This window comes from Lygodium microphyllum, chromosome 7 (genome assembly GCF_053477565.2).
Source record: "Lygodium microphyllum isolate KBCC chromosome 7, Lygodium_microphyllum_v1.1.10, whole genome shotgun sequence".
NCBI lineage: Eukaryota > Viridiplantae > Streptophyta > Polypodiopsida > Schizaeales > Lygodiaceae > Lygodium > Lygodium microphyllum.
The window spans coordinates 149,003,482-149,147,660 of NC_141141.1; the positions used below are offsets into that span (position 1 = coordinate 149,003,482).

Here is a 144,179-nt window from a genome sequence, read left to right on the forward strand (position 1 = left end):
TTAGCAGCCAAATTGCCGTCCAATTTATCGGTCAAATACTCTACGATTTCTTGAAGCTCTAATTTGTTGTTGGGGATGCGGGACGAGGCCGGTTTGTCTGGGTTGAGTGAGCTTCCTGCCATCATGCAAAGCGGCACAACTGGCTCCTCAGTTGGCATGGTTGCGGCTTTAGCAGCCTGCTGATGTGGTCCTTCCTCATCCGAGAATGGTAGGTCAATGGTTGCCAAAATGTGCATCCAATCCCTCTCATCCTCAGGGCAAGTAATATATCTAGCGAGCGATCCATAGGGCTTGGTCGTTTGAGTATCGCCTTTTAGCATAGCCGAGATGGCAGCATGGTCAACAGGTGTCGTCGTCCAAGTGTCCATCTCTACCCTCACTGCACTAGTTCTGCTCCCTAGGAAAATCGATCCGTTGCCCCAGTCCTCTATGACTCGTGCATTCCTCATCCAAGGTTGGCCTAATAGTATGTCGTAATCCACTCCCTTCATGACAATGAAGTTCATCGAAAATTGCACACCGGCAATCTTTACCGGTCAATTCTTTAAGACCCCAAATGGTCTTACCCTCATTCCATTTGCTAGCCTGACATTGAATCTAGCAGTCTCTACAGGAGGGTTTTCCCATGCCTCTAGGACCGCATGGTTTAGCACACTAACACCGGCGCCTGTGTCTACAATTCCTTTTCGAGTCATGTCTCATAAGGCTAGGACGGGCAAAACTGCATGCATTTCAGTGCCTTCCCAAAAAGCATTGATGTGCAAAGACTTAGGATCTGAGTGTAGAGTTAGACTTGGGATCCATGTAATTGCATCATGATCTTGCGGATTAGCACCTGCAAGTCCTGTGTGTCCCTCGATCGAGTCTTTTAACTCCTGCCACAAGGAATGATTTTGCCTAAGTAGATCCTCCAAGCTTAGAGTTACTGGAGTAGACAGCAAGGTTGTGAGGAGGCTACTGGATCCTTGTCTTCCTCTGAGGCTAGCAGTTCTAGGCCATGCATTCTGTCTGCCTTGGTAAGCTTCCCCCCGGCCTTGCTGTTGAGTCGCTCCTAGTGGTGTAGGTATGCTCCCAGCCTGTGGTTTTGAGGGTGAGACTGGTGTGCTAACACTAGAGAAGTCGTCCATAGGGTCTTCCAATATGGGTTCAGCATCCTCGAGGTGCTTTTGGGCGTCCTTGACCCACTCCTTGACCTTGGCTATAGCCTCGAGTTGCCGTTTGGGGTGGGGATATTCCCCCACCTTGGCACTCCCTAGCTCTGCTGTCTTAGGAGCCGAGGTCTCTGCCTCTGCGTCTGTGACCTTCTTTCCCGTTACCAGCGTAGTCATTTCCTCGGTTTTAAGGGTTATCTTCGCATCGGTTTTCTTCTTCCGTCTCCTCCGGCTTTTCTTCCCTATTGAGGTTGCATCAAGGTTACTTGGCCCTGGCAAGGAGATGCCTGCTTGTTTCATTTAAGCTCGCGTCATAGCATGTAGTGGGATGGGCGTATCCTCACTACCAAAAGTTTCAACTCCAAAGAGCCCCAAAGGCACCGATGGCATGTTGGCAGTGCTCGTTGATGGCTTCCGCCTAGGACAGTCAGGAAACAGATGTGTGATTCCACACTGTGCATCGGAGATCCGCTTTGTCTTTGTTAGCTTGTTCTCGCTCTGGGCAGCGTGATGAAATGTGGCTTGGGTGGCCGCAAGTCCAGCATGTGACTGGATCCTGGCTAGTAGGCCCTCCAAAGCCTCTGCCTCGTCCTCTTCCTAAAGCCATCACTGGCACTGGCTGATAGTCCATCAGGACTGGGTTGCCCTCCTCGTCGTAGGATATGTATGGATTGACATATGTCTTTTCCTCATTAGGCTCCTTCACAAAGTGAACAGAAGCATCGCTAGGTGGGTTAGTCACAAAAGGCCCTGGTGGCCTGGGTATACCAGTTGGGTTCATCTCCAGTCTAGGCACGACAGGTCTTGAGTCAGTTGGTGCTGGAAAAGCTAACTGGGTTCCCCTGCCAAAGAAATTAGGTGGCCTATTACCTTAGTATGGAGGGTTGTACTGCTACGTATATGGGAATCTCCTCGGCATTCTGCAATGAGATGCATCATGCTCGAATCTACCGCAATTTGAGCACGGCCGAGATCTAGGATCCTGGCACTCAACTAGGAGGTGATTGCCGCTGCAGTACACACATTATACATGCGATCTCACATGCTTTCTAATGAGCTCTTGCAACCGTGCAATCTCCATTCTCATCTCTGCCATCCCTTGGTCGTGGTCTATATACTCTTTCCCTTGTCCTGCGCGCTAGCTGTTGCTTTTTCCCCCAAGGTGGTTGATCTCTCAGGGTCCCTCTAGCGTCTGCACTATCTCGGTTGGTAGTCCTCATGCTACGTTCCCTGAGTTGATCATCTACGCGTATTGCCTCCTCGAAGACTCGAGCTAGCACGTCTCGTTGTAAGGTGGAGTTACTAGCCAAAGCCTTGTAGAGCTCCTCACTCCTAATCCTGTTCATGAACATTGTAGACACTGCCCTCTCTGTAGGTCACTAATTGGCAGGGATTCTCTTGTAGAGGCTACGCACCTGAGTAACGTAATCCCTAACGTCCTCCTTCTCCCTTTGACTGATATTCATCAACCTAACAATGAGGTTATCCGAATACCCTGCCTCCGAAAACCTCTTGATGAAGAGGCCCTTAAGGCGAGCGAAGTTTATACGTTCTGCGTCATCCAAACTAGAGTACCAGGTCCTCCCCTTGTTGCCTAAGCACAGGCCGAAGGCTTGTGCTCACTGCACAGGGTCAGTAAGACCGTTCGCCTCACATACTTGCTCGAATTGCTCCATAAAGCTGTACGGGTCACTGCTAGGTTCGTATCGAGCTAGTTGTTTTGCTACTACGGGGATTCTAGCCTGCCCTTTAGCCCCTTGGGTGACTCCCAATCCTGACAATAGCGTGGTGGCTAGGACAGTAGCACTCTGTTCCACGGATGTATTGTCCATGAGTCACTTTGCCACTAGTTCACTCAACGTCATGCCAGCCTTTGCTGCCCGTTCCCTCTCTACGTTCGGTCCGGACTTGGCTGCCCCAGCTAGGTCTAGTACTCGTCTAGCCTCGCACATGTCCACATCTTGCTGCAGCCTTCTAGCCCTTTGCTCATGGTTGTAGGCAATTATGCCTTCCAGCGCTCTCTTGATAGCTCTTCTCTCTTCCTCCAGGTTAGCCACCACTTCCTCTACAGATCTACCTTGGATCACGGTCCTAGTGAGTAGATCGTAGTCGTGGACCAGTTCCTGCACCGAGGTTGAAAATTCTCCTAAGTCTAATTGGTCTTCCCCTTGTTCACCTCCTGATCCTGACATTGTTTCTGCTTCCAACTCCACGAGGTTGTCAATGAATCCAATCAGCTCTGGCAGCTTCCACTCCCCTATCTTGTTGCTTCCCTTGTCTTCGTGTTCTCTCCAGGTACTACTAGTAGGGCGCTCAGGCACCTGTCTAAGTCTTGGGGTCTTCTCCTACTAGTGGGTTCCTTAATGTTATTAGATATTCAAATGTGTTTCTTGTTATTCGAAAGCAACGGCGATCCTTACCCACACGTTGTGCTTAGTGCTTTCGTGGTGCTTGGTGCGAAAACAAGCTTTTCTCTTTTCTTGCTGTGCAGGTTTAGTGGAGCACAAGCGTGAAGTGCCGATGCAGAAAGCGTTTAATGCAAACTCCACCCTGTTTCTACCCACGTTCCTAGCCTAATTTGAGTTCCCAACTCGGTTCCCGGCTATCCTACGGTCTTTCCGCACCCTAAGTTCGATTAGTCTCTGTGGTTCTAATGGTCAAATTGGGTCTTAGGGATGTTCAGGGTTGCGTCCTAGGGTCAGGTCTGTGGCAAGGCCAGCAAAAGATCCTTATCTTTTTCTTCTGGCAAGATGGTCCAATTCTGGGAATCGGACAGGGTTGGTCCGACTCTGGAAGTCGAACGGTCCGATTCTGGCAATCGGACAAGTCTGGTCTGACTCGAACAGTCGGAGGGGGTTGGTCCAATTTTGGAACTCGTCCGACCCTGGTGGTCCAATTTTGGGAATCGGACCAAGAGGGTGGTCCTACTTTCGAAGTGGTTCGACTGTGGACTGGTCCGAGTTCGGCTCCAATGGTCCGACTACAATGGTCCAATTCTAATGGGCAGTCCGAGTGCCACATGGCACATCAGATCGGGTTGGTCCGATTCTTGCAATCGGACCGGTCTGGTCCGACTCTCTCAGTTAGACAGTCCGATTCTGGGAATCGGACAGTCCGACCCCAGGACTCGGGTGGTCCGATTTTGGGGATCGGACCACTGCGAGTTGGTCTGACTGCGTCGGCGGCGGGCGCGATTCCGGCACGTTTGAATCCTTCCTAATGCCTGCTGAACTCAATCACCACAAACTTCCCATATCTGATTAGAGCATTATTGGAACACACCAGACTCACCTGAAGCAGCACGAATCGAATGCGCCTAGAATCGGGGTCGTGTTTCCTCGTCCTGTGAACCAGAAGCTCTCTCTCTCTCTCTCTCTCTCTCACACACACACACACAAGGCCAACTAAAGAAATGAGGTCTGTCCTGGCCTCCCAAGCCTCTTAAGGTCCTTTCCCAGCACTGCAAAACCTCACAGCCAGTTCCCTGACCCTGTTTCACCCAGAAACTTGAATCTGGTCCCCTATTTTCCTGTTTCCAGCAGTAGCCAAAACCGCTGTTCTCTCTTTTCTTACCCTAATCCAACCTTAATCTAGTGTGGCCAATATGAAAAAGAGAAATGCAGAATAGTAGTCCTAATCTAATGCTTTCAACAAACCCAAATACTTACTTGTTCCACGGGTTAAACCCTCCTAAATCTCCTAGTTATCTCGAGCATTGGTTCAGGCTGCAAACCCTACTTCCATGCTCGATCTGATGCGCGGGGCACTCAAGGCTCGATTCTGTCTGTCCCAGCAACGGAACTAAGATGGAGGGGAGCTTCAAGCTCTACCCCGAGACCTACAGACCACTTATTGCTCAAGTGTTTCGAACCGAGCGGCCATGGCTACCTCTCACATAGCCGATGCACAATGCCTACCTTACGGGTGTAGTGAGCTTACCTTGATGCTCGATCGAGTGCCCTCCTCTTTCTTGCACACCGGTAGCTCCACGATCCTTGAGGCAAGCTCAAGCAAGCTCAATCCCTCTCCCATGAGCTTCATCCTCCATAGCCACGTGCGAGACAAGAGAAGAGAAGAGAGGAGGAGAAGATGAAGAGAGAAGATGGAGAGCTTCTTCTTCAAGATCCCTCACTCTCACACAATCACTCCCTCACTCCCTCACACTCTCTCAATCCCTCTCTCAAGCACAAGCAAGAAGGCAAGAAACAAGAGAAGAAGAAGAAGAAGCTTTGGCCACACACAAGAATGAGCTTCCCATTCACTTTTTAACTTTATATACATGCCCTATTTTCCATGGGCGGTCATCCCCCTTTTTTACATGGCCGGCCATTAGCCTAGGCCCATTTCCTCATTTCCCACCATTCTAGTCTATCCTATCCCCAACTAATGCATACAATTTGCCCAGGAGTGAGCCTGGAGCTCTTTTACAAGGCTTTGGAAGTGTTTTCGCACTTAATGGTGCACTTTTTATTCTTTTACTCTCCTTGGGTGACTCCAAGACTTCTTGAGGATCGTGCCCGTGCATTTAATTTTTTCCCGGATCTAGTTGCCATTTAAGGCGCCTTTTCTTTTTCTCTTTTTCAATTTCCCGCTCATCTGTGCTGCGGTAAACACAGGTTGAGTCCGTAGGATGGAACAGGACGGGGGAGCTCCCCCACCTTGTGGAACGCAGAAAGGGGGCGGGGGGAGCATTGAAGACTCCCTTTCGGGGGAGATGCCGGGCGCCCCCAGTGTGTAAGAGGGGGGCGCCCACTTTTGAAGATCCGGCCTTCTTATTGGCCGGATCTTGTATGCTTGGGCGGCCGCACTTAGGTGTGTAACCACCTCGAGTCTACGTGCGAGGGTGTTAGCGAAAAGTTTGTATGTTGTATTCAGGCATGTAATAGGTCTCCAGTTGTGGAGGGATGAGAACGATACAACCTCGGGCCTCCTCCTGCATGTTAGCATCCTCAGAGAATTGCGTGCCCCACATACACAATCCCTCATCCTCTTCCTCGCCTTCAGTCTCACTGATAGATTATTTAACGGCTAGTTAGTATTTACCATTGTCTTGGTTTCGAGCTGCTCCCTCTTCTGGGTTGATCAGAAGTGCAACAAATCGGTTATGGATTTTTTTGGCCTTAGCATTTGGGGTTTTCTTTTGTTTATTTCCTTTCTCCTTATTATTAATACCTTTTGTTTCCTAGATTTGACGTCGTCTTCTGTTGCCCACTTCTCCTCTAAAGCTATGATTTTCTTCTCAAAATTGCCCCGTTCAAGGCCATCTCGAGAGTCGAAGAAAGCGTCCTGAGTCCTCCTGTTAGGCACTTGGAAGTTGGAGGAAGGCATTCGGAAGAATTTCTTGTACTATTGGAATTTGGGGCTGGCCGCTATCCTCAAACATTCTCTAACGGGCCAATCATGCCATGCTCTTGAGTCTTTAGCTTCTTGCTTTTCTTGGAGCTCCTCAATGCTTTCCGAGACAGAGTCTGCATTTATTGAGGCATGACTCAATTGTGTAGATTTATTTATTTTTTCGGTAGATGCAGCAATTTCTATTGAAGGAGAAGGAGAATGCACTGCAGAGCAGTAGAGACGCACAACCCTCGTCAAAATATTATTTTTACACTAGTTCCAAAGCTAGATTCCCATCTCAAGAGTTTCTTTATATTCCTGCACTAGATCCGGAACCCTGGGCGCCGCTCATACTGATTTAGCAGCCAAGAAATTCTGCTGTTGTCTGCTCATGGATCCAATCCCGGGTGGTAGAGGGCCTGCTCTTTAGCTACTCCCGAATGATGTCGCGCATGGAGCTCAAGATCTCCACCACCTCACCCTCCTTTTGATTCATCAGCATCTCCCATTCTTTTTTGCTGAGGTACACTTTAAGTGGTTGTAGTGCTTGACGAGCATCCGCTCGGGCAATCTTCTCTCCATCCTTCAGCGCTTGCATCTCTAGAGATATCCAAAATGAGACTCCTAATGCTTGAAAATATTTTAGCATTCCTATCCAACCATATGTTCCATAAGAACCTGCACCCCCTCCCCTTAAAGAGGTCGAAAGGGTCGGGGGTAGATTATTAGCTTCTGCTAGCAACAGTTCTTTCCACGAGAGTCTGTAGGGGTGAAAGGGTTCCCCCTCCTCTGCTTGAGAACTTTCCAACAAATCTCCTTGTTTGTCTGATTCCTCCAGCGGGCGGTTCAGGTCATAATCATTCATTTCGTTTTCGAAACCTGCCTCCTGAAAGAATTTGTCCCATTAACAAACTCTTTTTCTTCAAATGAATTAGATTCATTAATATCCGTTATATTATCCCCTTTAACATGAGTTTCACTCCATGTTGCAGGTGTCCCCTTTTTTTTTGGCGAAGCCCCAATTTGGGTAGTCTCTTATGAAGTGACCGCATTTGGCAAATTCTTGTATGTCACTGCCTGGGTATGAAGTACATTACCATTAGTGCTTCGAATTACTACTACTTCTTTTAATTTCTTGTTATTAATGTCTACCTCAATGAGAATTTGGGGGTGTCATCTTGGGTTGATATTTTGATTGGGGTTGTTGCCCTGAGAAACTTCCCCAATGGTGAAGCAATTAAGCCAAGAGAGCCATAATACAAGTCCGGGAGATTTGGAAACTCCACCCATAGGGGGGAAAGTCCTCCCTCCATTTGAACAAGGTACGGGGAGAATTGCAGAACATCCATTGCCCATAGGCAAGGGTGTTGACTACCATATCCTTATTTTTTAACAAGAAGATGAAATAATTATTGGGGAGATAAGGCGTGCTAACTACTCTAATTCCTAATGGATTCCAATGGTCACAGGTCCATGCACACAAGATGTCCGCAGGCGGTCTTGCTCCATGGCAAAGCCATATAAGTGGTCTAGCCTGGTAGTCAACAAATACCTTGTTGATATGGTCATCAGGAATAAAGACAAAGCACTCACCTTCGGTGTTAAGATTGTGCAAAAAAATTTGTTTACCTGACTGTCAAGATGCTGAATCTTATCGGTGTGGTTCTTACTTGATGGCGAGAGACTAGTTTGTAGGTTGCAGCTATACGAATCTCATCCATATGGCCAATGCTGTTTAGGCCTGTTACAAACCTATCTAGACAAAGATGGTGTGGAAGTATATGGAGCATATGCGACAAAAGATAATTGGATGAGATCTTGCCTATTCAAGTTGGATTTTGTCTACCAAGATCGGCCTACGAACGGGAAAGATCATATAGCTTATGGTACCATACATAGCCAATCGTCCAAATGTATCTACAATGTACAAGCAATCAAAGGTAGGGTAAACTCATGTCCATCCAAATGTCGATGCTTGTGATCTTAGAAAATACACCCACCACAACATGGTGTAGCTAAACTAGACTAGCTACTAGTGTCACCTCCTTAGGGAGGATTCAGACGAAGTGGACAGCCATCCTTAAAGAAAATTGGTATAGGAATATGCCATTGACATTGAACGGCACATGCATATAGGCTATGCCATGTGATATGTACGTTTGGTACCATGGGGGCAAACAAGAGGCACCATTACTAAAATTCAAAGTTGCATTGGTGGGAATTGAACATAGGCTCCTTTGTGTCCAATCTGTTTTATCCATGAAGATCAAATAGCTATAAAAAACCACACATTTATAGGCCTCATCCTTTTCTATATTTAAACTTAACTGGATTCACATATCAATCACTTATATATCCGCTTGGTTGGTCTAAATTGACCCTTAGTTTGATCCACCACCCTACTTCCACTCAAACGACCACTCTTCCCTCCCATAGCCCTACAATCGACTCACTGGCCATCTCTAGTTCCACCAAGCACTATCTTACATAGCACTTTTTAGACTTGCTCCTCTCATATCTCCTTGATCAAGAAAATTTTAAGTCAACAATACACGCCACCTAGCCCTTTCCCTATAGCTAGGTCACCCTCTCCACCAAGTCCTCCCACTAATCACATTGCTCTGCCAACATTACTACTTATTCCTCCTTGCTTGATGTAAAAGAGTCATACTCTGACTAGTTAATCTAATTGGTCTACTCCTGAAATAACCGAAAAATACAAAAGAAGGGCAGAATCATGGCCATGCCATGGATCAATCTTCCATAAATTCCATGAAATTAAGGTAGCCATGGCTATGATAAGAAGATACAAGTAAAGGGTCCTTGGTTCACACTTCAATCCGGTACTAAATCTAAAAGATCTGTATTTGTCAAATGAGCAAAAGGTTGTTACATTGGCACCTTGTTCTTTTTTACATGAAATCCTATAAGTTTGAGTACTAATAGTTTTTCAAGATTGTTACCAAGGCTCTTCGGGTAAAATTTCCTTCATTATAGACTATCCTTGCCTCAACAAGCTTTGTCCTCAAAGCTTGAGAATGACAAGAATATAAAAAAGTCGATCACATAAAAGAGCTTAATTATGAAGGTTGGCTACTGCTGAATATTCTCAATAATGCCTTGAAGTATCCTCCATGAGAAGAAATTGCCATTATTTTGGCAAAACTGTGAGAATCCTAAGTGCTACCCAGAAAAGAATTGCTGATAATGAAAGGCCATTACTTTGTGTAGGAACCTTCAAATGGGACAAATGATGTATTAAAATCTAGAAGACATCCCAAAGTATTGTAGAAATTTAATGTAAATTATTGTTGCATGTTTTGGGAATCATAAATCCTCTTAAAGAAGCCGTGGAAATTGTCCAAATAAGTAGCTGGCTACCAAGTAGACTCCTCCAAGAGTGAACCTCGACATTTGATGAGGTACTCCATGATAGTATAGTTCCTTAGAACTTTTCGATGTTGTCCAATGATCTTTTCAGGCTCACAAATGGTCAACCTAGCCTGATCAATGGGTGGTAATTCTTGAAGCACTTGAATATCAAGCCCCCACTTGAAGATCTCTTATTCTTTGGATCATCTGATATGGTCCATAGAAACTATGTGCCAATTTGTTATATGACCTTCTTCAAGAGATACATAACGAGATTTTGGTACCTTTAAAATTATCCAATAAGAAATCTTAAAGTCATAACTTTGTTCTATCGCTAACCAATTCTATTTTGTCTTCAATGAAAGGTTATTTCAAGACTCAATTGTCACTCTTAACTTTAAAGTGGATGCCATAAAGGTAATGATGAAATTTCTTAATGGCATGGAGCATTGTAAGCATTTCTTTCTCTCATACACATGAAGTGTCCCTTCTTTCTCATCAATTTTCCTACTTTCATATGCAATCACCCCATCACCTTGTAAGAAAACAACCCCTATTTCACAACCACTTGCATTCATACAAATTGTGAACTTGTTGGAAGATTTCGAGAAAACCAATATGGTGCTAAAATAATAAGTGTTTTTAGCTCATTAAAGCTCTTCTCCACAACTACATCTTAAAAGAATACCTCTTTCTTCAACCGGTCGGTGAGAGGTGCCACAACATGCACATAATTCTTGATAAACTGCTTATAGAATGATGAAAGACCAAGGAATCACCTCCAAGAATTTGTATTTGTTGGAGTAGGCCAATCCTTAATATGTTGGGCCTTTTTAGGATCCACCATGATTCCCTTCTCACTTACTATATAGCCTAAATACTCCACTTCATTTGCCATGAAAGTACACTTCAATTCCTTTGCAAACAACTTATGCTCCCTCAAGAATTCAAAAATTTCCCTTACATGCTGCAAATGGTCTTCTTTGCTCTTGCTACTATAGATCAAAATATCATTGAAGAGCACAATGATTGCTCTATAGATAGAAATGACGATAATATTTTTTTCATTAAAGCTTGAAAAGTGGTGGGTGCATTGGAAAGCCCGAACAACATTACTAAAAAGTGATAGAGACCTCTTTTCGTTCTAGAGGCTATTTTGTACTCATCCCCTTCCTTCATCCTAATTTGATGACGACAATATTGATAAACACCTTGGCATCTTTGAGATTATCTAAAAGATTGTCTATATGAGGAATGGGGTACCGATTCTTGATTATACTCTTGGTGAAATCTCTATAGTCAATACCCATGAGAAAGGGTCTATCCTTATTCTTGACAAGAAGCACCAAGAAGGCAAAAGGAGATTGACCTGGCTCAATAAAACCCATTTCCACACCACCAACTCCTTTACTTTTTTCTCCATCTCTTTCATTCACACTTTGACAATATAGTGTGTTCTGTTGATAGCTTTAGGGTGGTCAGGGGTGCCAACTCTATTAGGTCCACTTTTCTCTTTGGTAGTAAAGAAGAAGGAGGCTCAATATATCCTTATATTCTTCTAATAATTTGCATAAGCAAGAATCCATCTCCTTGGAATAAGTAGAGGGATAGTTCTATCCACTTTTGACAAGAGGAGGGTGCAAGTACATGACATATCAATCTCCTTTCTAAGCTTCTTTGAGATTATCAATTTCAATTTTTTTCTCTTTATCCCATGTAGAAGTACTTTTTCTCCTTCCCACTGAAATCCTATTTGCATCTTTTCTAAATCCATGGAAAACTTTCCAAGGCATTTAAGCCAATTGCAACCAAGTATAATGTCAATAGTTCCCATCTCCAAAGCAATACGATTGACTAGAGCGGTATATGACAATGATACAGTAATAGGAGTTCGTGGACACATTTGTTTACTAATTTCATGGGCCCCATTATCCACTTGTAGATGCGAAGACTTCATTTCTTGTGGAAATAATCTTGGCCCATAAAGAGACTTAGAATTTACAAAGCTATGAGTGCTCCCCTCACGTCAAAGTGTATTATCCCCCTTGCATCACATCCAAGCATTATGTGAAATGCAGCACAACTTTGGAGAATAAGTGTCATCCCAAAAGTCATCCATATAGAATCCAATGGGATCAAAAGGAAACCAATCCATGGGATCATAAAACTCTTCATTGTTGTCCACCTTAAATTCATTTGATTCTTCACAAATAGATAAGGCCTCTACTTGGAATATATGTCCATGTTATGTTCCCTTGTTCGAATCATCCTCAATTATCATGCTCACATTAGCATTTTTTTTCCTTCCATTTTTTTAAATGGTTGAGAGTCCACTTCTCTCCACGCTTGAAGCATAAACCCTTTACATACATCTCCTTCATGTTGTTATTAGGAACATACTTGCTCTATTAGATTATTTGTTGAAGGTTTGCCACCAAAAATTGTCCTCTTACAGCCCATTTTTACTTTAGCATTGGACCTAAAGTTTATGCCCTATTTTGATCCATAAGTTAGAGGAAATGATGGTATCTTGTTGTAGCCATTTTGAGGTCTTCCATGTTGCTTAAATCCTTCCCTTGGCTAGCTGAAAGATGGTACTCCCTCATGGATTGATTAGGCTGAAACAAACCCCTTATTTTGGACCAAAAACTCTTATATTTTGACTATATCTCTCTACATATTGAATGAAAACATGGATTGAAGTGGGGTTAATTGCACCAATGTTCAAAAGAGAGAGCAAAATGAAGACCAAATTTGTACTTATTGAGATTTATCCCATTGTAGATACTATCCATATACATGGAAAGGTTAAGAAATTGACTTGTGAGTAGTCTCTAACCAATTGACCTCGTTGTTGGAGTGAATACCAACATCTTTTGAATTTCTCATTCTCCAAAGGTGAGACAAAAACTTCAATCATCGCTCTCTTCAAAGTTTCCCAAGTCAAGAACACTTGCCCAATTTTTCCCGTATACAACACCACCAAATATGGATATATCCCTCTATGTGAAGAGCCACATAGCAAATCTTGGCTTCCTTTGTGTGCAGATACAATGTAAAGAACATTTCCCAACTTATCAAACCACTCCTCTAACTACTCAGGGGGGGATGGACAATCACCCTTAAAATTAGGAATGATTATCTTATCCTTGTACTCTTTGTCATAATGTGGTTGCTACCCACTCATGCTTGGATGCTCATTTCCATGCATCCCAAAAGATGGTGGCCTATGTACATCATGAGTAAAAGACCCTTGACCACCATTAGGATGCTACCCAAAGGAATTATTCCCATTACCATGTAGTTGAGATTGCTCAAAATGATTGGGTTACGTTGGTGGCCATCCAAAATGATTATAAAGACTTCCTTAAAATTGGGGCCAACCAAAAGAAGGATTATTCATTCTAAAGAATGATGATGTCTGAAAGGTGGAGCAAGAGTGGAAGTAAGAGCCAAAGAAAAAGAGAAGCAGGAGCTATTGAGGTTCAGGCAAGAGAAAGTAAGATAGTATATGGAAACTCCAACAATCACAATGTGTGACCTACCTTCACTTATTTGCCATGTAAAGAATAATGAATAAAATGAGATTGAGGATGGAACTGCAATAAATATGTGTGCAAGCAATAAGTACAAGTAAATGTAGAAGGCAAGGCACAAGCAACCTTTAACCCCCACAGCCTCCTACTTAAAATGAAAATGTACCTAAGGATGGAGAAAACGAGAAAAAAAAAGCGCAAAGTGTACATAGAAGTATAATAGGATGAGGAATAGACGCCATCTCATCCTATACTGATTGTCTTCCTAAGGAAAGCATAACATTCCATTAGGAGACTTTTAGTGAGAAAATCCACAGGATTCTTGTTACTTGAAATCTTGATGATTTCTACATGCTTTTCCTTGATCACCTCTCTAATGAAGTAATTACAGTCTTCAATGTACTTAGTCTTTGCATAAAAGATCAGATTACGTGCCACTAAATGGCACTCATAAAGTCTAAATGCAATACAGGAGTCGTAGTCATACCAAGGTTTGCCACCAAACACATTGGGATTATTGGAGTTCCCACATATGGTCTTGCTCTTTCTTCTGACTCCAACCTCCATAGCTCTTGCTTGCTTTTTCCCCTGGTGTTCTCATTCTTTCTTATCCCTTCCACCATTCAACTAGTATTTGAGTGGCCATTTAAGGAGCTTCATCTACCTTTAATTTAGCCTTGGAAGAGAGATTCTCGTCTTTCATGGTAGCCACTCATTGAGGTATGCATCAATCCCATTACTTCTTGGATTAGTCACACATCTTCTAGCCTTGATTTGGACCTTTCCCTAGATGGTTTGAGCTTTAAGTGTTCACTGAGAATCAAGGTAGCCTACAACACCTCTTAGACAACTCATGCCGATTGTACCTACTGTCCAAGCTAATCCCCTTCGCTCATTTCGGGCTATTTTTCAAGCGTAGACCTTGGAACTTTCTTTCGAGTACTTTTGGCTGCACCATTTGGAGTGATTGAAGTCAGCCATTACTTCATAGTTCAAGCTAGATTGTTGTTCATTGTTTAGGGTAGCACCATTTGGAGTGATTGAAGCTAGCCATTGCTTCATAGTTTAAGCTAGACTATTGTTCATTGTTTAGGGTAGCACGTATTTGATTGCTTCATGCTCTATTGATGCTTAGGATGCTGGGATGATGTGTTGATGCTCGAGAAAGCTTCTTACATCAATCAGAACTTGTCTAGCTCACCATTTGGAAGGTTTATTAATGTGATACCCTATGGCCAACAAGCATACACAATGAATGCTTATGTTTTGATGTGTTTGATGCCTACATGCTACATGGGAATGCTGTGTGGACTTATGGATGCTTGCCTCTGATGTACATGCTTGGACATGCTCTTATTGAGCTTTGAGCTTTCATCTTTAGCTCAGATATTTACAAACTTGTAGTGGCTACTTATTTTTTAGCTTCATTAGTTATAGGCTTGGTCATTTATGTTATGCTTATACCTCCAAATGTAGATTTGATGCTTCTTAGGCTCTTGGATGTTATGACACGTATGTCTTGAGTTTGCATTGCTCTTTGCCATTCTGGATTTTGTTCTAGTGGTAGTACCTTGACATTTATCATTGTAGAGCTTGATTTATTATAGATAATAAGACATCTCTTGCTTATGTATGTATACTTAGTTGATTTTGGCATGTACTATTCTTGCAAAAATTGATGATTGTGGACTGATTTACCTTTTTGTTGTACACTCGGTACTTCCTTCTATTAGAAGGGTTTGTGAGCTTTAAATGAACACTTTGTTGTGTACTTGAGTTTCACTATTCATATACAATGAGTTAGTTGTAGTTTAGTGGACCTTTGTTGCTTTTGGAGATCTCTTATGCACAATTGGCTTATGTACATGCTACTCTTTTGCTTGGGATTGCATCTATGTATCTAACATCTTTGGGCCTTTGACAATATTTGGTACCTTGGTGGTTTATGCTCTTTCTTGACACTATTAGTTGCATTGTATATCCCAATTGCTACTCGGATTTCCCTGGCAGTGGGAGCTTTGTATCTTGGCCTTCTACCTACAATTACATACTCTTTTACTATAGTTTTATGGATAGCGATGTTAAAATTCAAAGTTATCTCGGTTTATTGAGAAGAAACGCTTGGTTTGCGCATTCTAGTGCATCCATTTTGTGGATAGCTATACATTTTATTGTATGTTGCCTCTTGCATTCTTTTTTGGGCTGATTTTGGGGCAATTTTACTATTATTATAGTATTGCATTCTTGGGATAGTGCCATTTTCAATATAGACAAGTTGAATGCCAACAATTTGAATTATTGGAAGACCAATATATTGCAAGTTTTGGTTCAAAAGAAGCAAATTAGAGCATTGAAATACAAAGGCATAAAACCTAAAGAGCTTGATGTAGAGGCTTGGGTTGATCTTGATGAGTTATGCAATTCCACCATTATCTTGTCTTTGTCAAATCGGGTTTACTTTAATATCATTGGGATAGAGGGTGGGCCTTGGGAGCCATGGGAGAAAAGATATGGTCTCTATGATAAGCAAAGCCATCCTTTGCAATTGTATTGACTCAATACACTCATGGACCTTCGTATGAAGGAAGGCACTGATATGTCTACTCACTCGAATGAGTTTCATTCCATTTCTAGCCAGCTTACTTTGCAGGGGATTACCTTTGAGAAAATGTTAGGGCTATGTTCTTGCTTGTTTCTCTTCCTAAGCCTTGGGATACTTTTTGCATTACTATAAGTAATAATGCTCCTGCAAATGGTTTTATGCTCAAAGATATAGAGGGTGCCTTTCTTACAAAGAAAGTCAATAGAAAGAATTTTGTTGCAACTAGTGCCTCACATGCACTCAATGTTAAAGGCCATAATGATGGAAAATATGGTAAGCAAAGATACACAATGAGGTAGGTCAAAGTCTACATCTACTAGGCAGGGGTATTGTAAATCCCATGGTCCCAAATCATCTCTTATATATCATTATTATGAGTAGCAAGGTCATATTAGACTGCAGTGCTATAAAATGAGCCAAGTTAGGTGAAATAAAGGCAAGGGAAAAGCACAAGATAATGCTAAGACTTTGCACGATTATAGCATCACAAAGTATACTACCAAGATTATGGAGATAAATGCATTGGATTACAATTTTGATGATCACATTTTGGCTGCTTCTTCTCCTCGGGTTCAGTTGACTGATATTTAGCTAACATTTTATCAATGTTGGTTGCTTGATTTTTGAGAGCTTCCTTTCATGTGACCCTACATCATGCTTGGCTCTATATTATGATAGGTTCTATGAGATTGGGAGATGATCATGTTTGTGATATTTTTGGCATTGGGGATGTTTTTTTGTAGTTTACCATTGGTACTTTATTTGTTTTGTATGATACATACCATGTATTGATTGGACTAAAAGTCTTATCTCTGCAAGACAACTGGATGATGTTGGGTATCATGGTTCTTTTTTAATTTTGTATGGAAAATCACTCATGGCAACCACATTTTGGCTAGAGGTGCCAACACTTGGGAGTCTTTATCTCTTACTCATATCTGGCACTACTCACCATGTTTTGGTTGTGACTTATCTTCCACATGTATCTCTTTAGCATCATTGCCTTGGGCATATGTCCCTAAAAGGAATAAAAGTCTTGACTCATTTTTTGTATCACATGTCCCTTGACTTTTCATGTTTTGTTTCATGTGATCATTGTTTAAGCAGACTCACAATACACATAAAAAGGCTAGCACTATGTGCATGGGTGAGCCTTTGGCTCTAGTTTATTTGAATGTTTGTGGTTCCATGCCCTATCAATCTTTGCGTGATGGAAAGTACTTTGCTACATTTATTGATGATTATTCGCATAAGGTCTGGTCCTATCCCATAGATCAGAAGTCAAAAGTTTTACCTATGTTTGATTGCTTTCTTGTTACGATAGAGAACCAGTCTAGGTATCAATTGAAATGCCGATGATTTGAAAGTACTTTGTTTGATTTATCGATGATTATTCACATAAGGTCTGGTCCTATCCCATACATCAGAAGTAAAAAATTTTGCCTATGTTTTAGTGCTTTCTTGTTATAATAGAGAACCAGTCTAGGTATCAATTGAAATGCCTATGATTTGATAATTGGGGTGAATATATATCTAAGTAGTTTGAGAAAATTTGTGATGAGAGAGGGTATTAAGTTTCAATTGACTATCCCTTACATGCCACCCCAAAATGCTATTATAGAGCACATAAATATGACTATTCAAGAAATAGCCTATAATATGCTTAGTCAGGTAGGCTTACCACATACATTTTGGGCTAAGGTTATTACTAATGTCATTCACTTGATTGATAGATCCCCAAGCATTGCTATTGGTAGTAGAGTTGTAGAGGGGGTATGGTCTGGAAAACCTCCCTCATATGCCTATTTTGAGTCTTTGGATAGGAGGCATTATGTCATATTCCTAAAGAGAACACAACAAGCTAGATTCAAAGTCTTTCAAATGCATATTTCTTAGTTATGGTGATCCAGGGGTGAGATGGGCTATCGATTTTAGAATCCAAAGGCTGAAAGGTTATCCATAGCCATTATGTTTTTTTTTTCATGAAGGCAAGATGTATAAGGAACAAGAGCCAATAGAATGCAAGGTGATGTTTCAAGAGAATCCTCTTGTTACTATACAAACAACCCCAGTTAGATACCCCATAGCTATATTGATGATGATGTAGTGGCCCAAGATCCACCTATTATGTAGGATCATGATGTTGGACATAGAAGACATGATCTACCACCCCCTTAAACTAGTTGTGAGACACTTTAATAGAGCCTCATCTCCTCCTTATCGTTTTAAGCTCTCTATGCATTATGTCAAGGTGATCAATTTTGGCGAGCCCCTTACTTATTAGGAGACTATGCATAGAGGTGATAGTCACAATTAGAAGAGGGCCATGCGGTGTGAGTTTGATTCACTACATAAGAATTATATGTGGGATTTGGTTCTATTTACTAGTAAAAAACATGCATTGCCATGCAAGTAGGTGTATGAGTTAAAGAGCATCTTCAGTCAACCTAGGCCAGCATACAAGGTATGTTTGGTTGCTAAGGGTTTTAAACAAGAAAACATAGTTGACTTTAATGAGATATTCTCTCCTATAGTTAAGATGGCAACGCTTTGTTTGGTTTTGGCCTTGGTTGCATAGTTAAATTTTGACTTGTACTAGATGGATGTTAAGATGGCTTTTTACACCTACATTTATATTGTACTTTTTGATCACATACTTGTATACTACAGATGGCTACTGCCCATCACTATCACATTATTCTTTATTTTTTGTATGATAATAGAATAAGGAAAGGCATGTCATACATTATGACTATTGGAGTTCCCACATATAGTCTTGCTCCAACCTCCATAGTTTTTGTTTACTTCTTCTTGTGCTCTCATTCTTGCTTAGCCTTCCACCTTTCAATATCGCCATTCTAGCTCAAGCTTCCAAACTTCTTACAGCTGTGTAGAGGCAAGCTCAAGCTCAACTGCCAAGACCCACAGACCACTATTCTTTCAAGTGTTTCAAGCTTAGCACTAATGGCTACCTCTCATATAGCTGATGTGTTATCCCTCTCTATGAGTGTAATGGGTTACCTCGATGCTCGATTGAGTATCCTCCTCCCTCATGCACACTAGTAGCTCCACAATCCTTGATGCAAGCTCATGCAACCTCAAACCTCCACCTTCAAGCTCCATCCTCCGTAGCCACACACGAGACAAGATTAGAGAAGAGAAGAGAAAAAGAGAGGATGATACAGAGCTTCTTCTCCTTGATCCCTCACCCTCACACACTCACTCACTTCCTCACACTCTCTCAAGCACACACAAGCAATCAAGAAAGAGAGAAGAAGAGAAAGAGACGAGTCTACTTTGCCACATACCAACACTACAAGATATAGGCCTTATACCGACGTTAAAAGCGACGAAAATGTAAATAACAAAATTTGTCCTCGTCATCGCAAAAAGCATCGTTATTGGCGACGCCATGGAACAGTCGATATTAGCATCGTTATTAGCGCCGCTATCGACGCAAATAGCGACATTGATAATGATGCTCTCCGATGCTAATAACGACGCTCTGCGACGCTAATAACGACGCGTGCAGGTAAATTTGCGACGCTAATAGTGACGGTAATAGGGATTTTTTTTTTAATGGCAGGGCAGTATATAGCAATGTGTGCTTTATTTCGGCCATACAAAATAGTTTCTGCACTGTGTATAATGCTTGTGTAAACAAAAACAAAGTGTACTGAAATCATAACACTGATACATGAAATAAATACATGATCGCATAATGAAAGGGACTGGTACAATCATGACGAGATATCACTACTACATAGAAAATGTCTACATAGATCAGGCGACCAAAAAAGAAGGGTGTGTGAGCTCCGGGGATCCAAGGGCGAGCTACTATCCTCACGATCCGAAAGCTCATCCCGCTCACAAAGGAGCATCGAACAGACTGTGCAAAAAAAAAAACAACAACACATCAATCCACCATACAATAATGCATTCTAATTAAACATGGTAACTACGAACAAGAAAGATGAGTGACTTACAGGGCCGCCGCATCTATACAATCGGTCGATCAATGCAGTGAGATCGTGCATCTCTGCATATTGAGTCTCAAGGCCGGTCGGATCGCGATTTGTAATGGAGTGCTGCAAAGAAAACAAAATACTAACTGTTAGAAACATGATTGTCAGTACAAAGGATATTGCAAAAAAATAAGCAAGCAAAACAAAAGAAAAACTTACAAAGTCCTCCAGATATGTCATGTGGCCACCACTCCCAAGATGATGGACCACTCCGGCCTCTAGTTGTGCCCTCGCCACCTCGCGCTGCTGACTCCAATATCCTGGAGAATCTGTAGCCTCCTCCCTCAGTTGGCACAAGTTGTCCGTGTCTAGCCACTCGGGCTTTGCAACCCCACTCTTGAGTGCCTTGCGTGCGTCCAATCGTCTGTGTGACATATATGCATGCATGCAGTCCATCATCTAGCCCGTAGAAAATCTATCTGCTGTTGCTGGAACTGAAAACTCCTCATGCAAGGATGCTACTATGTAGTCGTTGCTCCCCTCCGGTATATTTTTCCAATGATCTAAGACGTTATGCCAAAAAACTTGTTGGCACAACTCTCTCATGTGCGAGTCATCACCCTCCTCCCCTCATCATTCATGATGATGGCTCATGACCTATCATCGACAAGACAGTCATATCCCCCTTGGGTATGCCTAAGATAGGTCCTCTTCCACCTGTGTCCACGCTCCTGGGCATATCCAGGAGACCCCTGTACATCCGGTGTACCGACCGGGGTAGTATCTATCGGAGTAGCATCCATAGGGATGCCACCTGTAGATAGCTGAGCAAAAGCTGGAGTAACTGGAGTAGACGTCCCCACAAGTGTGACAAATCCTGGAGGTGATGTAACTCCTGCAGAACGACGAGACAGAGACACTGCGTTTGTGCCTCCACAGCATCCACTTAAGCCATGCTCCCTGGGACCACCACGAGAGCAAGGAGGCGCACTTGTATCCCGTGCCGACCGCGGGCTCACTGTCTCTGTATCTCTACAACATCCCCCTGACCCTGAAGCATTCCCTCCCTCTGGCCCAAGTCTGGAGCGTCGACCTCGTCTGCTCAAAGCTGAAGCATCTGATCACGCCGAAGTAGATCTAGTAGAGTGGCCTGACGATGTCCGAGACAAATCTTGGTCTGCCATGTCTCTGAATCTCGCGATCTGATCTGGAGACATGCGCGTGAATATATCCTGCAACTCCTCATCGCTCATCTCTCGAATCATCTTGAAAATGTCACCTGTGCAGATAAAAAATGATGTTAGCATAATCAATTTAAATTATACAAAGCACGGTAATATAAATCCTAAAAAAATGATATCACTTAAAATGCATATCTTATGTACCCTTATAAGCGATTAGTCAACGAATTGAGTAAGTGGATGGTCCAAGTATGAAGTATTCTATGGTCCCATGTCAATTTCTTGACACAACTCCGCATACACTGGAAGGTTGATAGACATGTCACCACAAAAGGATGAGTCCACCTCGTTCTCAAAGAATTCTTGGACTCTTGTATTTTCATCATTGTTAGCCGATGCTGGCTCCTCTACATGCTCCAAGCTTTCAGTGGCCTCCACCCCTTACAATATCGACCCCTCTATTTGCATATTGTCCTCATCCCTCTATTTGCATATTGTCCTCATCTATGCTCAGAACATCACTTTGATCATATACTCTCGCACTTCGGGGAGCTGAAGGTATAACATACCACCATCGAGGTTGTTGGGGGTTTGGATAAAAGATTACATGTTCACAAACACGTACAACAGATATTAAACTATTGTGACATGTACCATGTCGTAATACAATTAACAAACAAATGAGTCCATGCACCTGTTCACAATGGGTTGGTAACACAAAGGTGTCGCGCAAATCTGTCCATTTTTTTTTAGAATCTATTTCGAGAAATCCAGATGGACCTCGTCGAACTGTTGCTCCAGCTCCTTCAAGTACCACTTTGAACCACTACACATCGAATAATATCATAGAGAAGCTACAGTAATCTACCGTAACAATACTTTGCAAGTTTTCAAAATACTCCATCTCATCTATAACCGTGTTTGGATCCATTGCTCGTCGTCGGCTCTCCTTCTCGAACATTGCCATGATACCACAGTCCATTGTGGAGCGCATTTTGTCAATACACTTCATGCGAAAATACCATCCGCGTGACTACGCTTCACTATATATTTTGTATTGTACATTGAAACACTCAAATTAGTTGTCACATATAAAATATGTATACGACAAATCCTAAACATGTCATCACCTTTGGACTACATCTCCTCGAGAATTCCCACTCCTCCATTGAGACCTCCGCCCCTTTGCGAGACGCTGCGGTCAAAGCTCCATGCAACCATCGTGTTGAGATAAACTGCTGCATCTCCTCCATGCCCTTGGGATATCGAATCGGTCAATGGCGCGTACTACATTGAAATTTAGATCGCGCTTCCTCTCGATCTTGCCTAGCGATCTGGTACTTGGCGAGCCACGTCTCCATAGAGGCATGGCGCAACATATAAAAGAGATTCACCTTCTCCTCCATTGCAGCATCCATTCTTTTTTCTACCCCATTTCCAACTACCACATCTCCGATCAGTCTTTCATCGTCCTTCAGCGACCATAGCATTTTGTTGTCTGGATCCACCGTTGGTAGCCATGTGAAATATGCACTAGTGCCTCAGACACCAACCAACCTTCAACCATGCTACCTTCTGGCCGAGCTCATTGTCGCACAAAGCCTTTCAGGGTTTTCATGAAGCGCTCCAAGAAGAGCATCCATCACGTATGGACAGGTCTAGCAATCTCCACTTCATCTACAAGATGCACAAGAAGGTGGATTTATATCGTGAGCATGCTGGTAGGCAAGTATTTCTCAAAGAGACAGACCGTCTCCACTGCTCCCCGCCTCGCGGATTCAATAGAGGACATGTTAATCTTCTTCTGTGAGATCCATTGCACCAAAGTCGACAACCTGTAAATGGCCCTACGTATTTCTAGAGCAAGGCATCCTGCTATCACGATTGGTAGTACAAACTGCCACAAATGAGAAAGCATTATGAACAATGGCTACACTCCAAATAGCAAAATGCGCACGCCAATTACAATCCATTCGTAGTACAAACCTGACATATCTTATGCCAATCATGGGATTTTAGCCTTGATAATTGGTCGTCTTTAGAAAATGCAGACCTAAGAGAATGGATCATACCCATCGGAGTGCGGATAGACTTGAATACTTGCTTCACAATACACTCTTCTTTAGTAGACAAAACCCAAGGAGTGCGAGGTAGCTACACGCGACTATCAACACTCGACTGCTGCCAAAGCACCTCCATCTTGTCTACCTCCTTCAAATCCATTCGTGCCCCTATTTTCAAGATTGTGGGAGAGAAGGAAGGAGTCTTTCTTGCTTGCACAATGGGGGAATACACACAAAGGTGGAGGCTGAAAACAGTTTTCCTCTTCTTAGTTGTGTAAGCCAAAAAGAACTCTCATACAAAGAAATAGAAGAACCCTATATATGGGTCTCAAACCAAACTCAAATAACTAAGGTGGCATACTAACAGAGCCACGAACTAGAGTAGATAAGGATAGCTGTCATCTAGCTATTATTCATGGGCAGTGTACCAACCGCATCTGCAACTGACACGTCGGTGACATGAATGCACAACGCTTACCCTGGCATATCACGAGTGGAGCTCGATATCTCAACACTCCCCCTCGAGCTCAATCCCAATTCCTGCACACCAAGCAGGTCTCTGAACTTGCGCAGCTTCTCTGCGCCCAATGCCTTCGTGAATATGTCAGCTACCTGATCGTTTGTGCTAACATAAACTAGATCAATAAGACCTAGTAAAACCCTCTCTCGCACATAGTGATAATGCACCTCAATGTGCTTTGTTCTAGCATGATAGACTGGGTTATTTGCCAAGTGTATACTACTCATGTTGTCACAATAAATGACAACTGGCCCATCTGTAGGCTGATGCATATCATAAAGTAGCTTATGCAACCAAGCTACCTCACATGCAGCCATTGCTGCACCCCTATACTCAGCCTCTGTGCTAGACAAGGCAACTGTAGGCTGTTTTTTGCTGCTCCAAGTGACTGCAGCACTCCCAAAAGAGAACACATATCCACTGGTAGATCGTCTATCAGAAATGCTACCAGCCCAATCAGCATCAGTGTATCCATGCAACTGTATCTGAACCCCAGTCTCATAAAGTAGTCCATACTGCAATGTGGACTTGACATACCTGAGTATGCGTCTAGCCGCATCCAAATGCGGTTTCCTTGGAGCCTGCATAAATTGACTTACCAATCCAACAGCATAGCTCAAATCTGGCCTGGTAATAGTCATATAAATCAAGCTTCCTACTATACGTCTGTACATAGTAGAGTCTTCTAGAAGCTAACCTACATCTGCGCTCAGCTTCACATTCTGCTCCAAAGGAACTGAAATAGGCTTACAGCCTGTCATCCCATATTTGGACAGCATGTCCAATCCATACTGCCTCTGCAAGAGCCGTATCCCACTTGGTGATCTAATCATCTCAATGCCCAAGAAATAATGTAGCTCTCCCAAATCTTTCATCTCAAACTTCTGCTTCAATAGCATTTTCACATGAAGGATATCTTCATCACTATCACCTGTCATAATCAAATCATCAACATAAATGACAAGTAGCATAATACCTTTCTCTATTTTTCTCACATAAAGTGAGAAATCTGCCTTGGAAATCTGAAAGCCAATAGTAACAAGATACTATCCTATCTTGTCAGACCATGCTCTAGATGCTTGCTTCAAGCCATACAATGCTTTCTTCAACCTGCAAACAAACTCAGGATGAACAGTATGCACATAACCTGGTGGCTGCTCTATATATACCTCTTCTTGCAAATCACCATGCAAGAAGGCATTCTTTACATCCATCTGATGTAAAGACCATTCCTTTGATGCAGCCATAGCAATGACTGCTCTTACGGTTGCCATCCTTGCAACCGGATTGAATGTTTCTTCATAGTCAATGCCATATGTTTGTGCATACCCCTTGACTACTAATCTTGCCTTGTATCTGTTCACAGAACCATCTGCATTGTGCTTCACCTTATAAACCCACTTACAGCCAATTGCATTCTTACCTTTAGGCAAAGGTACCAATTCCCATGTAGCATTTGCTTCCAAGGCATCCATTTCTTCATCCATGGCTTTCTCCCATTTTTCTTTTTCGATGGCTTGCTCAAAAGAAGTGGGTTCTGGTTCCTGTATCACTTTGACCATATATGCATAGTGAATGGCTATAAATCCATCATATTTCAGCCTATCCACAGGATACCTAACTCTGGTAGACCTACGCAAAGTAGGTTCACTCCCAGGTGCTCTCAAAACATCCCTGGTCTTCCTTACTCCATGTGTAACAATAGAAGGAATACCCAACTCATCATCAATGCTCTGTTCTGAGCCACTAGATTCACCATCCACATAAGAGTGACCTGCATTCACATCAAACATGGGCTGATCTACCTTCTCTTTTCCTTTTCGTGATACCTGAATACCGCTATCTGCATTGCTTTGAGAAGATTCTCCTGATCTCAATCTACCTGTCCATGGCAAAGAATGTGAACCACTGCTAGAGGACGCTCCAGGTCCACTAATATTTTGTGACTGCTGCTGTGAATTCTGTGCAGCATTACCATTTTGTGCATCTACATCATCAATCACATTTACTGGTTTATACCAGCTACTCATCTCATCAAAAACAACATCTCTGCTCACTGTAAACTTACGAGTAGAAGGGTTATAGCATCTATACCCTTTTTTACTGCAGAGAGTAACCAATAAAGATGCACTTCTCAGCTTTTGGATCCAACTTGGATCTCAACTCATCTGGCACATGTACATAGGCAATGCAACCAAAAATTTTCAAATGAGAAATATCTAGTTTCCTACCAGTATACCTCTCCTCTGGAGTCATCCCATGTATTGCTGCAGTGGGAGTCCTGTTCATTATGTAGACTGCTGTAGCAACTGCTTCAGCCCAATAAAAATCTGGCAAGTCTTTTTCGTTGAGCATGGCACGAGATACCTCTCCAATATGCATGTTTTTCCTTTCTGCAATTCCATTTTGTTGTGGGGTATGACTGCATGAATATTGTTGCTTTATGCCATGGTCCTGCAGGAACCTTGCAAACTCATTTGAGAGGTACTCTCCCCCTCCATCTGACCTTAGGCATTTTATTTGCAGGCTTGTTTCTTTTTCAACCATAGCTTTAAGAGTTTTAAAATGCCCAAACACTTCACTTTTCTTTTTCATAAAATACACCCAAAGTTTTCTGCTATAGTCATCAATAAAAGTGACAAAATAATGACAGCCTCCAAGAGATGCAGCTTTAGTAGTCCACACATCAGAGTGGATTAATTCCAATGGCTTCTTACTCTCTTGAACATGTCTAGGAAATGGTTTCCTTGCCTGTTTTCCAAACTGATAGGCTTCACATACCTTATGCATTTCTGCAACCTTGAATTTAGGCAATCCTGCAACAATATTTTGGGCCTGCATTGATTTAAGTCATTGTACATTAGCATGACCAATGCGTTTATGCCAGATATCAATATCTGCAACTACACCGGTCCCATGTGCAAACATTGCTGCACTCAATTCAGGCATGTCTGCATCCAATGTAAACATTCTGCCCTTCTTCTTTCCTTTTGCTATCAAGCGACCTTTATTTTTCATATCCTCAACAAAGCATCCATGAGGATTAAATCTGACCTGCAAGCCCTACTCAACCATTTGACCAACAGATGCCAGATTCTTGGTGATATTCGGGACATAAAATACATCTGACAGGTATTTCTTTTTCCCATCCTGCATAGACAAAGGAATTTTTCCAATCTGCACAATAGGATGTGCAGTATCATCACCAGTCTCCACAAATCCTAGTTTTTCCATTTTCCTTGCATCCTCCATCCATTCTGCATGACCTGTCATGTGGTTTGATGCACCTGAGTCAATATACCATATATCGTTGCTTTCTTCTACACTTGTCACAGAATTGTTCATGTGCTGCACCATAAACAAATGCTCATTTCTGTCATCACCCTGTCTACTAGAAGATGCATGATTCCCTTGTTGTAGTTTTCCATTCATGATGTCATTCTGCTTTTTATAGCAGTCTTTAGCCATATGACCCATTTTACCACAGTAGTAGCATTCAACATTACTGTTTGCATTTTGGCCTCTTTGCCATCCACCACGACCTCTTTGGCTCCCCCTGCCTCTAGAGTTACCACATCCTCCTCCATAGGACTGGTTTTCTTGAGTTTGCTGCATATTTTGATTTCTACCACGACCTCCAAATCGGCCTCCTCTACCTCTGCCTCTACCTCTTCTAGCATTTGAGTAGAAGACAGCTTCTTTTGAAGTTCCTCCTGAAGAAGATGCACCACCATTTCTCTGCTCCTTAGAAATTAGAAGAGCAATCAACTCCTCAAAATCAGGAAATCTTTCACGAACTGAAATGGATGTCCGAAACTGTGCATAATCCTTTCCTAGACCATTCAAGGTCACAGAAACTAAATCATCATCTTCCACTGGCGACCCAATGGAAGCAAGTGCATCTGCAATCTTCTTCACCTTCATGTGGTAGTCATTGATGCTCATATTTTCTCTTTGCACATTATGCAACTCTTGCTTGAGCTGCATTTTCCTGGCTTGCGTATTTGTGCTATACATTTTTGACAAAGTATCCCATGCCTCCTTTGGCGTACTTGCATCCTGAATATGCACAATCATAGAGTCTGAAATACTGATAGACAGCCAGTACATAACTTTCCTGGCTCTCTCATGCCATGCTTTGAATGCCTGCATTTGCTGTTGATTGGGAACATCAGGAAGAACTGGTTCTTCTTCATTTCCTGCAACAAATTCCCAATATCCTTTTCCCATAAGGAAATTCGTCATTCTAAACTTCCATGCTTGGAAGTTGTTCTTGTCAAGCTTTTCAGTTACAATCTGTGAAAGAGAATCAGACCCCATTACAGAATACTGCAAAAAATTATGTCACTGCAGAGAACACAGCTTCAGCCTCACAAGGGCAAATCTGCAAAACTGACGAAAGTGGTATTTAACCACACAGTCACTTCCTAGTGACGATTTTGCATCAACAGGCAACAAGGATGATTCTGTAACTCCCAATGTCTTTGCGCACAGGCATACGATGCAATTTCTACAGTAACTTTTTACCGACCTGTAGAACAGTGGCTGCACAGCATAAAACTGGGCCTTTTCCTGAGTGCGTGCAGAAAACTTCCGCCTCCAAAACAGGCTCCGAAATGGCCTCAAATCAAAAAAACTGGGTCGCCTAGGGCTAAAGCCCTATCCCGCAGCATATACTACCCTCTTGCTTCACCGCGAAAGGCGTCTCAACCTGAGACAATGCACTCTTGCAATTTCCGGCTATGCTACCTGCAGAGATCTGCTCCCAAAACAGAAAATGAAAGCAACACTGCTCCTCTTACCAGAACACCATGAGCTTGGCTTGCTTTCTTGAGCTCCTTACCACGAACAAGGCTCTGATACCATGTCAAGATTGTGGGAGAGAAGGAAGCAAGGAGCCAACCAAAGAAGGGAAGTGAAAACTCTACAAGACCAGCTGGAAGCAAAGACCAAGGAAGCCCAAGACAATGAGAGCCGCCTAAGACAAAGGCTGGAAGATGAAGAGAAAAACCTGGTGGCAAAATAGCAAAGCCTGAAGTTACTAGTGCAGCAATATGCTGACTTGCAACAGAGAACTACCAAACTGGAAAGGTACAGACAGATAGAAGCTCAGGAGCGCGAGCTAAGTGAGCAACAAGAAGATGCCATAGCTTTCCGGCTATGGTATGAACTTGAAGAACAAGAGAGATTGGAGAGGGAAATAGAGTTCCTAGAACAGGAAAGGCCGGGAGTTCCCGCAGCAGAAGCACAAAGGCTGCAGAATGAGGCACAACGACTGCAAGATGCATTGGAGATTACCAAGGGATATATAGGGGCCCTCATGGCCATGGCCTTCACCCAAAGAAGATTGCACTTCACAGAAATCCAAAGTTATGAGCAACTTGTGCAAGAAAAGTCAGAGCTATTTGTTGAGGCAGAAAAAAGATTCAGCATTGCAAATCAGGCAAAAGAAACTGCTGAAGAACATCTAGCTTGAAAATCTAGGGAAAGGAACCAACTCTGGTTCTTAACGAATGAGCAACAACAGGTTGTGACAACCTTGGCAAGTGAGCTGGAGGAGGGAAGAAAGAAGATGGACGAGAGAGCCAGTGAGTGGGAAAGAAACAATTTTGAAAGAGTTAGGGATTTAACAGAACGCTTGGTGGTGGTGGCTGAGTGCGAGAGAGTGCTTGTGGAGTCCAGGGTAGAAGCTGCTGATGTATGTGCCAACACACAAAGGCAAGCCTTCCTCAGCACAATACTACACATCACCCAGGCGGAGGGCAATGACTCAGTGGAGAAGGTAAGAAGGAAGCTAGAACTGACCACCCGAGCACTAAAGTATGGCCTTCAAGAACGGAAGCTTCCAACAGGCACAGGAATCACAAAAGAGCAGCAATTTCACTACCTACGTCGTGCCGACCTCTCCACTATTGAGCTTAAGGAACTTGGATTTAAAGAGCATGAGCAGCCACCAGAACCACCACAAGCGGTTCCATCAGATGTCGAGCAGAATGTCGAAGAGGGTTCGGACTTTGAGCAGGATGCTGAAGAAGAGCAACAAAGAATGCCCAGTCTGCCTCTACCAGACCTTCCACCTAAAGAGCCTGAAGATGCCCATATGCCCAAGTGCATTGTGGCAACTAGAAGAAGAAGACAAGAACTAGCAGAGGAAGCCCAACGCAAAGCACGATCACTGCCAAGACAATTTCTTGAAGAGCCTGTGCCACTATGGGGGGATCCCCATCCTATCGATTGGCCTCAGGAATTGGTCATATGGCATCAACGAGAGCTCCAGACGAGGCCGTTTGAACTTTCATTTGCTTATTCATGCTCTCTGGACCGTGCCTTGCCTCTAGGTATTCTAGCCAAGATCAAGGATCTAGCTAATGATCTTGCAAACAGGTGGATAGAGGAAAGAAGCCTCATAATAACTAGATGGAGGCAAGAGCCTGAAGACTACTAACAAGACAAGGTAAACAGGGTTCCCAAAACCATCCAAGGCTACAAGGCACAGCCGAAGTGGTGGAGGAGGATTTGGAAGACCAATTTTGACGCTTGGACCACCTTCTGCAGCTCGCTCCCTAAAGAACGCAATGACCCCATCTACATGCCCTACCGCTATAGGCATGGAGTTGACTATGATCGAAATATTCATGGGGATTTTGACTTTCCTAAGATATATAATTTTAATGCCCGGAGCCCCGAGGAATGCCTAGTCTTTAGGTTAGAGGAACTCCTCCCATCTATCAACCGCTTCCTCGCAAATTTTTCTTCTTGCCCAGATCCAACCTTCTTAACTACCTGTAATTATCTTAGGCTTATCAAGTTCCTACTAATTCAGAGACCCACAGCCCAAGAAGCCCACCTCCCTCCACTCTTTTTTTACATCAACCTAGGGATAGATAGTAGAGCCATGACTAGACTAATGATGAGGGCAACCCTGCTTCCCTCCTTTTGCTTAGAAATCTTAGAGGATATGAGTGATACCCGCTTCACGAGGTGCAATCATCCTTTCTTGTCATCCACACCTGTGAAGGCCCAGGCCGGTATTAAAGAATATCTACAAAGTAGCGCATTCCTATCACAATGCTTGCAACTGCCTCATAATCCAGCTGAAGGTGATAGGCATGAGATAGGACATCTTCCTTGTATGCAATTCTTCAAAAAAAAAAAAAGAGGAAAGAAAAAAAGCATGAGGGCTCACTTCACTCACTACACCTAGGGTTTATACCTAGCCCTTCCCCCACTTCACGCTTAGGGTACATTAAGGGCAGGACTTCCAGACCTGTCACCCAAAGTTTTACACTGCACCTCCAACAACACATGAACTGGGTCCTCAAGTGTGGGACATTACCAAGGGCTTACCCAAGGTTAGACCCATCTCCCAGTTCCACTACACATGCCCTTACACCACACCGTGAGACAGACATACCCCTTAGGGAGAGCACAACTTTCTCTTGCAAGCTATGATCGTGACTCAATGAATGGCTACCCAGCTAAAGAAGATCATCCATGACATTCGCTAATGACCAAGAATTTTTCCCTGAGTCGGACAGGACACCACTACAGCACCTTCAAGAGCTTTTACATACTTTGATGGTTGGATGGACCAACATGCTTGATGTAGCCAACCATCTGCATGTTTATGGCTACCATGACTGAACCAAATCAAGAAGAAGGAAAACTCAGTGATGGACCCACCATTGGCATAGATTTTGGAATCTCATATTCTCCAAATGTATGTTCAAACCCCTAGACCTGTGGATTCCTTATTGATTAAGTGCTTTCGGATCAGCACGGGATGCATGACTACATGGTTCTCAACAGCCGGCTAGCAAAGAACAGGATTAGAGATGCCTATGCAAAACCTTTATCAACCGTCGCAAAATGGGAGCTACAACTATGTGAGAAATGCCGATCATCTTCATGAAGTCTAAAGCACGCCGGAATCTCTCCCGATCATCGTTAATCAAACTCCATCACCTCTCATTCACAACAGCACCTTTTGATTGTGGTCATCTACCCACCAATTCCACTTAGCAACAACCCCAACTACTCCACTACTCCCCACCACAGCGCCATGGGACTAGCACTCGTCTAGGAGGGGGTAATGTTAATTGTCAGACGAACGAGGTGGAAAATCTGGAAAAGCTAAAGCAAAAGACAAAGGCCAAGGCAAAGTGAAACGGAAGATGAAGGCACGCCAAGAAAAATCTAGAAATACAAGAAAGGCATAAAAGTCCTAAATAAGGGAAAAGGCGCACAAGGAAAAGTGTAAGTCAATATTTTTGTAAAAGAGCGCAAGCGCATCGTGATTTAATTTCAGGAGCACCGGGCTCTCACCTGTACAATTTGTAAATGTAGACTCATGATGGAAAGGAAGCTAAGAAGATAGGAGGACAATGGGAAAAGGGCCTAGGGCATGGTCGGCCATGTAAAAAAGGGGATAAGGGGATGACCGCCCAAAAGGGATTTAGGATTTTGTATATAAAGTTGAAAAGTGAATGAGAAGCTCATTTTTATATGTGGCCAAAGCTTTTTCTTCTTCTTCTCTTGTTTCTTGCCTTCTTGCTTGTGCTTGAGTGAGGGATTGGTGAGGGAGTGAGGGAGTGAGTGTGTGAGAGTGAGGAATCATGGAGAAAAAGCTCCCCATCTTCTCTCTTCATCTTTTCTTCTTCTCAACTCTTCTCTCTTCTTGCGCGGCTATGGAGGATGGAGCTTAACGAAGGGGGCTTGAGCTTTCTTGAGCTTGCCACAAGGATCATGGAGCTACGAGGGTGCAAGAGAGAGGAGGGAACTCGATGGAGCATCAAGGTAAGCTCACTACACCCGTAAGGTAGGCATTGCGCATCGGCTATGTGAGAGGTAGCCATGGTCACTGGGCTTGAAACCCTTGATCAATAAGCGGTCCATAGGTCTCGGGGTAGAGCTCCGCGCTCCCCTTCATCCCCTCTCACAATCATCCTCTCTCTCTCTCTCTCTCTCTCTCTCTCTCTCTCTCTCTCTCTCTCTCTCTCTCTCTCTCTCTCTCTCTCTCCTTGTGTCACTCACAATGACATACATGCACACACACACACTCTCTCTCTCTCTCTAATAGTAACTTCTCTCTTTCTTCCCCTCTTATACACACACACACACTCTCTCTCTCTCTCTCTCTCTCTCTCTCTCTCAATTTTGCAAGAGTCACCCATCTGTTTTTCACAACCCTCTTAATTTTGCAAGGGTTAAGAGTTTGTATGAGGTCCATTTTCTAATATAATTTTAGTTATTAATATCTAGACAAAAAGAATAGCACATGATTACTCCCACATGCATATATACCTTCACATATCTCTCACTTTTATGTGCATGATTTACTATTATATCCTCATATATCACTTGCATTGTGTACACATAAGTGAAACTACATCACACATGTTTTCACTACTTTCAATTGAGCATTATTGTGTGGACTTACTACAAGAGGATATGATATCAAACAGTTTGTTACACTTATTGCAATAACATGTGATATCTATTATTTTTCACATTATTCAAATAGTTAATATCATGACAACAATATTACCTCATTGTTACTCAATCCACTATGCACATATACATTCACATGTATGTATCTACACTCTGCCCTTCTCTAGATATTTTGCATGTGCTTTATATACACATTTTGTAGTACTATAAAAATAAGTGAATGTATACACACAATCTCCTTCACTTGCACATTTCTCTCTCTTTCTCCTCTTCCCTCTCATCCTCATTTCATTGCACTTGTAAATAAACACAATTAAATAATTCTGAACGCACTTATTCATCATGCATATCAAATATCAATCTAGTCCCATTGCTAAAGGATGGAATTGGTGATCCCTAACAATGTCTAGGACACAGAACCATGGAAGCATACTAGCTCAGTCAAGTAGGGAAGCATGTGCTCCAAGAGGACTCTGTCCATGGGGTTTCCATCAAATGGGGGTGGGCATATAAAGGTATCGGTTGGATTCCTTTGCATCTTCTCCATCCTATCATCCACAAACAGTGGCATTGTTGGGCTGAAGTGCAGCCAATCAATGTCATCAAAACATTTCAGAAAAAAGGGGCTTTGTATAACTCCTTCGGGACTCACTTAAGTTGTCTTCCTTCATAGAGCTTCAGATGGAAATGTCAAACAATGTAGATACTTCCTTCAAAAACCTTGTGAACCCTGGCCACAAAATTACCCAATACTTGCCCACTTCCAAGGGCTTCACTGGTAATGATCCCTTTTGCTTTGGCCACCTATGTAGAAGCATCCTATTCATATCGAACACAATTAATTTTTGGGTTGTAGGAGGTAGCTATGCATGTGCACATGGAAGGGTGAGCACCCATGTATTGGTATGATGAAAAAGAGCACCACATTACAATCAAATATTGTACAAGTTTATGTAAACATGTTACCTTTGCTTTTAGATATCTTCCATCTTCAACAAAGCGATACAAACATGCAATTTGTCTATTGGAATTTAGTGCTACTAATGCAAGGTCACCACATCCCACATTGCAATCTAAAACAGTGTCCCTTCTTTTTTGTATGTTTGCAAGAACGAGCTCCAAAAAGCCCAGCCATGTTGCATGTCACCTACACTATGTGGTATTCATATAAGGGATTAGGAATCTACTAAATGTCTACAAAACATCTCTCAAGTAGTTTAACAACATTGGATCTCATAATAATGACCTCTCAATGGGGATCCTGATGTATCTCACACCCACTCATGCATAGTATTGTCGTGTTTTGTGAACTCTAGAGGATGATTCCATTGTAAGCGATATCTGAACGCATGTATGCTAGAATATATATTGCATGTACCTACATTTAAAGCATGAAATACTAATATTAGCAACTGCACTCATCACTAAACAGAGCCAGCAAGTGTGATACGTAAACAGTATCCAATATGACCATATCATGACTTTAAAACTCTCATCTCTCCACCTCCAATGACACAGACAAGCATCTCGCAATAAACAACATGTGCCATGCAAAAGGCCCAACACTTTTGCTCTGACTCCATCCGTCGATGTCCATCCTCCAAACCTGCTCGACAAGCTCTACCATGGATTTTGTTATAGCAAGGAAAAGAAACATCCTTGTGTTCTTGAGCACATGATTAGCTAGATGCATGGCATCAACTAACTCTACCTCAATATGGGAATTCCATGATAGAATTCCATCCCCCAATCCATGCATGGCACTATCTTCAAGGAGACTATCTTGTGTTGGTTGACCTCCTCTAATGCCACTACCAGTCGAGAGAATGCCTCCTTGGTTGATCATTTCATAATGCATTTCTCGTTTCAAATGGGTGTCACATAGAATAGTATGCCACTCCACCTTTGCCATCATAGCGGCATGGGACTCAGCAACTTGCAAAGGTCTTCCACGCAGCTTTTAGGCTGAACCTTTGCACATTGTCTCCTTGATTAGTAACATATTCTTTATCTGAATGTTACTATAGATAATATGCTTGATACACGTTTGTTTACTTATATATGTGGTTAGCACATCTTGCACCATTGTAGCTTCGTGGGGGACAATGTCTAACAAGGGGACTTCCACATGCCTTTCAGTATACGACCCTCTGTATGATGACCTCACAATTAGCAGCATATTCTTCCTTCAAAATGTTACTATAGATAGTATTCTTGAGGTAGGTTAGTTCACTAGTGTCTATGACTAGCGCATCCTCCACCATTATAGGCTCATAATCAAAAATTGTATCCCCCTCTATAAAAAGACAAACCATTCTTATTGACATTGTATTGTGGGAGGGTGGGGGGGAAACAATGAGTCACATTTGTTTACCGATAGCTGCCACATCATGTTTTAAAGCTGTGACATTATCTAATCATGGCATGTGTGAAATTCATGAGCATTGTTTATTTACCTCTGCACATAAGCCACGTTTGATGTCACCTCAAATCAAAGACCTTCAATTCTTCCACTCTCTGTATAGTAAAAAATATTCTTGTTGTTACTTTGGTGTGATGAACAAGATTTATGTGCCTTCACATCATGAGTTTTGTGCATAAGCAAGATTACCATCTCATTGCTCTATAATACATGTGTTAATTCGAGTTGATGTCGTATCCTCGGTTATTGCCTCACCGCTTCTTGTCGTTGTCATGCATCTCTCTATAGTGGTGTGTAAGGTAAGACTCTCTACCACAAGATTTGGAAAAACTTGCTCTATCCTTCTATCCATGCCAATGACATGAACCTCCTCGGTGGTGCCTTCCACTACTACAAATCAAGTCCATTGGAAATATGTCAAGGGGTGGAACAATATGGATGAATATGTTATACATGGTAAACTTGCAACTTTCAATTGTCTTATATCCATTGCTTGAGTGCATTTTTTGTTGCATCGTTGGGATTGTGATATACTCTTCAATGGTATCAATCAAGGGGCCTACATGGTTTGGTGGTTACGATTCATATTTAGTGAAATATTTTCACTTTAGGGATATAAGAGATGTCGTAGCTATAGTACTTCAAAACATCAACCCTTTTGGGTATGGAGAAACCAAATTAATTGGTGATGAAGGGTTGGCCTTGCTTTGACATTATTAGGTGTACACTTATTCTTCTATTTTCTTTTTTCGACAACCGCACTACTAGTATCAATTTTCTATAAGCCCATTATAGTCTCTTTATTAGGAGACAACAAAGTGCAATATACTCCAAAGAATGTAACTCATTTTACTTACCATGCCTTTGGAACCTTGTGCCTCATATGTTTGTTTTCTCCTTGAGTATTTTTTGTACAAACCTTTCTCATTGAAGGGGTATTCACCTTCTAGGTAGATGAGAAAAATAGGGCATCTTCTATATACCTCCTCGTCCCACTCTTGCTCTATCTGGTAATCCTCATACATGCACTAATCATTCTTCTCTGCAGATCTGCCTAGTCCTCGCATTCTCCCGATGGAGTTTGTATAGTCCCCCCTCTCCATCTACCCATACATGAACTTGAGAGGCAAAGTCATCATTACATTTTTGGAATGAATTAGCAAGATAGCACCGCAAACATGCTTCAAAAGAATGATATTGTGCACTACCTGTAACAAAAGCCTCCATGTTGCCAGCTTTGATGAATTTTGTGACTCTATATCTTCATTTGGCGGCTTGAAATCATAGAAGACAATGCAAAACATTTGCTCTCTGTGTTTTCTCTTTATCTCCTATGTGTATTGGAAGAACAAATAGTAATCCACTCAAATGTTATAATAGTCCTCCCAACTCAAGAGCAATATCCTTTCGCCATCTTGCAACATGGCCCAGAAGGTCTCTTGTCTTACCCAACCTCGAAAGGGTGCATTTCTATATGCTCAAATCAAAGTTATGTCATTTAATACCAATTCATCAACTTACGATGCACATAATATAGACAAATAAGAATAACATGTGTTCAAGCATGCTTATCAACATTTGAATTTTTCTGTCATAACTCCCTATGGCCTTTAATATCCTTACGTGATCTGCCTCATTTAGCTTTGAGGATGCCAATGTGTATACTCTCTCCTCATTCAATGCACCCCCATCTCTTGGAGCCCCACTCCAAGCATGAGACAGTTCTGCCTTGACAAAAACATTATTACTTATCATTAGAAACCAGTAATTATTTAAGTAAATTATTTAATTGGTTACTAATTATTAGTCAACTAGTTAATTATCAAAAAATATATATTACTAATTAAATGATTAGTTAATTAATATAGCTAATTTTTTAATTTTACGTATTACTAATTAACTAATAATTAGTTAATAATTTTAATTAATTAATTAATTAATTAATTAATCAATACATAAAAATTAAAATATATATATGTTAAAATTTAGTTAATGTTAATTATAAATATTTAGTTAATATATTAAATATTAATATAATTATCTACTTAATTATTTTAATTAGTTAATCACATATTAAATAGTTTATTATTAAATAATTATTTAGTAATGAGTATTATTAATTACTCAATTTATTAATAGTAATATATTAATTAAATTATTAATAAAATATTTTATTAATAGAAACATTAATAAACAAATGTATAAATCAATTAATATTTAATTAGATTGTATTAGTTAGTTTATTAATTAGTTAATTAGTGTATCAATCAAATTATATCAATAAGATTATTAATTAATTTGTTAATTGATGTTAGTTAGCTTGTTCATTAGTTAATGCATATCAACTAGTTTATTAATTAATTAGTTAATATAGTAATCAATTAGTATGAAGTGATCCCTTGATATATTAATATTAATTAACTTGTATATTAATTTATGTATTAGTATTAATCATTTTATATATATCAATTTGTTAATATAATAATATTAATTAATCAGTTAATATGATAGTACACTAATATATTAGTTGCATGGGATTTTTCTTGGAGAGGATGAAGAGAGAGTGCAAGTGCATGTGGATTAGGATCGTTTTTCCACCAATAAGGGGTCATTGATGCCCACATCTATGTTAGTTATTTGGGCTTAGAGTCTAGGATATGCGAGAGAGAGTGTGTGTATGCATTGTCAAGATAAATTGGGTCTATGCCAAAAAGACATCACATCTTTGGCTATGGAAGTGAATAAAAGTAGTAATGGATGGATAGATGTATATAATGTTAGAGACATTCTTAAGCGAGGACTAATAATAGTAAAAGATTAGGTAGATTCATGTATGAGAGCAGAGATAATTACAAAGATTACATAGAGTAGAGACCAACGAGAGATGAAACAACACACATACAAGATATGAGAGGCTCAAAGTATATACCAAAACCAATCCTTGATTAAGAAAACTTATTTACAATGAGTCTCCCCTTCACCGTATTCTATTTCAACCTATTATACCTAAAAACTCACACCAAATACTAGCTTCTACTCTACTACTCAGATGACAAATCTAATGGTTATATTGGCTTCGAAAAGGGAAGTAAAACCCCATGACGTCTGGTTAGAATTTTCTCGAATGGCTCCTTCTCCTTCTTCATAGTCTAGAGTGCTATTTGCTACCTGAAAATTGTGATCACACAGTGCAAATTCGAGAGCCCTTCTTTTTGCATGAGATCTCCAAAACTGACTGAAAAGCAACTTGCTTTTTTGCATGAAATCCTATTCTAGAAGTTTTCTATATCTTTTGAGGATACTTATAAAAAATAATGTCCAAAATATCAAAAATAGGTTAAAATTGTCCAAGAATCCTGTTCTTGAGGGATTTTAGTCGAAAGGTCGTATCCACTGAGGATCAGAGAGAGAAAGAAGTAGAGAATAGGAGATAGAAGAGAAGAAAAGGAATAGGCATGAGATACATAAGATAAAGACAAAGTTCAATGATTCAAAGCATTATGTATTGATAGAACATGAGAAGATGAACAAAATCCTTGTATGGGACTACTCGAAAGTAATCTCCAAGCATTAGATCTCCTGTAGCTCCCCGATAGATCAAAAATATGTACCAAACACTAGCTTCTTCTTTGTTGCTGAGACAGAAAATCTGATGGTTCTGTTGGGTCCAAAAGGGGGGTTAAACCCTAGGATGCTTGATTAGAATTATCCCATATTGCTTTTTCTTTTTCTTCCTGTCTAGAGTGTTTGCTACCTAAAAACTGTCCTGCACGAATTCAAAAGCCCCTCTTTTTGCATGAGATCTCCTAAAACTGGCTAAAAAGCAACTTGCTTTTTGCATGTCACCCTATTTTAGAGGTTTTCTACATCTTTTTAGGATATTTACAAGAAATAATATCCAAAATATCAAAAATAGGCTAAATTTGTCCAAATATCTTGTATGTTGGAACTATCTATACTATGAGCACTAACACTAATGAGTAATATGGCATTGGCTCTCTAGATTAATAAGAAAGTTGAATGATGATTCACTTGAGGGTTTTTCACACTATGTCCACATAGTGGCATGGCATCCACCCCCTCTGAATATGCACATCCTCCAGTATGTGCCACCAATGCACCACCTAGGTTGAACACCCATAGTGTCAACTTGTCACTCATTATGCACATAAGAAGGCATCCCCCTGGATCATAAATCAAAGTGATTAGCATTTGTACAGCTCTAATACCATACCAAGCATCTACTCTAGGGTCATCAAGCCTTGGGTGTGCATTATATACTAGAGGCCATTGAATCTCCATATATAGGCTATCAATATATCCATCAATAAATACATAGCAACATGCTTGCTCTTTCAGAGTCCAGCACATGGAAAACTTCTTATACACTGACAATTATGTACCACATCAAACATAAACTGAGCCTCACTTGCATCCAACACATGTTGACTATCACCGAAAATAGTAAAGTAGTTTATATCTTGAAGTATCTTTGAATTGCCTATCAAGGCCTCTAACAATCATCCAAAATATTTTCTAGCTGTGAAGCACCATACACAAGATCCTCTATTTACATAGCCTCTAGCTCATGAAATATCTCAAAAGACAACATCTATGTCTTATAACTCATGTATATCCAACAAGTCACCAATCTCCCTCTGAGTCTGTGCATCAAGTAAAACATGAGCTTCATAAACCTCTTCAAATGCATTAAGAAAATCTACACATGCAATGGCTGACTCTTCCATTCAGGATCTTCCAAGGCATCCCTAGCTGACTCAATATCAAACTATAGCTTATATCCCAGTTGTTTGCTCTCTTGCTTGCTATCTTGTTTCTGCTCCTACTCAACCTCTTCCATAACATGCTTGGAAGGTGGCTAATTTGCAGCTTTAGGCTAGTCTACACTTCTTCTTCTTGTCACTCTCTTAGATTTCATCGCATTATCTTCATCTCTCTTCCATTTCTCTTCCACAAGTACATTCGTATTTTTTCCATTTGCTAAATATGCATACCATGAATATGCATCTAAGGATGATTCCTAGCCAGTCGTGTCATGAATGTCTTGCCTTGCATGAGACAATTCACTATCAATAACTGTCATGTTTTCAATTGCATGCAAAGCATGTGTCCATATTACATCCTTCGGACCATTACTTGGCTAGGCATTCTATCCAACTGTAGACCAAAAGTAGTAGCATGTATAACCACATAAGCATTTCAGACAACCAAGTCTTCCAACAACTTTTACATATCTCTCTTTTCAAAATTCAATGCAAGAGTCAATCCCATTTCTTGTGCATGGATCTTGCCATCTTTCTAAAAAATGAGTTGTCATGCCAAGGCCTCCTGATAAGCAACACAATCCTTTCTTTCATGCTACGATATGAAAATATGCATATATATATTTGTGTCCATTAAATAACTTCATCTCACACTCTCCTGCCTGTAAAGCATTCGCATCATAATAGTTTCTGTTTGAGCAAAAGCCTACATCACTTGGTATTGCTATTGTACCTGCATAAGCATATTCATATATTTTGTACTAACTTCTGTAAAACCTGACTAGAAATTGTGCTTGAAGGTTCTCCCATCTTGTCTTTCCTTACGACGACCTTTCATGTCGGGCTCACCAATGTCGGAGGGGTTTTAGTCGAAAGGTTGTATTCATCAGGGATCAAAGAGAGAAGGAAATAGAGAATAGGAGATAGAAGAGAAAAAAAAGAATAGGCTGGAGGTATACAAGATAAATACAAAGTTCAATGATTCAAAGTACTTTGTATTGATAGAACCTAAGAAGGTGAACAAATTCCTTGTATGGGACTACTCGAAAGCAATCTCCCAACATTACATCTCCTGGAGCTCCCTATTAGACCAAAAAGGCGCACCAAATACTAGCTTCTTCTTTGCTACTCAAGTGGCAAATCTAATGGTTACATTGGCTCCAAAAGGGGGGTAAAATCCCAAGATAATTGGTCATAATTCTCCCAAATCACTCTTTCTTCTTCTTCCCTTCACCAGAGTGCACTGCGTGAATTTGGAAGCCCCTCTTTTTGTATGAGATCTCCCAAAACTAGCTAAAAAGTAACTTCAATGGATTTTATCACTTTGGATATGGGGCCAATTGATGTTATTATTGGTTATACTTGATTGAAAACTCTTGGTAGATTTACTTTGGATTTGGAACAAAAGAAAATGAAATTAAATTGGCAAGGGCAGTACATGGAATTGAAGAGCATTGACCACAAACATATAGAGCTCATCTCCATGAAGAAATTATGGAAGAAAATCAATATCAAGTGATGTATTTTCACTCTTTTGCTTGCAAAAGTAGATGAAGATCAACCACCAAATCATCCATCTTCTTCTCCAAAGAAAAGTGACTCTAGATTAGAAGAGCTATAATTGGAGGAATATAAGGATTTGTTTTAGCCACCGTCATCTTTGTGCTAGCTGGTTGATTTCTGGCTCCCCAAACCAGGTGGCATGGGCAGGTACAAGATTTTTCATTCGCTCCACTATCATTAAAATGATTGCAGAGTCGCATGACATGGTTCTGGTATCCTATTACAAGTAAATCATACTAATCAAGTCCCAATAAATGCCATGCAGGTAACATATTATTCCATTCACAACACATCCTAAAATATCATTAAAAAGCCATGCATATGAATATCAATATTTCGTGCATGCAGGTTCAAACACATGGTCTGTGCAGCATGTAGAACTGAGAGTGATCAAGGAATGGAATCTTGTCTTCTAAAGTTAAAGCATAATAGTAGGTGCTTTATATTCTAAATGTCAACAACTGGGCCAGCCTCAAGGGTTGACTTAGTGAATCATATGCGAAGGAATAGCATTCGATACCTACACAATAGCTAGATATGCTTCGACCACATGCAGTGCATTAATGATTAGACCACCATGGTAGCACATGTGTTTGACCCAAGGTAGTTTCTCTTAGATGATTCTACCATCACAACATGAACTTAACAAACATAGTTCCTCTTATCTTCCATTCATGTCTTGTGTCTCTGTAGTGTACAAGAGTTGATGACTCTAGTAATATGTGAGATGAAGGAAGAGGATTGTTGGGGGTAAAGGCGCCTCCGCCGTGCCGCCCCGTGTATTACTACACTGACAGTACCCGCCACTGCACACTGCAGGTGGCGGGCGGCCGTCACGTCACTTTATTTTTTATTCTTTTAGTGACAGTTTGAATAAAGGAAGGCCCCGGTCACACATTGTGACTGTTGGAGTTCCCATTTCTTGTCTCTCTCTTTCTTGCTCTTGCTCTCCCGCCATAGCTCGCGTGCAAACTTCGATCCTTCTCACCTTTCAACTCGTATCAGAGCTTGGCATTCTCTTGCTCGAGCTCGACTCGGTGCTTCTCTACCTTCGCATCGACTCGCTTCACGCATTGGATCTCCATCCCGGCAGCCATATCTGATCTCCCTGAGCTCCCGTCACTCCCCGGCTTCCCGAGCACCTTCCCAGCCTATTGAGGCACCTTCAAGGCATTGATACTGAGGTATTTGATCATTCTTTCAGGGTTTTATTTCAGTCTATAGGTTGCAAACAGCAAGGGCAACCATGGCTTCAAACCCTTGAAGCTTATTCCCCTCATATTGTGCCTTACACCTATCAAGGCTCAAAGAGGCTTGTCATAGGCCTTTGATAGGCCCTTCTTGAGCCCCCCATTACCCCCTTTTTAGCCCATGTGGAGCAGCAGCAAGTTCAGCACCAACACGGCAGATTGCATCATTTTTTTCCAGGCTGTGAGCACTCATCTACTTCAGCTCCACACTTGGCCATTGCTTCTTGCTCTCTACCTTGATCAAGAGGGCTATAGACTTCATGTTTGATGTCATTCAAGCTTTGGGCATTGGTCTTGATCATTCGGGGCTGATTTCTTCAGATTTGGGACTGTCATAAACTGTCATAACAGACTGAAAACAGGGCAGCACCATTGGCATTAGCATTTGTTGCTTATACTCCATTCCGGTTGTGCTATTTGATGCCCGTATGCGGTCTACATGATGCCTAGTGCCTTGGGAATGTATGCACATGATTATGCCATGATTTTGGCTTGAAATATTGGCTGATTTGGGACTGTTATTTACTGTTATACAGTGCTGGAAACAGGGCAGCCACACTTGGCATTGGCATTTGATGCTTATACTCTACTCCGGTTACCTTATTTGATGCCCGTATGCGGTCTACTTCTTACCCGGATGTATTGGGGATGTATGCATTTGGTTTGACCATGATTTTGGCTTGAATTCGGGGCTGAAATCTACTGTTTAGAATAGTAAATACATGCTGGAATAACAGTGGGCTGAAGGTACTTTACATGCTTTGGCACTTACCTACCAATACCGGATGTATGCTTTGAGCTTTGGCATGATGTCTCTAACATTTGGGGACGGCTTGGAGCATATGTATGAGATTATGGGATGCTTTTGAGCTTCGCATTAGCTCCGTCTTCACTGGCATTTGGACCGACTTGGCATGCTCGTGGACCGCCTATGCCTCATGTCTCTGCTTGACAGTTAGGCTTTTGCATTACATGCTTTGGTTCGTGACATATGCTATTTGGTTCGTGTATGCCATACCGACATTTGGAGCTTGGATTTGGATGTATTTGAGCATTCCCGGCTTACTTGATCACTGATCTTGGTTGCTATTTAGATGTCACTGAGTTGACCGAGAGCTTATTTGGGCTTATGTATTGCTTCATGGTTAATACGACCAGTGCTTCATGTATGTCATACTCTCTTGGATGCGCTTGATGCATTGGCAGGGTCACTTATCACTGGTGCTTTCTCTTGGTTTGTTTGAGCTTCTGAGCTCGCTTTGTACGCCTTTTGTGCCAATGGGAGCATTTTACATGCTTGCTTGACCTTTGACAGTTGCATGCTATTGGAGCACTTACATGTATTTGGAGCAGTTTATGTCTTGAGCAGCTACATACGCATTGAGACTTTGGGATCATACTCCGATCTTTATGGATATGCATTGATGTACTCTTGGTTCAGAGGATGCTTATGAGCTTAGTCTCATATTTGGATCTTTCTCTTTGAGCAGACACCTATTTGTGTCAGGTTTTGGCAGTTACAAGAACACTTTGCCTAGAGTGTCTGGGGGTGTGCCTTTCACTGGCAGATGTTATTTTGATATGCTTCGGTGTTGAGCTCATGTTCTTTTCACTGTCATTGGCCTTGCTTATGTCCGTTTCATGCCGGCTTTGGACCTAGCATTGTTTGCTTAACATTGGATCCTATTTTGGGACAGTTTGCTCTCTAGACTGCATACCTGCAATTTATTACAGCAAGCAGTTATTGGTGGACTGAGGTGTACTTTTCATGCTGAAATATCCTGATTTGGTGTACCGCACCTAGTACTAAGTGGGCAGCAACTTTTGGCACACTTTGCTCGCCCTTTGGACCCCGTTTTGGTCATTTTTGGGCAGTTTCTGCAGTAAAAAAGCAAGCAGTTTTGGACTGTTTGGGCATTTCCAACCTGCATAATGGCGTCATCTTCGCATGATAGTGCCATCTTTAACATTACAAAGTTGGATGGTACCAACTACTCTTACTGGAAGAGTCAAATTTGGCAGGTCTTGGTGCAGAAATCTCATATTAAGCCACTTCGGTTGAGTGGGGAGCAGCCTAAAACTATGGACAATGACGACTGGCTTGAACTTGATGAGCTATGCAAGTCCACGATTGTATTGTCTCTCACTGAACAGGTACATTATAATGTATTTGAGGAAGCACAGAGTGCATGGGATCTATGGAATAAGATCAAGAATCTTTATGATAAGAAAAGTCCGGCGAGTCAAATGTACTGGTTAAAGCAGCTTATGGATCTGCGCATGAAGGATAATGCGACTATGTCTACTCACTTGAGCCAGTTCCATGCTGTACTGAAGAACCTGACTTTGCAGGATATCACCTTTGGAGAAGAAGTAACTCCTCTTTTCTTGCTTGGGACTCTGAATGAGTCATGGGATGTATTCCACACTGCCCTATGTGCCTCTAGTGCTACTCTAAAATTGGCAGATGTTGAGAGTGCTCTTCTTCAGAAAGAGGTGAATCGCAAAAACTTGGATGCCTCTCGTGGTAGTCATGCTTTGACAGTTAGAGGCAGGAATGACAGGTGTGACCGTGGTAATGGCCGAGGTCGTGACTCGCAGAAGGGTCGGTCTAAATCTCATGGAAAGTCGCGTAGTAAGTCGCGTGGGCGCAACGCTAATGTCACTTGTCATCATTGTGGGAAAAAGGGCCATATCAAACCACAGTGTCATGAGTTGCGCAATGAGAAGCGCAAGGATAAGGGCAAAGAGAAAGTGCAGGAGAAGTCCTCTGATCGCAGCATAGTACCTGCGAAGTCCAGCGTCAAGATTGAAGAAATTAATGTCATGCAGACCAAGGATTCCGATGGTAGTGATGAGTTCATACTTGCAGCTAGTTCTTCTGATGCTTCACACTTGACTGAGACACCTAGTATGTATGCACAGTGCTGGTTATTGGATTCAGGTGCGTTCTTCCATGCGACGCCTTACCGTGAGTGGTTTCACTCTTACCGTACTGTATCTGGATCAGTCAGACTTGGAGATGACAGGTCTCTTGATATTGTGGGTTGTGGAGATATTCAGTTACAGTTTTCCACTGGCAGTTCCTTTTTGCTTAGGGATGTACGTCATGTACCTGCGCTTACGCGCAGTCTTATGTCTGCAGGACAGTTGGATGATATAGGGTTTCATGTCTGTTTTGGGGATTCTGCCTGGAAGATTACCAAAGGCAGACTTGTACTTGCTAGAGGTGCCAAGGCTGGCAGTCTCTATCCTCTTGTTGTATCTGGGTCTTCTGTAGACCATGTTTTGGTAGTGGGCTCTATCCCACATGTATCACTTTGGCATGCCCGTTTGGGACATATGTCTTTGAAGGGAATGAAAATGTTATCTAGTTTGCAGTATCTTCCGCCTTTGGACTATGCACGTTTTGACTCGTGTGATCATTGTCTTTATGGTAAGCAGAATAGGTCTACGCATAAGAAATCGGGTAGGCCATGCATGAGTGAGCCCTTGGCTTTGGTGCATTCAGATGTTTGTGGGCCCATGCCATGTATGTCTATGGGTGGTGCGAAGTACTTTGTTACCTTCATTGATTATTTTTCTAGGAAAGTGTGGGCTTATCCCATAAAGCAAAAGTCCGATGTCTTGGCAGTCTTTCAGCGTTGGCTTGCTCTTGTTGAGAACCAGACTGGGTATAGGCTGAAATGCCTTAGGACTGACAATGGCGGAGAATATGTCTCACGTGCTTTTGAGCAGTTTTGTGATGACAGGGGTATTAAGCGTCAGTTGACCGCCCCTTACACCCCCGCCCAGAATGGTTTGGCTGAGCGCATGAACAGGACTATTCAGGAGCGTGTCTGCTCTATGCTTAGCCATGCAGGCCTACCACAGAGCTTTTGGGTTGAGGCAGTTAGTATGGCAGTGCATGTCATAAACCGATCGCCTTCCAATGGATTGGATTTCCAGGTTGCAGAGGAAGTTTGGGCTGGTAAGCCACCCTCTTATGCGCATCTCCGTGTCTTTGGATGTGAGGCATTCTGCCATGTGCCCAAGGACAAGAGGAGTAAATTGGATCCAAAGAGCATTAAATGCATATTCCTTGGCTATGGTGAGTCAGGAGAGATGGGCTATCGCCTATGGGATCCGCAGGCGCGAAAAATAGTACGCAGCCATGATGTCATCTTCCATGAAAACAAGATGCACAGGCAGCCTGAGAAGGTGGTTGAGATCCGCAGAGTGATCTTTCAGGAGGAGCCTAGAGCTCCAGCACAGCCAGTAGTACAACCTGCAGCAGTTCCTCCACAGGGCCAGGGTGTTGGACAGGCAGTTAGACAGGCAGCAGAGCCTGCGGTGAGACGGTCTGCTAGAGACAAACGTCCACCTGACAAATTTCAGCCCTCTATGCATTATGTTTTGGTTACAGATGCAGGAGAGCCTTTCACTTATGATGAGGCTATGCGCAGGGGTGACAGTCACTCCTGGGAGAGGACTATGCATTCTGAGATAGACTCCCTGCATAAGAATGAGACTTGGGATTTGGTTGCCTTGCCTAAGGGCAAGAAGGCTTTGCCATGCAAGTGGGTGTACAAGCTGAAAAGTACCCCTGGACACCCCAAGCCGGTATACAAGGCCAGATTGGTAGAAAAGGGTTTTAAGCAGGAACATGGTGTGGACTTTGATGAGGTCTTCTCTCCTGTGGTTAAGATGACCACCCTGCGCTTAGTCTTGGCTTTGGTTGCACAGCTTGACTTAGATCTATATCAGATGGATGTCAAGACGGCTTTTCTACATGGGGACTTGCATGACGAGATCTATATGGATCAGCCTAAGGGCTTTGCAGAACCTGGCAGGGAGCACCTAGTGTGCAAGTTGAAGAAGAGCTTGTATGGCTTGAAGCAGGCACCTTTCAAGGATACATATGCACATGCTCTTTTCTAGACAAGGATGAATGAAGTGATGGAGAAGTGTGGCTACCCAAGCACTAATTTTTGAGGATTTGTGGTAGATGAGGCAGCTGCCAATTGGAGGGCCATCCTCATAGTATTCAATGGTGGTCCAAACAATGTAATGCAAGAAAGGAAGAGATCTTGATTATTTCATTGGGAACAAAGTTTCCAAATACACATATCACAGTATGTGCACAAGAGTTTTTAAGATGATCATAAGCACGTGGTATCACATGTGAAGGTGTGCAAACGGAAGATCATAAGCACCTCGATGATACCTCGAGTAACAGGAAGGATGGTTGAGGAGGTGGCAGAAGGAATCGAATTGCATCAATGTCCTAATTTTTGAGGGGACAATGTGACTATAGCGAGAAAATGTAAGGTTAATGGAAAGTGGGGTTAAAGGATGCCAACACCTCTCACGAGCCAAAGTATGTAACTGAAAACATACCTACAAGAAAGGGCATAAGAAAACTAAACATTGAGGACCCTTTGCCTTCCGACCAATCAAGGGTAGTATCACCAAAATCTTTGGAGGAAATGGTAGTGGAGATAGTCCTTCATGACACTGTTTGGGCTATAAGAAGGATTCCAACTCTAGTAGTCGTGTGCAAAGTCAAGGATTGTTGAGAGCCAGAGAGCGAAAATGCAAAAAACCAATCAAAAACACGATGCATGGAATGTCTTCACCTTTGTTTTTTGGGGCATCATGGAGTGGTCTAGCTCAAGAGGGGAAGCTAGTAATCAACATGGAATGTGGCACCAGTTCATGTGGTTCTATAATGGTAGTGTAAACCATACATGGAACATTTGTTCTTCCATTCATCACGCGCCACCCAAGGTTCAACAAGCATAGCCATTGGCATAAGGCACAAATTTGATAGTAGAAAAAATCCACATATTGGAGAGTGCTGGGTTTGTTTTACAGAAAAAGGTGGCAAAAGATGTGGATGCATTGTAGTTGTGATAGCTTTCTTAGTGCTAGTTATCCTTGGTCTCTCTTTCTTAGTTGCTCACAATTGGTTGTTGGCATACTGTTGCAGGTTATTACAGTAGCTTATCATTTCAATTTTATGCATTATATATGAGGGCAATCACTTGGATTTGACACTTACTTTATTACAGTTTGTGGATAACTTAGTCTTTTGTAGTTTCTCTTGCTTAGCCCCTCATTTGGCTATGATTTTGGGATTGTCTTGCTATCATTTATGGTAGCATTTTTATCTTGAATCGTACTTTCATCTCTTACATTATGGCTAGTGGGTCAAATGATAGTGCTATCTTTAACATTAAGAAATTGGACGACACAAATTTGGTAGGTTCTAATATACAAATTTTCCATATTAAGCCATCAAGACACGAGGGTGTAGAGCCTAAACGCTTTGATGCAGAGGATTGGATTGAACTAGATGAATTATGTGAATTTAGAATCATTTTATCACTCTCTAAGTAGGTCTACTATAATGTTGTCTCTAACGAGCAAACCATCTAAAAATTATGGAATAAGATTCGCAATGCCTATAATAAGCAGAGCCTTGCCTCTCAAATGTATTGACTAAAGCAACTCATGGATCTTTCTACGGAGGGAACTTTCATGTTTGCCCAATTAAGCGAGTTTCATTTTATTTTCAACCATTTGTCTTCGGAGGGGATTGAATTTAAGGATAATCTTCCTCCCTTGTTCTTGTTGGTTACATTGTCTAAGTCATGGGACACATTCCGTATTGTTATGTACGCAAATATACCTATTGATGGGCTGAAATTGCAAAATGTAGAGGATGCACTCTTGAATAAAGAGATTAATAGAAATAAAGTAGATTCTTCCCATACCTCTCATACTTTGATAGTCAGAGGCAATAATGATAGGAGCGATAATGACCACCATAAAAAAGATTCTCAAAAGTCTCATTCTCAATCACATGGACAGTCTTAAAGTAAGTCGCATGGCTATAAGTCTGCATTGACTTGTCACTATTATGGGAAGCAGGGTCATATTCAACCACCACAATGCCATAAAATACGTGATGGTAAGTGCAAGGAAAAGGAAAAGCATAAACTATAGGAAATGAATGATGATCGTAGCATTGTTTCTAGCAATTCTAGTGTTAAGATTAAAGATATTAATGTCATTTAGGCTAATTTTCTGATGATGACTACATACTTGCAGCTTCTTCTCTTAATGTTTCATAGTTGACCGATGCCTCGTTTACCTATGCTTAGTATGGGTTGCTTGATTTAGGGCTTGATTTCATATAACTTCTCTCATCGAGAGTGGTTTCACTCCTATCACAATATAACATGACTTGTCAAATTGGATAACAACTTGGCATTGGATATTGTTAGTATATTGGAGATGTCTAGCTATAGTTTTCTTGAAACAATATGTTTATTTTGCATGATGTACACCATGTTTTGGTTTAACTAAAAGCCTAGTTTCAATTGGAAAGTTAAATGATGTAGGTTATATTGTCTCTTCTGGTGATTCCTCATGGAAGCTTACCCATGGAAATCTTGTCATAGAACGAGGTGCCACATCTAGCACACTCTTTATCCCTTATATCTAGGTCTATCAACTATGTTTGGCAATGGTTGCAATACTACATGTATTGTTATGGCATCGTCACCTTGGATACATGTCCTTAAAGGGAATGAAAATGCTTATCCGATTGCAGTATCTTCCGCCCCTTTGCTATAAGTGTTTCGATTCTTCTGATCATTGTCTTTATGGCAAACAGACCCATAGTTTGCATAAGAAGTCTAGCATTACATGCATGGGTAAGCTTATGCCTTTTGTTCATTCCGATGTTTGTGGATCTATGCCATATAAGTCTTTAGGTGGTACGAGTTATTTCGTTACTTTCATTGATGATTACTCAAATAAAGTTTAGACATACCCCATAAAGTAAAAAAACGGAAGCCTTGGCTAGATTTCAGCATCAGATCGCTTTTGTTGAGAACCAGTCTAGGTATAGCCTAAAATGCCTACAATCTGATAATGGTGGAGACTATGTATCAAAAGCCTTTGAGCAAATTTGAGACCAGAGGGGTATTAACTATCAGTTAACCACCCCATACACCCCACCCCAGAATAGTATGGTTGAGCACATGAATAGGACAATTCAGGATTGATCCCCATGCACCACTCTTGACTATCAAGTCGTAGAAAAGGTTTGATCTTAAAAACCTCCATCATATACTCATTTTCGTGTCTTTGGTTGTGAGGCTTTTTTGTCATGTTCCCAAGGACAAGCACAATAAGTTGGATCCTGAGTCTATAAAAAGCATATTTCTTGGTTATGGGGATGCAAGTGGGCTATCACTTATGGGATACACATGCTTAGAATGTCATATTCATTGTATTGTTTTCCATGAAGAGAAAATGCATAAGTAACTTGAGCAGGATCGTTGAGGTACACAGGGTGATATTTCAAGAGGAGCCTCCTATTACTATACAGCCCACTAGACACCCTACAGTAGTAGTTAATGCTCCAATGGCCTAGGACCATGATGTTAGACAATAGGTATAGGCTCCACTACCTATTTTGCAATGGTCTACTAGAAATACACATCATCCTAATCAGTCTACACCCTCTATGGATTATGTTATGGTGACAGATGCCAGTAAGTCTCGTACCTATGATGAGGCCATACAACGTAGAGAAAATAGTCACTCTTGGAAAAGGGCCGCGCAGTCAGAGTATACCTCACTCCAACAAAAAATCATACATGGGATTTGGTTTGTTTACCTAGTAAAAAACGTGATTTGCCATGCTAGTAGGTGTACAAGTTGAAGTGTACCCCTAGATGCCCCAAGCCGGCATAAAATGCCAAATTAGTTGCTAAGGGTTTTAAGCAAGAGCATGGTGTTGACTTCAATGAAGTCTTCTCTTCTATCATCAATATGACTGCTCTACACTTGGTTGTAGCTTTGAGATGAGGAACATGGGAGAGACCTCACATATTCTTGGAATATGCATCATGGACAATCGCTCTAAGAGACTCCTTTACTTATCGTAGAAGGAGTATGTCTACAAGGTCCTTGAGCAATTTCATATGTAGGATGTTAAGCCTAGTGACTGTCCTTTACCTTCTCATATGAAGGTTAGTCAAGTCGATTGTCCGCAATCTAATGAGTAGAAGGCCAAGATGGCCAAAATACTTTATGCATCTAGAGTGAAAAGTTTGATGTATACCATGATAGACACTCATCTCGACATCACATTTGCAATGGAAGTTGTGACATGCTCTATGGCTACACCTAGCAGGCAACATTGGGATGCTGTGAGAAGAAGGGTATCATGAGATACCTTAATGGCACTACAAATATGCGCTATTTAGCTGGCCACGAATCTAGTCTTCCATGTAAAGACAAAGCACATTGAGGTGCACTATCACTTCATCATGAGATAGGAAGGTGGTAGAGGACAAGTCTGTTAACCTTGTCAAAATCTCAATTGATGAGAATCTTGCACATATCCTCACTTAAATTCTCTCAATGAAACATTTTACATTCTACTAAGATTATGCCTATTCCTCATCATGTTGTACTTTATTTGATGGGCATAGGATGAGATGACATCTATTCCTCATTGTATTGTACTTAATGTGCATTTGTACTTTGTCACTTTTTTCTTATTCTCTCCTCACTAGGGGTACGTTCGCCTTTACGTAGGAAGTTGTTGGGGATAAAGATACATGTGCCTAACTACCCATGTATTTATTACATTGATAGTACCCGTATACATGTACACTGCAAGTGGCGGGCACCCATTACTATCACTTAATTTATTCTTTGAGTAACATTTGAATAAGGGAATGTTGGTCACACATTGTGACTGTTGGAGTTCCCACATACAGTGTCTCTCTCTCTTGCCCTCTTGCTCTCTTGCTCTATCCGCCATAGCTCTTGCTTCCACTCAAGCTCTACCTTCCATCTTCCTTTACCACTGTTGGATTCCCCTTCATGAAAGCATGTGTGAAGAATATAGGAAGATGAGTACCAATAAGGCAATCCCTCCAACCTTAAACCTATATGAAATCTTATGAGTAGCATAAGAGTAATTTGAAGCACTTGCTAGAACATCTTGGTCAAGAAAAGGTAAGAGGTTAATTTAGGATAATTTGTTGTATAGTACAACTTATCTCATAATGCAATGCAACTACCATATAAGCATGAGCTTAATAGGCATCATGCCAAATAGCGCATATTATTTGGTATGTTATCACATAGTAGGTGTTCTCTATTCTTGGAGTAGATGGTGGAAAAAGTATATTCTAGTTGCTCACACTATGAAAATCCACGTTTTTTACGTTAAGAGAGATGAAGAGGGGTGATGGCATATCGTGTTCTGTTATTAAGGAAAGGTTTTGCAGGGGGGTGCAAGCAACTGAAGACTGGCAGAGAAGAGGAGCAAGAAAAGTGGATTTCCTAGCCGTTCGACGTCAAGACAGGCCGTGGCAGAGGGTGTCGAGGGAGGAGAGGCGATCGAGCTGTGGCAGGATGGGACCCGAGCGGTTGGTGTAGCCCAAGCAAGATACTACCCTGGTATTGGCAGTGAGGTTGGCGATTTCAGGCAGGATGGCGCCCATCCGGGCATCACTTGGGACACGCAGGTAGAGCAGCGAGCAGAACCAGCCGAGATCCAGATGCGCCAGTAGTGTCAGATTCTCTAGCTTTGCTGGTAGCGCCCCCGTGAAATTATTGGTGTAGGACAACAGAAAGGCCAGCACCATCCTCCACCTCGGCGCCCTGGAACCCCTCTGCAAAGGCGTTCCTACTCAGGTCCAGGGCCGTCAGCCCCGTCAAGTTGGCGACACTGCACAGGACGTGGAGGCTCACCACGCCAGATGGCAACTGCGTGCCCGCCGCCAACCTGCGTGTGAAAAAAAGGTCGTGCACGTCATGCCCATCCATGTGCACGTCACTTGGACTGATGTGTTGCACGTTATGCCCATCCATGTGTACGGGATGTCGTACACTTCCGACCAGTCGTTGAGCAGGCCGTAGCGCGGCGCCGTCTGGTGGGAGGCCTGGCATGTGGGCGCTGGAAAGCTGTAGCTCCGCCTCTAGGATAGATTTTTGATCGCTCCACAAGAAAACTGAAAAACAAGAACAAGAGTCTTCCATGCCCGAGAGCTTCGAGAAGTCCATGCAGATTCACGAATGTATTTGTATAATGTCTGTTTAGATTTAGATAAGATAGTTACATTATACACGTTAATACGTGTGTGTATCTATAAAATGTATAGATACGGATATTATTGCATTGTTGTATTATATACATCAATACGTGTATATTATATATTAATTGTGTAAATTAGTTAATGTTTAATTATATCTATAGTTTATATTTGTGTAAGCATATTTATAATATAATTACATACACATATCATTGATAGTTGTATTTGTAATACGAGTGTGAAGTACCCAGAGAACATCGGCACAAAGCGTCGGGAGAGTTTTAGTGCAAAGTGCCTAGTTTCTACCAACAGAAAGTGTATAGTAAAAAATTTGTGAGTCTTGTTAGTAACTGTTGGAGATTAGTTTTTATGACCATATTCTCTTTTTTAAGTCAAGGTGACATCTTCCCGGAGAATTAATTTGCAAATTACCATAAGGTTAATGTCTCGAAACTTTTATGGATCAAAATCAAGATCGAGAATCATTTCGTCTTATCGTTCCATATATTTGCCAACCGATGGCTCACAAAAGTTCATGTTCCAATCAAACAACAAGAACAAAGAAGCGGACAATGAAGTGATCTGATCGAAGGTAAAATGAAATATAACTCATATTAACATTGGCAAGAACCTAAGGAGGTAAAGATGTTTTAAGGGGGATGGATTATTGAACGAGTTCCACAAAAAGAGAAGTGTATTAGTGGAATTGATTAGATCATTAAAAGGAAGTATTTAAAATCCTAGGTATTTTGCTATCATGTTTAATCATATTGAGAGGCGTTAGACCTCTAACCAGACTTTGCAGGTTTTGCAGCCGGCATGGCTCGCTCTCGCTCTCTCTCTCTCTCCCCTACCTGATGACAATCCCGGAGTCCGTAAGGGGAAAGTAGTTTTAGCAAATTACTGAAGTACATACGAACCCAAGTTGGAAATATTTTGAATTAGCATCTTGATGTGCCTTGAAGCATGTACACTTCCACATGGAAAGAAGTCGATGTTTATAGGTGGTACACAACCTGCAGCTTTCTTAAAGAATATTTGAACAGTTCACAGTTGCTTTGACTTCAAATCCTGGGCAGCACTTCTCCAACAGCACAAATATCTATTCGCATCTAAAACATTCTAGATCTTTCAGTGCTTGTAGATAAAATATTTGAACTAGCCATGTAGAACAGTTATAACAATCTCGTTTAGTCATCAAACAAATAGTATGATTGTCAAACAAATTGGTTGCATCAAGTTTCAACTTTGATCGATTTGGCAAAATAAGTACTTTAATCATGATTCACTATAGAAAAGTAAGATTGACCCCACAAAACTTATTTTACATCACCAAATGCTGCAACAACTAAATCTGCAGTTGAACCATAGTCAGAATTTATTTACAATGTGAAGAGGGGTTATTGGAACTATGATGTACAAGTTACAATAAACAGAGCAGCTGTTACCAAGGCCTTCATTCTTGGTAGCTCTTAATTAAAATCATTAAAAAACATGGTCCAGTGTCTTATCACTCTCAGACCAGAGTTACAACAAAACTCTGTGCAAGAATGTCCAGATCTCTCCATGTGAAAGATTATTTTTGCTATTAACCACTGCAGTGTTTGAGTGGTCCTCACATGTCATCTCAAAGGCTTCTTTTCCTCTATGAAGCCAGGACTTAATAACAGCATGTTCTTGAGTCAGCTCACAATGTTGGTCAAGAATCATCCACCTGATCTCAAAGCACCTGAAGCCATGGCTTACTAATACCATTTTCTCAATCAGGTCACTGTGTTGGTCAAGGGTCGTGCATTTAACGATTTCTTTGCATACCCTGCCTTTCGAGTTGTTTCAAGAGTTCTCTTGCCTCTGCATACCTGGCACAACCTTCGTATGCATCTACAGCAAGCCTCATAAAAACAGTATCATCAGTCATGCTTCCACCAGTCTCCTCAAAGAACCTGATACCTTCATCAAAGCATCTGTTGTTCAAAAAAATTTGCAGCATAGTTCTGTGGCAAACGTTATCTGTCAAGAGTTGAGCCTTTCTAATATCTTTGTATACCCTGTAAGCTTCTGTAGCCATTTTTGCTTTTCCATATGCAATCATTAACTCCTGATAATGCTTAATCTCTGGCATCAATCCCTTTGACAACATCTCCTGAAACAGGCTTTCCACTTTATTGTACATACCCTTTCTTCCATAGACCAAAAATAGAGGAAGATAACTGCCTGATCTTGAAACAATGCCCTTGCTCTGCATCTCCTTGAAAAGCTCTTCTACCTTTTCTTCTTCTCGTCTTTTTGCATACAGGTTCATCATTATAATGAATGAGACCTGCAAGGGGTGAAATCCAGACAGGAAAAAGTCATTAGTTTCATCAAATTCGGTCCGGGTTCGTGTTGGCAGGGCATGGAGCATGATTGAGAGCATGGAGTGTCATTAAGAGACATAAGACAGAAACAAGCAGAAACCATAAACCACAACATTTATCAATTTCAATCTGGACACATCAAGTGCTAGACAGTTTTGTTCATTTACGCTCTTTTATCATGCATTTTGATTTGCAATGACCCAGATTTGAGTCTCAATTTCACTAGCTCCAAATGAGGGACCACAAAGAATTACAGAACAGTGATTGCCTTGGGAGTTTGTCTTAGTACTGAAGTATTCCTTAATGTAGGATCAATTTTGCAAATTTCCAGTCAATTTGATCATTAGAAAGCTCATTGTTCTGTTTCCCAAACACTAATTTTCCTCTCCGGATCATCTCAGCAGCTATTACCCCAGTTGAATGTGCTTACAGTTGGTTTTTCAGGTTTTCTGGTCAACCTTTGGCACTCAAAAGTACCATACCGTGTCACACAGAAAAGACTGATGAATCCCACTAGTTATCAAGAGTATGAAGCACATAACATTGACAAAAGGTCATACAATACATTCCTACAAGGAATGAGAGGTTTTGTCCGAAAGGACACCCACCACTGTCTGGGTGGTTCTCTATCAGCTACGCACTGAAAAACTCTTACAGATCCTTGTATTGGGCCTCAAAATATCAAAGAGAAGTAACATTACCGAATTTTAAGTGGTGTTTTGCAAAAATAATGCACTAACACATTTAGAACTAGGCCACTGCAAAACTTTGGAGAGGATACTTAGAGTCCTTGACAAAGGGAGGAAGCTCCATAGTATCCTGTTATCATAATGACTTCTCTTCAGTGAGCCTTTAAGGTTTAAAAAATGATCTATGAGCATAAGACTGGACCTGAAGGGCACCTGTGAATAAGTTTTGGCAAGCATTGATAAGTCATGTGAAATGACATTGAGCTTAAATGTCATACAGGACAAGTCTTCTAGCATATGAACTTAAGTTAAATAACCATTACTTTAGTACACACTACACAGCCCATTGACGTTTCAAGGAGGTTGGTTCACAAATAGAATGCATATGAATGGAGACCCATCCCATTTGCTACATCGGATCCTACTCAAGAAATATCAAATCTTGGGAGAGAAATGCTGGAATCCTATTAAAGGACACTCCTGATTGATTACCTTGTAAATATATAATTTTCTACAGTAACCCCAAAGAATGCCCACCCTGTTTGAAGATATCACTCCTTTTACCAAGCAATCAGTACAGATTTAGGATCCTCCACAAAAACTAAATGAAATCGAGCCTCTTATGGTATGCCTCTCCCTCACTACCTTGAATCACTAATTTGTGGAATCTTGGTGGGACTGTCATGACCACTTTCAATATCTCTTGGCTTATTTTACATGGAATCCTCATTGATAAAACCCTTCTCTACACACTTAAAATGTCCCACTCTTGAACTCTTCTAAGCAAAGCTAGTACATCTATACTTTATTTCTCCATAGCTAAGTGACAGGAGGCCTTTACTTAAATGATACTTCAAAATATGTGGAGATGGTACAGCAGCCACAAAGCCACCAAATGAGTTAGTAGTTGGCATTGAGAGACAACCGCACAGGATGGAAGATGCAAAGCCAAAAATGAGAGAGAAGGGCTGAGGACTGAAGGAATAGAGAAGAAGAGTAAGGAGAATGCGGCCACTTGAAGGCAACCACACCCAATAAGCTCTATGTAATCAACCATGGATAAGAGGGCGGTCCAACAAAACTAGAGAGGTAAAGACCTCACATTGCAAAACAAAGTTGGAATGGTTTCACTAGATGAGAACAATGACGAGCAGCCTCATCTGCCAAAAATAATAAAATCCAGTGGCCTCAGACCAATCCTCTTCAACTACCACTCTCCTATTAGCAAGAGTGATCATCTTGGACATCACAATTTTTTTTTGGCATACCTCACATAAGCCATAACATTTGGTTCTTTTCTCCTGTATTTGAAATGCTTTTTCTATTTTCCTATCAATGTCTTAACCACCGTCAGGAAGCTTGTTTTGACAGCAAATACAGGTTATGTTCATTATATGCATTCTAACGCTTAGTTTCAGACATGTTTGTGGGATTCTGTATCAGCCTCAAGAAGGCAGCCATCAATCTAGCATTGTCTCAGCCCAAGCCTCTTCAACTGCCACTCTCTTAGTTAGCAAGGGTGATCATCTTCAACATCACAAATCGTATGCCTATCTTCAACATTGTGGGTAGTGAAGAATCATCCAATTTGAAACTTATCACGAAGATCATTACAAGAGCTGCCACACTGGTGTGCCTCTTTCTAGAGTGTACGAACAACTTGTTTTGGTTAGATGGAACGTTCTTTTTGGCACGCCTCAGGTAAGCCATAGCATTTGGTTTTTCACCATTGTTGGGAAGTGTGTCTTGACATCAAATACAGGTGTGCTCATTATATGCATTCTAAAGCTTAGTTTCAGACATGTTCGTGGGATTCCGCATCTGCCTCAAGAAGACAGCCATCAATCTAATATTGCTTGGCGTCACCTTAAGGATTGCACCCATATCTCAGAATAAGCTCTAGCTGGTCCCAAACAACAAGCTCATGTGGAGTTTGGAATGAAGTCTTGAAAACTTACATTCAAGTAATACAAAAACCTATCACACTGCTACATCTACAAAGTAAACTTGCAATCCTTGCTCTTGAAAAGGAAAGTGGTAAAAGGCACACACCATTGTCTCTTCTGTGAGCCCACTATTCATGAGCTCATTGATGTATAACGACAATAGACTTCATGACAATATCTATTCAAAAACAAAGGCAGTTGTAAAACAAATCCATACAAGAAGTGTCCATAACAGCAAATAGCAGCTATGAACTATCGTGCAAAGATTGCTGCAGTCAGCATCTGAAGAGCCTGAAAACTAACCCAATTGCAAAACTTGGAGTATTCTGATAGTTGGGACAGAAATATGCCAAATAACCAGAACCTCGATACATCAAATGCTAAATTGTGGCAAATTGCAAGCTTTGATGGGCTCTTGAATTGCTAAGTGTACTTTAAAAATTGCACTCCAATGTATACTTATCCTTTGTATGGAATTATCTTGTGATGATGGTCTTTCAGACCATTGAATGTGGTATAAGCTGTGCCTTCCCTTTCAAGAATGCCCAAAAGCCACTTCCCAGCAATTCATAATCCTATCCCCATATGCCTTTGTAGTCATCTCGACACACATAGCAACCAACAAGATTGTCCAATGCTGTTTTGCGGAAGAAAACTGACACTAATGCGGTCTTGCTCGCTAGCACATGGTAATGGATATTCAGCATATTGACATCATGTATACCTTGGCAACCTTAAAGCTTTCTGATTTGTATGTGGCATCGCATAGAAGTTTCATTGCATCAAAATTTTGGTCCACCGTTCCACATCAAAAGAGGCAAGTAAATTCACACATCAGTCATAATTGATTGCACAATCTGGAGCCTAAAAATATAAGGGCCAAGTTGGTAATTTCCAATATTCTTATTATTTCTCTTAATTTTTCTACACCCACTCCATATATTACTTGATCTTGACTTTCCAATATTCTATTATTTGTCTTAATTTTTGTCACACCCACCCATCGAAAACGGCACACACATGACACATCTAGTGAATATAAAATGTCATTATTGAGGATTTTGGCAAATAGATTCCCTGCGTCATATTGAGAGTCCTGATGAGGACGTATTTCTCTTGCCAATGAGCCTTGCCCAATTTCACCAAGCGTGTTGAAATCAGCCTTCCTTTCAAGGCAAATCTTGGATAATAAACAGCTTGTTGGCCCCAAAAGTGGTGACCCTTGTGAATCCCCTTCACTCTCCAAATGCCTCTTGTTGTCACAAATAACTAGCAAGCCTTCAAACCAATTTTCCCAACTGTAAACCCTTCTAATGAAGCACCAAAATACTCTCCCTTGCAAGTCAAGTGCTTCATTGTTGTGGTGCTTGCTTCAGCACATACAAGTTGCATTTTAGTTTACACACCAACTACTCTTTTCCAAGAACTACAAAGCCCTCGGGCTATTTCATGTAGATTTACTCATCAATGTCACCATGCAGAAAAGTTGTTTTCACATCCATTTGGTACAACTTTAAGTTCAATACAGTAGTGAGAGCAAAAAGCACACGTAGAGTGGTCATCTTCACAACAGGTGAGAAGACCTCTTGGAAGTCAATCACTTCCTTCTGTGCATACCCTTTGGCAACCAGTCTTGCCTTGTACTTAGGTTTCCCATCAACTATCTTTACTTTCTTCCTTTGGGCAACAACACAAGATCCAAGTATCATTAGCATAGAAAGATTTAATCTCTTCCTGCATAGCTAGCTCCCACTTACTGCTGAATTTGCATGACTTGGCCTCTTTATATGTAAGAGGCTCACCCTCATCTGTAAGCATCACATAGTACAAAGAGGGTCATACCTATGTGGCTGCCTTCTTAAACGTGTAAACCTGCATACCCAATGATCTACGTTTTCAGGTATTGGGTCTACATTTGGAGGTATGTTATTTTCAGCATTTATTGGATACCGTAAGTCATTTTCAGCATGACGTTCATGCTGTACAGCACCTTCATTTTCATTACCAACACCTGCATTTTCATAATCAACAAGTCTATCTTGTTTTCCATGACCTCCTTGTACTTCTATTTGCTGTCCATCATCATCTGGCTCAAAAATAACCGGCTGATCATCAGTTTTAGCCTGTGGTACAACACCATGAGGATCATCATCTGAAGTAATAGGTGGCTGCAAATTCTGAAATTTGACATTTTTCATGTCTTCATCAGAGGCTAAAGTACTTTTCAGTAACTTTGCCTCATTAAACACAACATTACGGCTGCAAATAATTTTCTTGGACTGAGGTAACCACACTCTATAGCCAAACTCGCCCTCATCACCATAGCCCATAAAAACACCTTTGGTGGATTTTGGATCAAGTTTACTCCTGAGCTCATTTCTAATATGCACAAAAGCATCACAACTGAATATCCGTAAATGGTCATATGAGGCCGATTTGCCAGACCAAACCTCCTCAAGGATGCCATTATTTAAGGATCTATTTGGAGAGCGGTTGCAAATGTGAACCACGGTTTTAAGTGCCTCTCCCCAAAATTCATGTGGGAGATTGGCAATGGATAGCATGCACCGCACTCTTTCACATAAAGTCCTATTATATCTTTCAGCCACCCCATTTAAAGAAGGGTTGTCAAGAGCTGTAAGCTCCCTCTTAATTCCATGCAAGTCACAAAAAGACTTGAACTTAGTAGATGTGAACTCACCCCCATTTTCAGTTCTCAAGCATTTCAGCTTTCTACCTGTTTGAGTGGTCACAAATGCATGAAATGTTTTAAAAACAGCAAACACTTCACTTTTCTTTTTTAATAGATAAACCCAAATCTTCTTGGAACAATCATCAATAAAAGAGACAAAATATGCAGCACCACCCAATGGTTTCACGGGCATACTGCATGCATCAGAATGCACTAAGTCCAAGACATTGGACTTATGAGAGACACAAGAGTAAAAGGAATTTTTCATTTGCTTTCCAAACTGACAGTCATTATAAAAGTCAAGTTTAGAGCCTTTTCCATCAACCCTCTTCAAAGAGGTAAGGACATCAAGTCCTTTCTAGCTGATATCACCTAATCTCTTATGCCACGACTCCAAATGACAACCAATTTCAGCAATTACAAGAAACCTACCATTCAAAGCTTTATAGTGCAAACAATACAAAGTTCCCTTCTTGGTTCCTTTTACAATCAGCATAGAACCCTTTTTTAATTTCCACAAACCACCACCAAACAATATAGTGTAACCATGCAAGTCAAGTTGACCAACAAATAGTAAACTCTTCTTGATGCCATGCACATATCTGACATCTTTCAACACAAGCTCTTGCCCATTATCTAAAGACAAGTGTACACTGCCAATCCCATCAATGCTACAAGCATGGTTATTTCCAAGGTATACTTTTCCATAACTACCTGCATTGAACATAGCGAAACACTCCAAGCAAGGAGTTACATGGAAAGAGGCACCAAAGTCTACAATCCAAGTCTGAGTGACACCATCATCAATTGACAAAAGTGCATCAATCACATCAACCTTGGTAATCTGCATTTCTTGCATGTGACATACAAGGGCGTCATAATCAACTGCACATAATACATCAGCCTGTGTATTCGAGAGCTCCTCTATGACTACATTGGAGACCACATTGGCCTTTTCCTTGCCTTTGGTTGCCTCAGATACATCTATCTTATCCTCTTTCTTCTTTTTGTCTCCTGCATTCTTTTTGCCCTTCCGACCACACTGATAGCAAGTAATATCACTCTTTTCCTTTCCTTTGCTCTTGCTTATGCTTCTCTGTCCAGCATTTGAATTTTTCTTTTCGGCCCTGCCTCTAACATTATAAGCTGAGTTGTTGCTTTCTCCACTACACTTACGTCTAATTTCTTCATTCAAGATTGAACCCCTCACACCATCATATGAGAGATTGGGGTTATTACTAAGAGAACCCATCAAGGTGTCCCAAGAATCAGGCAGTGTCATGATCAAAAAAATTGCCCTCAACTTATCATCCTTATATAAGCCACAGCCTTTTTGTTAACTCTCGCCCATTCTACATCAGACATTTGTGCAAGTTTATCTTCCTGCAAAGCATCCTCACAATCCTTTAAGAACAATATGCCCTGCATACGGTCTTTCCAAAGGTCAAAACCTTGACCATCAAACTGTTTGATTTCCATCAAACTCTTAATGTTAGAACTGGAGGAAGTTGCAGCCATTTTTATTATGAACACAAGTAAATGCACTGAACTACAGGAGCACAAGCTGAAACAGCAAAATACACTGTTGTTCTTGCCCAAACACTAATAAATCTCTATTGTTTTTACATAAACCAGTCACCACACGCGCAAATACTGCAGAAATTTACCAAATTCTGCACAAAATGCCAAAATTCCAGGTCCAACAGTGCATAAATGTCAGCCAATCTGACCCAGCTGAGCAAAACTTCAGCAAAACATGAAAAGCCCCAATTTTTCCAAGTCCAATGTCAAAAAATTTTACTCGAATGAGCGAAATTCCAACAAATTTGGCAAAATTCCCAATTTAATTTAGGTCAACATGCACAATGTCACTACCAAGCATAAACGGGGTCTAATCTGGGAAAAGCCCCAAATTTCCAAGCCAGATTTGCACAAATCTGGAACCTGTGCTTCCACGCGTGAACCCCTATCAAAGAAAACAAGTTTAAATGTGATTAAAAGAGTGGGGTTGAGGGGGTCCGTTGACCTTGCTTGTCGCGTTGTCCACTTGCTGGCATCGCCTGCCCATGACCTCCCGCCGCACCACTGGTCGTCGTCGCTTGCACAGCACTTGGTGCCCATCGCCTGACTTACGCCCACCCACTGGTCACTTATTCCGTTGCAGCCGTTGCCTGCACGCTGGTGACTGGTCAGCTGTTAGTGGCGCCCACTCCCCGCTGGTCACGGCGCCCGTCGCCAAGTCCATCACGCCTATGTGATTAAAAGAGTGGGGTTGAGGGGGTCCGTTGACCTTGCTTGTCACGTTGCCCGCTTGCTGGTGTCGCCTGCCCATGACCCCCCACCGCCATGCTGATCATCCTCGCATGCGCAGCACCTGGTCCCCGTCGCCTGACTTACGCCCACTGGTCGCCCTTTCTGTTGCACCCGTTGCCTACACGCTGATGCTGGTCAGCTGTTTGTGGCACCCACTCCCCGCTGGTCACGAAGCCCATCGCCATACCATCATGCCTACACCGACAGCCCTGGTTCCCTCGACTCCCTTGCATCCGCTGGTCGCCCTGACTATGCACATGCACCACGCATGCTATTTCGTTTTCAGCAGCACCTGTCCTGCACAAGCCTTTTGCCTGACGACCTATTCGCGAACTGTCTACATTGTAGCTAACCTCGAACCTTGAGCTCTGATACCAGTTGCTGTTGCAAATAAGCAACAGCTGGAGCAATGAGCAGGTGAGTGAGAGTGACAGAGAGAGAGAAAGAGAGAGAGAGAGAGAGAGAGAGAGAGAGAGAGAGAGTACGGTACGATTTTGGGTGTACCAACAATGTGTTGGTACACAAATAATAAAATGTATTTATATTTAGGGCACATAAGAGTGCATTCACATGTACAACTAAATAATACATGACAGAGGTGAATAAAAGGGCCTTTACACCCCAACACATCTTGCAAGGCCATCGAGACCTCCATCAAGGATCTGCCCCCCTTGCTAGGAAAAGAGATCCAGAGTAATTCTCTTTCTTTCAGACTCTTTCTATTACTCCATAGCTACACAAGTTCCTACTTGTATCCCTTCTTCCTCTTTTACTTCTACTCCTTTGCAGCATTTTAGTAAACATTATGATGAAGATAGAGTTCCATATGTTGATCATGGAAAATGCCCTCTTGAACATCAATTCTTGTATATAAACGTGCGTAGAAGGGATTCTAAGAAAAAGTCTAGTAACTTCCTCTACTTTACTTCGTTGAATTACGTTTTTCAAAGTCGGAATGAGTTTGATGTTTCCTCTTCAATGCATTTTGTATCTACATCTTCACTTCAATTTCCATCATTAAATCAACAAAATTAATGTAATGCATCTACATCCACATCGTTAATACCTCAATTTCAAAACCCACCCACTTCTTTAGCTGCATCACTATTATTCTTCACACTATTTACATTCTCGTTTTTGATACCACACAACACACCGAGGATTCTTTAAATATAGGCACAACCTATAGGACCTCTACACCTTCACTTCCGAATGGTGCTTATGCACCTATGGGGGAGATTCATCCTCTACCTTAGATACCTTTCGAATATTCACGTCATGGAATACCTATCCAAGCTTACCTAGGTGTGGACCAATTGATACCAAGTTTGCAACCATAGCAATTCCTAGTGGACCATCTAGTTATTCTACTTTGCCTCGCCTGATAGTTGCGCAAGGTTTGCCAGTCCCCGTGCCTTCTCCACACGCACTTGTGGCTCCCCCTCAGCCTATTCCTATTATCCCCCTTATCCTCCTTTTCAGACACCTCACAGTTAGCAAACTTTTACTTATAAGACTTGTTCTAATGGATCTAACTACACCACTTGATCAAATCTAATGAGAAACAATCTAGATTCTTAGAAATTTATCTAGGATATTTTTGTTTTATGAACCCTTGCAGTCGGAATGCGCGCTATGCAAACAACTTCTCAATGAAGATCCATGGTCTAGGTCACGTCAAGTTCAACACTAATGAGGACTAGGATCTTGCTTCCCTGGACCATGTCCATTGCATTTCCCAACTTGGGATGAACCTTTTATCCATTCATCTTAAGTCCGTTTAGCAGCTTTGCCATTAGAGTGAGCAATTTATTGGGATCTTGTGCATCGGTCCATTCATCAGAAGGTGATTGGGGTCAAGTGGGTCTTTAAGACTAAGTTCTAACTACCATAGTGATGGCACTCTAGATAAGCACAAGGTGTGGCTTGTTGCAAAAGGATTTGCGCAGCAACCAAGAGTGGTTTTGCATTATACCTTTGCACTTACAGCTCAAATGGCTATCATTAGGGCCGTTCTTGCCTTAGTCAACCATAGGAGATGGCCGGTTTGTCAACTTCATGTGAAGTTTGCATTTGTTAATAGAGATTTGAAAAAGGAGATGTATGTTGAGCAACCTTTTGGCTTTTTCTCATCAAATGGCAAAGTCTTTAAGTTAAAGAAGGCCCTTTACGACCTCAAACAATCTCTATGAGCTTAAAACAAGAAGATCGACTCCTTCCTCCAAGGGAACTTAGGTTATCAGCATTCCTCTATAAATCCCCAAGTGTATATCTGCACCTCAACATAAAGGCATGCATTGTTTGTGCTTATGTAGATGATCTCATTTTCACAAGTGACCATGCCCACAAGGCCCAACAAACAAAGAAGACACTACACGAGATGCTCGAGATGACGAATATGAACCTTCTCCACATTTTTCTAGGTCATGAGATTTAGCAGACTTCTAAGGGGATTTTCACCTCCCAACAACAATATATGTGGGAGCTTTTGACTACATTTGAGATGGAGGGATATAAGGCTCTTTCTACTCCCATGGATCCAAATTGGAAGGCTACAGCCCATACAGATTCACCCATGGAGGATGCTACCTGCTACAGGCAGTTGATTGGGTTGTTGATATCACTCCTTAATACTCAAATTGATTTGTAGATTTTCTTATAAAGTTCATGAGTGAATCCAAGCTAGTTCATTGTGCAATTCCTGATGGGGACCCCCAACCTTGGCATTTATTCTCCAGCAACTATATGAGATTCAATCTTTGTTCTATGCCACCAATACACTACTGCTTGTACTCCACAGCAAAATGGGATTGTAGAGAGGAAGAATCGGTCACTCATGGAGATGGCTAGATGTATGTGAAAGCAAAGAGCTTGCCACACGGTTTTTGGATGAAAGCACTTATGTGTGCTTGCCATGTCTTTAATAGGTGCCCCACCAAGGCATTAAATAATGTCACACCTTTTGAGGCTTGGAACAGCCGGAAACCTTCTATTGGGCATTTTCGTACTTTTGGGTGTCTTGCATATGCACACATTTCTCAGGTACTCGAGAAGAAGTTAGATAACAAGGCCGTTAAATGCATTTTTTTGGGGTACAGCTATGAGAGCAAAGGATATCGATTATATGATCCTGTCTCTCTAAAAAGATATTTGTCAACAAGGATGTGGTTTTCAATGAAAAATCAAAATTATCCCTTGTTGGTTTTGACACATATCAAGCTGCCAATGATGTATTTGAAGGGTTGCTACCCATTTCTTTTAGTGATACAGTTGGAGCTTCAACAAGTGAACTTAATGTTCAACCAACTGCTCCATTGGGTAATGCCAAAAATCAGCCTATGGCTGATCTGAACATTCAACAACGTGCTGAATTTGAAATTCAACAAGAACTTGTACACAATCAAGAGGCTAGGCAAATGCCTAGATGGTATTTGCAGACTATGAAAGACAATCATTTGGATGCTCCTATTGCTGGTTGTACTAGAAGGCAAGCTCATAAGCACGATGGTGCACATACTATGGAGTTTGTTATAGCAACAGATAGACTTGATGATGAGGAGCCTGAATGTTTTGAGGATGCACAACATAGTGTGCATTGGATGGCAGCAATGCAAGCTGAGTTTGATTCCATCATAAAGAATCAAACATGGGATTTAGTGTCCTTGCCTATTGGAAAGAAAGCCATTGGTACAAAGTGGATCTATAAGCTGAAAAGGAATACAAATGAATCCATTGACAAATATAAGGCCAGGCTTGTGGCCAAGGGCCACACACAAAAGACAGGCATTGACTATGACTTAGTTACAGCAGCAACATTTATTACAAAACTAAGAAATGCAAATTAACTCACAATCTTGGACAATGGACACCATGTTGGCCCCAAAATTGGTGCCCCTTTTGATATTTCTTTAACTTAATTGAAGAAGAATTTGATGTACAATAGGATTTTCCCAATCCCTTTTGCTATTCCAACTCACCTTGCTTTCCAAAATGGCCAATAAGTCCTCAATCTGAATTATCCCTTAATTCGGGCAATCAATTGGCCTTCACCCGCTTTGATGGAGATGGAAAATGCCCCAAATTCAGTGATTTGTTGGTCCCTCCACTTGAATTTGACTGAAAACAGCTTCAACCTTGTTGAATCCAAGTCTTGGAGCTTTCTATTTTTGACACGCTTTCCAAGGCTACTACTAAACCCTAATTTCTATTGTTGCATATTAGGGTTTACAACAGAGAAATCTGAAATTTCTTAGTCTTTAGTGATCTCAATGTTGTAATCTTCGAAACAAGGCTGTGGAAAGGCTGGGAGATAAGAAAGAATGTTGAGGAGAGAGAAAATTCAGACTTTCTTCGCGAAGAACTGAAGAAAATCAGTCATTTACTGATGTTGCCTTGTCTCAATGGCATGTAGATGTTATCACCTGCTACAGATTGGTCTTCTTCTACCGCTGGCTGCCTCAAAAGATCCTCGAATGGAGGCAAATCAAACCAATAGCATCTCTTCCTCTCTCTTGCAAGCTGAATTCACTAAAATGCCTCTCTCCAACCTCTAAAGACGTTTTTCAAACTTCCATGGGAATTTTTTACAAGTGGCAAACTTTTCAAATGGCTTTTTTAGCATTATCCATAATTAAATATTAATTTTCAGTCTTTAAATGCTGAAAATTAATCTAATAATTATTTTGGTGCCCAAAAAAATTTGATTGACCAATAATTAAATTAACTAAGCAACTTCCATTCACAAGTATCTCGACACCATCTTTGACCATCAAGTTGGTGTTAGGTACCATTAAACATCACTTCTCTAGTGTCACCAACTGACACTTACGGCCAAATGAATGACCTAGGCCAACAACTGGCACCAGATACCACCAAGTACCTATATAGCATAACTTATACATGTGCAACATTTACTTAACCATGTGATTCAAAATGTATCCACATGTTAAGTGAGGTTTCCAAAATGCATATCCTCATGATAGCCCTCCCTCTTAAAATCCTTACAATCATTCTCAATTGCACTGCTAAATGCATTAAAAGCAAAATTAGTAGATTGAAATTTCCACAAGGCATCATAGTTAACACAACATTGTGCATTGTTGCTCAACCATTTCGTATACCCAACACACGCTAAAAATTACCAGCCAACATAACATAACATAAGACTTACAAAGAATCTCAAAAACATTGTCAAATTATCATGTGACATGTCTATTTCTTATGAGCTCAACTCTTGTGGCAAAATCAAACCTTAGCATAGCATGAACCAAGCGTAAACCATGGCTAAAACATCAATGGCATCATAACATATACTTTTGTCCACAAACCAGTTGAATACCACTGAATATTAATGATCATACACTGAAAACCAGCATTCATTTAATCAGTCCCCGATGATCATTAATCAATATAAATGTACAGTTTCAGAGCTGCAGTAAAAACCATACCTATCTATATACCAAACATAGTGACTAGTACACTAAATAGTGATCTCTTGGCAAACATACTGTCAGCTACAATACCCTGAATGTATATTGAATACATCCGAAATCCACTACATCTAAAGCCGTCCATCACTAAGGAGCGGAGTTGCTAGCTCCCTCATGAGCATCAAGTAATACTCTAGACCCCTACTCTGGTGAATTTGATTGAAGTCAACTCTAGCTGAGAGCATCAAGGTAAAGCTGCAACAACTGAGGATGGTCTGCCAAGTCATCCTCCTCCATCCATTTGGCATCCATTGGTGAATAATTGTGAAACTTCACCAAGTACCTTCTAAAAACCTTACCTCTGATCATCCACTCTTTGTGTGCCAAAATTTGCTTTGATTTTCATCTTTATTTACATATTTACCATTTTTCTCAACTTGGCCTCAATGACACGTGGCTTGGCATCACTATCTTGGAATCCTATATCCTTTCCACACAGCAATGTGTTACCTGTAGTAGCAGTTTCTATAAGGTGAGACATACTGGTAACAATGGATTTAATGCAAAAATCCCCAATTACCCTTTAGCAAACCACAAATATACTTCTCTACTTGCCCATGGAGGGATACTGTGTGATAAGAAGTAACTAGCAGCAATGCATCCCAAAACTTATTATACTCATTCAATTTCTTGCAATGTTTAGAATTCAATTGTTTTTAGGCTAGGGAGAGAAAGTGGAGCACAGAGAGAGAGAGAGAGTATGTGTGTGTGTGTGTGTGTGTGTGTGTGTGTGTGTGTGAAAGTCCTAGTAGACCATTAGGCAACTAAAAAGCACCCTTTGCCCAATATCTTAGTCTCTTTGAGGTGATCACTTGGGTTTCCTTGGTAAGATAACCATCGCCTCTGTAATCTTGGTAAAGGCAACCGATGTGCGCCCTTTGTTTGATGGCTTGGCTATTTTGGAGAGGGTCATCTTGGGAAAAAGAAAAATATATGGACTTGGACTAGCACAATCCCATTTTCATTCCAATTTTAGGCCTAAGAGAGAGTATTAGGCTGAAAATGCATTACATACTAATTAACTACTTCAAACAGCCCCAAAACGAGCTTAATTAATTAAATTACCAAGCTTTCATTAAAAAGAAATGCGTTCCTAAGTATCTATGTTCCATAAGCCAAACCTTAATTTGGGAGGACTCAACCTCAATCTTGTTTTTGCAAATTACATGTGCCAAAACTCTATTGTCCACAACCCACACCGAGGATATCTTAGTTTGAGTTGTTGTCCACTACTGAATACCATTGGCACCTACTATCTAACCCTCCGAGACCATCTTGCCTATCACCAGCTGCCACATGGCTATTTTGACTGCATGTACTGCTCTAGACTGCCAGAGGAGTGCCAATCAACTGCTGACCCTCTTTTGTATATACTCCTTGTCACCTTGCTGCCACATCATCATCAGGCTGCATTTTGCTGTCTTGCACTACTTGACCGTCTATTCACTGATCCGGCCATCACAAAGCCATGTTTATTGCTGCCAAACATTCTTGGAGGCTACCCACTGCATTTCAAGATCCATCAGAGTACAACACACTCTTTTGCTCATACTCTTTGGCACAATCCCTGGGACGGGAGTTCGAGGTTCAATATTCACCTTGCATAGTGTGGTTGCTGCATTCGGCATTGTATTTATCATTATTCAGATTTATTCATCTATTGTGTTCATTGTCCCTGTGTTACCCTGACCCTAACTATCTTTCTTTATCAATCTGAGTGTTTGTCGTATGATTGCATTTGTATCTATAGTCTAGCATTTCTCTACACCTCATTGTTGTCAAGTCATTCACAGCCAGCATACCCCTCCATGCAATCCTATTGAGCACATCTAGGCTGATCTTCCACGCAAGACTTGGCAACTATCACAAGAACATTCAAGGAACCTTAGAATCACACAAGAAAACACCAGCTTTTCTCTCAATGAGTTGGTATGTCCCCTCTTTCAAAAGAGGCAGGGTAGTATAACCTGGCAATACAAGCCATCCTCTTGAACCTTCGCTCCAACCTGTACAACCTGGTTGACCCTCAAAGCAACTAGCCTGAGGTGGCAGATAGCTCTCTATTGTAACTAGCTGCTGTCCCCTTGTTGCAGCTTTTTGTGGTGCTAGCCACTGCCCTTCAGAATCATGTTTTGCAAACCCCCCCCCCCCCAAAAGGGGAAAAAAAAAAGAAAAACGCAAAAGGTGGCTGACCATGAACCATGAAAGTTACTACAGTTAAAATGAGAATCAAGGCTGGCAGGTCATCTGAATGGCCTAGCTGAAAGCAGTGAAAGATCCTGAATGCAGGTACAGTAATAAAATATTTTACACCTGCTTGTCATGCCAGACATTCAAACTTTCCTGTAAAACAAGCACTTACAGCTTGGAATATTTCGAATAGTAGCCTTGGATTGCAGAAACAATATATATGTACCATAGATACTATCCTAGTTCAAGCATTTTTCAATTATATCAACTTGGAGCCACTTATCCAAGGTTAGGACACTGTTTATTGACTCCTTATGATTCTCTATGTTGATGATATACTCACCAGTAGGAGTCTTGCAAGCTTGGATGCTATCAAATATCAGAGTTGCTTAATCTTTTGTCCATGCAGATGCCTCTGATTTGCATTCTCTAGTAACAACCCATAATCACCTATCCAATCGCACTTTGTTCATTCACCTATCCAATTTGCCTACTAGCACAATTTGTCTGCCGCATATGACTAGACTTTGTTGACACCCCTCTCTTTTTTTTCTTGAGAGTATACTCAAGTTATTGAGTGGTTCACTACCTATTAGGAACATAAGGTTGATAAGAGGCACAATGGTCGTGATTGGGGCTTAGGGGAGCATTGGATTAGCAGGAGGCTGAAAATGAGGACACGTACATACAATTTTTGCAAAACAGTTCCCGCTTTTTCATTAAATTTGGACTCTCCATGCATTCTGGGTCTTCAGAAAATAAGATAGTAGGAAACGGACTGAGAAGGAGAAAATAGCCAATTTCAAGCAGAAGCAAGTTGGAAAACTTAGCACCTCTTTAATAAAATAAGAGAGTAGGAAGAGGAATGAGAAGGAGAGAGAGATATAAAAGAAGGAATGGGTTTTGGAAAGCTTAGCACTGGAACGGAGCAGTTCCTCAAGGATGGCAAAGGAAAGCCCTAAGCAAGAGCAACACACATAAAGGGAGAAGTAAATAAGCAGGCGCAACTCATAACTGGGGGTCTTCACTAGTCTAAATGTCATGATTGCTTCTATTCATTATTTTACGATGTCTATCCCAGATTAGCACCTTAGATACACAGAATTATTGGTCACATATGTTTATTCTATGATCATTAACCCACATTAAACACATTGCTTTATTAGCTTTCACCAAATATTTGTTTTGTTTGTCACAACGAGCCTGTTTGACACGAGCTTTATTGTGTGCTATTTGTTCCTGCAGAAGCAACCTTAAAGCTAGCTCTAGAGGTTCCTTTGATAGATAAAACTACAGTTTTAGCATTTTGCAATTTTGGAAAGATGTGCGATAAAGAATTTCGGACTTGTTTGGATGCATTAACTTCTTCTCCAGCTTCCCGCATCACAGATTGTTACACTATGCATGCTGGAAACAGCCCTTGATGCTCATTAGAATAATGTCACAAGTGGTACACACAGAATCATGATGTTTCTGAGGCCAAATATCTCAAATTGAATAGATAAGCCAGGCCTTTCATCCAGACAGTATGCAAATCTGAAGGCTTTCTACTGCTATAAAGTGGCATCTCATACATGCACATGGGTGTTCTCCCGTTCCTACCTCTCTCTACAGTAATGCATTGAATGCAGACATAATACTTGAAAGATAAAATTACCTCTTGTGGTTGGATGCCTTGATCTTGCATCTCTTTGAATAATGCAACAGCTTCCTTTTGCTTCCCTGAAAAGGAGATACTGATGTTATGCAATAATGCCCATATTGAATTACATAAATACAAATGGTTCATGTTATGTTCATACAAGCACACGATACAATGAAATAGACCAAAGCTCGTCTAAATTTTCTGATCCTCGAATCCATAATTGTCACAACATTCACTGCTTCAAAAACTATGTTTCAACCTTTGTATTCATTCTTCTTTTTTTCTCAAATATGAGAAACCCATCTGCTATACCTTAATTTTGCATTACACACTATAGAAGTGATAGAAAAACAAAAAGAATGGAGATCTATGACACCTTCAGTCCTTAGAAACACCTTTTGTGACACCCTCACTTAAGGTCAGGATACATCTCTTAAGTAGATATGAGCCTTGTTCACATGCGTTTAGAAATAGAGGTACAAGTAATTCAGAATAAACCATCAATCCAGTATGAGTGTGTGTCCTCATTATGATGTCACAAGAGTACACAATAAGCTGAACCTCCTCCCTCCCTATTGCACTCTGCTCTTGATAGGTCTTAGCAACCTTTTCCACCTCCCCTCTGTTGAGAAACCCTTCACCCGCACTTTGCATTTTTGCATTTTTGCGTTTTGCGTTTAGGGTTTGCAGCCCCAATAAGGGGCGCAATCCTAGACTAACTGTGCCTATTTATAGGCCACTCTCTCATTCATTCCTCACGGCTGATTCATTCAGTCCATCACCTCTTCTCTCCAACCTCTCCACTACCCTCACACCCCTTTAGGAGAACATTGTGGTTCGTGGTTCGTGGTTCGTGGTTCGTGGCTGTCTTCATCATCTTCCTTGTGCTATGGCACCCTTGTTTCCTTGTATCACATTCACTCCATGATTCAAGTCTTCATCAGAGTTTCTTCTCTCTTCTCTTCTCTTCTCCATGTTTGCCGAGTTCACTCCGTGTTCCTCCCCGCCAACCCTACTGTCTCGCTAGTACGTCATCTTCTGACATGGTATCAGAGCTGGATCTGCTCAAACAGCGGCAAAGACCCTCCACACCAGTGAAGGCAAAGACCGGTGGCAAGTTCAGCATCCACTTCTCTTCTTCTTCCGCTCCATCAAAATCTCGTTTTTGCAGATTTCAGGTGTTTTCAGCTTGATGCCCACACCCCGTTCGCGGAGGACATCTCAGCCGAAGCTGTCCATTGCTGTCTCCATCAGTTGGCACCTGATTTCCAGCCCTCTTCACGCAGTTTGGAGCTGATTCCAGCCAGGCAACTGCTGTTCCTATGCAGACCTACTGCTGTACAGCCTGCCACGTCATCACAGTCCTGTTGCCTACGTTTTTAGTCTTTCTCTCTCCTGCAGGCTGTCCTGCTTGTGTTTTTAGTCTTTCTCTCACCTGCTGCCTACATTTTTAGTATTTCTCTCTCCTGCATGCTGTCCTGCCTGCATTTTTAGTCTTTCTCTCTCCTCACTTGCATTTTTCTACTGGTTGCAACCTCTTACTCCTAGTTGCATCCTCCTCCCACTAGCAACTCACTTCCAGCCCTTCCACTACCCTCCCACCCCTTAAGGTGGGCATTGCAGTTCGTGCTTCACATTGCCCTCACACCCCTTGAGATAGACATTGCGGTTCATGGTTCATGATGGCTAATCTCTTCCTTCTTTAGCAAGGCACTCTGGTATCCATAGCTTCTTTACCAACAGATATCCAGACTACTGGGTGCTCCTACTGTGGCATCACCGAACACACCACCGATGCTTACCGACTTCGACCTTTGCTCCCCACCCCTCCTTAGTACATATGTCTTCCACCAAGCACTCCTTGTGCCACCTCTCATTTCTTGGCCACAGATATTGTTCTGCATAGGCTATCAGAGTACTATGCTCAAGGCAATAAGACGCATCCGATGCACATTAAGTCCTTTCGAGCACATGGAGGATCAATTGACACTACAACCTCCTCGAGATCGTCACAATGCCAACAACAATCTTCTCCCACCTATTTTCAGGTACAGAGGCTTCCACGACCTACGGCTTTGCTGTCCGCTCCACCGAGAGATAGTGATTGTTTGATACCATCTCCTCGTCAGTCCGCTCCTTCGAGAGACAGTGGCTCCTCAACTCCTTCTTCTTCGGCTACCCAGTCTGCTCCACTGAGAGACAGTGACTGTTGCCCACCTCCTGCTCATTCCTTGCCCCACCCTTCCCTACCCTTAACTACTCAGGTTCGAGAGGCTATCTCTGGGAGCTCTTCGATACCCCAGATACCTTCTTCAACACGACCCTTCGGAGTCCGTGATCCATGAGTTTTTGAATTCCCTATCTACTTCAGAGGGGGATATTATTTCTTTGCCCTCAGAGGGAGCATCTACTTCTTCTTCAACTTCAGTGGGGGCCCCTCCACCTCCCATCTCAGAGGGGGAACCTACTCCACATGAAGTTCTTCACCCATCCTCTACTTTCTTGGGGTGGCTGTCTTCGACCGGTCATCTCTTCTACTGATACCCAGGATCTTCAGGTACCACCTAGATCGGGACCTCAGAGGTTCTACCGCGACTTGGTGACGAGACCTTCGTATTCCTTCCAGCGTGGATGCACGGAGCTAGTGACTTCTCTCCCGAGGTTGAGTTTTAGGTTCTCCAATTCACTCTGTCTACTGTTCTTTACTGCAGGTTCCCTTTCTGGTGGAAATCTTAGATCTTCGAGATCCTCTACATCTTCTTCCTCCTCTTCTTCTTGCCTTCATCCCTTGGTCAGCGCGGAGCCACCTCCGAAGATCAAGTACAAGCATATCCTTATGGTTCTTGGCACCACACAAAGTCCGACATTCCTCCTATGCATTGCATGATTTCATCATCTTTGTACTAGGGCGCTTGGGCAAGTTAACAATTTTTCCCCAAGGGACACAATCCAAGTGGCACCTACTGCATGAGCATTCTTCAACATGTAGCATTGCATATCCACCTCACTCTTCTCTTGTTCCCCTTTCTGGGCCTAAGAGGGGATGTTGAGAAACCCTTCACCCGCAATTTGCGTTTTTGCGTTTTGCGTTTAGGGTTTGCAGCCCCAAAAAGAGGCACCATCCTAGACTAACTGTGCCTATTTATAGGCTACTCTCTCATTCATTCCTCACGGCTAATTCATTCAGTCCGTCACCTCTTCTCTCCAACCTCTCAACTACCCTCACACCCCTTCAGGAGGATTTTGCGGTTCGTGGTTCGTGGCTGCCTTCATCATCTTCCTTGTGCTACAGCGCCCTTGTTCCCTTGTATCACATTCACTCCATGATTCAGGTCTTCATCAGAGTTTCTTCTCTCTTCTCTTCTCTTCTCCATGTTTGCCGAGTTCACTCCATATTCCTCCCCGCCAACCCTACTGTCTCGCTGGTACGTCATCTTCTGACACCCTCAACCAGTTAGCCTCCAGCCCAACCCTTCGTCTGCCTGCAAGCTGGTTGCAACCTAGGCGCCTTTCTCAACTATCCCCTCCTAACCTTCAAATTTGACTAGCACTAATTCCTACATGCAGCTATTTGCATCTTGAAGATCATGATTGTAAAAGGGCACTCGGGCAAGCGAATACTTCCCCTATGAGGGTACTATCCAAGTGGTACGATTGCATGGCATTCTATTTGACATGACATTTTGCATTACCCCTTGCATAATATCATTCATTGGCATTGTGTTTTTGTGAGTGAAGCACTTTGGATGAGGGAAAATTTTGTATTTGCAAGCACCTAACCAAGGAGGGTGAAAAATCTCATTGCATATGTGCATCCTACCCCTTTACCTTCATCACAAAGTGGTTGGCTTGGGATCCACCATATTTGTAGCACATCACATAGCAATCTCTATGGCAATACATCATAAGGCAAGATATAGTACATAGCTCTATATTTTTCCTTTGTTATCGACACCCTAGCAGGTGGTTGGGATAGCCTTTCCATTTTGTGATGTTGGAGCCAACCATTCCTATTTTCCCCTATGGGCACAAGTTTTCTTTATTTGAAACAAAAGAAACCCAAAAAAAAGAGAGAAAAAAAAAGTTTAAAGCAGTTTCTCGCCTTTGCAGGTCCCAGTAGGTCATTGGCAGCTGGCAAGCAAATGCCTTCACCCCTCTCCGATGTCTTGACCTTTCCTACTAGGTCCACACTCCATCAGCTTGAGCATTGCGTGCTATTCCACTGTTTTCTACACCCCTCCCTAGGGATTGGCTGCACTTGACCTGTCTTCTACGCATACAGCAGCCGGTAATACCCATAGAGGCTGCATGTTCAGCCTGCCTTGGCCATACAGCAATGATGACATCATCTATGCAGTTGGCTGCACCTGCCCAGCCTGCATTTCCTGCTCTCTGCTACTGCCAGCTTCCTCTATATCTCTTGAACCACTCATCCTGCTGTCAGCTTCTGCATTTTGCAGCTTGGTCAGCATTTTTGAGAAGCTTCCTTGTATTTCTTCATCTGTGCAGGCAGCTCCATTGCCACTACCATTCTTCAGCCTGTTCCAGACAGATTCTACACTCTGATCTATATTTGCCACAACTGATCCCACACAAGCTACCTGCTGCGACACTCTCCACTTCATCTTTGCCCCCGTCCACTTCGAGGTCATTATATTCACATCACATAGTGTCTCTTCACATTTCATTCTCATTCACTCTGAGTTACTCTTCACCTTTGAGCTCTATTTATCATTGTGTTTTGTTGTACACTTTGTGTTTATCTTCTTTGCTCAAGTATTTCTTTACACGTCATCAAATGGAGATGCTAGCAGCATGGATTGGTGACTCGATGACAAAGGAAAGAGATTGGTGCATGAAAGCAAGGCCCAATCAAGACTACAATCCCTAAAGAAACTCCTCACGATCCTCAAAATCTCCCTCTAAAACAAGAAGGGTTATGTAATACTTCCACGCAATTAAAAATTAGTTAGTTAGTTCAAAAGTTAGTTAGTCAATTAATAAGTTAGTAAGGTTACTAACTAAAGTAAAAACTAACTCACATTAATAACTAATAATTTTAATTTAATTAATAATTAAAAAAAATCGAGAGTCGTAATCCGACATTTTTCCCGGATTGACAAGGACTGTAGCCACCCTTCACGGAAATTACAACGTGAACGAGAGTTATAAACCATATTAATCACTAGTGTTAATGTGTATAGTATGGATGGTCCAAAAATATTAGGATTTTAGGCAAAACTAACATATTTTAGATATTACTTATTGCAAATATCCTAAAAAGCTATGGAGATTTCTAAAACAAGATGTCATGTAAAAAAAAGCAAGTGGTTTTTTTCAGCTTGTTTTGGAGATTTAATACAGAAAAAAGAAGGATTGGCGAAATCGTGCACGTTGCAATTGCAGTTTACAAGCAGTAAACAGCACTTCGAACAAGGAGAAGAATGAGTGATCTAGAAGATTTCTAACCAAGTGTCTAATGGTTTTACCCCCCTTTCGAAGCCAACAAAACTATCAGAATTGTGATTTGAGCATCAAATTGCTCATTTTTCCAAGATACCCTCCATAAAGAGCTCTTCTTCTCAACCATGACCCTTCTTCTCTTGTTTAGCTATAAATATGCGGCATGGGGAGCAATTAGAAAAGCACAAGGAGACCCCAAGAAGCTGCAAGAGAGAGATAGAGAGAGGGAGGTAGAATGATACCCCTCCAAGAGATTGCGAGAAGGAGCTTGAGAGAGAGAGAGAAAGAGGAGTTACCTCGAGAGGCTGCGAGAGGGAGAGGTAGCTCAATTTCCCCTATCTCCGTCTTCGACTAAGCCATCTTCTCTTACGCTCTCCCATCTCAAATTCATTTCTCCTTCTTTATCTCTCAAATCCACTTGCGGACGATGGCCCCCAAGCAAAAGATCTCTCCAAACGCTAAAACTCCCACCATAACCAACGAGACCACAAACCAAGGGACCGTAACTACAAAAAAAGCATCTCTTATGAATCACGTGCACCCCGATGTATTAGGGAAAAAATTTTGGAAAAAAAGAATATTTACATTAATTATTGCAACTTAATTGAGCATGTTTCAAGATAATGAGCATACTAGGGAAATTTTGTTCATCGCATTCATCTTAGGTGATCAATTAAAATTGCACTTAGAAGCCATTAAATTGCACATAAATTACATGGAAATTTCATGCTAATATATATGTGAAAAGTTTCAAGAATACGCATTAAACTGCAATTAAGCCAGATAGATTTTATGCATCCGTATCCGTTTGCTTGGTTGAAATAATAAGAAATCCTATTACATCTCACAAAACATAGATTAAACTTGTGATAGAATACATAGGGTTCTTAAGAAGTTGAAAGAATTTCAAACCCTAAAGTATTAGAAGTTGAAAGGATTCTTCTCAAGGCCCATCTTGCTTGAAGCTAAAAGGAATTCAAAATCCTTAAGTAACTTTATGAATTACGTGACAAACCCTAGTTCGAATGAATACGTAGGGTATCGTTGTAGGGAAGCCAATGTCCCAAATTGCAGTCAACATTGCAAGGATACTCCTTCATTCAAAAGAATGAGGAAATTAAATTAAGTTATCTCTGGAAATCTCGGACGATAACAAGGATAAAGCCCAGATAAGATGCTATCGCATCAAATCGGAATTTCCTTTGGCAAAGAGAACAAAGAATTATCTAGTACATATTGTGCACTTTTGCTTGTGTTTGTACTTGGGAACATCTGTTTGAAAAAGGAGCCATCTAACAAAGGAATTGATAAGAAGAAAATCTTTCAAATTGGATTCAGGTTAAAACACCTGGGAAAGGCATGTTGAGCACTCCTAGCTAGCCGCCAACCCTATCTAAGGGGGTCTTTGATAACCACGTTGAGAATGTGGACCGAACCCGTCGTGAGAGGTCTCTCCGTAGAGACGTCTGTTCGTAGGAGGATGCTGTAAATCCCCTGCCTCCGGGTCCTACTCAGATGGTCTATGTGACTCGGAAAGGAATCTCGAGGCCCTGTTACTAGTGCAAGGGCAAAAACTTAGAGAAAAATAAGATACATTATTACGGATTGCGAGAATCGTCCTATGGACGGCATTTGTATCTCGGTTGAAACTTTGATATAGAGTTTACTTTCAAGGAATTTGTCTTATCTATTTTCATGTCAGTGCATAAAATTATGTAAAGAAACATGTGATTAATGGGTTAATTAAGGAAGCTGCTTGTATGTGTTACCACTAATGTGCCCTTATGTAAGTAGAAAACTAAAGCTATCAAGGGAAGCCGATGGACGGAACCCCCAACGGGTCCTTCCTACGGCAGGGTGGTCCCAAAGAATTGGGAGGCTTCTCAGCATTCAAATCGTGATCACGTATTGACCTTAGTAAATGTAGGGTAGAACCCTGGCTCATATCGTTTTAGGGGACCGGAATGGAACTTTACCCTACGTGTAGAGAGGTCAAGCGGGAGGGATTGATGCATCCCTCCCGTTTCCCATTCTCTTTGAACCAAGTGTAATATGAGTCCATCTCGGTTTAGATGCTCTATGCAAAGTAGATCGGCGGTCGCTAAAAGGCTATAGAATGATTTGAGCATTAGAAACCCAAAAAGATTCAGGTCGATCTTAACAGGGTTAGCCGATACGTTTCGTTGCAGAGTAGACTCCGGAGTCGCTAACCGACAAACCCTGTGACATTCCGTGGAAATACCAGGCGGCATCTTTTAGATCAAACTCCCGATAGACTACTAAAATGAGTCACGACCTAAGCACGTTGTCGTGCCGCTACGCGCACACCGTGTAAAAAAAATCTAGAGTGTGGCTTCCTTTTAGATTTAGAAAGCCAATGCCACTTTAGGCATTAGTGTTAGTGTCCATGGTTCAAAATATTAGATTTTTTTGGACAAGTTTTTAGCAAATTTTTGATAATCTAGATATTATCTCTTGTAAAAATTCATAAAACTATAGGCAACTTCTAGATTAGATTGACAGGTAAAAGAAAGCATGTAGCTTTCAACCAATTTGAGAGGATTTTATGTAAAAAGAGAGATTAACGAAATCGCACGACGGGCAATCGCTGTTTTCAAGCAGTGAATAGCACTCCGAAGGGGGAGATGAAAACGGAGTGATCTCGTAGAATTCTGGAGAAATGTATTATTTTATATATGTTTCTATCTATTAGAGTTATATCTTCTCATAATGCTGAAAAAAACTGACAAGCTTCATCTCTGTTAGTATTCTTTTTCATTTTCTATTTCTTTTTGGGAGTGTTCTTCTACATCTTCAATTTCTTTGAACCCCTTCTCTTCCGTCTACTCCTCTCCCTGAATCTACCTTCACCCTGTTGTCTCTTATCTTCAAGAACTTGGCTTGAAACCTTCAACCCTTCTCTTATCTCTACCATCTCCGAAGTCTAAGCTCTTGAACCCCCATACATTATTCTCTTGTCAAACCCCTGTGGTGACCTTCAACCCTACGCGCCACGACAACGTTACAGTTGGTATCAGAGCAAACCAACAAACAACATAAACAAGATAAGAGTAAATCAGATAGAGTGAAGTAATGTTTTCACTAGAAAACATTTTTGGAAAAGGGAAGACTTGAAACCGATGCTGAAGTATGAATTGAATCCATAGAGGATTAATTCAGTGCAACAAGAACATCACCTGCAAACCAGGCTATGATTGCCAAGCTGAAGCTGACCGCAACGAAGCTAGGCTCTGGTGGAGCAATTGTGCAAGGACCAAGCAATAGCTGAAAGAACAATAACTTCGGATAAACTCAAAGAGGCAGTGCAAGGGAGATATATACCACCGGCATACAGGACTCAGAAGATGAACGAGTTCTTTAAGATAAAGCAGTTTGGTCTATCTCTAGAGGCATACTACTCAAAATTTATCTCCTAGCTTAAGTACGCGTTGACTATGAGCATATCCCAACAGGTTTCCAAATTTTGCGATGGGTCAGATCCACCAATGAATACCCGATTGGAATCTATGAATCCTACAGATTTACAAGATGCATTGATAAGAGCGTGTCCCATTGCCCAAGAAGTTCAGCCCAAATCCAAGAACGCATCCTTTGTCCGATCCCATGTCCTCTCTGGGGTGACTACTTGGACTACCTTGGTAAGATAACCATTGACTTAGTAGTCTTGGTAGGCCATTGGGCAGCCACAGTGCACCCCTTTGTCCATACCCTAGTTACTTTAGGGGTGGAACACCTTGGAGTAATAATGAGCTTGGGCTTTTCTTCCCATCCCTTTCTAGTTCCAGTTTTGGGTATGAGAGAGGTGTGTTGAGCTAAAAATTCATTGCCTACTGATTAGCTCTTTAAAACTTCACAATTTGCTACTCTAGGCCTACCCATTCCAGTTGCTGTCTGATCATCCAAGTGCCAAAATTGTTACGTTTTTGCTACTACTACTTGGTCGTACAACTGCCGCCATGTTTGTGAAGGTCTCTGTCATCACCGACACACTCCTATAGGCTGTGTTTTGCTGCCTACCCCTCTCCTACATCTCTGACTAAGGGTTATAGCACTGGAGATCTGCCTCTGGTGAAAATCACACTCCGATACTCACTACTCCGTCCTTGAGCATTCTATACACTCTTACACTCGTTTTCTACATTGATTCATTCACTTCAAAGTTCTCTTCTTTCTCTATCTATGTTTGTATTCTTGTGTTTTCGATTTTGTGCTTTGTATGTAGGGTTTGAGTTTTGCATGTCATTGTCTGAGTCTTTATGTTTCAATCATGGTCATACTTTTTGTGTTTCCTCGATGCAAACCCTAGCATACCTTCACAAAGCCGGCCTTTGCTCAGTAGCATTCACCATGCTCCATAAATTCTTCATGACAAGAACACATAACATCATATATATCCACATGGGGTAATTGGTGCCATCAAGCTTGTCATCGGCGCCAAGCATGCCCAATAAATAATTGTTATTGCTGGCCATAAGTGCAAATCAATAATAAAATAATAGTTTCCAAAGGAAGAGAGAAAATAATCCATGAATAATGATAAACCACTGATAGAGGGTTGCTGGCTGCTTCAATGGAGTTGAATAATGAGAAAACAATATTTTTCACTTATTTTCCTGCTCAGTAAAATATGCTGAAAATAATACTTTTGTGAGGCAAAATATTATCCAAACAAGGTAGCAATCAGCAATATGCTGAAATCGAGGATTAATGGCTGAGAATGCGCCAACAATGCAAGCAGCAATAGAATCAGAATATTATACATTCTTTTTGGGAACTTGGAAGAAGTCAGCAACTTGGTCAAGCAACCATGCTTGCATAAAGTCGTGCCAAGAGGTAGTTCTACAAGAATTTGTCTACACAACATTTGTCATTCGACTCAACCTATGTTTTCCTACCCAATACCTTCCCCAACTCATGTTCACTCCTTAAAACATACAAAGGATGTAATGTGCAGCTTCTAGCAACCTGAACATTAGGCCAAGATGAGCTGCACAATGAGGATCAACATGAATAAGACAAGTATGTGCAGGGCTGGCCTCGTTCTCATACCAATTGCAAGAGAGCGTGAATGCTCCACTTGCTGCCACTGAGAACAGCTGCCCTTGATGCCAATTGCAACCACCTACAGCTAGTTGCAACTGACTTTGCCCACCTTCTTACCAAGTCCTAGAGACCCTAGATATCACACTCTGCATGGGAAAGAGCACCAAACCAAGTTACTACCACCTAGTGAAGGAATGTACGAACATTATACATCCGGCCTACAAGTCACTGACGATCATGGACAATACAAAGCTCCATTCGGACCAACTTGCATATTTGACTTATGTGGTCCCCGTGGATAACCACAATGCAATGCTAGAGGAGCTAGGATGCTATGCAGATCAAAGAAGGCACGTGGCTTTTACTTCTCCTACTTGTTGGAGAACAAAGTTACTTGTAAAGCCTCTATGTTGGTAATAAAACTTTAAATACATACTTGAGACCCTTCAACCTCCCATGAGAATCCTTGCTCAAGATTGCTATTGGAATAGATGTGAGAGAAACCAGAGTGTCTATTCTCTTATTCACACAAACATTCACAATTAGCTTAATACACGATAGTTAGAGCAACTAGTCAATTGTTGCACTTAGGAATGATGAGTGCTATGATGAGCATAGGTAGTCCAAAGCATGTAGACACTTAATGAGGTTAGCCTTCCTTCTTGGATAGGGTGGTACTAACCTGATTTAACACTAATTATAGCAAGTGTAAAATTCAGGTAAACTGAAAATGCAAATGTTACTCTTTCCTCTTCTTTGGCTTAAGCAAAGTACTCTGATAGCCAATGCAAAACGATCTCTATGGCCTAGAAAGGAGAGGTGGCACAAGGAGTGCCTGGTGGAAGACGCATGTACTCCGAGGGGGGTGGAGAGCAAAGGTCGAAGTCGGCAAGCATTGGTGGTGTGTCCGGTGATGCCACAATAGGAGCACCAGTAGTCTGGTCATCTATCGGTAAAGAAGCCATGGATACCAGTATGCCTCGCTGAAGAAGGAAGAGATCAACCACCATAAACCACGAACCGCAATGTCCGTCTCAAGGGGTGTGAGGGCAGTGTGAAGCACGAACCGCAATGTCCGTCTCAAGGGGTGGGGAGGGTAGTTGAAGGGCTGGAAGTGAGCTGTCAGTGGGAGGAGGATGCGACCAACAGTAAGAGGTTGCAACCAGTAGAAAAACGCAGGTGAGGAGAGAGAAAGACTAAAAATGCAGACAGGACAGCTTGAAGGAGAGAGAAAGACTAAAAACGTAGGCAACAGGTGAGAGAAAGACTAAAAAAGCAAGCAGGACAACCTGCAGGAGAGAGAAAGACTGAAAACGCAGGAAAAAACAGCAGCAACACTCAATATGCCGAAATCAGCTCCGAACAATGTGTGATAGGCTGGAAACAGGCGCCAAACTGTTCTAGACAGCAATGGCCAGCTTGGACCGCGATGTCCTCCGCGTCCGGGGTGTCCGCAGCAAGCTGAAATACTTGAAATCTGTAAAAACGAGATTGTTTTCCGATTGGAGAGTGATCAGCAATAGGTGCTCTGATGTAAACAGCTGAAAACTGCGGGTGAAAGGCTGAAAACAAGTGTCAAGCTGTAGATGACAGCAAGGGACAGCTGAGACTGTGATGTCCTCCGCGAAAGGGGTGTGGGCAGCAAGCTGAAAACACCTAAAACTTGCAAAAACGAGATTTTGATGCAACGGAAGAAGAAGAGAAGTGGATGCCGAACCTGCCACCGGTCTTTGCCTTCACTGGAGTGGAGGATCTTTGCCGCTGTTTGAGCAGATCCAGCTCTGATACCATGTCAAAAGATGACGTACCAGCGAGACAGTAGGATTTGCGAGGAGGAACACAGAGTGAACTCGGCAAACATGAAGAAGAGAAGAGGAGAGAAGAAACTCTGATGAATGGAATGATGAAGTTTTGAATCATGGAGTGCATGTGATACAAGGGAACAAGGGTGCCGTAGCACAAGGAAGATGATGAAGACAGCCACGAACCACGAACTGCAATGTCCTCCTAAAGGGGTGTGAGGGTAGTGGAGAGGTTGGAGAGAAGAGGTGACGGACTGAATGAATCAGCCATAAGGAATGAATGAGAGAGTGGCCTATAAATAGGCACAGTCAGTCTAGGATGGCACCCCTTTTTGGGGCTGCAAACCCTAAATGCAAAACACAAAAATGCAAAAACGCAAACTGCGAGTGAAGGGTGAAGGGTTTCTCAACAGTCACATGTTGTAGAACTGATTCCTAGTGGCTACAAATCACATCAACAGCCTCTCCTTGCTTTCTAATAGCCTCCTTCTCTCTCACAATGGCTAGAATAGACTTCCACCAACCCCTAAAAACGTTTTTCCCACTTGCATGGACCAGTTTTGCCAAGTGGAAACCTTTTAATCCCATTTTTCAATATTATCCAGCTTAATTATTCTAGTGCTCAAAAAATTAATTTCACCAACCAATAATTGAATTGGCTAGACTAATTTATCTTTAAGTGTCCCTGAGCAGTTATTAACCCTTAGATTGACATTGATTAATTAATTAATACCTAGTCTCTAGTCACCACTGACATTAATGACAAATAAATTGGTCTAGGCCAAAAATGTGAAACCAAGTACCACCTAATACCTGCCAGACATAATTTATTATAACTTTTGCCTTTGGCACCAACTAATATCTCACGGTCCTAGGTTCCAAACTATAAAATAATTGACTTGAACCTCACATGTACAAGTCACATTAGCACATTTGATTAACTTTTAATCAAATGCTAAGCAAAACAATAAAATTTCACCTGCTCGTGACATATCATCCCCTTCAAATCTTTACAATCGTCCTCAATTGCATTGCATTGTGCCAAAGAAAAAGAATACTGCATTGATTAGCCACTGCTGTCCAACCATGCCATATACCCCAAACCTACTGAAAATTTCAAGCCAAAATATACATAAAATAAAGCTAAATATTAGTCCAAAACTATTGCTAGAAACCCATTGGATGCATCCATAACTCATATTTCTCAACAGTTCTGACTTCAGAACCACAGTAAAGCATATTCTCACGATATACCATGGCTGAAACTGTCAATGATATTTACTAACATGCTATTGTCCATGGAATCAGCTGTAAACCATTGAAAACTAAGCATAAATTGATCACTTGCTGATCACAAACTGATTGCAAAATGTCTGATGACTCAGAAGAAGACTATCAAGCCAGAAGAAAACCGTTCTCATTTGTGAGCACGAGTGATTCGTTTCTCCTCCCAACCTCGCCTAGATAAGTGCTGGCACCTCTCTCCCCGTTTCCTCTGCCAGCTGTCCACTTTTGGTGAGTCCTACTATTCTTGGACTCTCTTATTCTCTAGGCTCCCCTTGACCCCGTTCGGGCGCCCAAGAGCCCGGACGGTCATCCTCGTGCGTGTTCCCCTAGATTTACCTTAATGTCACATTAAATGTCACTTTAATGTCACATTCAATATTTGTGACCTTAACGTTACATTAAATATCACTTTTAATGTCACATTTTCTTCCCCTTAAGAATCGGTTTCGTCCTTGAAAACGATACTTGGAAGGTCTAACTGTAAATCGGGAAACCTTTTCTTTAAAGTACTTACTCGCTCCCATGTTGAGCTTTCTTCTGAACAATCTTTCCACTTAATCAAACATTCTCGATAAATAGTATTCCTTGTTCGTCTATTACGAACATTTAATATTCTTTCTGGTTCATGTGGATTAGATTGGTCATTGAATAGCTCCTCAATATCATCATTTAAGATTAGATTATCCAAATCACCCAGCTTCTTCCTTAATTTACTTACATGAAAAACTGGATGTATTTTACTACCAGCAGCTAGTTGGAGCTTGTAAGCCAATTCCCCCACCTTTTTAAGTATTATGAAAGGACCACAATACCTTGGTGAAAGCTTTGGACATTGTCCCTTTTTCATAGTTTTAGTTTGTTCAGGCACCTTAAGATAGACCAATTCTTCTTCTTCAAAGGAGATGTCTCTTCGGTGAGGATCTGCATATGCTCTAGCTCGATTTTGAGCTTTTTTAATATTTTCTTGAGCAAATTTTAACATACTATTCATATCCTCCAAAAACTCTTTAGCTGTCTGAACCTTTTCCTTATGCAGTCCTACTGCAAAAGTAGCTCTAGGCTGAAACCCATACATTAACATAAATGGACTATATCCAGTGAAAGAGTGCTTGGCACTGTTATATGCAAACTCTGCTATTGGTAAATACTCTTCCCAATTAGTTTGCCTTTTACTTACATATGCCCTAAGCATATCTTCAAGAATTTGGTTAACCCTTTCAGTTTGCCCATCTGTTTACGGATGATCCGCCGTACTCATGCTAAGTTTAGTATCCAATTTCCTAAATACCGCACGCCAAAAATGGCTATCAAATTTTCTATCCCGATCAAAAACTATATTTGCCGGAAGGCCATACAATCGGTATATGTTCTCTACGAACAATCTAGCCAATTGTGGTGTTTTAACATCAGTTGAAGTTGGAATAAACCTAGCCATTTTGGTTAACCTATCCACAATCACCCACACAGAGTCGTGCCCCCTCTGTGTTCTAGCTAAAGCAACAATAAAGTCCATGGAGATACTCTCCCATTTTCCCGAATGAATTTCTAGTGGATGGAAAAGTCCTCCCATTTTTAATCTTTCAGCTTTATTAACCTGGCATTTATTACATTTGACCACATAGTCAAGGACGTCCTTATTCATTCCAGGCCAATAGAACTGTCTTTTAATAAGACTATAAGTCTTATTAACTCCTGGATGTCCCGCGCTAGGGATATCATGACACTCAAAGAGTATCTGGCGCCTTATTTCTGTATTTTTCGGGACACATACCCTACCCTTGTAGAGTAAATAACCATTATCAATGGTAAAATTCTTCCACTTGAATCCAGTTTGAGCAACCCCCGATGCTCCATTTCCTTGTTGAACATCCTCAGATATTCCTTCCTCAGTAGAAGCACTTTCATTTGGATCCCCATTTTTTATTGCTTCCCATATGTTGGAATATGCCGGATCAACCTGGCATTTCCTTTTTAAAGATTCAAGCAAGTTGGAAGTGGACTAAGTAAAACTCAATTCATTAATGATGGGCATTCTGTTGAGTGCATCAGCTACTATATTATACTTTCCTTTTCTATATCTTATCTCATAGTCGAACTCTTGAAGGAGTTCGGCCCATCTGGCTTTACACCCATGTAAATCCAGTTGATCATTAAGCCATTTAATGCTTTCATGATCCGATAAAATCAAAAGTTTGGCACCGTACAGATAGTGCCTCCATTTCTTCATTGCATGTACTATTGCATACAACTCCCTCTCATAAACAGAATAATTCTGTTTTGCATGATCTAATTCCTTGCTTTCAAAAGCAACTGGTCGACCTTCTTGTAATAAGACCGCGCCTATTGCCTTATCACTGGCATCAGCTTCAACCACAAATGGTTCATTGGGATCCACTATTAATAATACTGGAGCTGTAGCGATAGCTACCTTAAGTTTTTGAAAACTTTCATTTTGGTATGTTCCCCAATTAAAACATTTTCCTTTCCCTTTAAGTTGGTCTATCATTGGAACAGCTATTTTGGCATAATCTCGAATGAATCTACGATAAAATCCAAATAAACCTAGGAAGATCTGCAGCTCTTCCAGATTCCTTGGAGGTGGCCATTCAATAATTGCCCTTACTTTTTCTGGATCCATGTTGATTCCCTCTTTCGAGATAATATGCCCCAAATATTTGACCTCTTGTGCAAAGAATTCACATTTAGTTTTCTTCGCATAAAGGGAATGTGTTCTTAATAGTTGGAATACTAATTGTAAGTGTTCCAAATGTTCTTCTCTTGATTTACTAAAGATCAAGATATCATCCAAGAAGACTACTACAAAATGTCCTAGATAGGGCCGTAAAACACTATTCATCAGCTTCATAAAGGTAGCTGGTGCATTAGTGAGGCCAAAAGGCATCACCAAAAAATCATAATGCCCGTATCTAGTACGAAATGCTGTCTTGGGAACATCTTGTGCCTTAATTCTTACTTGGTGATAGCCTGATCTTAAATCTATCTTTGTGAAGATTTTTGCACCTTGTAATTGATCAAAAAGATCTTCCATTCTGGGCATAGGAAATTTATTCTTCACCGTTATTTTATTAAGTGCTCTATAGTCAACACAAAGCCGCATAGAACCATCTTTTTTCTTTACCAATAAAATTGGTGAAGCCCAAGGTGAATTACTGGGTTGAATAAACCCTTTATCCAGGTAATCCTTAATTTGTCTTTCAACTTCTTGATGCTGTGTTTCGCTTAACCTATATGGTGGTTTAGAAATAGGGTGTGTATCCTTATTTATGTCAATTGGGTGATTTATATCACCCCTATCTGGTGGAAGGCCACTTGGTAAATCAGAAAGAAACACATCTTTAAAATCATCTAACAAACTACTTAATTCATTATTAACATTCAACTCACAAACATAAGAAAATTGTTGTTTTATATTACAGAAAGTAAAAGTGTTCTGTACAGGAAGAGACCATAACATATATACCTCACAAACTTCCTTCTTTATCAGCTTCTGAACTTCAGTAGAACACAGCAAAGGATTATCAGATACTTCATGTTCACCTTGAATGACAAAAGTCCTACCATCCCTTTCAAATTCCAATGTATTATGGTGATAACTACGTTTTAAGGATGGTTCCAATCCCCATAGCCACTCCCCCCCTAGAGCAATATCAGCTCTTTCCATGTTCATAATTTGGAAATCAAGTTTATCTTTATATCCTTGAATCTCAATTTCCAAATTGGATACCATTGTATCCCATATTTTATTGTCTTGGCCTTGCATCATACGAACAACATATTGATGCCCACTCTTTTGTTGGGGAAGTTTCAATTTTTTGACAAGTGCATAATTTATAAAATTATGTGTGACAGAGTCATCAATCATGACTCTAACCCTCTTTCCAGCTATCAATCCATGTACTCTAAGTAAATCATGTGGCCCAAAAGTAGGCTGCCACATAGAAGTTGATATACAACACTTATGTTGTACATCCATGTGCAAGACCTCTAAAGATTTGTACTTTTCATGCCCCTTTAATTCTAAGGTCTGCACTACATGGATTTGTTTTTCTTTTCTCTTGCCCTTGTCCTTATCCTTTCCTTTATCTTCACCCTTTTTTCTTTTGAGGGCAATTCCAAGCAGCATGGTTAGGGGATAGGCAATTAAAACACAACTTTTCTTTTTTGGCCTTATTAAAGTCATCAGGACTTAACTTTGGCCTCACATATGGTTTCTTTTCAAAAGGTTGTTTTTTACCCTTAAAGAATGGCATTTTCCTTTTAAATTTGCCCACAAATTTTGAGGTTTCCAATTCCTTAGACTTGGGCTCCGTATCAGTGAGACTAGTGAGTGTACCTGGACGGATACTATCTTCATGAATTCATGCAAATTTAATTGCCTCTTCCGGCTTCTTAGATGAACTCCTTTTTACAGGCTTTATCTAGTCCCCTAATGAATCCTCTTGTTTTTTGAAATTCATCTATTCCTTCCAATTTGAGGATTATCTCACGATATTCCTCTAGATATGTCAGCAGGGGTCGTCCCTTTTGTCTGACATAATCCCAATCTTCCCAATTTCTTTCCATTTCATTTTCAAGAAGGAATTCTTTCAAAAAGACGGATTCAAATTGAGCCCAAGTTTCAAGTATTTTATTTGCCTCCTTTAAAGTTCGCCACCACTTATATGCTTTGGGCAAAGTTAAACTAGCCTCCAATGCTTGGAGATGTGGTGGGGTATTCTTAAGTTTATGTAAATCTTCCCATTTTTGGAGGAAATTAAAGATTGTATCTTTATTTCTGTCCTTTTCCTCCCCGTGAAACTGAGGTGGTTTCATATCCTTTAGAACTGGATTATCCCTCAATTTATGGTGGGGTTCCTTAGGATCTCGCATAGTCACATCTAAATCTTTCGATGAAGATGGGACATCCGAGTTTTGTATCTTATTTTTATCTCTTTCTAACAATAAAGTTAATTGAGATTTTATTTCAGTGAGTGTTTGGGTTAAAAATTCCATTTGAACCCCCTGAGCTTGCACACGAGCAGTAAGATCATCAAATTGCTCTCGTGTAGCAAAAAATTCTTCCCACTGTTCTTCTTGCATTTCTGGTTCCTGGGGATCTACCATAGGGTGGTCCCCAGAACTAGAACCTTTCATTACTCTCTCTTTCCCTTTTTCTGCCATTAATACACTGGAATTGGAAAGCAAAGATAATAAATTTGCATACAAAGTAAAGTACTTCCCTGATTTTAATGGCAGGCAGTTGTTGCTAGTTTGAAAATAAACCCGAAGAGTAAGAAACAAATTTTATCGCCCGAACAAAGTCGGTCATGCAGAAAATGGAGCTTCTTTGCAAAAACGACTAGTATTCAGCCCCCTTCTTTAATAATCACGCAGGTCATCAATGCCCCTTTCCTGAATTTGCTCTCTGCTGAGCTTGTACTTGTGACGTAAATGCAGTCGAGACTGAAAAGAAGAATTCCGAACACGCAGTCGACTGATCAAACATGCATCAGAAAATAACTTCAGCTTCAGCCCGTGAAAAGGAGAAGAATGTGTGTTTCCTTGGTGTGTTCACGGAGGGGCATTCACGGACAGGCGTGACCAGGATTCAGTGGCCCACGATTCAGCCTACGACATTCCGTGAAAAAGTAGCTGCCCCCTCGATAAGTTACGTGACATAGATACACGTCACGTCAAGTTTTACGTGACGTGTCACCTAACATTTGACCAGCAGCTTTACGGGTCCGTCGACTGACTTAACCAGCGACTTCACGGCGAGACCCGTCGACTGTAACTCGTCGACTGAGACGAATAGCAGGACATGTAAGACCCATCAACCGTCGACTGTCGACTGAATGGATAGCGAGACCTGAAAATCCGTCACTGCCTTTTCGTAGAAGAACTCCACGAATCCACACGGCTAAACCTATAAGCTCTGATACCAATGTCTGATGACTCAGAAGAAGACTATCAAGCCAGAAGAAAACCGTTCTCATCTGTGAGCACGAGTGATTCGTTTCTCCTCCCAACCTCGCCTAGATAAGTGCTGGCACCTCTCTCCCCGTTTCCTCTGCCAGCCGTCCACTTTTGGTGAGTCCTACTATTCTTGGACTCTCTTATTCTCTAGGCTTCCCTTAACCCCGTTCGGGCGCCCAAGAGCCCGGACGGTCATCCTCGTGCGTGTTCCCCTAGATTTACCTTAATGTCACATTCAATATTTGTGACCTTAACGTTACATTAAATATCACTTTTAATGTCACATTAATGTCACACAAAATCTGATCAAAAGTTGATGCAAAAACTGATGCAAAATTGATTCCAAAGGTGACAATAAATGGTTCTCAAACTGATCAAAAACTGAGCTGAAACTAATCAAAAACTTTGTGTCAAAACTGAGGCAAAAACTCATGTCAAACTTATCATAAACAGATGTAGAAGTATAGTTTTTGTGCCCAAGAAAACTCGTACTTATCTTTCTACATCTCACAATGACCAGTACACTGAGTGGTGACCTCATGCCAAGCGTATTGTCAGCACAGTACCTTGAATGCTGTTTGGTATTTCACTCACACCTCACTTACGCCTACACTCACATAGAAGTGTCGGTGATCAATAGGACACGGCAACTTTTTACTCTCGATAGGAGAGGTTTTTTCCCCTAGAATTATGGTATTATTTCATATGTGCTTATGACACACACTTACGGGAACTTACCGTGTTCGGGTGTGAACACCCCCCTACAACCTACGGTTTAAGGGTTGTACCTTGTACTTTCAGTTTACACTCTTTCAGTCTATTGCATTGGGTGTCGTGCTTCACTCTCTACTGTCTATTGTTATCTGTGTTGAGCTTCGATCCTGCCGTCCTCTCTAACATTTGGTATCAAAGCTGAGGCTCTGCTCAACCTCTGAGAGTTCCCGATCAGTTTGCTCTTTGTATTCAGCTCAGACTTCTCACTGTGCTCAGGCCTGAACCTGTCAGCCGCTCGTTAGCAATAGTAGCCTACACGTGCATCAAAAGCTGTCACTCCAACAGGAGACATCTTGCCCCTGTGCCCTGCACAACACCTCCTGTCAATGCTTTGTGCAACTCTGCCAACTGCAACAATAGCTCTGCTAGCTATGATACCTGATAGTTGCGACGCCCTGCAGCCGCCCTACAGCCTGTGCGTGAGCTGCCACGCCTTGGGTGCGCCGCCTTCAGCCCCTCCAGCGCCGCCTGCGCCTATTTCTACTTCGTCTACTGCAGCACCGCCCCTGATCAACAACCATGCTGCCTGCCTCTGACATCGCCTGAGCCGTCCGCCCACTTGGATCTCAAGCGCATACCGCCTGTGCCTAAGAACCGCCACCGTCTGGTCCCTGCGCCGCCACGCCCCGCCAGTTCGTGCCCTATGCTGCCTGTCTATCTTGCGCCCTCCCGCCAGCTCGCCTATACCTGCGCCGCTTGTCCCTACCTGCGCTTGCACTTGTACCTGTGCCCGTGCCTACCAGCTTGTCAACTTAACATTTCAGATGTATTTTTCTTTAAATTTTAACTTTTTTTAATACCAGAATTAATTTCTGAAAGAGGGGGTTTCCTCAGCATAGCCACAGAATTCGGGATACATGTCAAGGACTCGGTTGATGCAAATTTCTAGGCACATTCATCAAAAATTTTGGGGCTTTTATGTTTTCTGGGAACATTGGTATACGCATTGCAGTTACAGTCACTGACAAACTGTTTTGACAAACCCGAGGCAAGGAAATTTTGGGGATTTTGCTGGTACAGTGTTGTTGAACACTGATTGCGCGTTGGACTGCGTGCATAACAAACAGTTTTGATAGAGTGCACCTCTGTACACTAATTGCAGAAAGTTATTTCCTACAATTTCTGAAAATTTTCAGATTTCCAATGAAGTTCTACTTCGACATTGTTCCTTTGCATTTTTTGGTAATTGAAAAATCATGGCAAATCAAGGTGGAGATGTTTTCACCTATGTATCCAAGGAGGACAAATTGGATGGAAATAACTATTCACTTTGATCCTTCATGATGAAGAATGTACTTGTGGCCAAAAATCTTTAGGATTATGTCAGTGGAGAAGAAGCTCGACCTGGAGTTGTGGCTCCAGCTACTCCTCCTCCAGGAGGACATGCACCACAGGCACCTCAGCCTACTCCACTTCAGCCACTTCCCTAAAGAACAGCAGCTCAAAAAGCTGTTAGAGATCATAGCCTGTTTGGTGGGCAGGCAGCTGCACAGTCGGACCAGCAGGCTGCTGCACAGTCGGACTGTGCAGTCGGACTGCCACGTGGCAGTCCGACTGCCTGCAGCCGACTTGTTCCAGGCTGCGCCCTATTTCTGGCGCCCCAGTTCAGGCAGTTTTTCGACTATTTATAGTCGACGTTTCCAGCAGTCTGGCCACTCTTCTCTGTCGCAGATTACAGACCGGTGCCGTGCAGATTTCTGTCTCTGTTCACACATTTCAGACAGCAGACAGTGCAGACTGCAGCAGACTTCGAGGTGGACAGCAGGTCGCATCGTCGAGATGGAGACACGCAGTCCAGCGCACTGCGCCCGTGTATATCTTTGTATTCAGCATTCTTTATACAGCAGATCTTCATTGTACACTGTCTCTTTCTCTCCCTTTTCTCTCTGCGTTCTCTCTCTCTCAGTCCTACGCCTCCGCACCGCTGCACTCTGACATGGTATCAGAGCAGTGTTTGAGGGCTGACTGAGCGCAGAATCAACCTGAAGGGGAGTTTCCATCGCGACACAAATTTGCGTTTTTTGCGTTTAAGGGCAGACAGGAGGGCTGCGCCTTGGAACAAGGCTGAAACGAGTGTGGGCGCACAGGAAAGGAGTACAGGTGGTGGATTTGCTGCTGTTTACTGCTGTTTGACGCGGAGGAAGTTTGAGTTTTCAACCTAAAAGTGCAGGTTTTGCTTTTTCATCGCCTCCGGCAGGTGAAGAAGCTACGGGACGCGGAAGAGCCTTAGCAGGCTGAGTTTACCCAGTCAGAGGGGGCTGCTTTTGCGTTTGAGAAGGCATTGCAGGTGAAGATGTCTACAGAGATGGACTTGGAGTTCCAGGCGATTATGGACCGGAAGGTGCCTGTCCTACCGGCTCTTCCTACAGATCAGAAGCTCGACGGCGACAACTACCGCATTTGGCGCGTTATGATGTTGGCCATCCTTGAGTCCTATGATTTGGCGGAGTTGGTACAGGAAGATATTGACCGGCCTTCGGTAAGAGATGAGTCCAAACTCTCTTCCGATGCTTGTGCGGAGTTGGCCAGGGCCCAGTCTCATTGGGACAAACTGAATGCCAAGATTCGATCCTTTCTCTTTCTATCATGCACTACAGCCGTGATCGCTCACATCGAGCACTTGACGGTGGCTCGTGAGATATGGCTGGAGCTTGATCAAATGTACAATCGGATGACCCTGATGAAGAGGGTTTCTTTGGAGGTCCAGATGCGGACTTTGTCCGTCAATAAGTCTTCTTCGCTAAGGGAACACATTAACAAGCTAAGGCAGCTACAGATGCAGGTTCAGAATGCGGGTAAGCCGATTTCCTCCGAAGACATAGCGATCACACTATTGTCCCAGTTGCCGCCACGATTCGGTACATTTTACTCTGCCCTTATTGCTTCAGGGCGAGAGTCTACTCTTCGCTGGGAAGAGTTGGTTCCTATGGTCTTGGACCAAGAGGAACAGTTAAAGGGACAGAATGCTTCCAAGACGGAGGCGTTGACAGGTCAAGCCTCTCAGAAGAAGGGGAAGGACCAAAAGAAGAAGAAGGGGGATAACAAGTCCAAGAAGGACAAGGAGAAGGACAAGGACAAAGACTCCACATGTCATATTTGTGGAAAGACTGGCCATTGGAAGAAGGATTGCCCTGACAAAGACTCGAAGGACACCAAGAAGAAGGAAACCAAGGATTCTGGAGCAGTGGCTGCACCCTCATCAGCTGCATTTCTCCATCTAGTTGTCATTGAGGACGCTTCACCGAACGCTTCTGATGCTGCGATGACGGCTCCCCAAGCTCGAGAGTGGATTGTTGATAGTGGTGCCTCACGGCACATGACTCCTTCATCAGATGGTGTTGCCCAGCTGCGACCTTCGCGTGGGCAGGTTCTCATTGGAGACAGCTCGTCAGTTTCTATTGCAGGTCGGGGTAAGATGCAGCTTATTCCGGATGGTCGAGGTGGCACCCATACCTCAGAGGTTTTGCATGTACCAGGATTAGGGTACCATCTCCTTTCAGTTCATAAGATTTGCTCCCTTGGTCTTTTGGTGGAGTTTGACAGTTCTACTGTGCGAGTCCTTGATCGTGAATCGAGGAAGGTTCTATCATCTGGATATGAGGAGAACGGCATTTACAAACTGAAGTCTTCCACTGCCCTCTCTACTCTTCTTCTTACCTCACAGTCACAGTCTGAGTTATGGCATGCTCGGTTTGGTCACCTGAACTATGACTATCTTCGGAGGGCGTCACGTGGACAGCTTGTTCGAGGGTTGCCGGATATAGTGGTGAGCCAGCAGCCATGTGTCTCCTACATACGGGGGAAGCAGCATAGGGATGCCATTCCCCACACAGCTTCGCGGCGGTCTACTTCACCGATGGAGCTAGTATCTACGGATCTATGTGGCCCTATGAGGAATGAGTCCCTGCGTGGGAGCTCGTACTTCATGCTGATCGTGGATGACTACAGCAAAATGACATGGGCCTACTTTTTGGCACTAAAGTCAGAAGCTTTCTCGCACTTCAAGGATTGGCTTCTCTTTGAGGAGAACCGATCAGGCCGGAAGTTGAAGACCTTGCGATCCGACAAGGGAGGTGAATTTGTGTCTAATGAATTTGCTCAGTTTTGTGCAGATAGAGGAATTCACCAGGAGTTTGCCAATACCAATACTCCTCAAGAAAATGGTATTCTAGAACGGAAGAACCGTAGTGTGATCGAGATGGCGCGCACCATGATGGAGCACCGACAGACCCCACAGGTTCTGTGGGCCGAGGCTATGGCTACTGCAATCCACATCCTTAATCGATCCCCTACTTCGGCCGTGGAAGGGATGACTCCATTTGAGGCTTATTTTGGGACGAAGCCAGATGTTTCTTACTTTCGGGTCTTTGGGTGTGATGCCTATGTTCACATTCCCAAGGCTCACCGTGACAAATTTGAAGCGGCTTCCCGAAAACAGGTATTTGTTGGCTACAGCTCCCAGTCCCAAGGCTACCGACTGTATGATCCCGTCAAGCGGGATGTATATACTAGCCGTGATGTGCGGTTTGTGGAGGTTCCGGTTACTTCAACGGGTGAGGAGCATCCCGTTCTTGGAGATCCAGGGGAGAGTTTGGCTCCTTCTACAGTTCCACTGGAGCTTGTGCCTTTTGATTATGATTCTATTTCTGACACAGAGTCTACTGTTCCACCGGACCCTTCTGAGGAGTTACCACCAGTGGACATTTCAGAGTCTTCTACTGATGGAGAACGACGAGGGGAGGTTCGGCCTCCTCCTCGCTGGGCCCCTGACACACTCCGTGATTCAGGGATCGAGGGGGGTTCCTGAGGAGTGGGGACCGCAAGATGGTCCGCGGCGGTCACGGAGGCACCAGGCGCATTCTTCGGAGCTTGTTTGCTCCAATTATTGTTTGATGTCCCGTGTTATGCAGGATCGAGAGCCCACCTCCGTGAAGGAGGCTTTGCAGTCCGCCCCATGGAAGAAAGCTATGGAAGCTGAGTTGGAGGCTATTGAGAGGAATGGCACTTGGTCACTTGTGCCACGCCCCCCGAAGAAGAAGGTGATTGGAGTCAAGTGGGTCTTCAAGACCAAATATCTCAGTGATGGTACTTTGGATAAGCACAAGGCTCGCCTTGTTACTAAGGGTTTTGCCCAGCGCCCAGGGATTGACTGTCATGACACCTTTGCCCCCACAGCTCGTATGGCAACCATTAGAGCTGTTCTTGCTTTGGCTGGCCATAGGAGATGGCCTGTTTATCAGTTGGATGTGAAGTTGGCCTTCCTGAATGGTGATTTGAAGGAGGAGATCTACGTTGAGCAGCCTCCTGGCTTTGGTTCTTCAGATGGGAAAGTCTACAGGTTGAAGAAGGCCCTGTATAGTCTCAAGCAGGCCCCGCGAGCTTGGAACGAGAAGATTGATTCGTTCCTCCAGTCTCAATTGGGATATCGGCGGTCCAAGGCCGATCCGCAGCTGTATGTTCACACTTCCGAGGATGGTTGTGTGATGTTTGTATTATATGTTGATGATTTGATTGTCACAGGTGATGATGCACAGCAGGTCCAGGAGACAAAGTCAGCTTTACATCGGACGTTCGAGATGACGGATTTGGGGCTACTCCATTTCTTTTTAGGCCATGAGATTTATCAGTCTCAGAGGGGGATCTTTCTCTCCCAACAGAGATATGTACAGGAGCTCTTGGTGTCTTTTGAGATGGAAGATTGTCGGGCCCTCTCTACTCCTATGGATCCGAACTGGAAGGCCACTTCCCATTCAGCTTCTCCTTTGGCGGATGTGTCCCGCTATCGACAGTTAATAGGGTCCTTGATTTGGCTTCTCAACACGAGGGTTGATCTATGTTTTGCTGTTGGGCTCTTGGCAGGGTTCATGAGTGAACCTAAGACGGTGCATTGGCAGGCTGCTCAGAGGATACTTCGGTATCTCAGGGGGACGTCTGATTTGGGGATTCATTACCCCGCAAGGACAGATGGGTCAGATCTTGTACTTGCAGGTTGGAGCGACTCGGATTGGGCCGGTGACGTGGACCACAGGCGGTCTACAACAGGTTACTGCTTTACTTTGGGTGCAGGTGTTATTTCATGGAGTAGCAAGAAGCAGCCCATGGTAGCCCTTTCGTCTACTGAGGCCGAGTATCGGGCCGCGTCTTCCACCACATGCGAGGTTGTGTGGCTTCGGAGATTGTTGGAGGAGCTTGGGTGCCCCCAGACTCGTCCTACATTGCTGCGATGTGACAATGAAAGTTGCATTGCCTTGGTGAGGAACCCTGTTTTTCATGCCCGGACGAAGCACATTGAGATTCAGTACCACTTCATCCGAGAAAAGCTTCTAGATGAGACCATCACTGTGGAGTATTGCAAGACGGAGGACAATCTTGCGGATTTGTTTACGAAGGCGCTTCCTCAGGCTCTCCTTCGGCAACATTCCAGATCCCTCAGGCTTCTGCCCTGTCCAGGCTCTGAGAGGGGGTGTTAGAGATCATAGCCTGTTTGGTGGGCAGGCAGCTACACAGTCGGACCAGCAGGCTGCTGCACAGTCGGACTGTGCAGTCGGACTGCCACGTGGCAGTCCGACTGCCTGCAGCCGACTTATTCCAGGCTGCGCCCTATTTCTGGCGCCCCAGTTCAGGCAGTTTTTCGACTATTTATAGTCGACATTTCCAGCAGTCTGGCCACTCTTCTCTGTCGCAGATTACAGACCGGTGCCGTGCAGATTTCTGTCTCTGTTCACACATTTCAGACAGCAGACAGTGCAGACTGCAGCAGACTTCGAGGTGGACAGCAGGTCGCATCGTCAAGGTGGAGACACGCAGTCCAGCGCACTGCACCCGTGTATATCTTTGTATTCAGCATTCTTTATACAGCAGATCTTCATTGTACACTGTCTCTTTCTCTCCCTTTTCTCTCTGCGTTCTCTCTCTCTCAGTCCTACGCTTCCGCACCGCTGCACTCTGACAAAAGCATGGGATACACGGGATGCACAGGCTTTGTCGCTGATTGCATTGGCAGTTTAGCAGTCAATCACCCCCCATATTTGTTCAGCAGCTCTTTCACGAGAAGCTTGGCTAACTTTGGAGCAGATGTTTGCAAGCAAAAAATGAGACTCGCATCTCTTTCTTAAAGAAAGAGCTAGAGACATTGAAAATGGATGAAGGTGATTCTATTCAGGATCACTTGAACAAAATTCAGGACTTGCGAGAGCAACTCGTGAATGTTGATGAGTACTATTCGGATGCACAAATGATATCTACCACTTTGAACTCATTACCTCCTTCGTACTTGGCTTTTCATACGGAATTAAACCTCACCATGATGATTGCCGCACAACCAATCACTTTTCTTCAGTTAGTTAGTTTGCTTCTAGAGGAGGAGCAAACACGGAGTAATAGTGGTGTGGATGCTATAGCCTCTAAGCAAGCTTTTATGGCTAGACAGAAGGGCAAAGGCAGCCAAGTGAAGAATACTCTGGAGAGTTCTAGGACTTCTGGCATATCACAGGCAAACAAAACACAAGGGGATACGCAAGCCAAAAAGGGCAAATGTCATTATTGCAAGAAGCCATGCCACTACATCACTGAGTGCAGAAAGCGTATTGCCAAAGAGAAGAAAAAGGAGTCAAGAATGTCTGTTTCTGATGCTCCTTCCACTGCTACTGAGTCCGCATCCTTTATTGCAGACAGGGACTATTGTTTTTACACATGCAGTTTTAACACCTCTTGGGCAGATCGAACATTCAGCTCTACTGAGGATGCAGGCACTTGGTTTTTTTTACAGTAGTGCTTCTAGGCATATTACATCTCACAGAGATTTATTTGCATCTGTTCATGCAGCTCTAGTTGGCAAGTCTCTACAGTGTGCCAACAATGCATCATACCCTGTTAGAGGTATTGGGGAGATTGTGCTCACAGCCATTGATGGCTCTATTCTCCGCCTACAAGATGCTTTATTTGTGCCAGGCATAAAGAAGAATTTGCTCTCTATCTCTTCTTTGGCACGTTGTGGATTGCAGGTCACATTTGATGATGACAGATGCATGGTGAGAGACAAAAAAGACACGACTTTAGTCTTGACAGGCACTTTATGTCATGGGTTATACGAGTTGGATGCTCTTTTAGTTAATTAGTCAACGTATTTGACACCCACTCTTACTCCTACTATGATATACGCAAAGCTATGGCATGCTAGGATGGGGCATGTGAACTTTGATAGCTTGATGCTCTTATAGCGTATGCAGATGCTAGATGGATTACCTCTACTGGAGAGACCTCCTGAGCACTTGTGCAAAGGATGTATTTTGGGGAAAATGCATCGTTTTTCGTTTCCCCGTAATGTTGCTTTTAGAGCAACAACCAGGTTGCAGTTAGTGCATTCAAATGTAAGTGGACCTATGTAAACAAAGTCATTGGGAGGATATTACTATTTTGGTGACTTTTATTGATGACTTTACTCAATTTTGTTGGGTCTACTCTTTGGTCAAAAAGTCAAAAGTCTATGATGCATTCTTGGCTTTTATTGCACTTGTTGAAAACCAATCTGGTTGTAAAATTAAGACTCTCCATTCGAACCGAGGGGGGGAATACATGTCCTCTATGCTGAATTCCTTTTTGAAGCAGAAGGGCATTGTCCATCAGTACACTACTGCTTGTAATCCACAACAAAATGGGGTTGCACAGAGAGAATCCCGGTCACTCATGGAGATGGCCAGATGTAAGCTGAAGGCAAAGAGCTTGCCTCACACTTTCTGGATGGAAACTATCATGTGTGCTTGCCATGTTTTGAACAAATGCCCCACCAAAGCATTGAAAAAAATTACACCTTTTGAGGCTTGGAACAATCGGAAACCTTCTGTTGGACACTTTCGTACCTTTGGGTGCCTTGCATATGCACATATTCCAAAGGTACTCAGAAAAAAGTTGGATAACAAGGCTGTTAAATGCCTTTTTATGGGATATAGCAGTGAGAGCAAAGGCTACAGACTCTATGATCCTGTTTCGAAAAAGGTGTTTGTCAGTAGGGATGTACTATTTGATGAAAAATCAAAATTGTCCCTGGCTGGTTTAGACACATATCAAGCTGCCCGTGATGTATTTGAAGGGCTGCTGCCCATTACATTTAGTGATTCAGCTGGAGTTTCAGCAAGTGAACTCAATGTTCAGCCAACTACTCCTTTGGAAAATGCAAAAAATCAGCCATTGGCTGATCTGAATAATCAACAAAATGCTGAAACTGAAATTTAGTAAGAGCTTATGCACAATCAGGAGGCAAGACAAATGCCTAGATGGTATTTACAGACTATGAAAGATAGTCATCCGGATGCACCCATGGCTGGTCGTACTAAGAGGCAAAGCTCGTATGCATGATACTGCGCATACCATGGAGTTTGTTATGGCAGCAAGCACCCTTGATGAACAAGAGCCTGAATGTTTTGAGGATGCACAACAAAGTGTGCATTGGATGGCAGCAATGAAAGCTGAATTGGATTCTATCACTAAGAATCAAACATGGGATTTGGTGTCTTTGCCATTTGGAAAGAAAGCCATTGGAACAAAATGGATCTACAAGCTGAAACGGAATGCAGATGGATCCATTGACAAATACAAGGCAAGGCTTGTAGCTAAGAAAGCTATGCACAAAAAAAAGGCATTGACTATGAGGAGACATTTGCTCCTACTTCCCGTATGACGACCATCAGGTCTATGGTTGCTTTGGCTGCTCATTATGGATGGACTGTGCATCAATTGGATATTAAAACTGCATTTTTACATGGGGAACTTCATGAGGAAGTATATGTACAGCAACCCATTGGTTTTGCAGTTGAGGGCTTAGAACACTTGTTCTGCAAGCTGAAAAAAGCTTTGTATGATTTGAAACAAGCTCCTAGAGCTTGGTATGCAAAGATAGATGCTTTCTTGCTTAGCCAAGGGTTCATAAACAGCTCATCTGAGTCTACCCTTTACGTATGTAAAGAGAGGGGATCCATGCTGATAATTTGTCTTTATGTTGATGATCTCTTGCTTACAAGTACACATACTGATCAGATTTCAGCATTTAAACAAAATTTGCAGCAAACTTTTGACATGTCGAACTTGGGGTCTTTGCATTATTACTTGGGCATTCAATTCATACATGATGCTAGAGGTATTGGGTTATCACAATGAAGATACATTGGTAAAATTCTTGAGAAGTTTGGCTTACAGGATTGCAAGCCAGTATGTACACCAATGGAACCTGGACTTAAACTGTCATTACATGATGACAATGATTTATTTAATATACACACATATGCTCCAACGGTTGGATGTCTTATTTACTTATCCAACACTAGGCCAGACATACAGTTTGCAGTTTCAGCCCTGAGCAGATATATGCATCAACCATGCATGTCACATTGGCAAGCTGTTAAGCGTGTCTTCCATTACTTGGATGGGTACTAGATCTCTTGGATTGCTTTATGCCAAGGGGGAACCACTTCAGTTACATGCTTACAATGATTCTGATTGGGCTGGTGATTATGATTCACGTCACTCCACTAGTGGCAATTGTTTCTTTCTTGGCTCGTCTTGCATATCTTGGCTTAGCAAGAAACAGTCCACTGTTGCCACATCGTCATGTGAAGCTGAATACAAGGCAGCTTTCACTACCACAGTTGAATGCGTATGGATTAGACACTTGCTAGCTGATCTAGATGTATCTGTAACGGAGCCTGCTCCTTTGTTCACTGACAGTCAGAGTGCCATTGCAGTGGCACAGAACCCAGTGTTTCATGCACACACGAAACACATTGAGATACATTATCACTTTGTCAGAGAGAGGCTACATGCAGGTGATATCAGCCTTGTCTATTGTCCTACCACCAGTAATGTGGCAAACATCTTCACCAAAGCTCTTCCTCGTGAAAATTTTGAAGCGTTTCGCCATGCTTTAAATTTGATCTCCTTTGGTGGCGGATGATCCTTGTACTCTTGATCACTCTTCACTCCAGGGGGGGTTGTTGGGTATTTCACTCACGCCTCACTTACACCTACGCTCACATAGAAGTGTAGGTGATCAGCAGGACACTGGAGCACTTTTTACTCTCGGCAGGAGTGGTTTTTTCCCCCATACTTATGGTATTAATTCGTATGTGCTTATGACACACACTTACGGACACTTACCGTGTTCGAGTGTGAACATCCTCCTACAACCCTAAGGTTTAAGGATTCTACCTTATACTTTCAGTTTACACTCTTTTAGTCTATTGCATTGGGTATCCTGTTTCACTCTCTACTGTCTACTATTTTCTGTGTTAAGCTTCAATCCTGCCGTCCTCTCTCACAAATGCATGCTCAATACATCCGAGATCCACTACATGCGAGAGTTGTCCACAATTGGGAGAGGAGTGGTCCCCTTGAGTATCAGGCAATGCTTCATGGACCCCTGCTCTGCTGATCATCACTGAGACCGAACTCAAGTCGGCTCTAACTAAAAGGCATCTTGGTAGAGTTGTAACAATTGAGAATGGTTTGCCAAGTCATCCTCTTCTATCCACTTTATACTTTTACATTGCTAAAATTCCAACTTAACTAACATGCAACATTGCATCCAGTTGACTAGCCCCTCATGTCTACCTAACATGCTAGGAGCACCAAATGCATTAGAAAACATTCTTGTTTGCATACTTTGAACTACTACAATGTGACTGTGCATGGAAATTTGCATACTACCATGTTGAGAGTCATCTCCTACCACGTTAGCAGTGCCAAGTGGCAGTCTGCCACGTGGCTGTAGTCGGACTGTCCGACTGCAGTAGGCTACAATAAATACAATCGACCTGGTTATTACACGTCCTTTCTGAGGCATTCTTTTCGCCCTTTATAAGGCTGAGTTTCCAGTAGACTTCCACACTTGTATCTGATAGATTTCAGCCTGCTGGTGATGGAGACTACACTCGAGGCTAACGGAGATCGAGGTCCTGGTGGAGACATACACAGATATTTTCTCTACACCCATGTATAACTCTACATCCTTATACAGTATTCTTCACTTCAGATTTTCAACATTTCACTATCTCTTTCTCTCTCTCTCTCTTCTCTCTCTGTTCACTCTTTTGTCATGGTCATTCGCTTCCATATTGCTTCACTCTAACATGGTATCAGAGCATTGAAGGACTGACCTAGGGTGCATCTATCTGAAGAAGAGTTTTCAACGCGACACAAGGCTGCATTTTCAACGTTCAAGTGCGAGCAGGTGGGCTGCACATCAGAACAAGGCTAAGGCAAGCGTGGGAGTGCGAGAAAAGAGAAAATTGGCTGAAGCTGCTGCTGTTTTTTACTATTAGAGAAAGAAGAAGGCTGTGGTTTTGGCCTTCAAGTGCAGATTTTACTTTTTGATCGCCTCCGGCGCGGCTGAAGAAGGTTTAGGAAGCTGAGACAAGAGCCCTAGCAGGCTGCGTTTTCACAATCAGAGGGGGTTTCTTTTGCATTTGTGCAAGCCTTGTAGATGCAGATGTCTATAGAGATTGACATGGAGTTCTAGGCGATCATGGACTGGAAGGTGCAGGTGCCTGTATTACTAGCCCTTCCATCAGATCAAAAGCTCAATGGTGACAATTACCACATCTAGCGTGTGATAATGTTGGCCATATTGGAGTCTTACAATTTGGCGGAGCTTGTGATGGAGATCAACCAGCCCTTAGTGAGAGATGAGTCCAAACTCTCTTCAAATGCTCATGCGGAGTTGACCAAGGCCCAGTCTTATTGGAACAAGCTGAATGCTAAGATTCGTTCTTTTCTTTTTCTGTCTTGTACAGTACCCGTGATAGCCCATATAGAGCACTTGACGGTGGCTCGAGAGATACGGCTGGAGCAACCGGATGACCCTTATGAAGAGGGTTTCTTTGGAGTGCATATACGGACCCTGTCCATGAATAAGTCTTCTTCGCTTAGAGAACACATCAACAAGCTTCGGCAGCTTCAGATGCAGGTTCAAAATGCGGGGAAGCCAATTTCCTCCAAAGACATGGCGATCACTTTATTGTCCCAGTTGCTACCACGATTCGATACATTTTATTCCACTCTTATTGCTTCAGGGCGGGAGTCGACTCTTCATTGGTAAGAGTTAGTTTCTATGGTCTTGGACCAAGAGGAATAGTTGAAGGACAGAATGCTTCCAAATCGGAGGCATTGATTGCTCAAGCCTCTCAAAAGAAGGGGAAGGACCAAAAGGAGGAGGAGAAGGACAACAAATCCAAGAAGGACAAAGAGAAAGAATCGACATACCATATTTGTGGTAAGACCGGTCATTGGAAAAAGGACTACCCTGACAAGGACAAGGACACCAAGAAGAAGGACACGAAGTATTCTAGAGCACTGGTTGCACCCTCATCAGCTGCTTTTCCACACTTAGCGGTCATTGAGGACTCTACACTGAAGATTTTTGATATTGCGATAACAGCTTCCCAAGCTCGAGAGTGGATCGTGGACAATGGTGCCTCACGGCACATGACTCCTTCAACAATTGGTATTGCCCATTTGTGATCCTTGCATGGGCAGATTCTCATAGGAGACAGCTCTTCTATGTCTATTACTGCATGGGGTGAGATGCAACTAATTCCAAATGGACGTGGTGGTACCCACACTTCCGAGGTGTTACATGTGCCAGGTTTAGAATATCATTTGCTTTCGTTACATAAGATTTGTTCTCTTGGTCTCTTGGTGGAGTTTGACAATGATGTTGTTCAAGTCCTTGATCGTGGATCGAGAAAGGTTCTCTCTTCAAGGTACGAGGAGAATGGCATCTACAAATTGAAGTCTTCTTCTGGTCTTACATCTCAAACACAATCCCAGCTATGGCATGCTCGGTTTGGCCACCTGAACTATGAGTATCTCCGGAAGGCGTCGCAAGGATCGCTTGTTCAAGGTTTGCCGAACATAGTGGTGAGCCCGCACCCATGCGTCTCCTGCATTCGTGGAAAGCAGCATAAGGATGCGATTCCCAACAACGCTTCGAGACGGTCTACTTCACCTATGGAGCTTGTATCTACTGATCTTTGTGGCCCGATAAGAAATGAGTCCTTGAAGGGGAGCTCGTACTTCATGTTGATCATAGATGACTACAGTAGGATGACGTGGGCCTACTTCTTGGCATTGAAGTCGGAGGCTTTCTTCCACTTCAAGGATTGGCTTCTCTTTGAGGAGAACCAATCGGGCCGGAGATTGAAGACCTTGCGATCCGACAAGGGTGGTGAATTTGTTTCTAATGAGTTTGCTCGTTTTTATGCAGATAGAGGCATTCACCAGGAGTTTGCTAATACCAACACTTGTCAAGAGAATGGCATTTTGAAGCAGAAAAACCGAAGTGTGATTGAGATGGCACGCACCATGATGAAGCACCGACAGATACCACAGTTTCTGTGGGCTGAGGTAGTGGCTACAGCAGTCCACATCCTAAATCGATCCCCCACTTAGGCCATTGACAGGATGACACCTTTTGAGGCTTACTTTGGAACTAAGCCTGATGTCTCTTATTTCAAGATCTTTGGGTGTGACGCCTATGTGCACATCCCAAAGACGCAACGTAACAAATTTGAGGCAGCTTCCCGATGACACGTATTTGTTGGCTACAGCTCCCAGTCCCAAGGTTATCGCTTGTATGATCCCGTGAAGCAAAATATCTACACGAGCTAAGATGTGTGGTTCATGGAAGTTCCGGCCACATCAGGGGGTGAGGAGCCCCCCGTACTTGGAGATCCGTACGCGTTCAAATCCGTACAATACGATCCGTACGTACATACGGCTGCGACCTTGCTTTTTGGGCGACCAAATTTATCAATCTCAGATGGGGATTTTCATCACCATACCAATATATATTTGTCCATAGATTACATACATTACTAGTTACATTTTTCCTCATGCAAGCATTACTAACTGCATTTTTCCTCATGATCAGTACTATCCAGAGCATTTATATGACCAACATGACCATGAGTCCAAACACAATGGGTTGCATATATGCATTGCCAAACTTGCCACTTTGTGTCCTAGTATCACACCAACATTGCTATACATAGGCTTATGCATATTACCAGCTACACCTAGATACATTAGGCCTTACACACCATGCATTGGTTGCTACATATGTTAAGGAGTTGTATCATACATCCTTGTATGTGGTCCCTAACCCACTATAGCATGGAAAATAATGTCACCACCAAAGTAACATAGCTACTCCATAATTGCATGCATACCCTGCTATCCAAAAAACATTGGATGGAATTTCCAAGTTGGCCTTGCATATGCATCAATTGCCCCATTAGCATCATTTGCTCATGCTCACTACCCACATTTGGAACATCATGCTATTGTTTGGCTTTCTTTGTTGTATCTTGCTATCTCGAAGCTCTTGAATACAATTTTCTCTTCTTGCCTTTACTACCCTCTTTTAAGGTGTACAAAAAGAACATAAATTGAGGATCATTTGGCAATTGCATAAACATTTCAACTATTGTCTCAACTGATCTTTAAACTGGTCATCAAATTTCTCTTCCTCTTGCTGATCATCAACTTCTAAACGCCTAGAAGGACCCACATTTTGGTCTTAACCAATACTATCAGCTTGCGGTCTATGCTACATGCATTATCCAAGATTAAACATTGCATTTTTTCCAACATTATGTGAATTTTCAGATTGAAAGACATCATCCATGCTTAATCCCATCTCACTATCTAAAGACATTTTTGCTATAATGCTTAGCTAAATACAATTTCAGCACTAGAGCAAAGCTTCTATCCTTCAATCAGGTGCCTCAGGCCCATCAAGTCAAGGGAATTGATGGTATCCCGACAATGGAACAATGAAACTAGCCTTCATTCTCAAATTGTGTGATACTAACTTAATTTAACACTAATTAGAGCAAGCGTACAACTCACATAAACTAAAAATGCAAATGGAAGGAGTACAACTCAGATTATTTGATCTCCTCCACTGATCCAAGTGTCTCTTGCTGTCAAAACTAACCCTTAAGCCTCCAAACCAATTTACCCCTTGGTTTGCTCAAGGATTGGCCTTCACCCTACTCCCTGAAATACCTCTATTTCAACTATTGGAATTTAAGTCCTAGACCCTCAATTTTAAGCATCATCCTGAGCTGGCTGTCAAACCCTGATTTCTGCTATGCAAATTAGGATTTACAGTAGAAATTTTTCAATATCTCCACCTCTAATGACTCAAATAGCTGGATTTTACTAAGATAACTTCAAAGATGGCAGGGGGATGAGAGAGAATGCTATAGAGAGAAGTTTCAAAGTTTCATCGTGAGAAATGCTGAAAGATTGTTACTACCTTGCTCAAACAGCCATGAAAACTATCATTTACATCTTAAAACCTCCAAAAAGATTATTGCCACCCTCCTATATGTTGTCATCTGCACCAAAAGGACCTTGGGCTACTGTCACCTACTCTCCTAAAAGACTCCAAACTGCTTTCACATGTAGAACTAATCCCTGGTGGCTGCAAATCACATCAACAACCTCTCCTTGCGCTCTAACAACCTCGTTCTCGAATACAATGGCTGAAATAGACTTCCACCAGCCCCTAAAAACGTTTTTCCCACTTGTATAGGCAAGTTTTGCCAAGTGGCAACCTTCTAATCCCATTTTTCAACATTATCCAGCTTATTAAATTAATTTTGAGAATATTAATTTTAAAATGCTAGCTCGAGTCCTCCAATATAGATTGCAACGCATTTACATAAGAAACCATTTATACTCCTCTAATATTACACAAGGAACAAACATTGTTGTGCATATTGTTTGACGGGTTATATTCCTACAAACCTGTGGTTTGACCAGATAAGTGTCATACCTTTCTAAGGCAGCCCATTACTGCTATTGGGACAGCAATTAAAAACCTCACTTCTCATTAAGTTAAAGGGACCCAATGATCACACTACTGTATGCACAAATTTAGATCAAAGAGAGATTGGTTTTTATTACACTTACAGCCATCCATCAATTATTAACCCAGGAAAACAATGAATATGTTAAACAGACTTTCATATCTGCAGGAATGAAAATGCTTTAAGCAACATCCCTCATAATATCAGAAATCAAAACAAAGACTACACCTGCTTTTCCATACTGGTCAATCATGACACCATACAGTGTCTCATCTAGAGCACAACCAGAGTCTCTCACTAAGTCAAAAACCTCGGCAGCCTTTTCAATATCTCCAGCCTTCCCAAATGCCCTGGAAAACCAGTAACTATAAACTTCATAACTCATCATAAGGAGGCTCACAAAGATACAGCAACTAAAAATTCACAAGCAACACCTGATCATGATACTATAAGTTTCAATAGAAGGAAGAAGACCAGCAGACTCCATCTCCAACAGCAAGTCAAGAGCTTCATCAACATTCCCTGAAATAGAGGCATGTCACTACCAAGAAGTATAACTAGTAAAAAGCATGAGTCTTACACCCAGTCTAGTTTTACCTGCATCGAGGTTTAACTTAATGAATGTGTTGTATGCGACCGTGTCAAATTGTGAACAGAAGTCTCTCGAGCTTTTAATAAGTGATGCAGCTTCTGTAAACATACCTGTCCACATTAATAACAAGTAACTAAATTTATTAGTTCCAGAAATACATCTGATTAATACATGCAGTCTAAATAAAATTAGCAGGATTCTGAACAAGTAATAGGCTCCAAGACATCTTTACATATAATGCAACCAGGCATTTTAGTATTGTCTACCTTCTCCGAATCAAACAAGCTATCGTCCATTGCAATCATCAATCTACTATCATCCATAAGCTCCAACCAAACTTAACTAAGTACGTTGATGATATGATCATTCTGTCATCACATGTTTCCCTCATCAATTGAAGTTTCCTTTCCCCTGGCCAAATCACCAAGGGGATGATGTCACCTTTGCAGCCCCCCATCTCACAGGAGATGCAATAAATATGTTGTTAAGTTGAAATGATGGCCATACTTCAATGTCCACCCACAGGGTGCCAACATATGTGTGAGAAACCTTTGCAGATAACATTTAGAACCGTTTTTTTCCAAGTCAATATGTCATACATCTAGAGGATGAGTTCTCTTAACTTAGGCAAGACTCATGTGTCCGTAGCTATTCTGATAAAGTGATATGCCTTGCATCACAATTTTAAACTTCCTTTAGGCCCTCTACTTTTGCACAATCATGTGGTGGAGGTGCAGCAGTGGTGGGGGCTCGTCCACCAAACCAAGCACCTTCAGAGTATTATTCGCATGGGTTACCTACTCAAGCATACCCACCCCCAAGTATTGACCAGTCGGTACCACAGTTGGCACATTTTAGTAGTCATATGTGTCTTGCACAGTCGCCTCCTGCCTATGTGCCTCAGTCTGAGTCAGATGGGAACATTAGGAGCTTTGACACTCCCTCTTATCACTTTTTGATGAAGGAGGCAGCTCTATTTAGAGCATGCATTTCTTTTTAGTCAGTTTCAGATGTGTTCACACTAGCTGGTTATTTTTCAGCCTGTGTGTTTCTTTTTCAGTGGTTTGGACATGCTGTCAATTTATGTATCCTAGCTTTACAAATCATTGACTTCTAGTGAACACTGCAAAAGGAAGTCTTATTTGCAAATATCAGCAACATAGACTTCCTTTTGCATTAGTTGCAGCTACCATGGACCTTATCTATTTGGCCACTCTGGATAATTCGACCAACTTGCATGCTGGAGGGAAAGTAATATCAAAAACACAAATATATATCCATAAGGCGGACCTTTAAGAATTAAAAGCAAGGCTCACTAACCAGAAAACCTTTAAGAACTAAAAGCAAGGGTCACTGACCAGCTTTTCCATAACCATTCACCATCATTGTGATCGTTACATGGTTATAAGGCAGATCCATTTCCTTCAGCCTTTCAAACAGCTTATGGGCCTCAGCAAGTTTTCCGCACTTGATAAAAGCATCAATCATAGCATTATGTATAGGAACACTTGAAGCTAATTCAGAGCTGCAACTTCTCTCAAATAAATTGAGCGCTTTTTGCCATTGCTTCCTCTTACCAAGCATGGCTATTATGGACACAATAAGTTTCTCATTTGGCGAGACATTCACTTCCTCTAGCTGATGAAAAAGAAATTCCACTGTCTCTACATCACCTGAAAATACATTAAGAACAGAACCAAGATGAGATCTCAGGTGCAAATACACTCTCACCTGTGATAAATATTCAACCAGCCATTCACCGTTGTCTTACCCCTACTTGCAAAATTCAAAATAAGCCTGCAATAGGCAGAGACATCAGAATCTAGCAGAAGCTTTGACAAGATCATAGCATCTTCCTTTCTTCCACAGCAGTTATACAGGTTGAACATGACTGCTATTGCTGTTGAATCCCTGTTGTCCAGACTTTTGAAAAGCTTTTCTGCCTCTGCAAACCTTCCTGCCTTCCCATAACCTTGCATTAGCATAGTTTTAACAGTCCTGTTTGGAGATAGACCTCTGTTTTGCATTTCTACAAACAACCATTCAGCCTGTTCAAGTGATCCACCACTACAAAAGAGGTCAATAATTGCACCATACAGTTCTTCATCAGGTTTCAAAGCTGTAGCCTGTAAACTAGCTAGCAAGGCTTTGCCTCCTTCAAAATATTGCATCCTTTTATAGAAAGTGAACATGCATGTAAATGCAACAGTATCTGCAAATCCATAAGTAAGCATCATTTGAAATGCAGACTCAGCTTGGCTCAGGTTGTATTGCTGTATAAAGCACTGCAGCTTTATAAGCCAACTATATTTTGTCAATTTAAAGCCTTGAGACTGCATATCTTCAAGAAGTTGTAATGCATCTGAATGTCTCTTGTCCTTCATGAACACACTGGCCATTATAACAAAAATCCTTTCAGTCACCACAAGCCCAGCCCCATCCATCTCCCTAAAGGCTTCTTCTGCATCCTTATACATGCCCAGCTTGCTATATAATGTAATGATTGTACCATACATGACCTCATCAGCCGGAAAGCCCCTACTCTGCATTTCCGAAAAATATTTTATTGCCACATTATAATCACCTGCTTTACAGAAATGATGCACTAAAGAGGTGTATATGTACTTACTTGGAACTAAGCCTTGTAATTTCAACTTTTCAAAAAGTTCTACTGCACTGCTCAACCTCCCTAGCTTTCCCAATATATTGATTGCAATACTGTAAAGCATCTCATCAGGAAGATGACCTGCCTGCATCATTTGCTCAAAAACATGCACAGCTTCTTTGAACCTGCATGCCTTTCTGTACATATTGACAACAACAGCATAAGTGTACTCATTGGGATTTGCACCAGACTCAAGCCATTCATCCCAAAGATGAATTGCATCAATGTATAGACCCGCTTTATACAGTGAAGAGAGTGTCATGTTAAATACCACTACAGGTGGAACTAGTCCTTGTGTACGCATCATTCTGTAAAACTTCATCATGTTGTCAACTTTTCCTGACCTGGCAAATGCACAGATCATGCTACAGATTATAACTTCATCAGGCTCACAACCAGCTGTGAGCATCTCAGTGTATAGACCTTCAACCAGATCAAGTCTTCCTACTTGAGCGTATAGCTTTACCAAAATTGTGTAAGGAATAACACTTGGTCTGTAGCAACCCTGCAAATATCGAATCTCACCCAGTAAATAACTTGCTAAAAATCTCATTAATACCCAGTCAATAACTTGCTAAAACCTCATTTAGCGTTACTGCAGTACACTTCTATCACAGCAGATATCTTTGTGTAAGATAAAAGAATGATGCTACCTCATGACAACCAAAGCACAAGAATCCCCATTGCTCTGAAAAAAAGTTTCCAAAACGTGTTCAAAACTCGATGTCTGTTTGGCAATGCATACCTAAATGGGCTACAGTTTCAGACATGTGCAATCTGTCAGAGCCATGATGCTAGACTTAAGCAGTATATTGAGTTCAGTTCCCATTCCATTGTTTCACAAGTCTTTGCTTTAGCATGCAGCATGAGAGGTGATGGTAGGAGAGTAAAATCTGATCACCTGCAGCTTCATCCACCGAAAGAAGTCGCGCGCTTGGAGCCAACCATTCTGTTCTTTAAGGACAATGCACATTTCCTTGAAAGAGAGTCGACCGACCCAAGGATTCATCACAAGTCCAAAGTCGTAGGAGCCTCTGGGCTTGTTTCCAAGGCCGCGAACAGTGAGAATGGCTCGATCAACATGCATAGGATACCGATATTCCATGCGACCATCCGCCAAGAACCGGGCCATATGCTCAGGGGTGCGATGTAGCCAGCGTTTGAGGCCTTTGGTGGCCTGAGGACCCTGGTTGCGACGCAGCTGGCTCTCCCATTCCAGCCGCTCTTTAATGACGCGCCGGGCCCCGGCATCTGTCATAGCCGACCGCTTGTTCTTAGGGCGGCGGCGCAATCTGATAAACTCTGCCGGATCGCTCAATTTCCGCTCCTCCTGCAGTTGTGCCGCAACTTGGGCCGAGCCTCCATCTTCTATGCTCTGCTGCTGCTGCGGTCTGTACTGGCAGATGAGTTTTCGGTGTTTGCATTGCCTTCGTGTGCGCAACTTCGGCTGAGCTTTTCTGGCTGGCAACTGCTGTATGAGAGGGTTTTCCTGGTTGCTGCAGCCATAGCTAGCGACGCTATGAGTTGTGGAGACAGTAGTGCCTGCGAGAGGGGTGGCTGACGCAGCCCAAGCCGCCATGATGGTAATCTCTCAGACGATGTGCAGCACAAGCGCACGTTCATTCTTTTAGCCCTCGCACCCTGCTGGAGTTAGTAGACATGCTAGACCATCTCTGCCTCGAGACGGACGTGATATCATCTTCACCAATGCAGCTCTCTAGCACATGTGTCTCGAGACGCGCGTGATGTCATCGCCAATACATGTGATCTTTAAAATAGACTCTCGAGCCTAGCATCTGTTCTTGGGTGCGTTGGGAGCCGATAGGTAAGGGGGTCGGTTTTGTGACAGCTACAATGTCTTTGCCTTAGTCATCGTACTCAGAATTGATGAATTTCGTGACATACCACACTTAAGTTGAATGACTTGCGCATAAGTGGCAGGTTTAGGGGTTAGTTATTCGATCACACGAATATATCAATAATGATGTGGTGTTTGTGACAACAAGGAGAGAGGAGGAGATGATCGATTGCTTGAGGAGAGGGAAAGGTGTCAACCGCTAGCTCCTCTATCATTCGTTGCCATGTTCCTAAGGCTAGAGAAAGTAGTTGAGGTAGGTTCAATTTTAGAGAGACTAGCAAAGTTCCATGCTTTGTTGGTGGACCCAAATGCTAGTAGAGGTCAAAGTCTCACTTCCATGCGCTTGTTTTCCTTCACTCAATTGACCCACTCATGTCTCTTGACATGAGTGTGTCTAGGCTTTTCCTTTGACAAGGCATTTCACAAGGTGACGTGAGACTTAGAAAAAAAATATTCATGCCTAATATTAGGAGATCAAAGCACTTGTGGTTAGAGCCATTGTGCAAAAAGAATTGAGGCAAGTTAGGTCTAATTTAAGAAGTTGATGTGGAACCAATAAATGTTTTCCCTCTTTTCTTTCGATCAATTAGAAACGTTGACATTGTGACTATTCTAGGTAGTGCCTATTACAATGGGTGCCACAAAATAAAGGGTCGTTGCTTAATCGGCCCCTTTACCCTAAGAAGTTGATGTGGAACCAATAAATGTTTTCCCTCTTTTCTTTCGATCAATTAGAAATGTTGACATTGTGACTATTCTAGGTGGTGCCTATTACAATGGGTGCTACAAAATGAAGGGCCATCATTTAATCGGCCCCTTTATCGTAAGGCACATGTGTGTGTAGTGTGAGAAGCCATGTTCATTTCTCAATGACAAATTGGTAGATTTTTAGCTCAACCTATATGGAGCATTGAGTGGGTACTAAATAAATTGCTAGAAAATGAAGGGCCATCATTTAATCAGCCCCTTTACCCTAAGGCACATATGTGTGTAGTGTGAGAAGCCATGTTCATTTCTCACTGACAAACTGGTAGATTTCTAGCTCAACGTATATGGAGCATTGAGAGAGTACTAAATAAATTGCTAGAAATTGTATTGCATCTTTCATAAAAATACACCCAGAAATGGACATATTATCATCACCATGTATGTCAAGGATAAGCTCTTCAGGAGACACTCTCAAACATTTGTACAAGGTTTTGTTGTTGGGAATGTGATGAATGTATTGCGTAAACATGGTGGCCTAAAGTGAAGGCCTGGTGAGGCTCATTAACACCCATTAAGGCCATTTATGTATCCTACGTATAGCATGTTAGTCTCTTGCATGCATATCTAAACCTATAAAGTGTTCTCTTTTGTGGGAGATTTTTTGTGTGCTAAAAAGACTTGATTTTTAGCTATTTTTTGTCGGTTTATTGGAACTAATTGAATTGGATAATTTGATGTTTGATTAGATAGGTTTGGTTGGCTTTGAGAGTGTTTTGGTGGTGCATATTGGTTTAGGTTGAGTATGTTTTAATAGCTCATTGAATATTTCGTTTGGTGTGAAAAGTTTTGATAGATTTTGTTGAGTGACTGTTTGGTTTTGATATGCTTTGTTAGTGTTTGTAGGAGCTCTATTTTAGTTTTGTTGGAAGGTTGTGGTTGTGAATAAGTAGTTTAAGGTTTGATTGAAAATGTATGGGGTGGTTTTTGATATGTTAGAGTGGTTTTAGTTTGATTTATATGGTTTTGTTATTTTTTGTTTGGGTTCTGATAACTTATGTTAAGCTTTTGTATGTCTATTATTAGCCCCTATATGCTATTGTATATGTTTTGTGTGATGCTTTGGAAAATTTTCCTACCTTGGAAAGAGAAGAATACAAGCTCAAGTTAACTAGTTTGATTGAAGAAATAGCAATTGAAGACTAAAGTTGAAGACTAGGAGTGACAATGTCACTAATCTACTATGAAGAGTCATCATAGTGGCTCTGATTACCTTTCAGATCAACCATACCTCTTGGAGAATGACTCCATGGTGACAAAATAAGGATTATGGATATTCATTCTATTGTATTCCATTGTATGAGAGAGAGAGAGAGAGAGAGAGAGAGAGAGTGTGTGTGTGTGTGTGTGTGTGTGTGTGTGTGAACTATTTGAATACAAAAAACATTATATTTGAGAGTGAGATTGCAAGATATTGAGATAAAGACCATTGATTATTGTGAAAAAGATAAATGATTATTATGTGATGGTTTTCCGTTCAATTATGAGCATTGCTTGGTGTTAAATTCCTTTTTGATTGGTGGTAATAAAGAATATAACATGTTGAATTGAAGATAAATACGTGGGAGATACTCTATATGTTGATACATGAAGATCTTGTTGTTGTTCTTGTTATTTTCTTTTTGTGTTGTCATAAAGAGATAAATAGCATACTTGTTGGTGAGAAAATATAGACATTCTTGCAAATCTTTCCCTATATTCTTGGTGTTCTCTTAAGAGCTCCATGTTTTGGTGTGCAACTGAGGAAATTTGCTATCAACAACAAGCACCCAAAAATGCTAAAAATGGAAGAGATGGCACTACTGGAAAGAAAAAAAATCAATGGAGAATTGTAGAATTTATTCTATCCCAAAAGGCTAAAAATGGAAGAGGCAACACTAATGGAAAGAGAAAAAATCAATGGAGAATTATAGAATTTATTCTACCCTAAAATTTTTGAAGAAATTAATCACGAGTGCCACTTTCTACAAGAAATTTATCCCTCAATAGAGAAAACACAATGTCATCTTGATGCAAGCCTTATATGATGGACCATTTTCACTATCTTCTAAAGCCATAGAAACATGCATCATTATAGCCAACTGTCTAGAGAAAAACTTAGAGAATAGAAGAAAGGAGAATGATCATCCATGGAATATTTGGCCTTCATTGAAGACTTACCAAACAACATCAAGTGGGAAATTGTGCAAAAGCTTCAAGAGTCTTGGTCATCAATGAAAGTCAATCATAATAGGAGAAATGTTGGAATTTGTTCATGGATGTATAACAATAAGATACATGGGACACTTGATGCCTTGATGACCTTTTGTACATTTGGTTAGCAACCCACTGGAAGTTGGTGGATTGTGTCTTCTTTATAACATACACTATTGAAACCCTTAGAAGTTGGTACTATCATAATGATGACACAATGGCTACTCTAAGGCAAGTGAACTTTGAGACCTTCAAAACCAAAATCCTTCCTCTCTACAATGATATGAAGGTTGAATTTTGAGACAATGAGAAAGAATAAGTTGAAGAATTGTTTGCATGAGAGTCTTCCAAAGACTAAAGTAAGAAGGAAACCCTTTGTTTCCTTCTGAGGAGCACTAAAAGTTTGGGTGGAGCCAACTCTTTGATGAATGAATCAATAAAGAGACAAGCATTGGAGCATCTCTAGAGGAAATGTGGAAAGTGACGTCTAGAGTAGAGAATAAATCAGTGGGAGAATAAACATTTGATGTCCTTATGGCACTCTTTCCAAAAGTCCCAATATCAAAAGTGGAATGCTATAGATATGGAGAGAAGGATCGTATTTTCTCAAACTATCAAAATCCTAAAATGTCCATGGATTACAAGCCCAAATGCACTCAAAGTAAAGGCGAAGGCCACACTGCTAAAGCATGTCCCAATCCAACACTTGTGAAGGCTAATGCTACTGATAATTAGTCGAGGGCTCTGTCAAGAGTATGAAATCTCCCTCAACCTTGACAAGTGTATATTTGGTGTCTCTTCATAGGGAACCACACCAACCAACCTCAAATTGTTGAGGGGATTTCTAGACCATGTTGGATATTACGTAAGATTTATTGCACTTTTTGCCACAAAGGCAACCCCCCTACATAAGATTCTTAAGAAGAATGTGGAGATTATTTGGATGTTGGCATATGAAGAAGCTTTCAACACCTTGAAGCAGGTCTTTACTAAAGTGCCCATCCTATAGCCTCTTAATTTGATGAAGAAGTTTCATCTACACATTGATACATCAAATCAAAGGATTAAGTGCAGCCCTATGCTAGAAAGGTTTCTCAAAGCTAGACTAGCCCATTTAGTATGTAAGCCATAAAGTCACTAATAGAGAGTGAAACTATACAATAATAGAATTGGAGTACTTGGTGATGGTGTTTGCTTTGGAAAAGTTTTGGCACTACCTTTTGTCAATGCATTTGAAGTCCTATGTAGATCATGAAGCTCTATCCTTCCTAATGAATAAAGTTGATGTGAAAGGACACACAATGTGATAGTGACTCATGTTCTAAGAGTCTAATTTTTAAGTGATTACAAAGCACAATCGCTCCTATGTACTATTAGATCATCTATTGTGAAAGGTGGAGCAAGAGTGGAAGCAAGAGAGAAATTAAAAACTACGAATGTTCAAGCAAGAGAGAGTAAGACAATGTGTGGGAACACCAATAGTCATTATGTGTAATATTCCTTCTCTTATTCTATTGTCATAGAAAGAATAATGAATAAAGTGATAGTGTGATGAGTGGCCACCACTTGCAATATACACGTGTACGGGTAGTAAGTACAAGTATATGTAGCCTTGAACCCCCAACAACCTCCCACTTAAAGGCAAATGTGCTTGAGCATGGAGGAAAGAATTAAAAAAGTGACAAAGAACAATGTGTGTATATAAGTACAATAAGATGAGGAATAGATGGCATCTCATCCTATGCCTATCTCTCCCTAAGGAAGACATAATGTTCCACTAGGGGACTTTTAGTGAGTAGATGTACAAGATTCTCGTCGGTCTCAAGAACTTGGTAAGCTCTATTTGCTTGTCCTCAATCATCTCTCTGATGAAGTCATAGTTGACATAAATATGCTTGATTTTTGCATGAAAGACCAAATTACGTGCCAATTGAATTGCACTCATAGAGTCCAAATGCAATGTAAGAGTTATAGTTATACCAAGGTCTACAACTACAGGGCCTAACTATAAGGCCTTCTTGCAAGCCCTTGTTGCTATAATGTACTTGGCCTTGATAACAGACAAGGTTGTGCATTTTTGCACCCTAAACATCTAAGGGATAGCACCTCTATGGGGGGCAAAGGTGAAGACCTAGCTAGAGGTGGACTTCTTGATGTCTACATGTTCTACATAATCAAAGTCTATGTAGCCCATGACTCTAGTATATTGGCTAACAAAACAAATCCACATATCTGCATATAGATATCCTCATACAAATCTCCATATAAGAAAGCCATCTTAGCATCCATCTGATACAGATCTAGATCCATTTGCACAACCAAGGCTAATACTAAGTGAAGGGTTATCATCTTTACCACATATGTGAGAATATCTCATCAAAGCCAACTCCCTTTTTTAATTTAAAACCCTTAGTAAACTTGCCTTGTATTTTGGCATAGGAAAACCGAGGGTGCTCTTCAACTTATACATCCACTTGTATGGCAACACATGTTTACTATAGCAAGGAAATCAAATCCTATGTACGATTTTTCTCTAGTGAGTCAAACTCAGACTACATGGCCTTGTTCTAAGAGTGACTATCACTTGTATGTATAATCTCCTCATAAGCGAGGGATTCGCAAGAATCTATCACCGTCACATAGTGTATAGAGGGCTCAATATGATCAGGAGGATACGAGACTCTAGCAGAGCATCTCAAAATTGGTTGTGGAGCATGGCCAATCCTCTTGATCTCACATCATGATCTTGTAGAATAGGTAGATTTGATCTAATACATCATCATCATCAAGCTGTTATAGCTTGTTTAACTAGGGTTGGTTATACTATAATAGGAGGCTCCTCCTAAAAGATCACCCTGTGTACCTCAACTACTTGCTCTAGTCTCATATATATCTTGACCTCATGGAATACAATATCATGGCCCAAATCTTATACTTAATAATCATAAATAAATGTTAAAAATTAGTTAGTGCCACCTAAGACTAATAGGACATGGGACCACAAACATATGAGTACATAAGAGCCAATGGCTCACCCACGCATGTAGAACTAGACTACTACAAACAAGTGAGTACTTTTATTTCTTCAAGGGATATATGTCTAAGATAGTGATGCCAAAGAGATACATATGGAAGATTAGCCACAATCAAAACATAATAAATAAATCCAAATACAAGCAAGGGATATAAGCTACCAAAAGACACACGATACCTATCATCATCCAATTGTCTAGTTGAGATAAGGCTTTTAGACAAAGCTAAAACATGATACACATCATGAAGCACAAATGTAGCACAAGTACCAAACTACAATCTCATATCACTTATGCCAACAATGTCACATACATGATCATCACCCTTTTTGACTAAACCTTTAATAATGTAATAGATATAAAACTAATGAGGATGTGGGGTTAACCTGAAAGGAAGCCCCCGAATTAAGAAGCTAACATTGAGAATAAGTAGATTGAACATCAAGCAACTAAGTAGCATCAAGTAAAGAAGTAGTACGTATGTCATCATTTGAACTATACTCCAAGGCAACTATCTCTTCTATCTTAACATTGGACTTAGGAACAATGGTGTGATCATCAAAAGGCGTAGCATTATTGTACACTTTTCCTTTGCCTTTTTTGCACCTATCATTGCATATCTTATGGCACTTGGCCTTATGTGACTATGCTACCCCTAGTAATGACAAGTAAGAGAGGACTTAGGACCACGAGACTTATTGCATTGCCCATGAGACTTAGACTTTCCCTTGTTGGGTCTCTACCATGGTTATTATTCCCTTTCCCATCATGTCTACCTCTAATTGTAAGTGTATGAGAAGTATGGGATGTATCAATGTTCTCCTATTTACTTCTTTTGTAACCAAAGCTCCCTTTACATTGAAGTATTTAAACCTATCTTTGGGGGGATTAACACTCATAATAGTATGGAATGTATCCCAAGACTTAGGTAGTATAACAAGCAAGAATAAATACATTACATTGTCCTCAAACTTGATGCCCTACAAGATAAGTTGGATAATGGAGTGAAACTCCTTTAAATGAGTGGAAAAAGTTGCACCCTCATTCGTATGAAGGTCCACAAGTCTTTTTAACCAATATAACTAAGACACGTGACTTTGCTTATCATAAAGATCACATATATTTTGCCATAACTCACATACACCATCCTTTGTCTCAATAATATTGAAATACACATGCTTAAACAACAACAACATAATGGTAGACTTGCATAGCTCATCCAAATCAGCCCATGCCTCTGCACCAAACTCCTCGGGATTTATATCTTTGCATTTCAATAGTCGGATTTGTTTCTTTTGCACTAAAACCTACTAAATTTAAGTATTCCAATAATTGAAGTTGGTGCCATCCAACTTGTCTATGTTAAAGATGGTACTATCCTGAGTAGTATATGCCATAATAACTACAAAGCAAAGAGTAAATGGGCTACTATACTAACAGTAAAAAAACCTCAAAATTAGCCCAAAACCAATTGCAAGAGGTAGAGTATAATGCAAGATATAGCTGTCCACAAAATAGATACTATAGAGTGCATGTAACAAGTGTCTGCTCTTAAAGAATTGCTCAAAATTGAAATTTTAGTATGGTTGCTAACAAAACTATAATAAATGGATGTACAATTGTAGGCAAATGAACAAAAGACAAAGCTCCCATTGCCAACAATATCCAGGTAGTAATTGGGATGTACAATGTGACTAGTAGTGCAAAATAGACCATGAACCACCAAGGTACCAAGTACTGCCAAAGACCCAAAGATGTTAGATATAGTGATGCAATCCCAAAAAAAGGAGTAGCAAAATTACATGCATGATCTCCCAAAAGTAATAGAGATTTATCAATCTGCAACAACTAACTCATCGCATATAAATAGTGAAGCTCAAGTACATGATAAAAAATGCATCCAAGTTGACAAACCTGCCTGACAAGAGGAAGTATTAGATATAAAAGCCAAACAAAGCTAAATTAGCCTGCAATCATCAATATCTACATGAACAATATAGATCATAACCAATCGGGCATATGTACATGAGCAAGTAAGAGTCTCTCATGGACTCAAGAGTCTAAGGTTTAGAATAAAAAATCAAAGTGCTCCCATGGAAGTAAATGCATAATGTCCAAGAGCCAAGCAAAGCTCAATACATAAATCTCATAACATTCGGGTGCCCAATGACATGAAGCAATACACATAAGAGCATATGTTTGCAATAAGCCTTCAAGCTTGTAACCAATATAACTTCAATGCAAGTAGCCACTGCCCAAATGCAACTAGTCGAGATCAAATCTAAGATGTAAGCTCAACATAAGCATATTTGGTTATAAGAAGCAATGCCAAGCTTAAATACATATGTGTAGCATCTTAGAAGCATGTGTTGGCATTCAATACATAAGCTTGCACAATGACTCCTTATTGCATATAGGGTATAACAACAAAGAACCCTTTAAGAGCTAAGCTAAACAAGCTCTAATCTATCCAAAAGCCTTTTTTGAGCATCAATGCATCATCCATGCATAACAAATAAGTCCCATGAGCATCAATACAGCATAAAACAAGTAAATGCTTATTGTCCAAACAATGAATGATAAACCTATATTGAACTATAGGTCAATGGTAGGTAACCTAAAATGCTCCGAATAATGCTCAAGATCAAAGCCACAAGTGTCGGGGAGAATGTGAAGTAGGTGAACACTAATATGGGAGCTTGGCAAGAATTGGAGAAGATGCTGGAGATTAGGGACAAGAGTAGCCCAAACTAGTGCAATTCACATTGGCTATTCCTGGGCTCTTATAGGCTATTGATGAGGGTACTAGTCACTTGTTGGAGCTTAAAGCAATCCTTGGGGGTTCTTGGTCAATGTTGGAACAAGCCTTGAAAAAGGAAAGATCAATGGGATAGTTGCATACCTTGGTGTATGGTTGCCATGAAAGCTTCAATTCAAGCTCTCTTCCTCAGCTAAATATAATGTTAGTGAAGCTCCTTGAATACCCATTTTGATACCAATTGAAAGGTGGAGCAAGATGGAAGCAAGAGCTATAAAAGTTCAAGAAAAAGAAAGCAAGGTGGGAACTTCAATAGTCACAATATGTGACCTATCTTCCCTTATTTTATCGTCATAGTAGAAAGTATAAAGAATAAAGTAATAGTGATTGACGGCTGCAATTTGCAACGTATATGTACATGGGTAGTTAGTACAAGTAAATGTAGGTGGCTACGCATAGGTGACCTTTAACCCCTAACATATCATGGGTCAAAGTGAAGAAGAGGAACAAGATGATTCGGGCCTTCCTAATGCTTTCATGTTTCTAGAGGAGACCGTTACCCCATGGTATGCTAATATTGCCAACCTCTTGGCTACACATCAATTTCCTTCTGAACTCTCTAGCTGAGAAAAGAAGCAGCCTTTGTTGGAATAAGCCCCCTACACTTTGCTCAGTGGGGTGTTGTATAAGTAAGGCAAGGATGAAGCATTGCAAAGATGTGTCCTAGAAGGCAAGATTGGGATCATTCTAAAAGCTTGCCATTATGAACCACGTAGTGGACACTTCACGAAAGAAGTGATTGCTAGGAATGCTCTACTTGCATGATATCGGTGGCCTTCCTTGCACAAAGATACCTACGATTACTGCAAAGGTTGTGACGCTTGTTAGTGAATGGAAAAACCCACCACAATTAGTACCCATAATTAGAAATGGGGTATTGACTTCATTATACTTATCAATCCTCCTACCAAAAGGAAGCATAATAGATACATCTTAGTATGTAGTGACTATGTCACAATGTGGTATGATGCCAAAGCTCTCAAGTGAGATGATGGAAATAGCATGGGTCTATTCCTATACAAGAATATCTTTACCCATTTTGGTAGTCCCTTAAAGATAGCAAGTGACTGTGATACCTAGTTCTTGAACAAGATTATGCAAAAACAGACTGAGATCTATAAGATTAGGTGTCTGAAGTCAATGCATGCCCTACTATCCCAAAGCCAATGATCAAATCAAAGTCACAAATCACATTCTTTGGTTGATTCTCACAAGGGTGATTGCTACACACTGCCATGATTGGGATAATTGACTTATAAAGGTCCTTTGGATATAAAAAACCTCTCACAAAGCCGCAATAAAACTGACACACTTTCAATTCATCTATGGCATACGAGTTTTCTTCTAAGTCGATCTTGAATTTCCCTCTTTGTGAGTGCCACTAAGGAGCATCTAGGAGACAAAGAGTCCTTAGAACATTGCCTTTTACATTTGGAATGCTTGGATGAGATACGATAGATGGCCTTATAATGCATGGAAGCCACACATGCCCATCATAAAACCTACCATGATAGCATTATTGAGCACAAAGAATTCAAGGAAAAAGATATTGTTATTGCGTATGATTCTCACTTTGGCAAGTTTTTTAGCAAGCTCCAATAGTGTTGGATGGGCCCTTATAAGGTACTTACAGTCAACCTTAATGGCTCTGTCCAAGTTCAAGCTATCGATGCTTCTAATGATCCTTTCGTGATTAATGGCTATTGCTTGAAAAAATATTTCCTCCCTGGGGATCATAACTATCATAACAACTAATCTCTTTTCCTCTTAGGCATCACTTATTATTGTTACTCTTGATACTATTGACAATAGATATTACTCTCATTCAGATATGGTGGTACAATTCATCTATCCCCTCATCTCTAGCACTCGCCACTATTTTACTGCCCTCCCCTTCAATCTTACAAATGCAGCATAGATGGATCTAATAAATGGTGTTGATGACATAAATAAAAAATAAAAAGTTTTGGCTATGGGAAAAAAAGGACATTGGTCCTTGTCGTGCCATCCCGCTCCTAAGAAAAGGTGGAAACACCCTTGGGAGTAGGGAGAAAGTATAAAAAATTATGGGAATTTTTTTAAATCATAGCAAGCCTCGCATAAAGAAAAGGTAGCAAACACCCTTGGGGTGGAAATTTGACTACGAAAAAGGTGGAGACACCCTATAATCGAAACCCTTCGAATCATCAATCGATATTTTCAAGATGTAGTTTCAAAGCCACCTCCCTTGGTGCAGTATATCTTGCAACTCCTATGTATGTTTAAATCTCTGCTATACTTCAAATGTATTTCCTTTTGCAACTTGATCATCGAGTAGTTCTTGTATCTCTAAACCCTTCAAAGTATAGACTCTTTGATATTACTAACAAAATTTTAATTTATTGACTATCTCCTTGGGTCCACCTCTTCATCACAACAAAAAACTTTTGAAATCATCAACAATAGGATCTTCATTGACAATAGAGTGATGTGAGTTTTCATTCTAACCGAATGGAGATGTGAGTATGGGCTACCCTCTATAATTATTCAATGCGAGCATGAGATAGAAAGTGGGATGAGTAATTAATATTTGCCCTTCAAATCAAATGAGAGGTGAGATGTGTGAATATGAGTGTTACATGTATGGATTAGGCCTCTCAATTCATAAAGCATAATCTATTCTATGAACATCACTATAAGGCTTCCTAGCTTTTATTTCTCACACTATATATCAGCTCAAGGCATGACACACGATCGCACCATCAATTGCATATAAGGCATGTAAAATTCACCCAAATGATTGTGAGGATTTAGTCAATGGGTGTTAGGAATCGGGTTGCCCTCCTATATTTCTCAATTGAGTGTGAGCCAGCGGGGGGGCTAAGTGTGACCAGCTTCCCTTCAATCAACTAAGAGGTGTGGATTGAGGGACATTAGGACAAATGGAGACATGCACATTCTCAATTTCCTATACACGCATGGGATGGGTCTTTGGAAACATAACATGATATGACACTTTTGTTCTATGCAATATACTATAGGGCTCCTTGGCCTTCTATCTTGCACTTACGCCAGCCTCATTGGGCTATATTGTTACACCATTAACTATGCATGCTGCTATACTCCATTTGAACCCTCAATCTTGTCATTTTCTAAATCAAGTATGTAACAAAGGTTTGTCTTTCTTCTTTGAATAGTGTGAGCATTTAGGGTGAAAGCATGTTCTATCATTTCAAATTAAGTGATCGGTAAGCTGAGTGATGAGAGCTTCATTGATAATAATATGATGATCTTCAACAACAAATTTACCTCCTTGGGTGCTACGTCATGGTCCTTGTCATGATTGATATATGTTGTGACGAGTTGTGGTGGATCTCCACTCCAACCCCACGAATGACAATGATAGACTTCAAAATGGGCCAAGTGTTTCTAATTCTACCCTTAGTATCAGCATGTGCATGTCTATCATTATAAGCATGGGAATGTGTGGTAGGACTATTTGCAAGTCTATAAGCTCCTGTTTATTTTATTAGCATCCCATGTAAAGGTTTTTAAGTGTGGGGATGCATCCCTATGTATTATTTTTACATTTTATCATGTACATGCTCTCGCCAACTTTTTGCATGTTGTTTCCTATTGCCTCATGTCTTTTTGATTTCTTTCTTACTTGTATCTCATAGTATAGCCCCTGATCCAGGTTTTTCCATGGGTCTTTTGTCAGTTTTTCCACTTTTGTTTCATTCCATGTGAATAATTTTTTTCTCTCCAAAAGTGGATTTTGACTTTATAGTCTTGATCATCCCCTTGAATTGGACATTTTACCTTTGTATAGTGATGTGTTTTGAGTTTAGATCATTTGCTATTAATTTTCATAGGATTTACATCCATTTGATGTTTTTCTATGTGAACATGTCCATTATGCATTGGAATTGGGTTTTAAACTTACAATCTTGTTCATCGCTTTGAATTGGCCATTTTATATTTTAACATTCCCTCATTTTGCCTTACAAACCCTCTGTTATTTCTTCCCATAGGATTTAATTAGCTTTTCATGTGATTTTAATAAATTTTTATGTGATCGGCCCTTTTTCTAATTGAAAGGTGATTTAGATGTTATAAATTTGTTTGTCCTTTCAAATTGGACATTTTTTCTTTTTCTTGCTTGTCATTTTGATCAATGTATTTTTTGTTATTAAATTTTGCTAATTTCTGTGTGTTTTTATGACATTTTTGTCCATGCACACACATTTATTTGACATCGAACTGTGATATGATGTGCCCACCTTGTTCATCCTTTGATCTACCTATTTCTTTTTGTGCATGTCATTCATCGTCTTGGTCTATCGTGTATGTGCCACTAGTGCCTTGTTGCCCCATGTCATGACAAATTTTTTCACTTCCCTACCCTGTACTTGCCCCCCATGAATGGGATGGGGGAGGATGGTGGCCCCTTCCATATATTTCTTTTTAAAATGTACTCAAAAAACTTAATTCCAACATAGTTAAATTAAATTATATTTGAAAAACAACAACAAAAAATCTCGCTCCCCCCAACCATCACCCCGCTTCCTCCCCTCTCTTCTCCTTGCATACACTCACTTCTCCCCCCACCCTCTCTCTCCATTGCCTTTCTCTCTCCCCCTATCTTCTTTCTTCTTCTTCTTCTTTTTCCTCTTCTCCTGCATGCACTCCTTCTCCTTCCCCTCCTCCTTCCTCATTCTTCTTCTTCCCCTCCTTCCTCTCTTCCACCTCTCCTCCTTTTGTTGTTAGTGTCTTTGGCTGCCTTATTGTTTGTTAATGCCATTTGCTTGTGGTTGCCTTTGCTAGAGCTACCACATTGTCTAGAGAAGATATTCACTTACTGTCCTATTGATGCCATTGTGAATGCTACCATTTGTACCACACACCACCATGCCTTGCATGGTCCCTCCACCTCCACCTCCACCTCCCTACTCCATCTCAAAAAATAGAAGCAAAAACCCACATCCCTTGTACTTGTTCTGCAAGCCCCTATTCATGTGCCACCATGTCATGTTGATTGTGATTCACATGTGATGAGTCATGTGACAGCTTGGGATTCTTCTTTAGCCATTGTTCACATGTAGTTTTTGTTGTTGCTACTTGTTCTTATGGTTCTTTATCGTTTTTCACAAGTGAGATGTGCATGTGCCTTGATTATGCTATAAAGAGGGTGTCTATTCCCTTTTAGCTTGGTAGATGCCTATTTACCTAATGAATTTGCACATTTAAAAAAACAAAAAAAAGAAAAAAGGAAGAAAAGAGAAGCACATACATAAACACAAACCAATACACATATACACAAAAAACAAAAACAAAAACAAACAAAATAAATGTATATTTTCAAAAAATAACAAACACAAAATCTCAAAGAACATAAAATCTGTAACCTTAGAATAAAACATCTCAAGCACTACCCCAATCTTCAGCTTCCCCCTCCTATATACGTGATAGTACTTAAATGCATTACATTTTGCTATGACACTCACTAGGGACCATGTAACAAGCATGTGAAAGGTGAGAAGGATCAAAGCTTGCTTGGAAGAGCTATGGCAGGAGAGCAAGAGCAAAAAAGAGCGAGACACAAAATGGGAACTCCAACAGTCACAATGTGTGACCAGGCCTTCCTTTATTCAAACAGTCACTAAAAGAATAAAGAATAAAGTGATGGTGACGAGCATCTGCCACCGGCAATGTGCAATGGAAGGCACTATCATCGTAGTAATACATGGGCAGCTAGGTGGAGGTGCCTTTACCCCCAACAACCTCCCACTTAAAGGAATCTGTCCTAATGAGGAGTGAAAAAGAAAAAAGAAAAGACAATGCAATGTACACATGTATAATAGGATGAGGAGAAATGCCATCTCATCCAATGCCCATCAATCTCCTGAGGGCAAAGTGCTCAATAGTGAAGCTTTTCGTGAGCAGATCTGTAAGATTTTTGTCGATGGAGATATTGACAAGGTCAACAGATCTATTCTCCATGACCCCATGCATGAAGTGATACCTCACCTCAATGTGTTTCGTCTTCGCATGGAAGATCGGATTCTTGGCTAGCTGAATAGCACTCATAGAAATCGAATGCAGCATAGGTATAGCATCAATCCCAAGGTCATCGACCAAATGGCCTAACCATATGGCCTCCTTGTAGGCTTGGGTGGTTGCAACATACTCGGCCTCAGTGGTAGATAGAGCCGTACACTTCTGAACCTTGGACATCCAAGAGACATCACCTCCAGCATAGGTGAATACATAGCCAAAAGTGGACTTCCTACTATCTAGATGTCCTGCATAATCGGAGTTGGTGTACCCCACAACTCCTGTATCTTGGCTAACATAGCAGATACACATATCTGATGTGCCCTTCAGGTATCTCATAATACCATTCATAGCATCCCAATGCTTCTTGCCAGGTGTAGCCATATAGCATACCATAATACTGCAAAGGCAATATCTGGATGAGTGGCTATCATGGGATACATCAAACTGTCCACGACTAATGCATATGGGATCTTGTCCATCTCAACCCTTTGCTCATCTGTCTGTGGATAATATGCATGTGAGACCTTTACATAAGAAGGTAATGGACAATCAATAGGCTTCACGTCCTGCATGGTGGAAACGCTCAAGGACTTTATGAATGTACTCCCTTTGTGAGAGGTAGAGTAGTCCCTGATGCTTGTCACGCTTAATGTGCATACCAAGAATGTGAGAGTCCTGTCCCAAATCCTTCATCTCAAACCTCTTCTTCAGCTAAGATTTAAGAGCATCCAGCTCATCATGAGATTTCCTTGCTATCAGTATATCATCTATATAAAGTACTCCCTATGTGAGAGGTAAAGTAGTCTCTGATGCCTGTTGCGCTTAATGCGCGTATCGAGAATGTAAGAGGTCTGTCCCAAATCCTTCATCTCAAAGCTCTTCTTCAGCTAAGATTTAAGAGCATCCAGCTCATCATGAACTTTCCTTGCTATCAGCATATCATCTATATAAAGTACTCCCTCTATGAGAGGTAAAGTAGTCTATGATGCCTGTTGCGCTTAATGCGCATATCGAGAATGTGAGAGGCCTATCCCAAATCCTTCATCTCAAAGCTCTTCTTCAGCTAAGATGTAAGAGCATCCAACTCATTGTGAGCTTTCCCTACTATTAGCATATCATCTATATAAAGTACCAAAATAAGTAATGAGCCATCACGAGCTTTCTTCATGTAAAGACACAGATCCATAGCACTGCATAAAGGCATCAAACTTATGATACCACTCCCTAGGTGATTGCTTCAAGCCATAAAGACTTTTCTTTAACTTGCACACTAGATGCTCCCTTTTAGGTTTTGCAAAGCCCTTACACTGCTCCATGTAAATCTCATCATGAAAACCCCATGCAAGAATGTAGTCTTGATATCCATCTAATACATGTCCAAGTCAAGCTGCGTGACTAAGGCCAAGACCAAGCGTAGGGTGGTCATCTTGACTATATGAGAAAAGACTTCATCAAAGTCAACTCCATGCTCCTGTTTAAAACTCTTAGCAACAAGTCTTGCCTTATAAGCTGGCTTGGGGTTTCCAAGGGTACTGTTCAGCTTGTACACCCATTTGCATGGCAAAGCCTTCTTGCCCTTAGGCAATGCAACCAGTTCCAAGTCATATTCTTATGTAGGGAGTCCATCTCAGATTGCATAGCCCTCTCCCAGGAGTGACTATTACCTTTGTGCATAGGCTCATCATAGGTGAGAGGCTCTTTTGCATCTGTAGCCAAGACATAATGCATCGAGGACTCAAATCTATCAGGTAGATATTTATTTCTAGTAGATTGTCTCACAACAGGCTCTGTTGCATGTCCAACATCTTGTCCAACACCCTGGCCATGTGTACCAACTACTGCTACAGGCTGTCCAATTGGCTATGCAGGAGTAGGTGGCTCCTCCTGGAATATAGCCCTGCATATCTCTACCACCTTCTCAAGTTGCTGATGCATCTTGTCTTCGTGGAAGACTACATCATGGTTGCGGATGACTTTCCATGCTTGCAGATCCCAAAGGCGGTAACCCATCTCACCTGCATCTCCATAGCCAAGGAAAATGCATTTGATACTCTTAGGATCCAGCTTACTACGCTTGTCCTTGGGCACATGGCAAAATGCCTCACATCCAAAGGCACATAGATACGCATAAGAGGGAGGTTTCCCAATCTATAACTCCTTTGCAACTTGGAAATCCAAACCATTGGAAGGTGATCTATTTATGATATGCATAACTGTACTGATTGCCTCAGCCCAAAAGCTCTATGGTAGACCTACATGGCTAAGCATATTGTGTATACGATCCTGGATGATTCTATTCATCTGCTCAGCCAAACCATTATGGGGTGGTGTATAGGGGGCGGTCAACTAACACTTAATACCCCTCTCGTCACATAGCTGCTCAAAGACTCAAAGGCATGTGACACATTTTCTTTCCCATTATCAGTCCTAAGGCATTTCAACCTATGCCCAACCTGATTCTCAACCAATGCAAGCCATCTCTGAAACAGAGCCAAGACATTTGACTTAAGCTTAATGGGATAAGCCCAGACTTTACGGGAAAAATCGTCAATAAACGTCGCAAAATTCTTGGCACCACCCATAGACGAATAGGGCATGGGCCCATAGACATCCGAATGTACCAATGCCAGGGGCTCACTCATGCGTGTCCTACCAGACTTCTTATGCGTATTTCTAGTCTGTTTCCCATAAAGACAATGCTCACATGGATCAAAACATGCATAGTCAAGAGGCGGTAAGTACTGCAAACGAGAAATCATTTTCATTTTCTTCAAGGACATATGGCCCAAACGGGCATGCCAAAGAGATACATGTGGGATGGAACCCACAGACAAAACATGGTCATTAGAGGACCCATCAACTACAAGAGGATAGAGGCTACCAGCCTTGGTACCTCTAGCAAGCACAAGTCTGCCACGTGTGATCTTCCAGGCAGAATCCCCAAAAGAGATATGAAACCCAACATCATCAAGTTGCCCTATAGGCATAAGACTACATGTAAGCACATGTACATGACATACATTCTGTAACAGAAAAGTACTACTAGTAGAGAACTGCAACCGTACATCCCCAATGTTCATCCATGTTCATTCAATCTCTCATCTTTGTCCTCTTCTATTCACCCTTCACCCTTTTATTGGCACTTCATCTAGAAAAGGAATAGTCAAATGAGGTATATAATCTTGTAATACTTTGTTCATCACATTCACCTTGTGTGTAGCAAAATTATTTGCCCCTTGTGGTAACATGCACATGCACACTAATGCCAATGTTAGCTTCATGGTCAATAAGATTCCTACACTCAATTGCTAATTGAAACTGACCATAACTAGATTATAAATTGCCCAATGACTATACTGATCTTCTAGAAAAAGCCTCTACAAACTCATCAACTATAGGGCGTGCGTATACATTCCAGATGGTTACTTTATTGACTGGCAATATATCCCATATGAATCTCAAGTCCTATTTCTCTTGAACACACAGTGAGCTATCTGCTATTTAAGTAAGGAGCTAATCAATCAAGAGATCAATCAACTTTTGCAAATTAGCCTTGGGCACTAGAACTGGTTGCAATTTTCAGGGTACATGTGGAATATTGAAAATAACCATAGGAGCAACTATGGTAGGATCTACATAGTTAACCTCGTGTGGATGAAAGGAAAAAGCCATGCCATGCCCATCGACATCTCCTCAAAGCATTGCTTCTCTATAGGCAAAAGAAACTCATCATATCCAATTTTGAGGTCTTTGAGAGAATCTACAATAAACATACAATCAATCTTCTTTAAATCCCTCAAAGTTGGTCAAGAGAAACCAATTCAATTATCTTCTCACTGTTTGGAGGCAATGGCAATGCAATTGGCTTTACTTTCTTATCCATAGTCATATATTTTCTATCGATCTTAGCTTCAGCCCTACTATCTAAGCATAGATCTTCCTACATCACAAAATCATTTATCACCTCTAGTAGATCTCCAAAGAACACACATATATTATCCTATTTTTAGATTTTTGCTCAGATTTTAGCATAGCCAAAATTTTAGCTATCTATATAAGACAACCCATCATATAGGCCCAGAATACATTCATATGCTTCTAATAATCCATGAATTTGGATATCTTTTTCACCTCTTAAAACATATTGCTTTCCAGTCTTGTTCATGGTCTCAATCCTCTAAAAACATATGGAACTCCCTATTAGAAATCCAATGAATTCTGAAGGAAAAACACATGAGCTTGCTATATAAGGCATTATATTTTTCCATCTAGCACCATCATAATGATACTCATTGAAAAATCAACTATTTGAATTTCTTTACATCACTACAAGATACAGGCCTTATATCGATGTTCAAAGTGACGAAAATGTTCATAAAGAAATTTGCCCCCATCGTCGTAAAAAATGTCATTATTGGCGACACCATAGAATAGTTGGTATTAGCATCATTATCAATGTCACTATTTGCGTCGGTTGATACCGACATAAATAATGATGCTGATAACGATGCTTTGCGATGCATTTTGTGACGCTAATAGCAACGCATGTAGTAAATTTGCGATGCTAATAGCGATGGTAACAGGGAAAAAAGTGCTTTATTTGGGCCATACAAAATAGTTTCAGTAATGTGTACAATCCTCGTGTAAATAAAGGCAAAGTGTACTTGAATCATAACACTGATACATGAAATAAATACATGATAGCGTAATGAAAGCGACAGGTACAATCATGGCAAGATAATACTACTACATAGAAAATGTCTACACATATCAAGTGACCAAAAAAGAAGAGTATGTGAGCTCCAAGGATCCAAGGGTGAGCTATAGATCCTCACTATCCAAAACCTCATCCCGCCGCTAAGGAGCATCGAACGAACTTTGCAAAAAAAGAAACTACACATCAGTCCACCATACAATAATGCATTTTAATTAAACTTAGTAACTACGGACAAGAAAGATGAGTGACTTACAAGGCTACTACATCCATACAATTGGTTGATCAATGCAATGAGATTGTGCCTCTTTGCATATCGAGTCTCTAGGCCGATGGGATCACGGTTTGTAATGGAGTGCTACAAAGAAAACAAAATACAACTATTAGAAACACGATTGTCAATACAAGGGATATTGTAAAAAAAAAGCAAGCAGAACAAAAGAAAAACTTACAAAGTCCTCCAGATATGTCCTATGGCCACCACTCCCAAGATGATGGACCACTCCGGCCTCTAGTCATGCCCTCGCCACCTCGCGCTATTGTCTCCAACATCCTGGAGAATTCGTAGCCTCCTCCTAGAGTTGGCACCAGTCGTCCGCATCCAGCCACTCGGGCTTTGAAGCCTCACTCTTGAGTGCCTTGCGTGCATCCAATCGTTTGTGTGACATGTATGCACATATGCACTCCATCATTCAACCCATGGAAAACCTATCTGCTGCGGCTGGTATACTGGAGACTCCTCATGCAAGGATGCTACTATGTAGTCCTTGCTCCCCTCTGATATGTTCTTCCAATGATCCAAGATGTTGTGCCAAAAAACTTGTTAGCACAACTCTCTCATACGAGCCATCACCCTCCTCCCCTCATCATTCATGATGATGGCTCCTGTCCTATCATCTACAAGGTATCCATATATTTCTCAAAGAGACAGATCGTCTCCACTGCTTCCTGCCTTGCGGATTCAATAGAGGACGTCTTAATCTCCTTCTGTGAGATCCATTGCACTAAAGTTGACAACATGTAAATCGCCCCGCGTATTTCTGGAGTAAGGCATCCTGCGATCGCGATCGCTAGTACAAACTGCCACAAACAAGGAAGCATTATGAACAATGACTACACTCCAAATAGCAAAATATGTAGGCCACTTACAATCCATACGTAGTACAAACCTGACATATCTTATGCCAATCATGGGATTTTAGCCCTAATAATTGGTCGTCTTTAGAAAACACGGACCTGAGAGAACCCATCATACCTATCGGAGTGCGGATAGACTTGACTATTTGCTTCACAATGCACTCTTCTTTAGTGGACAAAACCCAAGGAGCACGAGGTAGCTGTAAGCAACCATCAGCGCTCGATTGTGGCCAAAGCGCCTCTATCTTGCCTACCTCCTTCAAATCCATTTGTGCCCCTATAGTATCTCTCTTTCCTGTGATGTGGTCCCATAGTAAGCTTCCCACATTCTTGAAAATATGCATGGGATCCAACAAGTGGTTGATCTGTAAAAGTGTGTCCAATACGGCAACTCGTAGAAAACTGAGAACCATAGCATTTCATTTGGATGTGACTCTATGTGGACCATTTTCAGCTCATACCAGCTTTGGGCACTCATATGTGCTGAAGGTCGTCCAAGAAAACCTTCCTTGATTTCATGACCCTCTGATAAGAAAGTGGTGTGTCCTTGATATACCATCTTCTTCATGGTTCATGACCTTCGGGAGTCTAACTATGGCCCACACAATGGATATGCATGATAACCTGAGGTAACCAGACCTGTCTCAATATCTCTATCCAGTAAATACAAACTTGAACGAGCTATGATAGATATTACCAACGAGAACAGAAGCCTACTTACCTAAGCACTCTCCGAATCTTGGAAAGTCATGCATGGTCCATATGAGAATGGCTCGAATATTGGCGGACCGTCGACCATCGCGCTTGCTCATATCTTGCACGATGACCCCCTCCTCCCACAAAATCTTAAGCTCATCGACTAATGGATGAAGATACACTTCCATATTTTTGACTTTGTAGCGGCCGAGAATGACGAGCAAGCTAAGGATGAGATGCCATTTCTTCGTAGAAAGCCATGGAGGGATATTGTAGTTGACAAGGACTATAGGCTACACACTATAAGAAGTTGAGTGTAGACCGAATGGGTTCACGCTATCCATAGCAAGACCGAGTCGAAGATCCCTTTGCTCTTAGGCAAAGCCTGGGAAGGTAGAGTGAATGTGGCTCCATGCGTGAGAATCCGCTGATATTTGTTGAACTCCATCTGTGGACCTATTCTACACATGCCACGTTGTTAAGCTCGCCATGCCACATGTACGAAACATGTGGTTTACGCAGGGGATAAGCGAAAAGTGTCTAAGAACTTTTTGAGGGATGGTTTGCCCTTGTAAGTCCTGTCGATACCATCTAATGTTAGCCTAGAGATGAGCAAAGGATTGGATGGCAAAAAATGTTTAATAGTTGTGATTACATAATCATATTGATAAGCTCATTAGACAACAACAACTACTACTACTACTACTACTTCTACTACTACAAACAAGAAAAGAAGAAAAAACTACTACTACTACTACTACTACTACTACTACAAACAAGAAAACTAAACAGCAATAAATAAGAAAAGAAAAAAAACTACTACTACAATAACAATAATAACAACAACAAACAAGAAAACTACTACTACTACTACTACTACTACTACTACTACTACTACTACTACTACTACTACGATGACTACGACCACGACTATGACTACCACAACAACAACAAATAAGAAAAGAAGAAATTAAACAACAACTACTACTATTACTATCACTACCGCTACCACTACTACTATGACCATCACAACAACAACAAACAAAAAAATAAGAAATTAAACCACTACCACTACAACAACAAACAAGAAAAAAAGAAAAGAAGAAATAAAACAACAACAACAATAACAACAACCTCTCCCTCCCTCCCTCTCTCTCTCCCTCCCTCCCTCCCTCTCCCTCTCTTTCTCTCTTTCTCTATTATGTTTAATGTTTTCTCCCTCTCTCTCTCTCTCTCGTTCCTTCTTTCCTTTTCTCTCTTCCTCTCCCTCTCTCATTTCCTCTCTTTCTATCTCAATACACATGATTTTTAACAAAAACAAGCAAAAGAAAAGGAGAAAAAACAAAAACAAAGCAAGAGGAAACAATGCACTTACCGTAAAGGCCCGAGGATGGATTCGGTGGCTCCTCTTTGCAACGACAGCTCCTCTTTGCCCTCCGTACACTTCCTCCTCTTTTTCGCAAACGGCGGCGGCGGCGAGAAGCTTTCCTTCTCCCTCTTTCTCTCTTTCTCTTCCTCTCCCTCTCCCTCTCAAATGCAAGATGGAGTTCACTCTCCCTTTCGCTCTCTCTTTTGTTCGTTCGCACAAAATGATGCACCCGAGTTTCGGCCTGTGTTTTTTCACATAAGTACCATCGCTATTTGCAACGCATTTGCGATGCAAATAGCGATGCCGCTAATTTCCGTCAGAAACCGACGTCGCTATGCGTCTATATCCTTGTAGTGCATTCAATGAATAATGTCTCGATGTATCTCAATGCCTAGCATGATTAACTCAAATAGTATATTGGTTTTACACCTCAATATAGGTAGTAGATCGGCCCAAGGATTCTATGGATAATTTAGCATTGAAGGCTTTCCTTGGTTGCAAGGTACAATGATTTTTTAAAGGTGCCTATAGCACTACCTCCCAAGAGAGCAATTGATTACCCAATTGATTTGAAGCCTCACTCCAAGCCAATCTACAAGTTGTCAAAATGTGAGCATAAGGAGATTTCCAATCAACTCAAGGAGCTATTAGAGATGGGTTTTATTGAGCCTAGTTCTTCACCATATACTTTCCTAATCTTGTTAGTAAAGAAGAAGATGTGCATAGGTTATAGAGATCTAAACAAGATCATTGTGAAGAATAGGTATCCTATTCCTAGAGTGGATGATTTTTTGGATTATCTCAAGGGGGCTAAGTTCTTTACAAGATAGACTTGAGGTCAAGTTATCGCTAGATTTAAATGAGAGAGGTTGATGAGGTGAAAATAGCCTTTAGTACTAATCTTGGGGTTTACCATTTCTTGATTGTGCCGTTTGGGTTAACCAGTTCACCCACGCCACTTTCTGCAGTCTAATGAACAAAATTTTGGATCCCTTTCTCTTCAAGTTTGTTCTAGTATTGATTATATACTTATTCATGACATGTCATTAGAGAACCATCTTTTGCGTGTGAGAAAGGTATTTGTTGTATTAAGATACCACATACTCTTTGCTAAGAAGACAAAGTTCTCTTTTATACTGATGAAAAAGGTGGAATACTTGGAAATATTGTTAGTGAGAAAGGTATATGGACTAATCCTAAAAAGATACAGTGTATTAGAAATTAACCAACGCCTATGAACACTACCTCACTTAGAGGCTTTCTTGGTCTATCATCATTCTACCATAGGTTCATTAAGCATTATGAGACCGTAACAACTCCTTTGATTGATGGATTGAAGAAGAAAGTTTTCTTTTAGGATACCATTACAGATAGAATCTTCGATTAGTTGAAGGAACTCCTTACTTTTGCTCCTATCTCACCAAAGGATTGACTTAGATTCATGAACTCCTCTCGCATTTGCTCTTCAAAACCTTCATGCCTGAATTTGGTGAGAGGAAGGCCAACTTCATGTCGTCCCATGTGCCAAAAGTTCCTGCTGCTTATCTATCATATCACTGAAACTCTTTGCCTTTGAAAGTGGTGAGGAATATTGCAAACCAATGCTCGAGGGTTCTGGCATTGTTAGTGACACATGCTAACATAAACTCTACTACATGAAGATCAGGATCTTCATTGTACTCTCCCTTAAAAATGGACAATGGGACTATATTTACTGGCCTATCATCAATATTTCCAGGATGGATTTGACTAGGAAGGGGACCTTGAGTCGCCATGGGGACTTCTATAAAGAGTGCTTTTAGGGCATCAAAAGAGGATTTTGTTGCCTGCAAGCTTGTTCTCGGCCTTGATTTTCACCTTCTCTCTTCTCATGTACCTCTGGACTTGCTCTAGTGCTTGCCTCTTGATTGCGTCAGTCATCACGGGGTTGGCTCCATCTAGTTGGTCTGTACTCAACATAACAGAATTAGAGGGGCTTCACTATCTGGAGGACTCTTTGGCCAACATCTCTTCTACTTCTTGCTTTTCTACATCTCTAAATTTAACTTTCAACTTGTTATAAAGAGGAAGGTATTCCGTTCTGAAGGTATCAAAACTCATTCTTCTGAGGATCGTTGTTGTGCCATCATCATAGTAATGCCATATTTTGATGGTTTCAATAGTGTATATTGTGAAGAATACTCTATTCACCAACTTCTAGTGGGTTGCTAATTGGACAAAATAGGAGATTATTAGTGCACCATGCATCCCACATTTCTTGCTATTGAGCATCCATGAACAAATGCCAACTCTTTTCTTTCTTGTTTTTGTGAACCTCCACTGACCACGACTACTGAAGCTTCTTCACGATCTCCCACTTGATGATGTCTGGAAACTTCTCAATGAATGCTAGATCTTCCATGGATGGTCATTCTCTTTGTTTCTGCACTTCAATTTGTTCCCAAACAGTTTGTTACCAAGATGCACATCTTTGTTGCTTCAATAGGGAGAGAAAATAGTCCACCACATAGAGCATGCATCATGATGGTAATATGTTTCTACCATTGTGGGATGAACTTCTTGTGGAAAGTGGCTTTGGAAATAATAATATCCAATTCTTCAATGGTTGAAGGAACTTTGCAAACATCCATTGAATTCTTCTCTTCTTGGCAATGCCATCTCCTTCATTTTCAGCCTCTTTCTGATGCTTGTTGATGGTAGTATTCCCCGGCTATGCACCAAAAACATGGAGCCCCTCTACTGTGCAGGAAATAGGGTTTCTACTGCAAGAAAATCTATCCTGTATCATCAACAACTATCTTTTTAACCTTTTATGTGATCACAACAAGGAAAACAACACCAGGAACAAGAAATCTTTATGTAGCTTCATAGATACAAATCTCCCATGGCTTTAACTTTAACAAAATCCATCATTCTCTCCAGATTATTCATAGAATTCATTGATCGATATGGAAAACACAAAAGAATTCTCCACTTTTAATGGAAAGATATCATATATGATTCATCTTCAAATATTCTATAGCTTTTTCTCACAATCTCTCATAAATAGATACATTGTTTTGCATAGGATTGACTATCTTTGACTCTCTCTTTCTCTCCCCATCAATATTACATCATCTCCTCACTAAAACAAAAAATAATCACTCATAATAATCCTCCTTTGGTCATGGATTTCCCTTCCAAAAGGTGTATCTGATATGAAAGGTCACCAGAGCCACTACAGTGACTCTTCATAGCTCATCATTGTCACTTCACTCCAGTCTTCTCTTGAGTCTTTAACAGCTACTTCTTCCACTTTTTGAGCTCTTTTGAACTTAAATTCACCTCTTTCCAAGGCTAGAAAACTTTCCCAAAGTCACACATACATTCTTTAGAACACTTATAGAGGCACACAGAACAAGAACAGAGGCTCTACATAAGCTCAACAATGGGTTACAAAAGGTCAATAGAAAGCATGAGAACCACATAACTCATACTAAAACCATTGCATACTATCAAAAACCATTCAATGAGCTTTCAAAAAATCTCAAAATTCATCAATCATTACTCCATGATTCATATAGAAGTAAAGCAAAACAAAACAGAAGCTATTAGAACCAATCACAACCTCAATAGAACCTATCCGAACATCACAAAGCCTCATATCTCTATTGAAAATCATCATGAGCTTCCAAAACATAATAAACCTCATCCAAAACACTCTCAAACACTTCCAAAATAACCAAACGTCATTCAAAATCCATCAAAAATTAACTACTCAGCCCTCAAATACAACAAAAATCAACCAAAAAACCAAGTCATTTCAGCATTCAACACTTTCCCTCCCATGATTTTGACATGGCTTTTAGCCAACCTAATCATGGCTTCCATGTTTCTATCAGGAATGAGGCTACTTTTTAGCTTGCTAGTACATGTGACAATCTCTCATAAGAAAGTGAGGCTCTTCTAAGAATGACTTATTAAGGTGGATAATTAGAGGTCCTTTAGAAGATCTCACAAACTTGAGAATATGAAAGGTACACATTAATGATCTGATGTAAGCACATCAGGGATGATACTAACACTGTAATTTGGGAAACAACACTATCCCCCATAGTTCACATAGTACCCATCCAATCTATTGGCTTTCTAATACTTTCATTTTTGGTGATTGTGCCATGTGTATAATAGTGTTTGGTCATTTTTGGCAACCAAAATAAAGCCTCATAACCTATGGCTATTTTGTAGTGCATTTCAACATTCTTTCTCTTGTCTAATACATCTCTATCCAAAGAGCTATCCCACATATCCACAATCATGTTCCAATCTCCCATTAGCATGGTAAAATCCTCACCTAGTTGTGTTTTTAGGAATAACCACTATTGTGCCTTATTAGAGGAAGTGTTGTCCGTGTAAAGAGACACTAGCACAACCTTGCTCCTTGTAATTTCTATTGAAATCCTAGTGAATGAACCATCCTCTATTGCTAACTCAAAATTAGGTTCCAACCTTACTTTCACAATGAACATGGTGCCCCCACGCCCTCTAGTACACCTTTTGGCAAAGGTGGAATAACTAGAAATAATTATGATACTGGCTTCCTCTCTAACTTTGATTTCTTGCAATACTGATACATGCACCATCCTTTTCCTAATGATTGAAAATAGAACTTCTTTTCCTTAATAGAACACATTCCTCTAACATTCCACATGATCACACTCTCGGGATAAAGGCCAATGGCCAATAGCTAGGGATGGGCACCCATTGTGTATGTACACATTGTACAATCATATATAAGTGAAGATAATAAAGAATAAGTGTACCATTCATTTTGTGCTTACACAACTCTCTTGTGTTCTTTTTTCTCTCTATCCTCTTGCACTCCATAACTTCTACCTCACATCCCATCATTTCTTCCGTATCTAAGTGGAATTCAATGTTCATGTTTCTTAGAACAAAGAGCACAACGAGTGAATCTTTGTTATGACAGTCGAGGATTTGAGCTTCTTTTGTAACATTGATGCTTGCTATCCACACATTGATAGAGGCATTATTCACATCATTGAAATCTACATTTGAGTCAAGCAAGTGCTTCAGGCATTGAGGCAATTTGGCCTACAATAGCCCATTTTGGAATTGATTTGGGTAGCAAACAATTGTTGGGATTGATTGAAATAGATTGGGTTTGGATGTGGGGGAAAAGAACTTGCTACATGGTTGTTATGTATGCAGGTTGAAGGCCATGTTAAAGAGGGGGCAAGTTGAGGCTCTACTTGTGTCTATAGAAAAGGAAACAAAGAGACATTTGATGATTTGTAGCGATTGCAATCTCTAGACTATGCTGTTGATGTGGATGCACAAAGAGGTTGTTTATACTAAACTGACCTATGTTGATGCATTTTTGTCAGTTTGATTTTTCACACCATGTTCTCATGTATTTTAACTTTTTGGAATCTATAGGGCATT

General features: G+C 41.4%; 1 protein-coding gene across 1 annotated transcript; it reads right to left on the reverse strand.

The window, feature by feature from the left end:
- Positions 1-55,601: 55,601 nt before the first annotated feature.
- EMB976 (Tetratricopeptide repeat (TPR)-like superfamily protein) lies at positions 55,602-115,892 on the reverse strand. The gene is made up of 8 exons (XM_087682068.1): positions 115,015-115,892; positions 113,220-114,618; positions 112,807-113,121; positions 111,454-111,558; positions 111,291-111,378; positions 111,085-111,206; positions 73,635-73,699; positions 55,602-56,621 (listed from the first exon to the last, which is right to left on the reverse strand). Exons 1-8 carry the CDS (start codon positions 115,690-115,692, stop codon positions 56,097-56,099), a joined length of 3,297 nt encoding a protein of 1,098 aa, XP_087538194.1. The 5' UTR covers positions 115,693-115,892; the 3' UTR covers positions 55,602-56,096.
- Between the last annotated feature and the right edge of the window lie 28,287 nt (positions 115,893-144,179).

Excerpts from the sequence above, each read along its gene's own strand:
- EMB976 (XM_087682068.1), bottom strand. The coding sequence starts at position 115,692 with ATGGCGGCTTGGGCTGCGTCAGCCACCCCTCTCGCAGGCACTACTGTC. Across the intron at positions 111,379-111,453 it reads TAAGTTAAACCTCGATGCAG|GGAATGTTGATGAAGCTCTT; the intron begins GTAAAACTAGAC and ends CCTCTATTTCAG. Across the intron at positions 73,700-111,084 it reads TGACCAGTATGGAAAAGCAG|GGAAGCAAAAGGAAGCTGTT; the intron begins GTGTAGTCTTTG and ends TCTCCTTTTCAG.